This window comes from Arvicola amphibius, chromosome 9, assembly GCF_903992535.2.
Source record: "Arvicola amphibius chromosome 9, mArvAmp1.2, whole genome shotgun sequence".
Lineage (NCBI taxonomy): Eukaryota > Metazoa > Chordata > Mammalia > Rodentia > Cricetidae > Arvicola > Arvicola amphibius.
The window spans coordinates 121102702-121242937 of record NC_052055.2 but is presented as its reverse complement, the minus strand read 5'-3'; the positions used below and the strand labels follow the sequence as shown (position 1 = coordinate 121242937).

Below are 140236 nucleotides of genomic sequence, written 5' to 3'. Positions count from 1 at the left end.
GGCTGGTGCCTGGGCATTTGACCATTCTGTCTGGTGGGAACAGATGGGGACCCAGCTCTGGACTCAGAAGTCCAGACAGTGATTTCAGAGCCTTGTCCCCTGTGAGTCCTGAACCCTGTCAGCCAATGTCTCCCCAGTGAGGTGAGGTGGAAGGGGCTTGCCCCTGGCTCTGAACCAGCCCTGTCACAGGCAATGACAGACTGACAGACATGGCTGGAGACCCAAGGTCCAAGGCTGGAGCTGAGATCCAAGGTCCCAGTGCTTTTCATCCCTGCACACACATTGACCCCTCATGGTCTGTTAGTCGGAAGTAGGTTTGTTCACCCTGTACCCCAAATCTGAGAGCAATGGGCTGGCCACATTCTGACTTTCACCATTCTCTGCCTGGGCCCTCATGCTCTTTCTGTGCCAACCTGGGCTAGCGGAGGGTAACCTGGATGGTGGCCCTGGGTGGCTGAGGCCCAGGGAGTAGGAAGAGGGGTGGTGGCAATCTAGCCTCACTGGCGACCTTTTTCCCAGGTTATTGGGCTCCTGGATGTCTTCACTCCCGCCTCTTCCCTTCGAAACTTCCAGGATTTGTGAGTCGGGCTGCATGGGAGCTGGGGGATTGTCAGATCTTAATGGCGGCTTGGAAATATTCTGGGGGAGGGTGGCTTCCAGAGTTGGGTGGAAAGGGGGTTTTACGTGTCTTTGCTGTTACACTGAGGTCCTCTGGAAATGTACCTCAGCTCTGAGTGAAGGACTGTAGAGTACCTGGCCCCCAGAGCTATCTGCAGGGCTCCTACAGGTTCCACGAAGAGGACTGCTGGCCCTCCCAGGGTGTGCACTAACCTCCCCCCAGTTCCTGGGGGCCAGTGTGGCTTTGGACTTCATGATACCCAGAGTTTTCTCCTTATGGGAAGTGATCAGGTGTGAGTGGCAGCCGAAAGCAGTCTCCATCGATCTGCTTGGCTACCTTGGTGCCACAGAGGTCATGGGAGCGGTTTGGTGCCCTGTGCTGTGTTTAGAGAGAATCTCTCAGGTATCACAGGCATCACAGGTTGTCCCCATCCCATCCCATGGCTACCTAAGCAATCGAGGATGACGCTGAACGTGCGATCTTCCTGCCTCTGGTTCCTAAGTGCTCAGATTCCAAGCACTGAGGCTAGGAATTGAACTCAGAGCTTCGTGCATGCTAGGCTGGCACTCTACCAACTGAGCCACATCCCTAACCCACCAACTATGGAGGTTTTAGCCAGAATGTTGGGACAGTCTGTCACATTTGGGGGATATGACCAGCAGCGATGAGAAAGGGGCGGGGAGGAGGGAGAGACAGTGGTGTTGAGGACCTCAGCTTTGATCGACCTTACAGTGTGGGATACAGAGGGCAGATCTGAGACCCACTCAGTCTGTCCTGACAGGAGCCGTTGCATCTGTTGAGACATGGTAGCTGAGGGAGGTTGGTGCAGGTGATTGGGAGTCCCAGTTCAGGAACCCGAGGTAGAACAGACAAACCTGGAGCGAAAGATGACGAACTCCACCTTGGGTCCTGCATTCATACAGAGCCTGTGAAAATGTAGGAGAGGAGAGAATGTGTGTAGACCAGGCTAGCATCATCTCCATGGGTGATAGCTGAAGCCCAGGGATAGCTCATGGCAAAATGGGATACAAGGATGCTGATCCAGAGTCCTGGCAGTCAAGCGTTGATGCTTAGCAAAAGGACACACAGGGGGAAAAAGGAGTCTCTGTGGTTTTTCGTTGTTGTTGGTGGTGGTGTTTTGAGACAGTTTCTTTGTGTGATAGTCCTGGCCATCCTGGAACTCCCTTTGTAAACCAGGCTGGCCTTGGATTCATTGAGGTCCACTTGCCTCTACCTCCCAAGTGCTGGGATTAAAGGCGTGCGCCACCACCGCCTGCCTGGTGGGTCTTTGTGTTTGAGAGGTGGTCATTGGCAACTTTGATGCCAGCAGTTTAGGACAGGAGCAGAAAGCATAGTAAGAGAGACCGTATATGAAGGCAGTGAAGAAGGTGAACTCTTCTTCAAGATTGGAGAAGGAAGAGAGGCTTAAAGATTTATTTAAAATTGTGTGTGTGTGTGTGTGTGTGCACGCACGCGCGCCTGCACACATGCATGAGTGAAGGTGCCCATGAAATTACAGGCAGTTGCAAGTTGCCTTATAAGGATGTTAGGAATTGAACTTGGGTCATCTAGGAAGAGCTCTTTGTGTAGCTTTGGAGCCTGTCCTGGAACTAGCTCTGTTGACCAGGTTGGCCTCGAACTCACAGAGCTCTGCCTGCCTCTTCCTCCCAAGTGCTGGGATTAAAGTTGTGCGCCACCACTGCCCAGCTGCAGCAAGTGCTCTTAACTGCTGAGTGACCCCCTCCAGCCCTCAGCAACAGCTTACAGAAGCAAGGTGCCAGGCAAAGGTGTATATGTGTAATCTCAGCACTCAGGAGGCAGGTGGAGCCCTGTGAGTTCCAGGTCAACCTTTTCTACATATTCAGTTCCAGGCCAGACAGGGCTACATAATGAGACCCTGTCTCAAAAATAAAATAAAAGAAAATGTGTGTGTGTGTGTGTGTGTGTGTGTGTGTGTGTGTGTTGAAACATGATTAATAAAAACTGAGACAGATATTGGGGTTCAACCTGAAGATCAGAAAAGCAAAGCAGCCAGCCACTGATTCTTACCTCAACCTCAGTCTGAAAATGGTGATCCTGCCTCCAGGAATCTCGGAATGAGACTGAGCCTGAGAGCTGTCTTTCCCGTTTTATAATTCTCTCTAGTTCTGGGATTAAGGGCGTGCACCACTACTGCATGGTTTCTATGGCAAACTAGTGTGGCTACTGGGATTAAAGGTGTGCGTCATTGCTGCCTGGTCAGTGTGGCTGTTTTACTTTTCTGATCCTCAGGCAAGCTTTACTTATTAAAATACAAATGAGAAGCCACTACAGCGTTCGTTCACTTTAGGGGGCTGGGGCTGTAGCTCAGTGGGCAGAGTGCTTGCCTAGAATGCATGGCCCTGTTTATCCCTAGCCCTGAATAAATTGGGGATGGTGGTATATGCCAGTAATGCCAACGTTGGAGGGACGAAGGCGGGAGGATGAAAAGTTCAAAGTCATCCTCAGCCTCATAGTGAACTGGAGATGAGTCTGGATACACGAGATCCCGTCTCAAGAAGGAAATTTATATATATATATAAATTTTATGTAGTTATAGATATAATGGTGTGTGTGTATTGTACACACACCTTTTATAATCTATTGCTTTCTGTCCTGAACTTGCCGTGACCACCTTGAGTCACAGTTCCGGGTTGCTGACATTAACCTGTTTCAAAATCCCGCTTGAGTCCTTAATAGCACTGGCCCCTCCTTCCTCTGCCTGCTGAAGATTATTTCCTGTTTCCTTCCTGGAAAGGCAGACATTTGTAGTTTGCGGAACCTGCTGAGCTGGGCGTGACCCTCCTACCAGAGAAACCTTTGGATGGAAGCAGAAGGAAATGCTGGCAGATGCTGCTGGCTCACAGCTGGCCTGCTCGGGGGCGTGGAGGAGGACAGAGCCAGGGTACCTTTGAGGAGTGTGAACACAGCCATCTGGTGTTACTGAGTATGCTCCAGGGCTGGTGTTCACCCTGAGCTCTGCCCACCAGGCTGCTGTGGCGGGGATGCAGGGAGCTCAGTCTGGGTTCTCCTGGTTATTCATGTATCTTCTTTATTTTGTGTGGATGTGTTCATGTGTATGGAGCCGCATATGTGTGTACAGGTATGTGTGTGGCCAGAGGTCACAGGTCAACTTTTAATGTTGTTGCTCAGGCACTGTCTACCCTGCTTTCTCGTTTTTCCTTATGATTGTTTGTAGTGCTGTGAGCACACATGTGTGCCTGTGAGCTCGTGAGCACCCATGCTCCTGCATGAGTTTATGTGCACCACATGCGTGCAGTGCCCATAGCGGCCAGAAGAGAGCATCAGATCCTCTGGAACTGGAGTTACAGACAGTTGTGAGCCTCCTGATGTGGATGCTGGGAACTGAACCTGGGTCCTCTGCAAGACCAGCAAGTGCTCTTGACCGCCAAGCCATCTCTTCAGTCCCCTCCCTTGATTTTTGAGGAAGGGTCTCTCACCGGCCTGACAACTAAGTGAGGCTGATTGGCTAATGAGCCCCAGGCATCCTCCTGTCTCCCAGCACTAGATCACAACTGAACCCCATCACACCCAGCTTTTGTATGTGGGTGTTGAGCTCAGGTAAGCAAGCTCTGTGTCACCTGATGCAGCTTTCCCATCCTGTTTTCCATTGTCATCATTGTTTGTGGTCATTTCCTTCCCAAGTGCTGGGATTAAAGGCTGCGCCACCACCACCTGGCCGATTGTTGTTTTTCTGAGACAAGGTCATGTTTCCCAGCCTGCCCTGGGCTCCACCGTGTAGCACAGGCTGGACTTTAACAACCTCCCACTTCAGCTCTGCCAACGTTGGGATTACAGGCATGGACTCTCACACCTGACTCTCTTCTGCCTTCTTGCTGGTATTGATTGTCTCTCAGGCTCTTGCTGTGCCCCACTTCTGCCGCTCCAGGGACACAGCTGGGCCTGTGGGAGGCTGGCAGGCAACTGTGCTAACAAGCCTCCTGCTTTCCAGCTACCTGGTGATGCCCTTCATGCAGACAGACCTGCAGAAGATTATGGGGACGGAGCTCAGCGAGGACAAGGTCCAGTACTTGGTATACCAGATGCTCAAAGGGCTGAAGGTCAGTGTGGCCTGCACGGTGGCCAAGGGCTGCGCAGTGTTGAGACCCAGCACGCTGTGGTGGGAAGGAAGAGGGTCGGATACTGGATGCTGGCATGCTAGCTGGTGCCTTCACTGTTCCTTCTCTCTCTTCCTTTCAGTACATCCACTCAGCTGGTGTCGTCCACAGGGTGAGTGCCTCCTCTATCGAGGTCCTCGGGGTAGGAACTGGGTGCTCTGGCAGCCAGTGACAATGGCTGTGGCTGTTTCGGCCTTGAGAAGGTGAATGTGGTAGAATGCGGATGGGGAGACACTTTGGGGAGTGGCTGCCCACTGAGCCCTGTGCTGGCACTTCAGGCTCTAAAGACAGGGACGTGGTGGAAAAGGATGCAGAGTCCAATGTCATCATACACATGAGGAGACAGGCCTGGAGGGGAAATGAAGTGGCCCAGCTGCTGTTGCAGTGGACTGTGTGTATGTGTGCGTGCATGTGCGTGCATGTGTGTGTGTACGCGTGTGCACGTGACAGATCTGAGACCACGTGCTGGTTCTGCTCCAGCCTGACCCTCCCTCTCTGTCCTCCCTCCCAGGACCTGAAGCCAGGCAACCTGGCAGTGAACGAAGACTGTGAGCTGAAGGTGAAGGGTCACAGCAGGTCCCCCGCGGATGGGGAGGTGGACGGAATTCTGGGTGAAGTGGGTTTTGTCCCTCGGAACCCCTCTCCTCAGCCAGCTCGTTTCCCTGTGTCCCTTGAGCCATAGATCCTGGACTTTGGGCTGGCGCGCCATGCAGACCCTGAGATGACTGGCTACGTGGTGACCCGCTGGTACCGGGCCCCTGAGGTGATTCTCAGCTGGATGCATTACAACCAGACAGGTCAGTGGTCAGTTGCCCTGAGTGGCCCTGGTGACCTGCTCTAGAGATCATCAGATGGTCACACCCCCTCCTTCCTTGCAGTGGATATCTGGTCTGTTGGCTGCATCATGGCGGAAATGCTGACGGGAAAGACCCTATTCAAGGGGAAGGACTGTATCCTTTGCCAGAGCAGATGATGTCCCTGAGGGGACCCGCTCCCCCAGCAATGATAATTAAATGTGTCTCGGTGAGGTAGCGGGACAAGCTCCCTCAAGAATTATTTATTTTTCAGACAGGATCTCGCTATGTAGCTCTGGCTGCCCTAGAACTTGCTATGTAGTTCAAGATGGCCTTGAACTCACAGAGATCCGCCTGCTTCTGCCTCCCGAGTGCTGGGATTAAAGGCTCGCGCCACCACATCTGACTTATTTTGTTTTTCATTTTGAAACAGGGTCTTCTATGTCTCAGGTCCTCAAACTCATTATGTAGCCAGAGATGACCTTGTTCTGCTCCTCTTCCTGCCACCTCCCAAGTGCTAGGGTCACAGATGTTTGTCACCATGCTGGGGGTGGAACCCAGGGTTCCATGCATGCTAGGCAAGCCGTCTTCTGAAGCCCAGCCCCTAGAATGGTTTTAAAGATTTAATTTTTTTATTAATTAATTTATTTATGTGCATCGGTGTTTTGCCTGTGTCTGTGTGAGGGTGTTGGATCCTCTAGAACTGGAGCTATAGACAGTTGTGAGCTGCCATGTGGGTTCTGGGAATTGAATCTAGTTCCTCTGGAAGAACAGCTAGTGCTCTTAAACACTGAACCATCTCTCCAGTTCCTTAAAGATTTAATTTTATGTGTGTGTATATGTGTCTGTGTAAGTATATGCTGTGTGTGTGCAGGTACCCTGAGGAAGCCAGAAGAGGGCGCTAGATCCCCTGGAGCTGGAGTTACAGGTTGGCTGTAAGGCACTTGGCATGGGTTCTGGGAACTAAACCTGGGTCCTCTGGAAAAGCAGGAACCAGCTCCTTAGAATGGTTTGAAAATGCAGATAATCAAATGATAAAAATGAGTCCTTTCTGCCTCCATCTCTGGTAGGAAATCTCTCAATAGCAGATGGGGTTTCCTCATGGGCAGTCCCTTGTAAAAAGACTGCCCACCCAGCTCAGAATGAAAAGGATTTAGTGGGAGGAGTCTCAGAAAGACACACCCTGGGCAGCCTTCTCCTGGGCTTTGGGGAAACCCTCTAGAGGCCTACTCCAACTGTCCCCAAAACCGGCCATGGTTAGATGGGGCTGGAGCCAGGAGCCTCTGCCAAGCTGGCTAGAGCAGGACTGGGAGTGGGGAGGGCAGGCTCAGGGCTCCGCAGAGATCAAGGCTGTTCCTTAACTGACTGCCAAGACCTGGACCAGCTGACCCAGATCCTGAAAGTCACCGGGGTACCAGGAGCTGAGTTTGTGCAGAAGTTGAAGGACAAGGCGGTGAGTGGCACCTTCCGTGTGGTCCCTCTGCCCTGGCCGACCCTCTCGTCCTCACCTTAGACTCCCACAGCCCTTCAGCCATTCTTTCTCCCCTTGGGCCAGAGCCTAAAGAATTCTATGCTTTTCTGTTTTCCAGGCCAAATCCTACATCCAGTCCCTACCCCAGAGCCCCAAGAAGGATTTCACCCAGCTCTTCCCACGGGCCAGCCCCCAAGGTGAGTCCTGGCCCCCATCCTAGAGTGCTTGCCGCCCATCCCAGCAGCCTCCTAGTCCAGGCCAGGCACAATGCTCACGGTCACGTCCCTGCAGCTGCGGACCTGCTGGACAAGATGCTGGAACTGGATGTGGACAAGCGTCTGACAGCTGCTCAGGCGCTCGCGCACCCCTTCTTCGAACCCTTCCGGGACCCCGAGGAGGAGACAGAGGCCCAGCAGCCGTTTGACGATGCCTTGGAACACGAGAAGCTCACTGTGGATGAATGGAAACGTAAGAAATGGGCCCATCCTCCCTCCACCCGCCCTCCTTGTGGGCCTAATTGGAACACGTGTCCTCGCACAGCCATCTCCAGTAGAGTTTTCCCTTTGCCTGGGCTCTCTCTGGAGGGTACACTCCCTCCACACCCCCAACCCCACACACACCTGCAGCACTCGCTTCCCACAGAACACATCTACAAAGAGGTTTTGAACTTCAGTCCCATCGCCCGGAAGGACTCTCGGCGGCGGAGTGGCATGAAGCTGCAGTGATCGCTTAGCCTGACCACAGCAGAGCCTGAGGGCTGTGACAGGACCACACTCTACCTCAGGACCAATATCTTTTGACACGACTTCTGTCTCAGGGCTTATGGGAATGGAGCCTCCTGAGCAGACGGAAGTGTCTTCCAATGGCCTAGGGATCAGGCCTTGAGGAAGCAGAATTCCAACCTGCTGGGTGGGGGTGAGGGTGGGGAGCTGTGATGGGCAGGAGGCTGTATTAAAACTCATGTGGGCAAAAGCCTGATGCGGGGTTCTTCCCTTCCTGGAGGGACTTGATGGCTTGTGAGCCAGGCAGAAGACTTCAACAGTCATGGGTAGGGTCTGCTTCTAGGGTAGGATAGGGCTTAAAGCAAAAGAGATGTCTGCCCTCACATTTCTGGAGGTCAGAAGCGTAAGACCAGGGTGCCAGGAGGGCTGTGCTCCCTCAAAGGCTGTAGAAAACAATCCTTCCTTTCATCTCTCCTTCTCTCCCTCCCTCCCTTCCTTCTTTCCTTTTATCTCTACTGGCTAAAGTACCAAAGTCATCCTCAATATTTCTTACACACACACACACACACACACACACACACACACACACATTTAGGACTGGTCACATGTAGTCCAGGAAAGACTCAAGTCCTCCCCTCCCCCTTTTTGAGACAGAGTTTCACCATGTAGACCAGGATGGCCTGAAACTCAGAGATCCACCTGCCTCTGATTCCCAAGTGCTGGGATTAAAGGCCTGCGCCACCACCACCTCACCCTTTAGCTCAGGCTAGGCTTGAACACTTGGCGTTCTTCCTACCTCAGCTTCCCAGGTACTGGGATTCTTACCTTGTGGTGTCTTCCCTTCAATCTTTGTACACAGCCTTCCACAGGCAGATCTGTAGCACGGCTTCTAATTGTTCTTAATGATAAAAACTCAGAGTCACAGCACTCGGGAGGCAGAGGCAGGCGGATCTCTGAGTTCGAGGCCAGCCTGGTCTACAAGAGCTAGTTCCAGGACAGGCTCTAGAAACTACAGGGAAACCCTGTCTCGAAAAACCAAAAAAAAAAAAAAAAAAAAAAAAAAAAAAAAAAAAAAAAAAAAAAAAAAAAAAACCTCAGAGTCAGCTATCAGGGGAGAAAGCTGAAGGACCAGAGAAGAGCAGCCAGCCACTAGTTTTTACCTCTACCAATGCTCAGACCAAAGGGCGATCCTGTCCTCAGACTGTCTGTCTCAGCCTGCACTGAGCTCCTGCCTCCTCCTGCCTTCTAGTCCTCTCTCCGCCCAGCCATATCACTCCTGTCTCCACCTCCCTAGAGCTGGGATTAAAGGTGTGCAATCCCAAGTGCTGGGATCAGCTTTGTTTGAATTCTGTCTCTCTTTTTAGACTGGATCAATTTCATGTAGCCCAGGGTGGCCTTGAACTAACAGAGATCCCTCTAGTGGCTTAGCTCTGCACTCTGATCTTCAGACAAGCTTTATTTGTTAAAACACAAATTATCACTACAGGCATCGCTTCCTGTGTGTGTAACCCTTCTCTCAGCATGCCAGGCGTGGCCCACATCAGCACTTGAGAAGTTGAAGATCTCAAGTTCTAGGTCAGGTCAGCCTGGGCTACACAGTGAGAGAGACCCTGTCTCAAACAACAACCTGAAGTGGGCCTAAAACAACGGAGTGGCAGCATTTGGAGTTAGGGCCCGTTAGCAAGATGCAATCTTACTTATGGTAGCAAAAGCTTTCCAGATAGAGTCTCCTTCTGAGATTCTGGGGATGTGAATGGGGAGATAGTTAACTTGCTACAGGTGAGCACAAAGCAGGTCACTCTTGGGGCCAAGTGTGTTAGGCCACGGAGCCCCAAGAGCTGCAGGTGGCCGGCTGTTGCTGGCAGTGAATTATGGGTAAGAAGCGGAGACATGAGACAACACGGGCTGGCAAGCAAGTGCTGCGGCAGGCAGACGTGGGCTTGTCTTGGCTAAGATGGCAAACCTCTGTTCTTCTCACATTGCTTTGTGCTGGCAAGAGGCATCTCAGAGCCAGATGGCCGGCAATTCTTGATTCCTCCCTCTGCCTTGGTAGAACAAAGTCACCTATGCAGGACAGTGGTCAGCCTGTCTGGATTCCTGCCTTGGGTTTCTGACACCTGGTATCATATGCACTAAAAGGACTTGTTAAAATACACATTTCTAGGTCTGAACGTGTAAGTGACCTCTCACCCTGACCCCAGAGTGACTGAGTTGTATCAGCCCAAATGTTGATGTTCGTGAAGGGAAGAGCCTGATTCGGTAACAGTGTGTGAGGAGGCCAAACCAGAGTCCCACTACTGTCTGCAGTCTCTCTTCCCTGTGTGGCCTGCCATGGAACCTTAGCCCTGGGATCCACCGTGAGGCTGGCCCTATGTATTAGCAGGCTAAAGGTTCTGTGAAGTCCTGCAGAGAAAGACCTCTGTTCTGTTTTGTTCATTCCAGAGCTTTCAAGTGTGGCTTCACATGCCTCGTGGCTCAGATGGAGTATTTTTAGAGCAGTGAAGGTCTTCTAGTGACAGGCATTTTGTTAGACTCTGTGCCCTTTAAAACTTACAAGTCGGGGGGCTGGAGAGATGGCTCAGTAGTTAAGAGCACTGACTGCTCTTCCTGATCAATTCCCAGCACCCACGTGGCAGCTCACAACTGTCTGAAAATCCAGTTCCAGGGGATCTGATACCTTCACACCAATGCACATAAAATAAAGTTAAGTAAGCCATAAAAAAAAAAAATTAAAAAAAAAAACAAAACCCTCACAAGTCGGGCGGTGGTGGCACATGCCTTTAATCCCAGCACTCGGGAGGCAGAGGCAGCCTGATCTACAAGAGCTAGTTCCAGGACAGGCTCCTAAGCTACACAGAAACCCTGTCTTGAAAAATAATAAACAAACAAACAAACCCAAAGTTAGAGAGAAACCCTATCTCAAAAAAAAAAAAAAAAAGTGAATGATGGCTGCAAGTTACCCAGAATGTACCAGTTAGGCCACCGTGTGTAACCAATGCACCATACTCATGCTCATGCATGACTGTAGCAGGGGACTCGCTTGGGAGTGGGGGCAGTGTCTACTGTTTGTAAACATAACACCCTGAAAATAAAGTATTTGAATACAACAAAAACTCTGAGGCCTCAGAGAACTGACATTAGATGTCACAGCAGGTGCTGCTGGAGGCAGGATTGGGCCCCAGGGGTCTTGATGGCAGGCCTTTGCTGAACCTGGACGCCCTCTTCAGCACTGCCTCCCCAGGTCTATACTGTCTCCTTCCATCTGAGCAGCTATGTTGCACGTCAGGAGGAGGCTTCGGCTGGGACTGGCTGGTGGCTAGACATCACCCCATCACCCTGAACATAAAGTTGTAAGGCTGGTTCAGGGTTTGTGTAGCCCTGGCTGTCCTGGAACTCACTCTGAAGACCAGGATGACCTTGAACTCACAGAGATTCACTGCCTCTCCCTCCCGAGTGCTGGGATTAAAGGCATGCACCAACACATCCGGCTTTTTTTTTTTTTTAAGAGTTCCTTTTTATTATTACTATTCTTTACTCTTTGGGGGCCCACCACCAAGCTCCCAAATAAATATACGGAGACTTATTCTTACTTACGAATGCCCGGCCTTCAGGGTTCCTCATTTTAAATCCTTCCTCTGAGCCTTCATCTTGGTCTCAAGAAAGAAGTTCAGTCTTCTTACCTTGGCATTCACACCTCAGTCATTTATTATTTCCTCAGATTTTATCAGTGTCCCCACTTTCATATTCCTTATGGCAGGGTGGCCAGCCACAAGACTTAGGGTGCACATTATCAGCATAGACGCTCCAACAAGTCCTGAAGGGAAAAATATTTATTTTGAGACACGGTTTCACAATGTAGCGTTGGCTGTCCCGGAGCTCTCTCTGTAGGCCAAGCTGTCCTTGAATTCACAGACATCCTCCTGCCTCTGCCTCCCGACTGCTGGGATTAAAAACGTATACCACACACCCTCTAATAATTCTGCTTGATATATCCCAGACCTTCCTAAACACACTTAAGCACAGGAGACCATTTTCTCCAGACGGTGTCACACAGCCCTCTGCCCAGTGCAGGGGACACACACTGTTCCCCAAACAGATGATGTATGTGCCTCGGTCTCCTCTTCCCTGAACCTGTAAGCCCCTGCTGGGAACAAATACCCATGGCCATGGGCGAGTGAATGAAGGCATTATTGATGTCCCCAGGTCCCAAGACTGTTTCTCCGTCTAGTCAATCCTTTGGTACCACAGAGAGACAGGGCATGGTGCAGAAGAGGCGGCAGCAAGCCGCACCGTGAGAAAACTCCCCATCCCCAAACAGCAGCCCCTCAAAATACAAAACAATCAATCAAACACAAACAAAAAACCAGCATCTCTAACTGAGGCTGTTTTCCCAGTGAAGCAGGGAGGTGAATATCAGTGCAGAAGATTGCATGGCCTTGAACGTCATTCACTGGGGCCCTGTTGGTGCCTGGAAGGAGTGAAGTGAATGTTGGCAGGCCCTGTGCCCCTGACCTTGGTGGGTGAACTGAGCTTTGTTCTCAGTAGTGGAGGGTGACTCCTCAGAAAACAAGCACAGAGACAAGCAAGCCTCACCCCGAGCCAGGGACAGTCCCCCAACAACAGCCGTATCCTCCCTATCCTCCCTCTCATGGCACTGAAAGGTATCCTTGCATGGCGTCACAGCTCCTGCGTCCGGGTGGACCTCAGGGACCAGGTCATCCTAGGGCATTGGTGGGTAGAAGCTGTCTGTGTCTGTCGGGCTACGATGAGGCCCTGGAGGAACTGTTGCAGTAGCGAGAGTGGAGTCGGGTGTGCACGATGCCCGCTGTGCAGAGCTGGAGCTCAGCTAAGAGGGAAAATGACACCACGGTCACCCTGGGGAGAGGGACCCCAGAAGCCCTGCTACTGCAGTTTGGGAAGGAGGGCTCTCCTCCCGCTCTTGGCCTCTGGGTTCTTGCAGTCTGTGATGCTCCCTGGGATCCACTCCTTCCTCCCTCCCTGTGCCCCATGCTGGGATCTCAGCCTTGAGGTTCAGTGAAGGAAGAAGCTGAGGATCTGCCAACCTCAACAGGCTCAAGGCCACTCAGTAGAGCAGAGTACCCAGGAAGTTCATGGTCACCGTCACTGCAGAGGCTCCAGGTGGAGGCCCAGGAGCAGGGGAGGGTCAGTAAGCAGCTGCTTGCACCCTTGGCCAGGCCTGAGTGTCAACTGGGGCTGCTCACTGGAGGCTCCCGACTTTTTCTTGTGCTGTAAATCAACCTCCCCTCATCTCATTGTTACGATGTCAATGGGGCATGGCTGCTGTCCTTCCCAACGTGGGACAAACCCTACATCCTGATATAAGCTTACAACCAAGCTACAACCATTGGGGAACGGAGCAAAGTGTTCCCAGGACATTTTCACAGGATTTTTGCCACATACTTCCAAATTTAAAAGTTTTACTTAAGTTTTTAAAGATTTACTTTTTGTTTGTTTGTTTGTTTGTTTTTTGAAACAGTGTTTCTCTGTGTAGCCTTGGCTGTCCTGGAACTCACTCTGTAAACCAGGTTGGGCTCAAACTCACAGAGATAGATCCACCTGCCTCTGCCTCCTGAGTGCTAGAATAAAAGGCATATGCCGCCACCACCTGGCTAAGATTTACTTTTTTGGGCCAGGTATAGAGGCACACGCAGAGGCAGGCAGATCTTTGTAAGGCCAGCCTGGTCTACAGCCTGGTCTGTAGAGTGAGTTCCAGGACAGCCAGAGCTACACAGAGAAACCCTGTCTCAGAAAATCAAAAAGCAAACAAAAACCTGCATTCTTGAGAACAGCTAAGGACCAGGGTTTGGCTCTCAGCACCTGCCTGGAGGTTCACAGCTGTCTGTAAGTCCAGTTCTGGGAAACAAATTCTTTCTTCCAGTCCCCACAGTCACTGAATACATGTGCACAGAAATACATGCAGGTAAACACTCATACACAAAACAAAAATAAAATATTTTAGTAATTCTTTTCCATTTTTAAAACTCTGTGTGTGTGTTTGTGTGTGGTGGTATGTATGTGTATATGGGTGTGTGTGTGTGTGTGTGTGTGTGTGTGTGTACTGCATGTGAATGGGTACTCTCAGAAACCAGAAGTGGGCCAGGCTGTGGTGGCACACGCCTTTAATCCCAGCACTCGAGAGGCAGAGGCAGGTGAATCTCTGTGAGTTCAAATCCAGCCTGGTCTACAGAGTGAATTCCAGGACAGACTCCAAAGCTACAGAGAAACCCTGTCTCAAAAAAAAAAAAAAAAAGAAAAAGAAAAAGAAAAAGAAAGAAAGAGCAAAAGAAATAAAAAGAGAAAAGAAGGAAAGAAAGAAAGAAGGAAGGAAGGAAGGAAGGAAAATGAAGGAAGGGAGAAAGGATGAAAAAAACAGAAGTGGACATCAGATCCCCTGGAGCTAGGGTTACAGGTGGTTGTGAGCCACCTGGTATGGGTGCTGGGATCTGAACCGGGGTCCTCTGTAAGAGCAGCAAGTGCTCTTAACTGCTGAGCCATCTCCAGCCCAAATGAAATCTTTTTCCAAAAGGAAGCTCTTATAAAGGCATTTTTGTTTCCCAGAGAGGTTACTATGGCTTATCCCACCGTATAAAAATACTTATGGCGGGAAAGCTCATTCACAGACTCTGAACCGCCAATGCCAGCATGAACTTTCTTCCCAGTTCATCTCTGTTTGCGAGCCTCCATTTGACGGGCCACTTCAGTCATCCCTGCCGGATGTGGCAAACTCCTGCTTTGATGATGTCTCACCCCTAACTGCTACTCACTATTTGTTCCTTTGCTTCTGCTTGGCATGTGCTTAATAACCTCATTCCCTCCAAGCCAGAGGATGGCTGTTGCGGATCTTCTTCTGGACCACGCAGCACTAACTGGCAGGGTCTCAGGATCTGCCCATAACTGTTAGAGAAAATGAATCCGGAGCTATGGGGCGGCCATGAGACCAGGGACAAGTTGAAGGCAGAGGGTGGAAAGTCTCAGCTTTACAGGTGGACCGTTAGAACAATGTGGGGTGTAACTAAACCTGCAGTGATAGGCTCAACACCTTGACGCTCTGCTTACAAGATAAATTATTGTTCAAGGTCATTAAGAGCTCTCTAATCTTAGCAGACTCTTGGTGCAGAAGAGAAGACTCAGCAGTTAAGAGCATGCACTGCTCTGCCAGAGGACCTGGGTTCAAATGCCTGCACCCACATGGTGGTTTACGACCCTCTGTCGCGGCAGTTCTGGGAGATCTGATGCCCTCTCTGCCTCTGCAGGCACCAGGCACACGTGTGCTGCTCAGACATACATGCAGGAAAAATGCATATCCATTCACACGAAATGAACTAAAAGTAAAATTTATAAAAAAAATTTAAAGGTTAAAAACATTCATCTGTGATTACTTACATGGTCTTAAACACCCAACAGGAAAATATAACCAAAAACGTAATGTAATTCTGTGAGCTTTGGCTAGTTTAAAAAGCGGCAATCTGGGGCTGGAAGATGGCACTGGCTGCTCCTGCAGAGGACCTGGGCTCCCAACACCTCCATGGCAGCTCACAACTGTTTGTTCCAGTTCCAGGGGATCCTTTGCCCTCTTCAGAACTCCGAGGACACTAGGTAAATTTATAGAGCACATACCTATATACCGTATGAAACATTCATACATACACACAAAGTAACATAAATAAATGTACAAGGGGGAGATGCAAGCTGTCAAATTCCAATAAATTACTATCTAGATTCATCTGTCCAGGATTAAATCCTATTTCCCTGAAAGCACTCAAAATGAAAATAAAATAGGCCTGCTGGGAAAAGCAACCCATCGAAAACCTCCTCCTTCTCTTGAAAAGGGAGTTCAGATAAGCTGCTGTGTTGCTGTGGGACAATGGTCTTTTATCCTGCTACTTGTATTTTAATAAAATGCTGCTTGGCCAGTAGCCAGGCAGGAAGTAGAGGTGGGGCGACCAGAACAGGAAAATTCTGGGAAGAGGAACCAGTCAGTCTGCAGTCATCACCCAGACACAGAGGAAGCAAGATGAGAACGCCTCACTGATAAAAGGTACCCAGCCACGTGGCTAACACAGACAAGAAATATGGGCTGATGTAGTATGTAAGAGTTAATAAGAAGCCTGAGCTAATAGGCCAACCAGTTTATGATTAATGTAGACCTCTGTGTATTTCTTTGGGCTGCGGGACCAGGTTGGACAGAAACCTTGGTCAACGCTGTCAAGCAGTCAAGGCCTCTTGTGAGCGCTCCCTGCCTCTCAGAGTCTACTCAGGCCTGTGTCCAGACCCGCTATAGATCCCCTTCTCTTCCTCTCTCAGCTAGCCATCTCACACCCAAACCCAGCTGCAAGACTTTTTCTTATTTTTTTCACTGTGTCCCTGCGCTGGCCTCAAACTCACTGTGTAGGCCAGGCTGGCTTGCCTCGGCCTCCCAAGAGCTGGGGTTAAAGGTGGGCACCACCGTTCCTGGCTGTCAGTCATTCAGATCCTTTCAGCCTAATGTCTTAAAAGGTTTGTAACCCAGACACCTGTTTTAACATAATATCGCTTCCTCAGGGATCTGGGCCCAACTCATGAGGGTACAGGGTGACTTGCTTTGGCTGCTTTAGATGAAAAGGGGCATCAGCCAGATGGATCTGTCCTCGGGCTCATGCTAAGGAGAGATGGGAGGGATGATGTCCGGGGCCAGGAGCTGGAGTGACTTAGCTCTTGTACGATGACACAGTCAACTACTGGCTTTCTGTAGACAGCGTTACTGAGTTTTGGAGCCTTGGATCTGGAAGACATCAACTGCAAATGAATGAAGATTCAAGACACAAAACATAATAAAAGGGTAAGTTGTGTGGTGTGACGTCTTCAGCACCTGTCTCACCCGGATGATGAATCTCTCTCTAGTTTACTTCTCCGTTGCTGTTATAACAACCACAGCTAAAGTAACTTGGGGGAGCAAGTGTTGATTTCATCTCAGTTTCGAGTGCCCCTACATCCATCACAAAGGGGAGTCAGGGTAGGAACTCAAGGCAAGAGCTGAAGCAGAGACTGTGGAGGAATGCTACTTATTGATTTGTTCACCATGGCCTGCTTTCTTAGGCTCTCCAGGACCGCCTGCCCCAGACAGGTACTGCCCACAGCGGGCTGCTCAATTGTTCAACAAGAAAATGGGGGTTATGGACAGATGGATCCGTGGCTTAAGAGCACTGGCTGCTCTTCCAGAGAACCTGGGTTCAGTTCCCATCACCCACACGGCAGCGCACAGCTGTCTGTAACTCCAGCTCCAGATCTGATGCCTTCTTCTTTTTTTTTAAATATTTATTTATTTATTTGTTATGTATACAATGTGAGTATGCCTGGAGGCCAGAAGAGGGCACCAGACCCCATTACAGATGGTTGTGAGCCACCATGTGGTTGCTGGGAATTGAACTCAGGACCTTCAGAAGAGCAAGCAATGCTCTTAACCTCTGAGCCATCTCTCCAGCCCCTGATGCCTTCTTCTGGTAGTCCTCTGTAAGTCCCAGACTTGCACGTGGTACACAGACATACATGCAGGCAAAACAGTCATATGCATAAAATAAAAATAAATGTAAAAAAGTTTTTATGTTAAGATCGGCAGAGGCATGCTCACAAGCCAGTCTCGGTGGCAATTCCTCAGTGGCGGTTCCCTCTGGAGTGTGTCAGGTGACAAACACTAGAAACCGTCTCCACTCAACCATTTTTTTCTTTTTTTTCAAGTGACTGACTCAGGAATGAACACATCATCCATTCTAGACAGGGAGATGTTAAAGGAATTCTTCTAGAAGCTTTTAGGTGATGTCACCTGACCCTTAAAACTACTCCTACCCTGGGAGCTGGTGGAGCCATTCTTCCCCTTGTAGACATTATAACTAAGTCATCATCGGTGACTTCGTTACAGTCATTTGTGACTGAGGGAGGCATCCCCGAGAGGAAGGCCACCCAGCAGAGAGACGGAAAAGCAGCATGAAGAACTACTTTGCTAACGCTAGAGAGGTGCCTCAGCAGTTAAGAGGATCCGGGTTCAACTCCCAACACACACGTGGTAGCTCACCACTGCCTGCAACTCCAGTTCCAGGGGAACCACTCACCCTCTTCTACACACATGTAAATAAAAAGTATTTATCTTTTTTTTCCGAGACAGGTTTCTCTGTGAAACAGTCCTGACAGTCCTGAAACTCACTCTGTAGACTAGGCTGGCCTTGAACTCACAGAGGTCCAGCAGCCTCTCCCTCCTGAGCACTGGGATTAAAGGCGTGCACCACGACTGCCAGGCTCACAAGTGATTATATTTATCAGGAAAACCTGTTCTAACCTTGCCCCTAGGACCTGGGGAAGCTCCGTCGTCTGAGCCACTCGGCCGAGGAAGCTGCCTACCAGAGTGTCGACATTCCTGAAAACACAACAGGTCGTAGGAACGAGTTACTCATACCTCCTCCACTCCAGTCCAATGCTGGCCTCAGCGCACGCACGCATGCAAGGCCGAAAGCCCTAGGGAGAAGAGCTGGGCTTCCGATGGAACAACACCTTGTGTGGCTGGGGCGCTGGCATTCAGGGAGCATCAAGTGCTCTGAGTCACAAAGCAATGAAGGCATGACTGCAGCTGCCTCTGTAATTAGACTAGATCGCTACGGAGACAAAGGGATGGAGAGGGACATCACCTTTCAGGGTTGACCCTAATGACTGTACTCACCAAATAAGTGCCTCTCGCCTCCATAACTTGGGGCTCACCTGCTTGGGATCCAAGGGGTACTGCCTCTGGAAAAAGATGGGGCAGTGTTTTCCCCACTGGTCATTGTGAAGCTTCAACTTTTATCAGATTTTTGTTTTGTTTTGTTCTTTTGGTTTTGGTTTTTCGATACAGGGTTTCTCTGTTTCTCTGTGTAACTTTGTCTGTCCTGGAACTCACTCTTTAGACCAGGCTGGCCTTGAACTCAGAGATCCACCTGCTTTTGCCTGCCTCCCAAGTACTGCTTGGCTGTACTTTTATTTACGTGTGTATGTATGTAGGTATATAGAACTCAGGTCCTCTGGAGGAGCAGCCATTTTTCGTAACTGCTGTGCCTTCTCTCCAGCCCTGATTTTGAGTCCTATATCACATGATAAAAGGGAGAAAAGAGGGTCCCAATGTTGACTAGGATGATAGATACTAACTAATCTTGTCCATTAAGAAGAAAGAACGTACAAGCTGGGTGGTGATGGCGCATGCCTTTAATCCCAGCACTCAGGAGGCTGTGGTGGGTGGAGTTCGAGGTCAGCCTGATCTACGAGAACTATTTCCAGAACAGCTAGGTTTTTAACAGAGAAATCCCATCTCAAAAAAGAGGAGGAGGAGGAAGAAGGTTGCTGCTTCACAGTGAGTGTGGGGAGTCTCGGATGAGGCGGTTGTTGCTCTGGGCTTACTCTATAATGTCCAGTGGAGAAGCTAATGAACGTTCCTGTGCCCTGCAGGAACAGATAGTCCAAACTAGACCATCTCACTAGAGGGTACTGTGATAACTCTGTCCTGTGGGGTCCTGTGTGGACTGACCGCTTGAGAGAAAGGGTGAGGAATAAGGGCCTGCACAAGTTGGAGTCTGATCCTTACTTGGGTCACGTTCCAGGTTAGAATTTGTTTTAGAAACTTGGTGTGGTAGCACATGCTTTAATCCCAAGGGCTCAGGAGGAGGAAGCAGAGGAATCTCTGTGAGTTCAAGATATCTGAAACTCTGTTCTCGGGCACCCACTTCTGTTCACTCACGCTGGTGGCACGCCCAGGTCAGGCTCCCTCAGCTAGCTTTAGGATGCTGCTCAGATGTTCCTTCTCCAGAGCCTTCCTCTCTATTTGAATGCACACCCTCTCTTGCCTCCACAGCTGGCTAGCATCTCTTGTATTCTGAGGCATGTTCAAGTTACTAAAATATTTGCTACATCCAATCTCATGTGGTCTTGTCTTTTTTGAAAACTTTTTGCTTTGTTTTTGGAGACAGGGTTTCCCTGTGTAACTCTGGCTGTCCTGGAACTTTCTCTGTAGACTAAGTTTGCCTCTATCTTCCCAGTGCTGGGGTAAAGGTGTGTGCCATCACAGCCTGGACTGTTTTGACTCTTTTTTTTTTTCCCCTCCGAGATAGGGTTTATTCTGTGTAATAGTCCTGGCTGTCTTGGAACTAACTCTTGTAGACCAGGCTGGCCTCAGATCTTACAGAGATCCGCTAGTCTCTGCCTCCCCAATGCTGGGACTCAAGGCATGTGTCGCCACCACCACCTGGCCTGTTTTGACTCGTAAAAACAAATACTGGTGGCAGTGGGATGGCTCAGTGGGTAAAGGCACTTGCTACCAAGGCTTGAAGAGTTAAACTCTTTGAACTACACTGTAGGCGACAACCACACCCTTGTAGAAGAATGGAAGAACTTAGAATATAAATTAAGGGGGTTTAACGATCTCAGAAAGGGGGAAAATTTTACTTACCCTACTATTCTGATCCTAGTCCTTAACAGTTTTGTTCATGTGTAAACAAGTGTACATGTGGGTACAGGGTAACACGGAGAACGAGGGGCTAATAGTTAGCTGATGAGGAAGGGCTGACTGCAGACGGACAGGAGTCATGAAGGTGGCGCGCAGGTAACTGTTTCTCTCATGGATCTTCTTTCTTGTGGGGTAAATGCATTACATATATATTTGATGGTGATAGTATAAAATCCAATATTTTTCTCCACAGCTTTAAAATGTTATCATAGCTTTAGAGACGTCTACTCTCTCAGTGAACTCTGGGTCTGGTTAATTTTGGGGTGTGTGTGTGACATTACAAGTTCTTCACATTAAAGTTTTTTTGCTTTGTTAGTTGAGACACGCTCTTCATGGTGAAGCCCTGGGTGGTCTGGAACTCACAGAGCTCTGCCTCCTGCGTGCTAGGATTAAAGCTGTGTGTGCAGGGCTCACATAGCTTTAGTAGAAAAGAAGAAAGATGAAAACAAACATTTAGACTGGAAGGCAGAGTCTTTGTTTTGTTGAACTTAATTGTAGCACTGTTTAATGGACAGGCCAGGGACTGATGAATTCAAATTCTTTAAAATAGCTAAAGATTAGAGGGAATTAAATGTAGTGCCTCTGGGATGTCTGATCTAAATTTGTTTTTAATGACATAATTGTTGCATGTTACATCTGAGATTATGTCCCAGAGAACTGGTTATGGGTGAGGTTAGTGCTACAGGAAGCCAATTTCCCATGTCAAGTCGGCAAATGAGGGTGGCTGTAATGCTACCTCTTTAAATGTGGGGTTGAGGGGAGAAGAAACGTGAGACGAGAGAGGTCTTAAAAAAATGAACAAGGGAAGCAAGTGATTGCATGATTAAGCTGCCATGTGTTTTCAACAGCACTTAAATCACTGTAAGTGCAAAATGGGATATCGTCGCAAAGTATTTATTTGTTCATCTTAATGGGAAACGATCACTCCCAATCATGCAAACGAGGTCATGCTAAATAACTTCAAGAACACCGGTCCAGAGACGAGTGCCAGAAGTACACAGGCATGAAACTGTCAAAGAATAAAAAATAAAAAGGAAACATGTCATATATAAATGTTTTGTTTCATAGTGCAAAAGAACAAGCCATGAAATTCTGATCCCTGTTCAAGATTTTTTTTAACTCTAAAGTAATTGCAATATTCTCTTCCTCCAGGGCTTTCCTTCCACAATCAATCTTTCTAACCCCCCCATGTTTATTCCCCCAAGCTTTAGAACACTTAACTAATTCACACAAAGCATTTCAGCTTCAAAGCTTTCAAAACATTGCCCAGCTCTTGCTCAGCTCCGCAAGACCCGCCCTTTTCTTCTTAAAAATTGGTTATTTTTGCAGTACATTATTCCTATCTACTGAGAAAACACCCCTGTAACGAAAACTAATTTCCTTGCTTTACTGAACTGGTAAATTCTGAATTATTTACTTATGGTACCTATACTTCCATATTTGGGCCCTAAGAGTTTATTCTCTATTCTTCCAACGGTTGCACCAATGTCCTGGATATCAGAGCCAAGCAAGCAATTGTGAAAGTCTCATCAGCCGTGCGGGCAGAGGAAACGCTTTCAAAATATGTCATTCATCTTCATATTCGATGACAGCTTGTCCATATATCCTTTATAAGCATCATTAAGTATTGGTGCTTAAGACCTCAGAGGTAAGCATTTAAATTTATAGGTACAAGGGGGTGGCAAAAGGGCCTTTCCTCTTACTTTTTACTTTTATTAAAACAAAAGCCAGCTTGAGTTCACCTCAACTCTGGAGTGGCTGCTTGACAGGCAGGCTTCTTTTAGAAAGCAGCGTAGTGCATTAAATTATCAGACTCCTGGACAAATCAGATTCATGGATAAAAGTATTTCCCATGCGTAGAGTGACAAACGGAATTACGAACACGCTTAAGCAGACTGTCAAACTTTTATGTTTACTTTAAAAAGAGAAAAACAAAAATCCAGAGATGGAAAAGTCAGGTCTGTTGCAGCCTTGTGTGGAACAAGCAGCTCACCTGTGAACACAACAGACTGGTCTTTCCCGGGCTGTCTTCCCTGGGGGAGGGGATGGGGTGGACATCGCTAGACCTTTGTCCTGGGGACCTGGGGGGGAGGAACGACTTTCCGGGAGCCGCGCAGCCACCTGCGCTCGCCCGTGGACACCACACACGTCGGGACCTCCACCCCGCCACCCGGGATGGGGGAAGGCCATGGCTCCCTGAATGCAGAGCGGGAACCCCGACTAGCTCAGCTCCGGGGCAGGCCCGTGAGGCCGAGCCGGGGACGGGTGGCCCCTGGCGGTGGCGCCGCCGCTCCGCGCTCCGTCTCCCCGCCGCCGCTACCGGCGCCGCGCCGGGCTCGGGCGGGGGCATCCGCTCCGGTCTCCCCGCGCTTTCGCGCTCCCGCTTCGCGTGCGGCGGCTCGAGCCGGGGAGGGAGCGAGGGAAGGGGTGGAGGTGGCGGGGGGGAGGCCGAGGGGCGGATCCTGCCTGGGGGCTGATCCCTCCCTCCCCTCGGCCGGGCTCCGTGGCGGCAGCGGTGGCGGCGGCTGCTCCATTCCCCCTCCTCCTCCCCCGGGAGCGGCGGCCGGGCCGGGGGAGACGGAGCGAAGGTGCCGGCGCGGGGAGGAGGCCGCGCTGCCTCAGCCGGGCCGCGCTCGGACCTGCTCGGTAGCCCGGCCCGCCCGCACGCCCGCCCGCGCCCAGGGGGCCCCCAGAAGCCCGGGGCCCGGCCGGTGGCTGAGGTAACGTGGGGGCGGCGGTGGCGGGGGCCGGAGCGAGCGGGGGCGGCGGGGGCCGACGGAAACCGAGCGCTGCGCGCGGAGGGGGGGGCGGCCAGGGCGCACGGGGGCGTCCCGACGGGGCGCGGGGGCGACGCGCGAGCTCTGCCCTGCAGCGAGGGCGGCGGCGGAGCCGGGGAAGGCGCGCGAGGGGGAGCTGCAAAGCGAGGACCCCCTCCCGCACCCGCCATCTTGTTTCTTCCCGGTCCTGGCAGCCGAGCGGCTAAGCCCCGCCCTCCCCGTGCCCTCCTATTGGCCAGGCTAGAGAGTTCCGCCTCTGGGCGGCCGCTCTGGGCGCCGGGGTTCCCGCTTGACAGGCAGGTCGGGCAGCCAATGAGGGCTCGCCTCTCCGCCCCGCCCCCTCGTTCGGTGGCGCTCGCTTTTTCTCTGAGGGTCGGGCTCGGCGTCAGTCTGTGGTGCGCTCACCCTCTGGTGTTTGGGGGAGACGTTTCTCTCTTTCCTCCTTCGGGGGTCGGGGCGGTGAAGATTGTTCTGGAAGAGGCGCCCCTTTCACGGGGCAGGAACCTGGTCTGGGGGTCTTACCTGGTTTCCGAGTTTCCCATGTGGCGTGCAGGGCGGGCTCGGTCCAGTTGTTGAAAACTCCCCATTCGGGGGCGAGGGTGAGGTGGGCGAGTTGGGGTTCAGGGGCCGCTCAGAACGGCTTTGGAGGGGGTGTTGGGGATACGAGGGAGTGTGTGTAAGGTTAGAGTTGTGTACGTACGGAAACTCCCGCCAAAAATATCCTGGTTTAGCTGTTAGCTCCTTGTAGGCGAAACTCTTTCCCTGCGGCCGCAGCCCCGCCCGCCGTTTGCTCGGGGACAGGGACTGGAGGTTGGGGGTGGGTTGAGAGACGGTTCCTGGGACTGCAGAAAGGGTAGAGGCCGGCACTGTCGACTCTTCAAAATCGCTACTGAGTGTGCGTTCCCTCCCCAGAGGCGCCTTGCCTCTGGAGGGTTGGGGAATGCGTCGCTCTTGGCTGGGGCTGCTTCTGAGACTTTGACATTAGTAACCGGTCTAGTGCCCCCAGGGCTTCGGGAACCTGAACAGAGTTGCTGTCACGGTTCTGTTGCCTTTGGCTCCAAATGGTGTTGTGTGCCTGCCTCATTTGGTTCCTCAGCCAGGTTAGTTTAAGTCACACCTTGGGATTTAAAGGGCCTATCACTAAGGCTGTCAGTGATAACTCTTAAGAAGTTAGTGTGTGCCAGGCCGGTGGTGGCGAACACTTTGAGTTCAAGGCCAGCCTGGTCTGCAAGATCTAGTTAGTTCCAGGACAGGCTCCAAAGCTGCAGAGAAACTGTCTCGAAACAAAACAAAAGAAAAAAGAGAGAGAGAGAACAATAGACAAAAAGGTATTTTTGTTCTTGCTTTTATTTATAAGCTTTTATTGTATGTGTATGGGTATTTTGCCTTATATACATTATCCCTAGTCCCCCTGAGAGTTCAGATACCAATACCTTGGAACTGGAGTTACTGGTGTTTGTGATCCACGATGTGGGAGCTGGGAACCAAAGCTAGGTCCTCTTAACTGCTGAGCTATCTTTCCGGCCTCTTCGTAGGTGTGTATATATATACGTATATATATACACGTGTATATATGTATATATATACACACGTATATATATGTATATATATATAACTTTTTTTTAAGGGATAGCCTCACTCTGCTATGGCTGGTCTGAAAAAACCATGTAGATGTTGCTGGCCTCAAATTCCACAGAGATAGGCCTGTTTCTCCCTCCCGAATGCTGGGATTCAAAGTATGCCACTACAGCCAGCACTGTCTTTGATCCGTGGGTGAAATGTGGAGGAGACACGGGGACATGAGAAACTTTGTTCAGGTTACATGGGACCGAGATTAGAATGTAGATTGTACAGTACATCTTTGTGAAGATTGCAGCACCTCACTGGTGTTGGTCTTCACCCTCCAGCGTGAACGGGAGATCTGGAGTCACGTCAGCTTCGGCTGAGTCAGTTTTCTGAGCTTTTCCTCATGCCTGAAATGGAGATAATGTCTGCACAGCCTCCCGAGGTAGTTGTGAGAAATAGTAAAGAAAAGGCCTTTGTAGTTTGTAAAAGTGTGCCTAGCTGTTTTGTCTTCCTGGCTGTGATGGCCTTGGGAACTGCCTGTCACTCACTGCCCCTTAGGGGCTTGCTGTAGTTCCCTAGTCCAGAGAATGCTGTGGGAAGGAAGCATAGGGCTTTCTCTGCTACCTGAGGGTAGATTAGATGGAAGAGTCACGGCATAGAGATTTCTGAGGTACTTAAAATTTGAAAGATTCCTTAGAGGCATTCGCGTAGCTTGCAGGGTTTGTAGTTGGAAATGTCCTGAGCAGTTTTGGTACAGTTTTCTGCAGGGAGTCCCCTGGGAATTAAAGTTTGAAGTCAGATGTCTTTAGTCTGGACAGGACCAAGAGATAGGATTTCTAACCATGGTAAGATGGCTTGGGAGAGGCCTTAGACCAGTGATTTTATTTATTTCTTATAGGATCTCACTATATAGCTCTGGCTGTCCTCGAACTCAGAGGTCTGCCTGCCTCTGCCTCCCAAGTGCTGGGATTAAAGGCGTGTGCCACCACTGCCCAGCCTTTTTTTTTTTTTGGGTTAGAAAGTAGATGATAGTTTTATTGTCACCATTATTGTTTTTGCCTCCCCCTTTTAAAACAAAACAACACAAGCAAACATGACCTTAGCTGGGCATAGTAGCCTACACACTGAATTTCACTACAGCCAGGGCTATATAGAGAATTCCCGTCTCACAAGCAAACACAAACAAGGCGTGGTCTTACTTTGTTGCTGGCTTTGAATGCTCCTGGGCTCAAGCATTCCTTCTGATTTAGTGTCTTGTTTTTGGAACCCTTAACCATCCTCTCTTCTCATCATCAACTGTTCCAGCGTTGCATGTATCCTAACGAGGTTACATCTCACCTTGTATCATATTATAAAGATCTGCCTGTGTTCTGACCTTTTAGTTAGCTAGGGCTCCTCGAGGACAGAGGTCATAGTGCTTAATTTCAGGGGTGGGGAGAGGGCTCGTTGGGTGAAGGACTTACTGAGCAAGCATGAAAACCTACCTGTGTTTGATCCCCAACCCCCACCTACAAGTCAAATGCAGAGTAGGTCTATAAGTCCTCCAGTACTCGGGGACAGAGACAGGCAGGTCTCAGGTTCTCATCGACCAGTCAATCTAACCGAAGCCACAAACTCCAGCTTCAGTGAGCATTCGTCTCAAAAGATTCGTGGCGCATGACTGAGGAAGACATCTGACTTCAGTCTCTGGCTTCCACATGTGCTTGGGTGGGCAGGTATATACACACACAAACACAGTATTTAGTTTCAATCACCTAGCACTTGCGGGTGCTCACTTATCTAGGTATCCTTTCAGACACTGAGGGCGCCGCAGCCAATGAGATAGGCAGGCGATTCCTTCCTCCATGGAGTTCACATTCTAGCTGGAAGATGTAGGAAATAACACAGTAAATCACGTGACTTAGACGATGGTGTTACTGAAAAGAAAAGCAGGAGGAACAGCTCATTGCTTGATGAACTGAGGGATTTTGCTTTTTTTTTTTTTTTTTTTTTTTTTTTTTTTTTTTGAGATAGGGTTTCTCTGCAACAGTCATAGCTATCCTGGAGCTAGCTCTGTAGACCAGGCTGGCCTTGAACTCACAGAGATCCACCTGCCTCTGCCTTCCCAGTACTGGGATTAAAGGTGTATGCCCACATTGCTTGGCTCAGGTTTGCAATTTTAAAGTAATCAGAAACAAAAAAAAAGTTTCACTGACTAGCCGGGGGCGGGGATGGGGTGGCAGCCTTCTCTGGAGGCAGAGGTAGGTAGATCTCTATGAGTTCAAGGCCAGCCTGGATTATAAGAGCTAGTTCCACGACATAGAGAAACCATGTCTTGGAAAACAAAAAATAACCATTTCACTGATAAGTGATGTTTGTAAAAAGACTTAAAGAAGGTGACACTGCCTCAAGGGTGCTTCACAGTGCTGTGGTGTGGAGGAAACAGCCGGATCTCTTGGTGTTCCCTTGATGGAAGGGTGAATGCGTGTTTGTTGCACCGAATATCCAGTTCACACTTTTGTGGTCTTTTCTCCTCAGGCTTATCTTTGCGGTTTCCTGTTGCCATGAGGAAGCCTCGTCGAAAGTCACGGCAGAATGCCGAGGGCCGGAGGTCCCCATCCCCGTACAGTCTTAAGTGCTCACCCACGCGAGAGACCTTGACCTACGCCCAGGCCCAGAGGATTGTGGAGGTCGACATCGATGGCCGCCTCCATCGCATCAGCATCTATGACCCGCTCAAGATCATCACTGAAGATGAGCTCACCGCGCAGGACATCACCGAGTGCAACAGCAACAAGGAAAACAGTGAGCAGCCTCAGCTCCCCGCCAAGTCCAAGAAACCCTCGTCTAAAGGCAAGAAGAAGGAGTCCTGCTCCAAGTATGCGTCCAGCACCTCCTTCCACCTCCCGCAGCCCAGCTTCCGTGTGGTGGATACAGGTAGCCAGCCGGAAGCACCCCCATTGCCTGCTGCTTATTACCGCTACATTGAGAAACCCCCCGAAGAGCTGGATGCAGAGGTGGAATATGACATGGACGAGGAGGACCTCGCCTGGCTGGACATGGTAAACGAGAAGCGCCGAGGAGACGGGCACAGCTCGGTGTCGGCGGATACCTTCGAGCTGCTGGTGGACCGGCTGGAGAAGGAGTCGTACTTGGAGGGTCGCAGCAGCGGTGCTCAGCAGTCACTAATTGATGAAGACGCCTTCTGCTGTGTGTGCCTGGATGATGAATGCCACAACAGCAACGTCATCCTGTTCTGTGACATCTGCAACTTAGCCGTGCACCAGGAGTGCTACGGCGTCCCCTATATCCCGGAGGGCCAGTGGCTCTGCCGCTGCTGCCTGCAGTCTCCCTCTCGGCCGGTGGATTGTGTCCTTTGCCCCAATAAAGGTGGGGCCTTCAAACAGACCAGTGATGGTCACTGGGCCCATGTAGTCTGTGCTATCTGGATCCCTGAGGTCTGCTTTGCCAATACCGTGTTCCTGGAGCCTATTGAGGGCATCGACAACATTCCACCTGCCCGCTGGAAACTAACCTGTTACATCTGCAAGCAGAAAGGGCTGGGTGCTGCCATCCAGTGCCATAAAGCGAACTGCTACACCGCCTTCCACGTGACATGCGCACAACGGGCCGGACTATTCATGAAGATTGAACCCATGAGAGAAACCAGCCTCAACGGCACCATCTTTACTGTGCGGAAGACAGCCTACTGTGAGGCCCACTCTCCGAGAAAGGGCGACTCACCCAGAAGCCTCAATGAGGCAGGGGACGAGGATGGGCTGAAAGAGGGTGGCCGGGAGGAGGAAGAGGAAGAAGCAGGGGAGGACGATCAGGAAGGCCAAGGTGGGGTGGGCAGCCCCCTCAAGGGGGTGTCCAAGAAGAATAAGATGAGTTCAAAGCAGAAGATGAAGAAGGAGCCAGAGGAATCTAGCCGAGAGACACCTTCCACCACTGTCCCCATGGTCACTGTCCCACAGATACCCTCTTCCAGGTGAGCCTCATCACAAGGGCTCTTGGTTTGGTCCTCACCCTAGGCCAGGTCGTCTCTAAATATGGTTGATGAATACCTGAGCTCCCCTGGGCTCCCGTATTCAAGCTTGTCCTTTGGAACCAAGGCTTGTTTTGTGGTTTTTGGCCATGCCCTACAAGTAATGTGTTTGCTCTGGTTCAGAGTGACATAAATCACTTATTTGCTTAGAAACTTGAGTGGCAGTGTGTCACCTAAGGTGGTAATTTTCACAGTGACACTGAATGGCATTGAGAACAGGATAGTTCTCCACTGTTAACTAGTCTGGATTTCTAGGTGGTTATCATCTCTGGTCTTTGTAAATGCAGGCTGTGTCCTTCACATCACCTCATCTTTGTGACCACCCTAAGGGCTCTCACAGAGGCTCCCCAAAGCCCTCGTGGGGACAGAATTTTCTAAATGGGGAGCTACTGTGCTAAAGGCCAACACCTGCCTTCCCACAAGCACTGCCCTGGGAAAGATGGGGACTTTATCCACGAGGGCTGTGGGAGGCGTGGTTCTCCTTGAGAAGTTTTAAATTCAGGGGAAAGTTCAGCATTATAGCCAAGCCACCAGGACCCTCCCCGAGACCCTGCAGAGAGATCACTGCCCATGTTAAACAGGCAGTGCGGTAAGTAGCTGGGGCTGCTGGAGGGTGGTGCTTAGGGAAGATTTTTCCAGCAGAGGCCACTTCAGGGTGACTCCTTTAAAAAGTAGACAGTGGTAGCTAGGTGTGGGGATGCTCATCTTTAATCCCAGCACTTGGATGGCAGAGTCAGGTGAATTACTGGGAGTTTTGAGTCCAACCTGTTTTACATAGTAAGTTCTAGGCCAGCCAGGGCTGCACAGTGCGACCCTGTCCAAAAAGGGCCGGGGTGGGAGGGTGGTTAAGGAAAGGAAGAAAAGTATGTAGCATTAGAGGAGGATGGGATCTTGGAGACTGTTCATCTAATATAGTCCTTGCACCTTCTCCCACATTCCCAGATGAAGAAGCCACAGCCACAGGAGGTAAAGTTGTTGGCTCCTTTGTTCATTCAACGAGGTGTTTATTGAGCACTTACTACAAGCCACATCCTGTTCTAAGGGGTGGGGCTAGGTGGAAAGGGTAGATTCAGGGCTGTAAGTGCTAGGCTGCCTTCTAAGCCCAAGTCTCGATGAGGTTAGGGACAGAGGAGTTCTGGTAGGTTGTTGTAGATCAGCTGTATGAGGGAACAGGCGGCCCGACTTGCTGCACGGGGAAGATGGCAGAACAAGATGAGGACAGGGAGGCTCTGGAGAACTTCGGCAACTCCAGAGTGTGTCTCCCAGACACAGAGCTGGCCTCGGTCATCTCCTGAGGTAGCGGTCAGTGCCTAGTCCCCATTTGTAGGGTGTCTGTGCCCTGGGGCTACCTTTTGGTTGTCATAGCTGCTGTCTGAGGAGCTGCTCTACTAAGAACAAACACGCCATTTAATACTCGTGTGACCTTTGTAAGTTGCTGAATTGCTCTAAGCCAGGGTATGTGGGCAAACTCACCAGATGGAGCTCTGAGAAATAAACGAGGCAACCTGAGTCAAATACTTAGCACAGTGCCTGGCAGATAGTGAGCGCTCAATAAATGGTGGCTGCTGCTGCTGCTTCTGTTACTGTTACTCCTCCCCTACCTGCACAAATGCTGTCGACCCCACCATAGCCACGAGGCAGGGGAGGGCAGGGGGGCTGGCCTGCAGGCGGGCAGGTGTGCTTGGCATGGGTGTCGGTGGGGAGGTGGCCTTCGGGGAAAGGCCTAGGTAAGCTTGGCTTTGGGGCAAGAACATCTGACCGGAGATGGAGAAGGCTTTGATGGGCAGTGCCCGCTGAACACGCCTATCTTTCTTAAGTTTCACCCCGATTAGCTACACTTAGCTCTCTTTCTGTGGAGTGGGGCGAAGAGATAAAGCAGAGGAGAATTCAAGAGCACCGGGGCCTTGTTTGCTGTGGGCATGTACTGTACTGTACTAGTGAAGGGGCCATGGATTCAGATCCCCCTCTGGCCACCATCTTAGCTACGTTAGGAGTGCTGGTCAGGTGCTTGCCTTTAGTTAGATGTTGGAGTGGGGCTGCTCTTCCTGAAGGTGTTCATTGGACCCTTGCCTGCTCTGCCCCACGGTGTCCCTAGTTTGAACTCAATTTTAAGCCTTTGCTGACTACAATATCAGAACTTATGTCCTCTTTTTTTTTTTTTTTTTTTTTTTTTGGTTTTTCGAGACAGGGTTTCCCTGTAGTTTCTAGAGCCTGTCCTGGAACTAGCTCTTGTAGACCAGGCTGGTCTCGAACTCACAGAGATCCACCTGCCTCTGCCTCCCGAGTGCTGGGATTAAAGGCGTGCGCCACCACCGCCCGGCCTTATGTCCTCTTATATGTCTAGATTTTTGTTGTTGTTTTTCTCCTTTTTTCATTTGGTTCAGAATTAGGCATGTTTGGGATGCTAAGAGTTTTTAAATGAAAAATCAAAGGTCAGCTGGGTGTTGCCTATAATCCCAGTTACTTGGGAGGCTGAGGCAGGAGGATCGTAAGTACCAGGCCAGCCTGGATAGTGAGATCCATCTCTTTCACATATGTGTACACATGCAAAACCCCTCCAAGGTCGGATTACTCTGGGGGTTCCATGTGGGTGCAGGAAGCAGTAACCTGGCATACTTTCTTTGAGCTTGGTCGTGGGCTACCCCAGGGTTTGGTGAGATCCTCTGCCAGCAAAGGCAGGAAACTGGCCACATAGCACTCGGCTTACTCAAATTCCTGTTTTCTTTTTGCTGCTTTTCATCAAGAGGGGGCTATGGGTTGAGGAGCGCAGGCCTGTTTCTTTGTACTGCCCTGACAGCGAGTGACAGCAGGCTGTGAGTGGGCCCTGTGGAAGAGCAGGTGGAACCCGTCCTGCTCACTCTGAGCTGCTTAGCTCTGCTGTCTTTTCTCAGCTCTCCCGAGGTGAGGCGTTTGGTCACTCTCTGGCTTCCTCTAGAAGGTTCAGAAGTGGACCAAGGTCTGGATAGAATGCACAATTGTGTGTAGCCTGAGCTTCCCGCTGACCTGTCTCTCTCCCCTTGCCTCTACTCAAGGTTGAACAAGATCTGTAGTGGTCTGTCCTTTCAGAGGAAAACCCAGTTCATGCAGCGGCTTCACAACTACTGGCTGTTGAAACGGCAGGCTCGGAATGGTGTCCCCCTCATCAGGCGCCTGCATTCCCACTTACAGTCCCAGAGAAATGCCGAGCAGGTAGGTACAGGGAGGGCGAGGAGTAGAGGAGGAGGGATGATGTGGAGGTGGGTGCATGCCTCCTCCCTGAGCCCTCTGAGTAGCCTTGGCCTGTAGGGATCACCTCAGAGTGCTCTGTCCGGGAACTACCCAGACCCTCAGACCTGACAGCTGCCCCTTCTGAAGGAGACACTTTGCGTTGGTTCCTCTACTAAAGGGCTTTGGAGAGGCCATTCCTCTTGGATTAATTTGACCAAACTTTAATTCTCCACTTCTCTCCCTGTGTCGTCCATCTGTCTGGCCTATCTGTAGCTTGTGTGTTGCCTACTCTGTGTGTGTGTGTGTGTGTGTGTGTGTGTGTGATCTGTCGTGCCTCTGAGGTGTGCTTGTGTATGATGTCTGTCATGCCTGTACCTAATGAAGGGCTTTCCTCTGTATTAATTTTACAGCACAGAAAACATGGCATGGGAACTGAGGGATTCTGATTTTTTGTTTGTTTGCTTTAGATTTATTTTACGTGCATGGGTGTTTTGCCTGAATGGATGTCTATGTACCTTGTGGGTATCTGTTGCCCACAAAGATCAGAAGAGGGTGTTGGTGGCCTAGGACTGAAGTTATAAATGGTTGTTATCCACCATGTGGGTGCTGGGAGCTGAACCCTGTTCCTCTGCAAGAGCAGCCAGTCCTCTTAACTGCTGCACCATCTCTCCAGCCCAGATTCCAGTCATTTTACCCCAGCTGACCCAGAAACATGCAATACTGCAAAGAAACCATAACAAAATGTATCCACACATTGTTTCCAAAATTTATGGTGGAAATTTGTCTTAAGGTCGCTTCTAATCTGTTGGCGGCTTTCAGCAAATGATTATCACAGCACTCATCCACTCTCATGTGAGTGCGCATGTGTGCTCACACACAGACACTAGTCAGGGGCAGACATGGGAAAGAACTTAACAAGCTGAAAGCAATGCTTAGGTTGTAAAGCTGATCGCACAGGAAATCCCAGGCCAGAAGGCTGATGCCATTGTTCTCTTAAAGGCTGGGTGCACAGTAGGACAGCAGATTGGGTACCCAGTCTCCTTTTTCCTTTTAAACAGTTTTTCTCTGTGTGGCACTGACTGCCCTGGAACTCAGAGATCTGCCTGCCTCTGCCTCCCAAGTGCATAGTCTTAAATGATCTCAAGCCATATTATTAACTTGGCTGTAGAATCTGCCAAAAGTTCAGTTTCTTTGAGACCAAGAGTTATTTTTGTTAAAAAAAAAAAAAGTGTATCACTACAAGGCTTGACTTAAGGATAAACTCTAGGGCAGTGTCCAGTCCAATGTCACAGTTACATAGGCAAAATCCTCCAGATGTTGGGCTGAGTGAGAGCCAGAGTGGACCTACTGTGTAAAGTAAGAGCAGGTGCCCTTTGCCCCCAAACATGTCATATTAAATGTAGAATTGATGGTCTACCCTGTAGCCTGCGGCCTATCAGGTATGGCAGCCGTTCTGCGCTAGCGGTGACAGGCTAAGTGTCTTCTGCTCTAGTTCCCTTCCCGTGTTCATGTCATTGGTTATTCCTTCCTCAGTTGTCCCATCCGTCTGTCCTTGGGTCTCGTGCTACTGGACATCCTGTTTACATGTCATAGCTAAACTGAACCACTAACTTCTACCTGGTCCCTCTTTTTTTGTGTTGATTTTTGAGACAAGGTTTCTCTGTGTGTCCCTGGCTGTCCTGGCACTCACTCTGTAGACCAGGCTGACCTTGAACTCATAGATCCACCTGCCTCTGCCTTCTGAGAGCTTGGATTAAAGGTGTGCGCCACCACCGCCCGGCCACTGTTTGTTCTTGTGCAGCACCAAAGGGTCACCGTGGGGGCTGGGGAGATGGCTCAGTGGTTAAGAGCACTGACTGCTCTTCCAAAGGACCTGTCTTCAATTCCCAGCACCCACATGACAGCTCACACCTGTCTGTAATTTTAGTTCTGGGGAATTGGCACCCTCACACAGAATATATATACACCAGTGTACAATAAATAAATAAATCTTTTTTTTTAAAAAAAAAAAAAGACCTTTTTAATAAGCTTCAGCTTTGCTTTAGTAAAAAAAGAATCATTTTGGTGTCAGGAGGCTTGGAGGAAAGGTTCCGAGTGGTGTTGGGGCCAGGCTCTCGGCAGCCATGGTGCGTGTGGGGGAAGCGGGGTCTGGGAGGACGGAGCCCACAGTTGTGTCCTTGCCTTGCTCAGCGGGAGCAGGACGAGAAGACGAGTGCCGTGAAGGAGGAGCTGAAGTACTGGCAGAAACTCCGCCACGACCTGGAGCGGGCGCGGCTGCTGATCGAGCTCATCCGCAAAAGGGAGAAACTCAAGAGGGAGCAGGTGAGCAGGCCCCCAGCCAGGCTCTCTATCCCTCTCTTCTGTGGCATCTCTGGTGCCAGCGTTCTTTTTCCCCTCAGTACTGAGCGCCGTGGGCTCTGTGGTTGGCCCACTTAGTTTTGGGTGGAGTGCTTCTGATGGCTTCTATTTTGTGGTTCAACTCGTTTGGCCTGGAGCCTAAGCTTACCTAGTCCCTCCTGCCTGAGGCCATGACTGGAGTCCCTGTTTTAGGGGTTTTTGGAGGGAGATTGACCTGAACATTTTGAAAAGCTTCCGGAGCCACTGCATGACATTGCAAGATGACAGCCTCCAGCCTGAGGTTCTCCTGGGCCTAAGTATTTATGGATTTGGAGTCATTTAAAATGACCAGGCTCAGTTCAAGAATGTCCTAAAGTCCCTGCTCACAGGGAGTGATGAGGTTGGTGGTATAGTGCATGGAGCGTGAGGTGTGTAGCCAGACCACGTGTAAGGCCCGGCTCTGCTGCTGTCTATTCCTGCGGCATTAAGACTGCTTAATCTCTGAATACCTCTGTCCCCTCGTCTTTAGCGTGGTGATAATGGCAGAGCTGACATCATAAAGAGATGAACTCATGTAGTAAAAGTTGAGACTAGTGTCTGGCACGTGAGCTGGCAAGGTGGTAGCTGCTGCTGTCATCAATGGTTGTACCGGTTCTCTGCCCTGCTGGAGTGTCTGCTGGAGCACTCCACACATAGCACAGACAAATACTATTACTTGAACGGATGACAAGCCCAGACTTCTCTAGTCCAAGAACTGCGGCTGTTACCGCCTGCTTTCAAGGCCTGGGTTCAAGCTGCCCTCCTCCTTTTGTTCAGTTTAAGCACAAGTCCTTCTTTTCCTGGGTCCACAGCTTGAGATCCACTCTGCGTCCTGGGCAGCTCTCACTGTGCTTAGCATGAGTGGCCGGGGGCATCTCTTGAGATCTCCACAGGTCAAACTATAATTTGTATCCAGGCTAGGTCCTGTAGCTTAGATTGTTCAGGAAAATGAGAGGAGGGGGGAGAGGCCCTGGCTCTGGGTAGGTAGGCAGGTCGATGTTGATGTGGAAGAGGCAGGAAGGAGGGAGAGTCTCCGTCTCACCCGTGGCTCTGTGGTGTTCATGTCAGGGCACACATGTAAAATAACATTGTCAGGGTACCACTGCAGGTGCTGCTGGAGTGATGAGCCTGGACTACCTGGTCACCCTGGGCCCACACAGATGTTCTCAGCGAGAGTGCTCAGTGCTCGTGAGAGGCACACGTGCTCACATTTAGTTTCATCCATGTGTTTGAACTAAGGCCCAGGCTCAAACGCTTTCTCAGTTATTTTCCAACCAGGTAATCCATGGCAACTCAATCATGTCGCTAAACTTTATGTACCATATTTATAAAGTGGGGTGTTAATATCATTAATTGAGATAATACAGGAAGAAGGGCAGAGTGGCATTATGGTCTGGAGTACTCTGGATGCTGACTGGAGCTTCATGCTAACTTATCCCCTTAGCTGTGTGACCTGGAGCCAGTCACCTGGTCTCTCTGACTCCCCTTCGTGAAGTGGAAGTGTCTATCTCTACCTACCTGGCACACTCAGTGTTACATAAAGTGTTTAGACTGGCCACCCCACATAACGTATACACATAACTAAAAATTAAGTAAATTGCTGTCTATTTTACTCTTTTGGCATTTGGGGGAACTGCCACCCAGCTCCCAGATAATTCACACATGGAGGCTTATTCTTAGTTATGGATGCACACCTTAGCTTGTCTTGTTTCTTCCCAGCTTTTTTTTGTTTTGTTTTTGTTTTTTTTTGTTTTTGTTTTTCGAGATAGGGTTTCCCTGTAGTTTCTAGAGCCTGTCCTGGAACTAGCTCTTGTAGACCAGGCTGGCCTCGAACTCAGAGATCCGCCTGCCTCTGCCTCCCGAGTGCTGGGATTAAAGGCGTGCGCCACCACCGCCCGGCTCCCTCTGGACTTTTTTAATCTTTTTTACTTCTTTATATCTTATTCTCATTCTTACTTCATGGCTGGATGGGTGGCCCCTGACATCCTCCTCCTCTTGTTCTGACTTTTTCTCTTCTTTTTATCCTCTCTGCCTGCTAGTCCTGCCCATCCTTGCTCCTGCCTTTCTATTGGCCGTTCATCTCTTTATTAGGACCATCAGGTGTTTTACATAGGCACAGTAACACAGCTTCACAGAGTTAAACAAATGCAACATAAATAAATACAAGTAGCACACCTTAAAGTAATATTCCCCAAGAGTAAATCTTTTTTTTTTTTTTTTTTGTTTTTTTGTTTTTCAAGACAGGGTTTCTCTGTGGCTTTGGAGCCTGTCCTGGATGGTCTCGAACTCACAGAGATCCGCCTGCCTCTGCCTCCCGAGTACTGGGATTAAAGGCGTGCGCCACCATCGCCCAGCAAGAGTAAATCTTTTAAAAAATGCTTAGGCCATTATTTGGGATCTAACATGGATTATTAATTGCTATAATCAATAATTGTTACTACTTCTGTATGTTTTGGTATGGTTCTTGATACACAGAAAACATTTATAAAGTAGCTGTTTGTTCTAATCTATTCTCTGCTGCTATAATAGAGTATCACAGACTGCATTTACAAAGAGTTGGTTAGGCTCCCAGCTCTGCAGGCTGGGAAGTATGGGCATGGTGACAGACGGGTGAGAGGGCTCCGTGCCGCAGCTCATCTTGTGGATAGCACGAGCGGAGAGTTTGTCTCCACCGCGGTTGCTCCTGTGACAGCCTGCTCCAGGACTCCTAACCCATCCTAAGGGTGAAGCCCACAGGATGCCAGCACCTTTCCACCCTCACAACTGGGAGTTAAGATTCTGACACGTGAACTTTTGGGAGACATCCAAGTCATATAGCCCTCTTGGTGTCCTTACCCTTGGGGTAAGGCAGCTTCATACCTTGTGAAGGTCTGTAGCAGGTGATTAACCGCAATCAGGCTGAAAACCCAGTGAGTCTCTGTTGAGCTTTCTGGTTACTCCTGCTTTCATCACAGGTCAGGGTGCAGCAGGCTGCCATGGAGCTGGAGCTGATGCCGTTCACAGTCCTGCTGAGGACAACTCTGGACCTGCTGCAGGAGAAGGACCCCGCACACATCTTTGCTGAACCCGTCAGCCTGGATGAGGCAAGTCGTCCCTCCGAGCAGCAAGCCTGCTCTGGAAATAAGCTCTGAGTAGGCCAAGGAAGGAAGGGGTTGAACCACAGGGCATCCAGAAGTGAGGGTGGGTGGTGTCTTGGCAGGCTAATAGACTTGCCCATTGTCTGGGTGGACCATGCCCTGAGGCTCTTAGTGAGCCTGACATGGCCACAGCAGAGAGTTGGGAGGTCAGAGTAGCAGTGAAGGGTGCGCCTGTGTGGCTCATAAATAGTTGTTGTAATTGTACAGGTTTTATATGTTTAGGTTCCAGATTACCTGGAATTCATATCCAAGCCAATGGATTTTTCTACTATGAGGCGGAAGCTGGAATCTCACCTGTACCACACCTTGGAGGAGTTTGAGGAGGACTTTAACCTTATAGTTACCAACTGCATGAAGTATAACGCTAAAGACACAATTTTCCACCGAGCAGCTGTTCGCCTGCGGGACCTGGGAGGGGCCATCCTGCGGCACGCTCGTCGGCAGGCAGAGAACATCGGCTATGATCCCGAGAGGGGCACCCACTTGCCCGAGTCACCCAAATTGGAAGACTTTTACCGATTCTCCTGGGAGGATGGTGAGAAGCTTGGGTGGGTAGGGAGGAGAAGGACCAGAATGAATGAGCGGCACAAGGACGGGGCCCAGAGAACCCAGGATCGGGTGGGCCTTGGAGGTGCAAAGCTGTGGTTGGGAGCAGATGGGTGTGCGGGTCGAATAACTCTGAGGCTTAGTTGGTGCACTGAGTGCCTGCTGAGTGGTAGAAAAGGCGTAGCTGTCTGCCTGGAAAGCCAAGGCCTCTGGACCCCTAAGTGTAGCTCTGGAGCATGGGCTGGGAGGACCAGAAAGTAGAATGCCTGTGAGCGCCACACTGCCTGTCTCTGTTTGCTGTATAACCTCTGGCCAGGGATTGCTAGACCACTGCATGCCTGCTGTATGGCCATCGCTGTAACTGAATGCTCCCTGGAGCTCTTCCCCACATTCCCATCCACCTTTTCTAGGCAGTAGTATTGTGGGGCCAAAGCCCAGTGACGCTGCTGGGAGGCACTGGCCCGAGCATTCCAGGGCCTTACTTTGCATCCAGAAGATTTCTCTTTCTCAGTGCTGGGCTCGTCATTCAGCCTCTTCTGTCCTCCCTTTTCTCTGGCAGTGGACAACATCCTTGTCCCAGAGAACCGGGCCCATCTGTCCCCAGAAGTGCAGCTGAAGGAGCTGCTAGAGAAACTGGATCTGGTGAGCGCGATGCGGTCAAGCGGGGCCCGCACCCGTCGTGTCCGTATGTTACGCAGGGAGATCAATGCTCTTCGGCAAAAGCTAGCACAGCCAGCGCCACCACAACTGCTGTCACTGAACAAGACAGTGTCCAATGGGGAGCTGCCAGCAGGACCTCGGGGGGATGCAGCTGTTCTGGAGCAGGCGTTGCAAGCGGAGCCAGAAGATGATGGGGACAGAGGTGAGAGAGGGTCACAGACAGGCAGGGTGCGGAGTGGGTGGGTAGTCAGGAGTAAGAGGCTAGCGTCCCTTGAGAGTATCCTCCCCTGGGTATAAGTCTGGTCTGACCCTGCAGCTGAGGGGGTCTCCCTTCATATCTCATTTGGGATGCTATTAACAAATATTTAGCAATCAGTAGAGAATAAAATTTATTTGTCAGAGTAGATGTTGGCTCTTGTATTGGTCTGGAATCACAGGGGACTTAGAGGTTCTGGAACGGTTAGGTGCAGGGCTATGGGTGGGCTGTAGAGATTAGGGTGCTGGAGCCCAGTAGTTATGTACTAGGTAGATATCAGCAGTTTAGCCCCTGATACAGTGGTACTGTATGGTACAGCTAAACAGCTTACTCTGCCACTCTGGAGAAGCTATGAGAAGCCTGGGATGTGAAGACCCTCTTCTGGACTCTTGGGGTGTTGGTTGGTTGGGCTTTTTGGGTTTTTTTGTTTGTTTGTTTGTTTCATTTTGTTTTTTGAGACAGGTTTTCTCTGAAGTCCAGGCTGTCCTGGAATTTGCTCTATAGACCAGACTGTCCTCAAACTCACAGAGATCCACCTGCCTCTGCCTCCCAAGTGCTGGAATTAAAGGCGTGCACCACCGTTACCTGGCTTGACTCTTGGTTTTGATCCCAGCTGGCCAAGGCTGTAGGCCATCCCAGACAGAGGTGTCAGACTATAAAAGGCCTAATTGATTTAAGCAGGTGGCTTTCTCAAGTGTAAAGGGATATTTGCAATCAACGTTCTATTAGAGTCACTTGTAAGCTTTCTAAATGATCCCTTACCTTAGTGAATTGAGCATCTGATTAAAAAAAACAACCCAGGAGCTGTTTATGAGCTGAGCTGCTTCCCATGCCTTCCCTTTGGTGAGGACAGAATTATCTCACTGGTACATGCCCTTGCCCTGAGCCCGAGGTTTGGGAGGCCTGCCACTCACATGGTCTAAACATGGGAGTTACCTCTATTTGGTAAGACTCCCACTGAAGGGATTGGGTCCATTTTAGTGTAGGTCAGGGACATGATTGAGAATCCACATAGGTGACCATTGTGACTCTTTGTAACGTTCATTTGGCAGTTAGCACATCATCTGAATTCCTCTCCTTGACACATGCACAGTGGTCAGTGGCCCCAGCGTCACTCAGAGGGTTTCAAGGTAAAGTCGCAGAGGTTCACATGGGAGGGTCTGAGTTATGGCGTGGGAGTAAAGTTCTAAGTGGAGCAGACTGATCTGGGAAGCTCTGACTTAATGCACTTGGTCTGAGTTCCCTAAATCTGCAAACACCTTTTCTGTCTGCTGTGTGTCCCCACAAACAGAGCCGAGGACAGGTGAGAAAGCTCTGATCCTCCAGTCTGTCCAGCTGAAACCTCACCGGATTACTGCCCAAACAGGTGGCTCTTTCAGGCTTTCTTTCCCATCAGAGTCGTTATCTGGCTGGTGGGAGCAGACCGTTGCTAGAATGTTCAAGCAGGTTCTCTTTTTCTCAACAGATGATTCCAAAATACCTGCCCCACCAACCCTGGAGCCTACTGGGCCCGCACCGTCCTTGTCTGAGCAGGAGTCCCCCCCAGATCCCCCCACCCTGAAACCCATCAGTGACAGCAAGCCTTCAAGCCGATCCCTAAAGTCCCGGAAGGTGGAAGACGATGAGCTCTTGGAGAAATCAGCTCTGCAGCTGGAGAGCGAGCCCTTGCAATGCTTGCTCAGTGACAATGGCATTGACAGACTGTCTCTCATAAACCCTGACAGCCCTCCTGGCACCCCTCTCAGTGGGGTGGGCCGCCGTACATCAGTCCTCTTCAAGAAGGCCAAGAATGGGGTTAAGCTGCAGAGTAGTCCAGATGGGACCCTGGAGAATGGCGAGGACCATGGTGCAGTGTGCTCTCCGGCATCCCCAGCCAGCACGGAAGATGAGCACTGTTCCAGGAAGAGGCCAAGGAGCAGGAGCTGTAGTGACAGTGACGGGGAGAGGTCCCCTCAGCAGGAGGAGGAGACAGGTGATCCTGCCTGTGACTTCTTTTGCTATTTCCCATCTGTTTGCCTGCTTGCCTTGCCACGGGCCACCTTCCCCCGTCAGTCATCTCTGGTGGCCTCTGTGAGAAAACAGGCTTAGAGCAGTTGTTCTCGGAGGCCAGCTTGTATGCCAGGCTGTCACTGGCCTCAAGGGGGATGTAAGGTTTTATGTGGTAAAATGGTTCCTGCCTTCACTTGAGTTTGCCCTTGATATTTTTATCAGATACCGCCTTAGGCCCTGGAGGAAAATTAATGAACAAAACACGAACATCTCTCTTAGAGAAGAAATAGACGAAAGGCAAATGAGGGTCTTGTATTAGAAACTGGGGACAATTAAAAAAAAAAAAAACCACACGTCAAACCATTAGAGAAGAGGGACAGAGAGTGCTGGGTGGAATGAGACAGAGCAGTCAGGGAAGGGGACATTTGAGTAAAGGTTTGAAGGGGCTGAAGGGCTGAGCTGCTGGCATATAGGGGAAGAATATTCTAAGAAGGACAGATGAGCAAATGTCTTGGAGGTGGGAATGCACTTGCATGTCCACAGAGCAGCACAGGAACCAGCTGTAGCAGTGAGGTGGGTGGGAGAGGAGGTCACTGGAGTCCTGTGCTCTGGTCCCCGGTGGGGAGAAGGTGCCACTTCCAGCTCCACGAGCGTCCCAGTCCAGGAGAAAGTAGAGAGGTCCTTGGAGTTGCTAAAAAAAAAAATCACAGAGCCCAAGTGTGGTTGGGTGATGCCACCAGAGCCATTCAGGAAACTTTACCTGGAGTTGAGAAGACTCCTCTTGAAGGTTCTTCCTGTTGGCCATACTTCTCTGTAGTAGGCTAGAGAGCAAGAGCTTGAAGTTCAGATCCTGACTTCTTCCTATTGGCTGTGTGCCCTCTCTGAGCCTGTTTGCGTCTTATTGATTCCTACCCTGCGGTGCTGAGGTTGGGGCAGATGAGGAGCACAGCAAATAGAAGCCAGCGGTGGCAGTTACTGTCATCTTTTCAGCTGTCTGTCTCAGCCAAAGAGCGTGGAGAACACTGCACTAAAAATGAAGGCCTCTGCTAGTGGGGACGTCAGGCCCGTCAGCCTGCAGCTCTCATGCTTGGGGATACTGCAGCAGCGTTCCTTTCCTAGCCCTCACATGCAGGAACTCGGGAATATTTCTGTAAACAACTGTAGTTGGAGCTCAGAAAGCAGACAGGGCACAGTGGGCTTCTGGGACTCACATCGAAGTCATCATATTGGAGGAAGGGCCAGTTAGGCTCAGGCACCTGCTCTCAATGGGTCTGGCTGGCCTTACAATTTTCTAGCCATGGCTTCTGTCGCAGCTCTCAAATCAGGGGCCCGATCCTCCTTCAGTCTTTGTTCAGTGGTCAAAGTTGGGGGACTCTGGAGTTAGAATTCAATAGATTGGAAAAAAAAGGAAGCCTTCCATGATGAGGTGACCCTAGGACAATGAAGCAGCCCCCTCTACCTGAGCTGTCTTGCTGCAAAAGGATTCAGAGAAGGCAGGGGCCAAGCTCAGCCTGGAGCCAAGGTTCTGAAGCTCCGTTCTGCAATGATCTGGGCTGCTGTAGCCCTTAAAGTCTGCCCTCTGCAATGCTCCCTAGCTGTGTGAGCTATCTCTGGGTGCGGATGATACCGAGCCCTTATCCTGCCTCAGCTTCTGCCATCGTTCCCAAAGAAGGAGGCTGCCGCCGCCAGCTAGGATGGGGCGGGCTCATGAGTGTGTATCAGCAGAGGAACTCACTGGTAATCCAGGTTCGAAGTTAGAGCAGGCCAGGGACTTGTGAGCCCGCCTGGGTGGAGAAGTCCTATGTTTTTCCTCGGTAGTCAGGTGTGTGCTGCTCAGGTAATACAGTCTGCTCACGACCACCTAAGATGCTGTCCTCACAGGGGAGGAGCAGCCTCCTACCCACTCCAGTCCTCTGAGGCATCTTCTACACTCAGAAGGGAGGTTCTACACTCAGGCTCACTCTGTATGTCCTTGGCAGGCGTGACTAACGGCTTCGGAAAGCACACCGAAAGCGGGTCTGACTCGGAATGTAGTTTGGGTCTCAGTGGAGGACTGGCATTTGAAGCTGGCAGGTAAGGATATTTATCCACCAAGCTCGGGCAGCCTTGAGACCACCTTTTTCCTTCCTTCTGCATTCAGTGACAGCTTGGACTTTCTTCTTAAGAAATGACTTTCTTCTCACTACCATTACCTCAGGCTCTAGTCTGTAACTGGGAGCCCTGAGGGAAGGGGTTGACCTTCAAATGTTGCTGAGTTTGTGGGGCTCAACCTCCTTTTGCCCAGGGAAGTGACTATCTGAGACACACACACCCAGGTGCGCACACACGTGGATAGCCCAGCTAGTTGCAGGAGTGGCTTTGACTAAGTCTCTTAGAGTTTCATAGGGTTGATCTCTTTGGTTTGTTTTGGCTTCTGTTCTATGGTCCTGAGGATTGAGCCATGGGCCTCACATGTGCTAGGCAAGTACTCTACCAGTTAGTCACAGCCCGAGCCTTTTTTGGTTTTGTTTTGTCTCTTGATAATAGGATCTTGCTGTGTGGCCCAGGCTGGACTGGAATTCAAAGCAGTTTTGTTGCCTCCGTCCTGCAGGTGCTGAGATGGCAGGCGTATACTACCAATATGTCTGGAGTTGGCCCTCCAACTTGGATTTTTGAAATAGGATCAAACTAAGTAGCTGGCCGGGCGGTGGTGGCGCACGCCTTTAATCCCAGCGCTCGGGAGGCAGAGGTAGGCGGATCTCTGTGAGTTCGAGACCAGCCTAGTCTACAAGAGCTAGCTCCAGGACAGGTTCTAAAGCTGCAGAGAAACCCTGTCTCGAAAAACCAAAAAAAAAAAAAAAAAAAAAACTAAGTAGCTGAAGCTAGCTTCCAGCTCTCAACCCTTGTTCCCCCGCTTCCCAGGTGCTGGGCTTACAGGCATTTGTCAGCTACACCCAGTGCCCACAGCAGTGGCCTCTTCAGAGAGATTGGAGGGATGAGCAAGTATGAGACTTTAAAGGCCCTCTTTTCAAAGACTCCTGGTTACCTGTCATTGTTGAGAAGGGATGGGCTTCTGTTGTGGTTTTTTGTTTTTGTTTTTATTTTTATTTTTATTTTTAACCTGAAGGGAGGGTTTCTGAGACCATAGTTTTCATTTCTCCCAAGTCTAGGAGTTTACTGAGCTCATTGCCCTGTGTTTTCTGTTCTTCAAACTCTGGGGTAGAGAGGGGTGTTTGGATGAGAGGACCTTGCTGCCACTGGGAGTGGTGGTTGCTGGAAGAATCCCCCGAAAGGCTGGTCTGTATCCGAAGGCTTCCAAAGCAGCCTTCATTGGCATGTGTGCTCTTGACGCTTGCCTGCTGAGCTTCCAGGTGGAGCTGTGAGGCCTCCAGTTTTCTGGCCCTGGGCTTTCTGCCTTGATTCCTTTGAGCTTTTTCCTCCCCACAAAACCTCAGAATTGCCCATGCTTGCTGCTTGTGTGTGTAAGCCTCCAAAGGCACAGAGTATATGGGAATAGAGACAGTGACAGTTTACCAGCACTAAAGAAGACAGATTTCAAAATGGCAGGAAATGCTTCTTGCTTGCTCTCAAAGATAGGTGCATAAGCCAGGCTTTGTGGACCCATACCTTTAAAACCAACACTTAGGCAGCTGAGATAAAAGAACCATGAGCTCAAGACCAGCCTGGGCTACATAGCATAGCCATGCTTAAACAAAACAAAACTCCTAAGCTGAGCAGGTATGCAAGTGCCTGGAAGTTCAGTTTACTGGAGGTGGTAAGGGTGAGGTCACCCATCGGTCCCCTTGGCTAAGGTGGAAACGGTACTGTTGAACCTTACGAAGGGCACGCTTCCCAGCTGTGAGCTGTAAGAAGCAGGCCAGGATAGCCTGCTGGTTCAGATGTGCATTGGTGTGTTTTGTCTGCATTTATGTCTGTGTGAGGGTATTGATTCCCCTGGAACTAGAGTATAGACAGTTGTGAGCTGCCATGTGGGTGCTGGGAATTGAACCCAGATCCCCTGGAAGAGCAGTCAGTGCTCTTAACTACTGAGCCATGTCCCCAATCTCAGTATTTCCTCTTTCAATTTGCTTAAACAGAGGGATTGGGACCTTACAGGTGAAGGCATTGCTGCCAAGCCTGATGATGTGGTTCAGTCTCTAGGAACACGACAGTTGAGATAAAGAGCCAGCCTCCCACAGGCTGCCCTCTGACCACCCCCACACAAATTTTAGGAAAGATTAAGTAAAATTGGGGGTTCAAAGGTTCTGACTGCAGTGTTCTCTCTCCCTAACACAGCCCCCCTTCCTCTCCAGTACGCTAGGAAGAATATAAAGGAAGCTTTTTTCTTTTGTACAGAAGCCATACTATCTTTTTTGTTGTTGTTTGAGACAGGGTCTCAATTTAGCTATGGCTGTTCACTCCAGGCTGGCCTCAGGCTCATGGAGAGCCACCTGCCTCTGCCTCCTGAGTGCTGGGATTAAAGGCGTGTGCTGCTGTCTAGCCCATGCCCAGCCTCTTTTGCCCATTTTTTCTGTGCACAGCCTTTTCAAACGGTCTTCTTTTTCATTGTTGCACTCCGTGACAGTCTCATGTACTGCAGACAGGGAACTCGCTGTGGCTGAGGCTGGTCCTTGGACTCCTGGTCCCCCTAACGCCACCTCCCGAGCGCTAGGGTGACACTCATGCCACAGCACGCCCAGCTGCACCCTCCTTTGTGGGCCGTCCCTCCAGCACCTGTGGTGTGAGTTAGCATTGTTAAAGTACATGCCAGTTCCCGCAGTTTATTTGTAGAGGAGGTAGATGGAAATCACACTCTGTGCAGCTGTAGACTGGCTGTCCTGTATTGGCCTGGGTCCACAGAGCAAGCCTCATCAGAACTGTCAGAGTTGTTCTGCAGACCAGTTTCCAAGCCTCTCCTGCCCATTCTGGCATTCTGCGGTAGAACAGTAGTGGTCTGAAAACATGAAACCATCCCCAGAGTGCAGAGTGTGTGGCTTCTCCACAGCACTGCTGGGTGGCCACTGGCCAGGGCCACAGAGGGGATGAGACGAGGTAGCCTTTACCTGTCTCTCAGCTGCCTTGCCCTGCTTGTTCCTTGTGTGCCCTGTCCAGGTCAGGGTGTAAGCTTAGAGACCTCTAGTGAAATCAGTAGCATCTCCACTACACACCAGTCTCTGAAGTCCACAGACAGATTTATGGGGTGAGTGCACGGGGTCCTCCATATGAACTGGGGATTCCTGGCATTGTTTCCCAAACAGGTGCCAACTTCATTCACTGAAGGAATGGGAGTCATTGTTTTGGCTAAGCTGAATTTTCTTAGCATGAACTCGGTTCTGACTCAGTGAAATCGAGTACCACACTGTAGCCATTCCCACTCCTTGCTGCGTTTTATCCCATCCAGGGTTTTGTAAACATTTTAGCTTTTTTGTAAAAAATTGACTCTCTAACCATTTTTTTTCTGGTCAGAAAATTATATATCTGCAATATTTTTATGACAGAGACTTACTGTATAGCTAATCTGGTTTGAAACCACTCTGTAGATGGTCTAGCCTCAACTCATCTGCTTCTGCCTCCCTAGTACTGGGATTAGCAATATGTGCCACCAGACTCGGCAGCCATAATGTTTTTAAGGTTCCCAGCCGCATTATCCTTGCCCAGAAGCTCTCAGCTCTAGACTGTGCATTAAAACTGCATGGGAGGGGAGACGTTTCAAAATGCCGGTGCCCTGATGGCCATGGTTGTCCTGTGTGTGTGTGTGTGTGTGTGTGTGTGTGTGTGTGTGTGTGTGTGTATAGTTTACCTTTCCTTCCTCCCTCCCCCCTCCACCCTCTTCCTTTCCCCCCCCCTAAGGTCTCACTGTATATCTCTTGCTGGCTTAGAACTCACTCTGTAGACCAGCCTGGCCGCAGGCTCACAGAGCTCTGCCTGTCTGTGCCTCCTGAGGGCTGGGGTTAAAGGCGTGCGCCACCATACCCAGCATTTAACTTCCTTTTAAGAAGTATCTTACTACGTTTTGCGGGTATGCGTGTTTATGTGTGCCACCATGTTTATGGAGGTCAGAGGACGACCCTTGTACCGTGTGGGTCTCGGGGATCACACTCAGGCTCGGCAGCCAGCGCCTTTACCCACTAACCCATCTCACCCACCAGACTTCGCCTCTGCAGTAGCCTTCTGTACAGAAAGAAACTGCTCTCCTTTTTAGTTGGTAAAAATCAAATTAAAAAAAATAATTCCTACCCAAGGGAAACTTTGCACATAAACCATTTGGAAGTGAGAAGTGGTGTTTTTTGTTTTTCCCAATTTAAAAATGTCTTTGCTAATTCTGGAAAGAAGACATGCCTGTTATAGAACATTTGGAAAAGAGGCAAATTTTAGGACCTCAAAAATAAATTGGTTTGTCAAGATGAAGCATGTGGAACCTAGAGTGCAGATTCTATTTTATATATGTGTGTGTGTGTGTGTGTGTGTGTGTGTGTGTGTATTTTAATTTATGTGCATGGGTGTTTTATCATGGGTGTCGGGTTCACTAAAGCTGGAGCTACAGTTGGTTGTGAGCTGCCATGTGGGTGCTGGGAATTGAGCCCAGGTCCTCTGGAGGAGCAGTCACTGAGCCATCTCTCCAGCCCCGAGAGTGCAGAGTCAAACAATTGAGAGGCTGAGGTGAGACTGGGTGGTGACCTTCCTGCCGTCTGATGAGACAGGCTCTCGTGGTGTAGACCAGACTGGCCTGGGATTCACAGAGATCCGCCTGCTTCTGCCTCTGGTATTAAAGGTATGCGCCGCCATGCCCAGCCCCGTGACCTTCCCTCCACAAGGGTGGACTGGTCTCTGGTAGAAACTTCCAGGAGGGAATGGAGACGCTGTCTTTCCCTGTGTCAGAGGTGGAAAAGCAGGAGAAGGTTTGTTCCAGTTAAAACTGCTCACTTCAACTCTCTTCTCTGTGCGCAGTGGCCTGACACCTCCCAAACGCAGCCGTGGGAAGCCAGCCCTGTCCCGAGTGCCCTTCCTGGACGGTGTGAATGGAGGCTCGGACCATAGTGGCTCAGGTGAGGAAACCGTTGAGTTTGAGGCTGAGCTGGGGAAACGTTCTGAGGAGCAAGCTGTCTGAACTGCTGCACTTCAGGGGCTCACGACCTGGCCGTCAGTCTGCAGGCCCCCCAGACAAACACTGGCTAGAGAGGTGGCCTTCGCTCCTGGTCACTAACGTTTATTTTAAAACTCTCTTCAGCTGTGTTGTATTTTGAGTTCATATCGCTGTGATAATGATCATGTCCAAAAGCAGCTTGAGGGCAAGGTTCTCTTCTCCTCAGAGCCTGTAGTCCGTCACGAAGGGAGGTCAGCCGGAGCCGAAGCAGAGGACCGTTGTGTGTGGGGTTTGTTAGCCCACTTCTCACACAGTCCAAGGCCAAATGCCCAGGGGTGGCATCCATTACAATGCGCTGCGCCCTGCCGTATCAATCATTAGTCAAGAAAATGTCCTACAGACCTGCCCACAGGCAAGTGTGATAGAAGCCTTTCTCAGCCAAGAGTCCCTCTTCCCAGATGACCCTAGCATGTGTCTAAGTTGACCAGACAAACAAACAAAAAAAAACAAAAACTCAAAACAAAAACTAACTAGCGAGCACAGTTTAATGCGTGCCCATGGTAACAGAAGTCCAGTGGGCTCTTAGGAAAGCCCGCATTGCTCTCTGGAGCATCAGCTGCGATGGTTTGTGTTGTTTTTCCAGAGCTCTCTACTGTGTATTCAGGCTGGAACCTGTGTGTGTTAGAAAGAAGTGTGAGGGCCCACCATTCCTTCTTGTTCATAGCGTACGCTATGAATCCTTTGCTTTCTCCTAGCTTGCCAGTGGCACACTGTATGGGAGAAGTCTTCATTTCTTCTCTGTAGCTCTCCCACGACAGACATTTAACGTGTCTTTGTCATCAGGGCTGCGCTGAGCAGCCTGTATGCGGAGGTCATTTCATCCTTGGAGCTGTCAGGTTGAAGGAGGGAGTGTTCGTAGTTTCGGTTGGTGTTGCCTGGCTGTGCTCTCTAGGGCCATCAGTGATAACGTGTCACTCAGACCCCTCTAGCTCTGTAGGTCATGCCTGTTTAGCCTCACGAAATGAGGACAAGGTAGGGGCAAGGGTGAGGCTGGGGTGGTTCCCAGATGGAGCAGGTCCAGAGCAGAATACTTCTTACTAGGCTGTCTGTCACATGCACTGTGGATGCCATGTCTTTGAAGTTCCCTATAAAGCACAGGGCTCTTTGCCTGGTCCAGCCGCTTCCTTTTGCCTTAATGTCATCCCCTTTCCCAATGTGTGTTGATGGATGCATGCCTTTGAGTTCCATTACTTCGTGACTGTCTGCACTCAGACGACAGGCCTCACGTCCAGACGAATGTACATCTAAGCTCGAAGCCAGGAAGTGGATCTGACACACTTTGTGCTTCTGGTGGTGACATTTTCCCTTTACTTTTTAAACCCCCCCGTACTAAAATCGGTGCCAAAGGTTATTTAAAAAGAATTGCGCTCCCATAGTTTCACCATCTGAACACAGCTGTCTCCATTTCTGTGTTGCTTCCGTTTCTTTTAGGCACATTTTAACAAGTGCAGATCTGACACACACACTTTTGTACGCACCGGGTTTTGCTCGGATACTTTTTTCTTGTTGGCTCATGAGCTTTCTTTGCTGTTATGATACTGGGACCATCCTCCTAACAACCGGTGCTTCGTGACTGGTGTGTTCTGGTGGATGCTGGCTAGCTCCAGCTTCCAGCACACACAAGGCAATGAATGCATACTTTGGCCCAGAATCCTTTCATTACTTTTCTTATAAGTTGCCAAAGAGGAAGTTACTGGAGCAGATTTATTTTAATGCTCCTGGGACATTGCGGGGAAGTGCATTCCAAAAGGGCTGAACTGGTCTGAGACCTCACCAGTGCGTGGCTGCACTGGCTTCTCCACAGCCTCCTCGGTGTTAGGTTTATCTGTTCATGGCTAACATTCTGCACTCACTGGCGTTGAAACAGCACCTTTCTTGTTAGTTAGGAATTACACATCTCAGCCAGGTGATGGCGGTGCACACCTTTAATCCCAGCACTCGGGAGGCAGAGGCAGGCAGATCTCTGTAAATTCGAGGCCAGCCTGGTCTACAAGAGCTAGTTCCAGGACAGGCTCCAAAGCTACAGAGAAACCCTGTCTTGGAAAAAAAAAAAAAAAAGAATCACACATCTCTTTCTCTCAGATTTGAGCCCTTTTCCTTAGTTGGATGAGTGCTCACCTCCCCGTTCAGTTTGTAGGTGTGGGGCAGGAAAGAGGCTTCTGTGGTGCTCAGAGCGTTAGTGAGGCTGCACACCTAGGTCACCAAAGACCTGCCAGACTGCTTGGCTTTGCTGGTTTGTGGTGCAGCCGGGTGCTTGGATGGCCCATTGTGGCCTGGTCAGGAAAATGCTTAGCAAATGGTTCTACTAGGATGTTCTTCTCTGCACTTTTACCCTATGAAGCCTCCATGGGAGCAACTCCCTACTTGGGTGTAGGCAGCACTGTCTGCTCAAGCTGGGGTATGGCCCATCTCTCTAAGACACCCTGGAGATGAAGCCCTTATATTTAATCAAGGAAGCTGTTCCAGAATTCAGGTTCAGAGGTCGGTAAACTATAGCTGCCTGCTTTTATGTGGTTCATGGGCTAAGAATGCTTACATCTTCAGTTATGAAAAGGATGGTATTTTATAACATGAAAACTGTATGAAATTCAAATGTCGGTGTCAGAAACACTAGTTTTATTGGTGAGTAGGCATACTCATTCGTTTAGACTCTATTTCCCTGCTACAGCCTCAGAGACCACATGGCTCCTATCAGGATGAAGTATTTACTCTTTGGCCATTTAGAGGGTTAGTTTGACACCTGACCCAGTCTAAGAACTCCTAAGGAAAGGGCAAGGAAAAGGAAGGGTGGAGGGGCGTTGCTGACTTGATCCTGGGCTGCCCCGCTTAGACGGAAGCCACAGGCAGGCTTTGGGGCATCATGCCAAGTCCCCTTTGGGCTCTGTCTCCTCCCCTCCCCCACCCCCAGGCAGAAGCCTCCTGATGCCCTTTGAAGACCGCGGAGACCTGGAGCCCCTGGAGCTGGTGTGGGCCAAGTGCCGAGGCTACCCCTCCTACCCTGCCTTGGTGAGTCTGCCCCAGACAACACCCTCCTGTTCCCTCTTCCCCCGTTGGCTCTGGCCCTGCCTTGCCTTGGGGGATTATCTGATTGGATCCAGCTGGCAGAGTTTGATGGGAGTCAAGGCACCTTTAACTGCAGAGGGGTGGGGGGCTTTACCATAGCGCTCCTGGGGCAAGCCAGCAGGCCTCCCCGTGACACACACAAGGCTCCAGGTGTGCAGGGACCAGGTTCTCAGGGCCCTCGTAGCGTCGTTATCTGCTTCTGTGTAGGAGGATCATGCCTGATGCAGTTTTAAGATGCTGCTAACAGTGCTTAGCTCTGTTATGAAACATCTGCCGCGCTAAATCCTTGACTGCCAGGGGCAGAATGGTTGATCTTGTTTTGTAGGGAAGGGGCAGGGTCTTTTAGCTCTGTTAGCCAGCTAATAAGCAGCAGGGCTGGAATTTGATTCCAGAGCTCAACATGGGATGCAAAGCCTTTGTTCAGAGCCACCGCATTAAAAACCGTGCCCTGTGCTGTCCTCAGGACTGCACTCGACACCTCCCATGCATAAACCTGTGCGTGGGAGGCAGTACTGCCTTTAGCCTTGTCACTTCCCCGCATCCATGAACGTGTCCATCCCACATGATGAAACCTTCATCATGTCGTTTTTAATGGTGACACCACCCTTCAGTTGCTCTCATGTGCCGCGCTTTGACCATTTCCCAGTTCCCCGTTTAGATTTACTTTTGCACTGTTGTCAGTGAGCATCTTAGCTTTATCTTGGTGCACAATCGTGCTCATTTCTTAGGGGTACCCACTAGGGCTAACATTTATACAGAATTCTGGCACAAGTTGCCAAATTACCTGGAAAATAGTTCTGGTATACACCCCCATTATTAGTGGCTAACAACTGTGTTACCACTTTGACTACGGTCTCCAAAGGCTCTTCCAAGTTGGGAGGAAATGGCCACGAGCCCTGGAAGACACCACCAGCTGGGAACCTTTGGGTCCTGTAAGGATCTGGTAGAATTTAAGATGTTCCACCCAGATGAGCTTTCCAAAAACCAGGCTGAGACCTCTGCGTTCTTAGACATTTCTCAGGGTCTGAAGCCCTGGTGGGAACCACCCAGCAACCTTGTCTCACATGCACAACTCTGGGCTTTCCAGCCCTGGCTCTCTGTGACTCTTGAGCCCAACAGCAGCTTCCTAACATAAGGCAGGAACTCTGATCCTATTTGAGATGATGAGGAAACCCTGTGTCAATGACATCATACCACTTCCTGGAGCCATATTGGTTTGTGTTGCCTGCCTTGTTCCCCTCTTACTATGGCAGGTGTGGAAGTCCACACTGATCCAGTTGCTGGAAACATTGAACTGGTAGTCCTGTAAAAATGAGACCACAGGACCCAGCTTCGTCATTAAGGAAGTGATTAATGCTGGCAGGTTTGGAGTGGCTTTTGAGTTGTTTTCTTTGTTTGTTTTTAAACCTCACCATGCAAGAGTCTTTAGAATATAAACAAAATGCTGGGACGTAGTGGCACATGCCATCAATGCCAGCATAGGCAGGTAGATTTCACTGCTTTTCAGGCCAGTCTGGTCCACATAGTTCCAGGCCACCTAGGGCTATGTAGTGAGACCCTGTCTCAAAAAATAAAAAGAAGAAATTCAGTCACCACCTGAACACAACCTGTGTTTCTATTTTGGTGCATGCCCTGCATCCCTTTTCCTGTTCATGTAGATTTTGCATGTTATCCTGTATTTGAATCTTTTTAAAATAAATGTGTGTGTGTGGGGGGGGTGTTTTGGAATAACAGAAAAGCAAACAGCAGTGCAAACCACCCCATGCTAGCATGTCGACTAAATATTATTCCCTTCATTGCTGTTCATGTGTTGCAGTTGTGGTAGTGTATATGCACATTGATTGTTGTATAGCATGTTGAACCTTCCCACCAGCTTCATGTCTGTGCTCTGTAAACCTGCAGAATATCCACTGAGTGGATGGGCCGTTATCATTTTGGGGTATGATAGCTGTCCTCAGGTGTCGGCTCATCCTCCTTGTTCTTGCCCCTTCAGGTCTTCCATAGTTCACTCTTGATGACCAGCATGTTCAAGTGGAGACAAGAGAGTAATCCCGTCTCTTTGGTAGCTGGGGGAGCTTAGGGCTATTTCTGTTCTCATTACATCTTCAGCCTCAGTCCCAGGAAGAGTGACAGGCTGCGAGATGGTTTTGATCACTGCATAGCTGGTGGGTAGGCTCTAGGTCGGTTGTTCTTAGAGTCTTTAAATTTTTCATTTTAGATTTATTAATGTGTGTGTATGTGGATTTTGCCTATATGTATGTATGTGTGTGCACCATGTACATGTCTGGTGCCCAAGGAGGTCAGAAGGTGTCAAATTCTCCTGGAACTCGAGTTACAGATGGTTGTGAGCCACCCTTTGGGTACTAGGAGCCGAACTTGGGTCCTCTGGAAGAGCAGCAAGTGCTCTTACTGCCGAGCCGTCTCTTGGTGCCTTAGGGTAAGCTCTTTACCAGAGCACCTGCTTTCAACTGCTTGTCTTGGGGGATATGGGGTGCTGGCAGATGCCCAAAGGTCTGAGAGCGGTGTATCATGAGAGGAGGTCCCCCGGGACAGGGCATAGGAATTAAGATTGCTCTCTCTGGAGGAGGCTACTTCCTCTGTCAGTTTCCAAGTCTTGTTGGGCTTTGTGCACAGAGGTTATGAGCCAGTTGCTCTGGAAGTGGGGGCTGTGTTGGAGGCTGCTGGCCGCACAGGCGTAATTGCCTTTGCGAGCATCTGGTTTTAGTCTCAGCCATGGTTTAGCGCCATCCTCCTGTGCTGGTGTTGTTTCCCCCCCCACCCCCCTCTGCCGACACCTTTCAGAGATTAAAGTGAGATGGTGTGTGGATGGTTGTGAGCTCTGCCCACAGAAATGCGCCACAGACCTGGGGAGCTGCTGTGCACTGATTGGCTCCTGCTCTCTGGAGAGCTGCTGTGCACTGATTGGCTCCTGCTCTCTGGAGAGCTGCTGTGCACTGATTGGCTCCTGCTCTCTGGAGAGCTGCTGTGCACTGATTGGCTCCTGCTCTCTGGAGAGCTGCTATGCTGTGTACTGATTAGCTCCTACTCTCTGGAGAGCTGCTATGCTGTGTACTGATTGGCTCCTGCTCTCTGGAGAGCTGCTGTGCTATGGTACACTCCCTCAGGATAAGATGGCTCTGCCTTCTGGAGCTTGCTGCCTAGATTAGTTCCTCCAGTGCTTTGGTTCTCCCTCAAACCTGACCCTTTCCGCCATCTTTTTGTTTCTTCTTCGGTCTTACCACAGAGGTATCTGCCCCACGCCCCTTGGGAAGGTGGCGTGTAGCCAGAGGCTGTTACATAGAATCACAGGGGTTGCCCTGTTGCCACATTGAGCTTTCCACACAGTCACAGCCTCGGTGCCCAATGGGGCAAGACCCTGGGTGCTGGAGGTGAATTGCAAAGGTGGCGAAGAGAGACCAACATGGTAGCAGCCTGTAGTTCTTCCCTAATAGACACTGTGAGGAGAGGGTTAGCCTGCTCCGTCCCACTCAGTCTGTGCAGAGAGTAGAACAGTGGACTGGGGAAGGGTACGGAGGAGCTCATGCCAGCCCCTCCATCGCCGGTTATCTGTAGACCTGAACCCTTTGTGCTTAGGTTCTCAGTGCCTTGACGGTTGGTCCTGTGGCTTTCCATTCTCCCCTGCTCAGAGCCTGTCTCCTTTTTTGCCTCCAGATCATCGATCCCAAGATGCCCCGGGAGGGCCTCCTGCACAATGGCGTCCCCATCCCTGTCCCTCCACTGGACGTGCTGAAGCTGGGCGAGCAGAAGCAGGCAGAGGCTGGAGAGAAGCTCTTCCTTGTCCTCTTCTTTGACAACAAACGCACCTGGTAAGAGGCCCAGCTGCTGCAGGCTCCCTGTGTGAGGAGGATTCAGCTGGCCCATGCTGCCTGTGGTAGCTGTTCCCAACGACACCCGCTAATGGTGCTTAGAGTAAGGGGGAGCTCCTCAAGAGGAGCCTTTCCCCAGGTGGCCCAGAAAGCCACAGGGTAGGTCCACAGTCCCGGGCAGTGGGCAGTGTCCAGTAGAGGCCTCAGCTATTCTCTGTATAGCTCAGGAGAGGTATTGAGAATTGGGGATCTCTGCACCCTTAAGCCAGTAGTCACTAAATGCCACCCGTTCCTTGGGACAGGCATGACCTTGGGTAGGCAGCTGTCATGGTAACTAGTTACTGGAAAGAAACTAAACTGAAAGCTGAACACAGCACACATGCGCGCGCGCGCACGCACACACACACACACACACACACCCTCCCATTCTGAGGGAATCTGGGCTTGTGGCTGACAAAGTGCTGTCGTCCCTGACTGTAAAAAGGAGGTAGAATTGCTGGTACAGACATGCCCAAGGGCAAGGCTCAGGCCTGTGGGGTTGCTAGGCCTGCCTACTGGAGAATAGTTGGGGCCTTCCCCCTGACCCAGAGGAGCCCCTGTGGGACTGCAGGAGTGTAGCCACATCTCAATTGTGCTTGCCTTTCAGGCAGTGGCTTCCAAGGGACAAAGTCCTGCCACTGGGTGTGGAGGACACTGTGGACAAACTCAAGATGTTGGAAGGCCGCAAGACCAGCATCCGAAAGTCAGTACAGGTGGCCTATGACCGTGCAATGATCCATCTGAGCCGAGTCCGTGGACCCCATTCCTTTGTCACTTCCAGCTACCTGTAAGAGTGGAACTGGGCCTGTGTCTGCCTGCTCTGCCTCTCCTCTGTCCCTGAGGCACGGGAAGCCTCTTCTGCCCCTGCCAAGTGTCTGACCAGCAGCTTCTTCCTCATGGCAGGCCCTGACTGGACTGGGTCTCCAAGGGCAAGGCCCAGAATTGACCAATCAAGTGGTTCCCCTAGAGGGCCACTGTGTGCCAAAAACTCCCACCCAAGGTCCCCGGGGACATTCCACTGAAGAACCACTTAGAAGCAGAAACAGCTGAGAGTCTCGGCCAGCCAGGGAGTGGACCTGGGCCACTGGGCACCAGGTCCTAGGCTGCTTTTCTGGGGCCAACTGCTCCCTCCATGCCTCTCCCAGCTAACCATACCTCAGGGCAGGCAAGGTTCTGACACTGATCCCAGAGATGTGCCAGGGTCCCTCGGGAACCCACTGAGCTCCCCTTCCCCCCACGCCACCCATTCTCACCCCTCCTTGTCTCATCATCCACACCCAGCCCAGGCTCTCCTTTCCCATTGCTTTCCTCTCTCCCTCGTGCCAAACTGACAGCAACATCACCAAATCCATCTTTTTCTTTGATGCCCATTTTTTTCCTGGCCAGCTGCTATGTTAGATTAGGTGTCCGCCAGCCACCTGAGTCCCAGGTAGAAGCTACCCCAGTCTCCCCACACCCACAGACTTCCACTTGTGCTGCTGACATGCCTAGCCCGGCTGTGTGTATGCCATGTGGATGGAGTGGGCTTCCCGCTCTCCGTCTGGCTGAGGGGTGCCGAGGGTGGGCCCCTGTCCATGCAGAAGGCCGGATGGATATTGAGGGCGGCACATGCCCTTCAGCTGGCATGCTGCCTGTCCCTCCTCCTGCAGCAGGACTTAAGTCTTACTGCTCACTATCACCGCAGGGCACGGGCTGCCCTCCAGCACCCTCCTCTGGCTCCGCTCCTGCTGCCCAGAGCAGGGACACAGCCTTTTTATTTGCTACCCTGTCTTCAACCTTCTCCCCACCTTCACCTCCTCAACTTCCTCCCTCACCTCCCAAAGGAAGGACACAAACTGTGAATGAGGAATGCTGACTGACAAACCAACGCAACTTTCAGAGGCTTCTGCTCTTGACATTTCTTTTCACCTCCTAAGCACCAAAGCTACAGGCGGGTTTGCAGACCGCTGATTGCCATGTTGATTTCTATCTTGATGTTATTTTTAATTGTTTTAAATTTTTCATAGGGGGTTTTGGGCAAAACAAAGTCACTGGGGAGATCACTGCCATTTTTACATACTCAGACTTTTTAGAACGCAGCCAGTCAACCACCAACTTCTTCCACATTTGGGACTTGAGCCAGAGTTTAAAAGGGAGCCAACAAAACTCACAGAGAGGGCGGGGTTCTGTCCAGTAAAGAGCGCGGCACCAGCTGGGACAGGCGTGGTGTATATAACTGTAAGATACTGTCGCTAAGTTATTCAGGCCTATACTCTCCATTATCGGAATCCTCCACTGTGCAGCCATGCAGTGTGGTTTAGTTAAAGGAGCCGATGTGTCCTCCTCTCCCCAGGTAGTTGGTCAGCTGTGGACTCTGTGACCCTTGTCTAAACCTGTGTTGTAAGATCTCGGGGCTTTCTCCCCATCTCTCTCACTCCCCCGACACTTTATCTTCTATTTTTCAGTCTCCGAACCTCTCACTCTCTCTGAGTCCCACTTAAGAAACTGCTCCTTTTAGAAGAGAAGGCGGCTCAGACGCTGCTGTGGCATGGGGCCTCGGCCTCTGTCGCGTCTGCTGTGAAGCACACGATGCTCTATTTATTGTAGAAAGTGACTTTATTTGCCTTCTAGAGTTGTTTATAACAGATGGTTATAAGAGGTAATAAACAGAAAATCTATGCCTGTAAAGAATACAAGAGTTACTTTTACCTACTATAATATGACGTCTTATTTTCTCTCTGAGAAATAAATGTTCTAATGGGCAGTGGCTTGCTGTGCTGTATTTGGTGTCCTTGGTGGGGCCTCCTGTCCTAGCCCCGCCCACTTCTCTGAAGGCCAAGTCATGAAGAATGGGCTTGTCTGTGCTTTGGATCTCACCGGTGGGTGTGAGGACAGCACAGGGTGGGGCTGAGGATGGTCGTGAGGGTGGCCACGCCTCTACCGTGGCTACCTTCTCTGGCTTTTTTGTGCCATGCTGGAGAAGTGACTCCATTGACATCCTGGCACCCATTCAGCAGCCACCAGACTGGAGACTAGGAAGATCAAGCCTCCTTTGCTGTCCCTTCTGTAGATGGGCAGCAGGGACACAGGCTGGTGTCACCCACCTATAACTGGAAGGATCCTTGCTACTGGCCTGGCCTTGGTTTTGCTGAAATGAGGACTCAAACCAACAAGATTAAAAGGCGGGGTCAAGGTCAGTCAGCTAAGACTGGGCAAGGGTCTTCCCCGGCTTCCTGGACTTCATGGTCTGGCTGTGACTTGTAAGGTAATTGGAAAGGGACATTGTGTGTAAGTGGCAGCTGGAGGCTAATGTTGGATGTCTCCTCAGTTGCTCTCTACCCGCTTTGTTGAGACAGGCTTCCGTTTCTGACTGGCCAGCAAGCTTGGGTTCCTTCCTCTCCCCCACCCCCCACCATGTGATTACAAGCGCATGTCACCGGGCTCTCCCCGTACCTCCGTCCCCGCCTTAATGACTCTAGAGGGTCTGGACTCAGGTCTTCATGCTTAATGGAAGTATTTTGCCAACTTAGCCGTCTCCTGCTGCCCTTCCTGCCAGGGCCTTCTGATGTGGTGGAAACACAGCTCTTGATCACCTTCCCAGGGCCCAGCTTGTCTGGTCTGACATCAATGAAGTGCTTCCAGTGTGTGGAAACCCGTGTGTTGTACGAACAACGCAAAGACACCCGGCTTATAAGACATTGCCGACAGCTCCGAGGCCAGCTGGGGCCTGATGCCAAGAGGGTTTGGAAAGAAGATAGGTTTGTTTGGGAAATAGCTAAAAGTTTGAGAAGAGGAAACAGTTAATTAAATCCTTGAGAACTGGGTTTAAAAACCCCTATTTATGAATTGTATTTTCAATTACAAAGGCAACTGTAAAATACAGAAGGTGGCTGGGTGGTGGTGACTCACGCTTTTAATCTCAGCATTCAGGAGGCAGAGCGGGGTAGATCTCTCTGAGTTCGAGGCCAGCCTGGTCTACAGAGAGAGTTCCAGGATAGACTCCGTAGCTACGGAGAAACCCTGTCTCGAAGAAGGAAAAAAAAAATACAGAGGGTGTGTCATTTACTTTTTTTTTATTGTTTTGACAGAATGCTTGACAAACAGGTTAAGTAAAGAGATGTTAGCTGGGCATAGTGGCACATGATTTTAAGCACAGAACTCTGGAAGCAGGCAGATCTTGAGGCTAGCCTGGTCTATAGATTGAATTTCAGGACAGCCAGGGCTACACAGAGAAACCCTGTCTCTAAAAACCAGAAACAAAAGGGGTTTATTCTGGCACAAAGTTCCTACAGCTCAGAGATCTGCCTGCCTCTGCCTCCCCAAGTGCTAGGTTTAAAGGCATATGCCACCACGCCCAGCGTTTAAATGTCTTCTTCGGGTATTTGGTCGCAGCAGTGAGAAAGACACAGGGTGGGGTGATGTCAGGTCAGCACCTTTAGCCTTGGAGGGTAACGGATAACATTGGCAATAGCCTTTAATGTTTTTTTTTTTGAGGGGGGGAATTTATAGGGCACCGTTGGCCAACAACTGAGAAGGAGGTAAACTGTTCCTGGTTCTGGGATTTCATTTGGCATAGAACAACACAGTATATTTTCCCTTCCCTGAAAGATGCCTTCCTCCACCTATATTTGCTTCTCATTACCTAACCTCTGTGGATATTCATCTTTGTTGTTGTTTTCTGTGTGGCCCTAGCCAGGAACTCGCCCTATAGATCAGACTGGTCTTGAATTTAGAGATCTGACTGCTGCTGCCTCCAGAGTGCTGGAATTAAAGGCATGCACCATCACACCTGCCTTCTGTGGAATTTTTTAAAAGAACATAAATCTTTTATATACATTGGTGTTTTACCTGCATGTATATCTGTGTAAGGGCATTGGATTCCTTGGAACTAGAGTTACAGACAGGTGTGAGTTACCATGTAGGTGCTGGGAATTGAACCTGGGTCCCCTAGAAGAGTAGCCAGTGCTCTTAACTGCTGAGCCATCTCTCAAGCCCCAAATGTTGTTTTGTTGTTTAAGACAAGGTCTCTCTGTATCTCTGGCTGTCCTGGAACTCACTCTAAAGATCAGGCTGGTCTCGAACTCACAGAGATCCATCTGCCTCTGCCACCTGAGTGCTGGGATTAAAGGCGTGTACCACCATGCCCTGCAAAACACTCAAATTTTAAACTTAACAGCAACATCAGGGGCTGGAGCAATGACTCAGGAGAGCATCTGATACTTGTTCTTTCAGAGGATCTGGTTTCAGCCCCCAGCACTCACACGGCAGCATGCAACCAACCACCTCTAACTCCAGTTCCAGAGGATCCAAACTTGCCTCTTCTGACCTCCAAGGTTAGCATTCATACACCAAAATAAATACATAATTTTCTTAAAAGAAGCAACTTCTGCCTGAGAGGTAGAGGCAGGCAGAACTACGTAAGTTTGAGGTCAGCCTGGTCTACAAAGTGAGTTCTAGGGCAGCCAGGGCTACACAGAGAAACCCTGTCTCTGGGGATGGGTGGGGAGCAACTCCTGTATATGAGAGACTACAAGCACCCAGCTCCTGGGATCCATTGCCCTCTTCTGGCCTCCAAGGGTACTGCACTCACGCAATGCCCACCTCCATACACATACACGTAATTAATAAAGCATATCTTTTAAATAGCATGTAGGAGACAGTGCCCAAGTTCCAAGCACCTAGAAATAACTATCTTCTCTACTTTAGTGTTATTATTAAAATCTTCCCTAATTTTAAGAAGTTACTAATTCTTTAAATTTTAACTGCTGAGCCATCCCACCAGCCCCATCTTCATTTATTTGTGTGTGGAGATCAGAGGATATCCAGCTGGATCTGTTTTCTCCTTCCGCCATGTGGGTCCCTGGGTCAGCTCATGTCAGGCCCTTCCTGTGCCCTCACCCACTGAGCCGTGGACAGCTTATTGTACTGGGTGGCTGTCCCCTATTCTGCAAGGCTGGCTTCAGTGTGGCCTCAACCTCCTGGCTCTTGCTGGCTTGCCTCTGTTATGAAAGGTACTAACCCAGACTTTGCCTATTGCTGTCTTGTTAAAATATTAGTGGTCTCTAATATATTCCCTTCAGCAACTAGGCTGTGGGGTACCTTTTCACAGACAGGGGTTTGTTCTTTTTATTTATTTCATATGCGTTGGTGTTTTTGCCTGCATGTATGTATGAGGGTGACAGGCTTGGAGTTACAGACAGTTGTTTTGTGAACCCAGGTCCTCTAGCTGAGGAGCCAGTGCTCTAACCGATGAGCCATCTCTCCAGCCCCCGTTCCTCGCTTTTGTAGGGCCATGGTAGAATAGTCTTGACAGAGCAGCCTAAGGGAGAAGGGGCTGATGTGGTCCACCGTGGCAAGAAGACGCGGCAGCAGGAGGGAGGAGCTGTCTGCTCATGTTGCATCCACTCTTGGTGTTAGGAATATTTCCTAACTGAGCCACTCCGCCAATGCAAAACAATCCCAATCAAGCCAAATCAGACCAAATTAAAAGATATCCAGTTTAGCCGGGCGGTGGTGGTGCACACCTTTAATCCCAGCACTCGGGAGGCAGAGGCAGGCGGATCTCTGTGAGTTCGAGACCAGCCTGGTCTACAAGAGCTAGCTCCAGGACAGGCTCTAAAGCTGCAGAGAAACCCTGTCTTGAAAAACAAAAACAAAAAAAAAAAAAAAAAAAAAAAGATATCCAGTTTAATTAGACACCTGCCCTCCAGGGTAGCCCCGAGGGGAACGCAAACCGCCAGTGCGCTGTGGAGAAGAAAAGGGAAAGCCACGGGTTTATTTTCTGGGGAGCAGTTTAAATAGCCTGTAGGAGTGGTCTTGACCTCCTAGGGAGGGGTCAAGGTTCGAGGGACACAGGGGAGGGGCCTCCAAAGATGGAGGCCCAGGCTGGGATTACACTTGGGAGGCAGAGTGGTGACCTGGAAATGATCTCAGCCTGTACCGCCTTCCTCCAGTGAGACTCCGTCTCCTACAGGTTCCATTGTAGGCCGACTTGACTGCTCGGTGGATGGTTCAAGGGAAGGTTTTTATTGTGGGTTTGAGGGAGAACACAGCCAGAGGCATCTGGAAGAGTCCAGAGCAGAGAGAAGTCAGACTGCACATGACCAGCAGATTAAACTTGGCCATGGGAGAAGCAGAGCAAAGGGAGAGAGGGAAAAAGGGAGTCAGAGAACACAGCCAAACTAGGGTTATAAGGAGAATGAATAGCTTCAGGGACGGAAGCCCCGGTGCTGGGCCGTTTAGGGTAGCGAAGGGGTGAGGAGGGCTAGGATGTCAGCTTGGACTCTGGTATGCTAACAGACATCACAGACAGCCATTTGTAATTTGGAGAAATGGAGTTTCCTTTGGACCTGACATCTGTAACCTTCCCTAGCATACCGCGAGCCAGAGAACAAGTGTTTAAACATGTAAACTGGTAGGGAACATTTCATATTCAAACTACAACACGGGCCATTGACCAGATTACAGCCCTTGTACAAAAATAGCCAGGAACGAGTCAGCAAATGGCCACAGAATTCTTCACTCGTTTGGAAAGTTCCCGTCTCTGCTTTTGGGTAGAAATGACAGTGTCAAGGATGAGAAGCCATTCTCAGGTAGACATGTCACTTCTGAGGCAATCTGGAAGGCCATGGGGTCAAAGTGGGACAGATGCATCCCTAAGCTTTGAACAGCATTGTTTCAGATACAGCTTTACAAGGAGCAGCTAAGATACAGCAGATGCAGCTTGAGTCTCCGTGAATCTTTACTAGTGGGTCCAACCACGAACCCTCCACCCAGGTCAAAATACAGAACATTTCCCTTGCCTTCTGAGCCCTGCTCTGCTTCCCAGGGACTGCCTTTTGCTGAATTTCATGTACATGGAGTCACGTGCCACCTACATTCCCATGTCTGGCTTCTCTCATTCCTCTTTGTGCTTCTGATCCCATCCTGTGGTTCATATAGCCATTTTCTCTGTCACTACTTGGTGGAATTTCATTATATGAACACTGTTTGCCCATTCTACAGATGGATAAGGTATTTCCAGTTTGGGCATTGGTAGATGAAGTTTGGCTTCAATAGATTCTGCCATCATTCCTTGGATCGTTCAGTGTGTGCTTCTGATGTGTGAGTCCACAGCAGCCCGAGGCCTGTCGCTGTCCACCATGCTGACACTGACGCTGTCACCGCAGACCTGCTTGCTAGCTGCTTCCACAAAGCTCACATCTGCAGGAAGGACGGTCGTCACCTGGGAACCCTGACCAGGGAGGGGAGAGGAAGGAGAAGTGGGGGAGGGAGAGCTGCCCTGGAGGTGGGCTCCTGCAGGTTCCGTCTAGAGGCCCTGGATGTGCACACCTGGCCACAATGTCACTCAGAACCCCACACCAGTTTTCTGTAAAATAGGTCACATTCGTAGTCCAGAGTAGAGCAATACCCCTTATCTGCATCTCATCTGGGTCTCTGGGCTGTGGAGGCCACCAGCCTTCTACACTCTGTCCTCAGGCCTCCTGGGGACAGGGATCTGCCTGTCTCTGTCTCAGATGCTGGGATTAAAGACGTGCCCAGGCAAGGCAACTCTTTTTTTTTTAATTTATTTTTATTTTATTATTTTATGTTCATTGGTGTGAGGGTCAGATGCCTTGGAACTAGAGTCACAGGCAGTTGTGAGCTGCCATGTGGGTGCTGGGAATTGAACTTAGGACCTCTGGAAAAACACAAGGCAACCCTTATAAGTATGTATTTAATCGGGGCTTGCTTACAGTTTTAGAGAATTAGTCCATGATCAAGGCAGGAAGCAGACAGGCTGTCTGTAGGCAGCAGGTGGAGGGCTAGTGGGCCTGACGTGGGCTTTCTAAAGCTCAGCCCATTCCCAGTGGCACAGCCCCTCCAACAAAGCCACGTTTCCTGATTCTTCCTGAACAGTTCAACTAGTTGGTGACTAAGCACTCAACTATCTGAGCCTATGTGAGGTGGGTGTTCTCCTTTGAGCCACCATGGCCTGCTTCATACTTAGTAACTAATCAGGAGACAACCTTAGAGAGTTGGCCTCTCTTTCCACATGTGGGTCCCGGGATTGAACTCGGGTCAGCAGGTTTGTAGGCAAGTGCCTTACTTTTACCCCTGAGCCCTGGAGCCATCTTAGTGAACTTTTTTTTGTTGTTGTTGTTTTTTGAGACAGGGTTTCTCTGTAGCTTTGGAGCCTGTCCTGGAACTCACTCTGTAGACCAGGCTGGCCTCAAACTCATAGAGATTCTGCCTGCCTCTGCCTCCCGAGTGCTGGGATTTAAGGCGTGTGCCACCACTGCCTGACTGTGAATGTAATTTTTAAATTGTTTGTGTGTGTGCATGTGTGGTGTTTTTGCAGGCATCTGAGTGCCATGACATGACCGTGGAGATCTGAGGACGATTTTGGAAGGTCAGTTCATTCCTACCCTTACATGGGTCCGAGGGAAGCTTGAGTAGCCCTCCGCCAGACCACACTTCCACAGCGCAAGGACAATAACCCTGTCAGAGCAGGTTTCTTCCTATTTATTTACTTATTTTTATTTCTTGCCATGCTGGGATGAACCCGGGATCTTGTATAAGCCAGGCATGTACTCTGCCACTGAGCCACTAGGTTCTGTCCCTAACTTCCCTTTCAGTTGAACAGGGCAGGTTCTGAAGGAACACCCGAGCAAGGTTGCTGGCTCAAGATTGAAAGGGGACTAGAAACGGGCCCACCCACGGTTGGCTGGCCTTGGTCCACAGATGCATGTCGCACACACCCGGGGTGAGGAAGGCACAGAGGAGTGACTTCAAAGCGCTAGGGTGGGTATTATCAGAGATGAGAGTCAGGGAGACAGACTCTGAGTGGAAGCTTTGTATGGAAGCCAAGTTCTGGAAACAAGATTGCAGACTCTGCTGGGACTCGGACTAAGGTGTGGTCCCAGTGGGGAGAGCGCAGGGGCTGTCCTGCGTTGACTACACTTGGGCCTCTGCCCATGCCCCTTGAATGTGAGGGGGAGGGAAAGAAACCATTGGAACTCTACGGTTAAGGGGGAAGTTTTTATTGGAGATAAGAGAGAGCGAGCAGCCAGAGGCATCTGCTGTGTTTGCCCCTCGGGAACAGGTCAGAGAAATGGTGGGGAAAGAGGACAGGCAGTTCCTGGGGCTGTGGGAGCAAAGGCAGCAAAAGTGGCTGGAGAGCCTGCCGGTTATGCTGCGGCAGGAGGGGGCAGGTTAGCTGCAATGGCGTGGGAGGTAGTGTGGGGGCTCTGATCCATTGGAGGCTTGAGAGAACTAGAAACCTTCTCCGGAGACTGGGGGCTGTAGGAGCGGCTTTTCCTGACAAACAAGAGCCACTTTGCATGGTTTCTAAGCAAAGCAGAGTGTTTACCTGGTAACTCAACTTTGGACCAAGTCAGTGGGCCTGTCCTTTTGGAGGACCCTTGGACCTGACACCTCTGTGGTGTGCTCAGCGGTTGGCTGTGGATCCTCCCTCTCCTGGGACTGAGATCTGGCTCCACCCCTCAACCCTTCACACCTTCAGCTGTTCCCCCACAACCATGTCTCCTCCGTCTTCCCTCCTTAGCTTGTAGGGCTTTAAATTTGTGATTGCGTGAGTCCAGGAAAGTCTTTGTTCTCCGGCTTCTACCCCGCATCTCACTTCAGGAGCATGGGAATCACAGGTGCGTGCCGCTGCACCTGGCCCTTTGTAGCTTCTGGGATTGGGACTCCGGGCCTCACGCCAGCAGCATGCACAATTTACTCACTCAACCTTCTGCCAATCCCACACCTGAACCTCATTCCCACATTGGTCCAGGCTGGACTCAAATTTGCCTCATAGCCAAAGCTGTCTTTGAACTCCTGATCCTCCTGCCTCCACCTCCCACATTCTGGGTTTGCAGGCCTGCACCACCAGGTCCAGCTACAGTTGCTTTCTATTGTGCCCACAGTAATGGCCTTGGGTCAGTGCCGTGGGTGGTCTTTCTGTGACACAGTGTTCCCTCCTGTGTCCCACTCTAGGGAGGCATCATGATTGCGTCCTTGCTGTAACCGAGGGCATCTGGTGTAGGACCGGGCACTGTGAGTGCTGTAATTGTTTCTCTAGGGCATCTGTGGTGTCTGGGTCAGGATTTCCCTAGGGCGCAGGCAGCGTCCTGGTGACTGCACTGTTTGCCCAGAGTGGTTGTAATCATTCCCATCCCGGCCAGGAGTTTCCTGTGGGTCAATGTTTGTGTTTTCCAGACTCGTCTAGATAAGATGTTGACTGACGGTGCGTGCGTCCTCCCCACCCTGGCTAGAGAAGAGCATGCCCGATGACAGCTTTGCATTGAGTGACGGGGCCCCATGTTGGCGGCCGTACCTTACAAGTCAGTTCTGTGACAAGCTGCCTTGGGCAGCCAGCAAATGCCGCAGCAGCCAGCAGGCTGTGCAAAGTGGCTGCACAGGTGCTCCCGGGACGTGGAAATGGACCGGTGGAAACCAGTTTGTCTCCTCTCTAGCCCTGTGCTCTCAGATAACTTCTGAGCCAGCGAGATGGCTTTGTGGGTAAAAGCGCTTGCTTGCCAAATCCAAGGACCTGAATTCAGTTCCTGAGCCCCACGTCGTGGAAAGAGGGGGCTTTTCTGTTGCTCTGATAACACCATGACCAAAGGCAACTTAGGGGAGAAAAAGATTAATTTTCACATCACGTCACATCACGTCACAGCCCTTCATGGAGGAAGCCCCAGCAGCAGCCTAGAGGCAGGACTTTCCTGGCTTGTTCCCAGTATACTTTCTTACACCCCAGGCCCCTGGCCTAGGGACCACACTGTACAGTAGGCTGGTCTCTCCTGCATCCGTTAGCAACTGAGGAAATCCCCACAAGCCAGTATGATGGGGGCAATTCCTTAACTGGGGTTCCCTCTTCCCAGGCAAGTCAAGTCGACAGCTGAGTCTACTCCAGAATATGATCCTCTGGTGTCCACAAGTGTGCCACAGCTCAAACACACACATAAAGAGAGAAGACTGGGTGGTAGTGGTGGTGCACGTCTTTAATCCTAGCATTTGGGAGGCAGAGGCAGCCAGATCTCTGCGAGTTCAAGGCCAGACTGATCTACAAGAGCTAGCTAGTTCCAGGACAGGCTCCAAAGCTACAGAGAAAGTCTGTCTCACAAACAAACAAGCAAAAAAGGGAAGGTCTGGAGATTGTGTTACCTTTTATTAATGTCAAAATCCATGCACAACGATTACAAGACAGAATGAGAAATTCAAGAATCGTCACCAGCTGCTTGGCTCTTCCCGCTCGGGGACCAGCTCTCCGCGCTGCTGATGCAACACCCTCCTTCCCAAAAAGGCCATGGGGAAGCTCCGAGCCATGGCTCTGGCAGCTCCTACACCACCATCTAAGAGACCGCCTAACCCTTTGCCCAGGTTCGTTTCAGGGTCACACATCCTCAGAGGAGACCATGCCCATTAGGCCAAGCTGCCCCAATACAAGGCTATCAGACCGAATTCACAGCACAAACATGCACTTACTTTTCCATTTTGAGACAAAATCTGACTGTGTAGCATTGCCTGGCCTGGAACTCACTCTGTAGACCAGCCTGGCCTCAAACTCCTGGAGATCCGCCTGCCTCTGCCTCCTGAGTGCTGGGATTAAAGGCGTGCACCATCATGTCAGTTAAAAAAAAATTTTTTTTTTCTGGAGTGTTTTTCTGTGCAACCCTGGCTGTCCTGGAACTCTCTCTATAGTAAACCAAAGTGTCCTTGAACTCAGAGATATAGGTATGCCCAGCCGGCTAAAAGTATTTTATTTGAAATTCTTTTTATTTTATGAGTAGGGCTGTTTTGCCAGCATGTATGGCTTGTGTTCTATGTGCATGCAGTACCCTATAGGCCAGAAGAGGGCACCAGATCCCTTGAAACTGGAGTTACAGAAGGTTTAAGATCCCCATGTTGGTGCTGGAATTCAAATCCAGTTTCTTTGCAAGGAAAGCCAGTGGTTTTCTGCTGAGCTGTCTTCTAACCCCCAGATATTAAATTAAATAAATAAAATCTTCCTCCATCCAGTTTCCTCAGCTTCTCAGTCCCAGTTTCTCAGCCTGCCAAAGGCACCCTGCCTCTCCCTACCCTCAAGCTGAAAACCACGCGTTATCGCGTTATCTGCCTGTGTATCACTTCGCTCGTCCAACCAGTCCCACGTCTGGGACTCTCTGTGGCAACAGCTTTGCTGACAAGTCGTCACTCGGCCTGGCCACCCTGTTTTCTTGAATCACCAGCCCTGATCTCACCTGCCTTCCCAGACTCGCGAGCTGAGGTGCACGTCAGGCCCTGCTGTTTGCTCACGGAGGTCACGTGTTTCCCTTCTGACCTTGCCTTTCTCCTAGGCGAACTCCAGGCTCCGTCTGCTTCAGAAGTCTTGGACTTTATTGCTTTCTGATAATGACAAGCAGGCCGCCTGCCAGGCACTCAGCCATTACCTGTCGCCTTTACAACCCTCCTGTCCAGCTTGGGGACTACAGCCTGATTTGCAAACAGGGAGAACAGCAAAGACATTGTTTGGGTCATACGGCATGTAAATAGCAGAGCTGAGGACTTAACCTGTCTGTCCAATCCCGAGACTTCCTCTTGTACCTCTGAACCCATTAGGCCTCCCGTCTGAAGACAGCCAGAGCTGTCCCCTGCCCTGCACCCTCCCGGTCCACATCATCTCCAGCCTCTAGTCCCCAGCTTCTCTGATGTTTCAGCTCACGGGGCTCCCCCTCCTTAACTCCTCTGGAGGCAATCTAGCCTTACGCAATTTAGTAGTTAATTACAGAGTCTCTTGGATGGGTCTCTGATTATTTCACATGTGCCTGTCAGACTCCCAGGAAACCTGTTAGTATCTGGTTTGGGGAAGCTGCGGAAGGGGGGAGGGGCACTTCTCCTTGTTCCCATTGCCAAAAGTCATTGGCCCCTGCCTCTTAGCGTGTTCGCATGGTTGCACACTCGCACACATGAGTGCATGTGCACGCGCACACACGCTCCTAATCAAAAGCTGCCCTCCAAATTTGGCAATTAGCTGTCTGAAGCTATCTGCATAAGATGGAACATTGGGGAACCCCCTCGTTAGTGGCTGCTCGACATGGCCCTTACTGTGTAATTCCAGTTTGGATCAGAGCTGATGGGAGCTCCCAGGACTCGGAGAGACATTGATGTTACCACCTACAGAGAGTCTGGGGTCGATTGGGACTTGGAGGGGGACAACTTGATGTCTCAGTTCTAATTCTGGTCCTGTTGCCATGTAGTGATGGTGATGGCTGTGGTGGTGGAGGAGGAAGCAGAGGAGGAGAATGAGGAGGGGGGAGAATAAGGAGGAGGGGAGATGAGGAGAGGGAGGAGGAGCGGGGACACTTTTGCTGCCTTAGTGATCATCAGTAACATTTTGGGCTGGGAAGAGAATTCCTCCTCCCCGGGAGTCATGCTGGGCAGCCCTAGAGCTAACCATGGTCCTCTAAGCCCCTGCCCCTTACCAAAACATCTTTTTGTCCTGACCCTGATGTCCCTACATGGGACCCCATGCCCGTTCCTCCCATCCACAACCTGTTATCCATGTGATCATCTTGGCATGACCTAGCTTTCTGCTTCCTGCCCTCCTAGACTCTTAAGAGACAGCGCATTGGCTGGAGAGATGGCTCAGTGCTTGGCGCTCTCCCAGAGGACCCGGGTTCAGTTCCCAGCACCTACACCAGGGAGCTCATGACTGCCTGTGACTCCAGCTCCCGAGCATCCAACGCCCTCTTCTGGCCTCTGCAAGCAAAATAACGTGGAGAGGCAGCACAGGGCTTGGAGGCCGGTGAGAGGTCCCTTGGTCAGGCCAGAGGAAAGGGGATGGCGAGATGGGTGGGTCAAAGGTTGGAAACAGCGTTACCAGTATTTTGTCAACTTGACAGTCGCTGTGAAGAGGGAACCTCCTCTGAGGATTTGCCTCCATCAGACTGGGCTGTGTGCAAGACCTGGGGCGGGGTGGGGGTGGGGGTGGGGGCGGCACTTTCTTAATGAATGATTGATGTGTGAGGGCCCGGTCCACGGAGGAGAGTCCCGCCGTGGGCATCTGGTCCTGAGTTGTATTAGGAAGCGAGCCAGTAAGCAGCGTTCCTCCACCCCTCCGTTCCAGTTCTTACCCAGACCTTCCTTCCTGATGGACCCTAAACTGTGAGCTGAAACAACCCCTCCCCCGAGTTGCTTTTGGTCGTGGTGCTATCACAGCAATAAAAAGCAAACGAGGGCAGCCCCCGCTCCCGCCCCCGCCCCCCTCCCCCAGTCCGACTTCTCCCAGTTTCATCCAGAGCCAATCCTAACGTGAGGATAAACAGAGAGGCGCTTATGTAAGAACATTTCCAGTCTGGGGCGGGGTGGGGGCGGGGTGGGGGTGGGAGTTACTCCTCCCCTTGGAAAGCCAGAGCCACCCAGCAGTTCATCCTGGGGCTTAAGGGGGGGGGGGGACACAGGGGCCCTGCGGGGGTGGCTCGTAACTCTATCCCTGCAACACCCTGTCAGGGAGGGAGGCACAGGGTGAGGCACTGGCAGAGATTTTGCAACTGGATGCTGAGGGCTGAGAGGCACCGCCTCTCGGCCTCTCCGGAGCAGGGAGCAGGGAGCAGGGAATGCCTCACTCCTAGGTGCACCTGGGATGGGTGGAGAGAGCGCGAGGAACCTGTGCCCGACGTTGAGTCTAGTTAGGTCATGGAGACAGCGTGGGGTCTGTAGGACCAAGACCTTGCCCATGACTCTGAGGGCTGTCTGCCTTTCATCCAGGCCCTGGGGTCCCTTATCAGTCTTTTGGGGTGCCTCTTAGCAAAGCTAAACAGGCCCAGGCAGTGGCTGGGCGAACCACCCATGGGTGCCTGGCTGGGCCAGTAGAGTCGCCACATTCCAGGCTCTTGGCTGGCAGAGAAGGAGACAGACGGGTGCAGGTTTCGCCTCCACAGGGAGGCCAGCGGCCCCGAAGATGGAGGAACAGGTGTTCAAGGGGGACCCAGACACCCCTCATTCCATCTCTTTCTCGGGGAGCGGGTTCCTTTCCTACTACCAGGCTGGGGCCGTGGACGCTCTGCGAGACCTGGCCCCGAGGATGCTGGACACAGCCCATCGTTTTGCAGGGACATCAGCGGGCGCAGTGATTGCTGCCCTGGTCATCTGTGGGATTGAAATGGGTAAGACCTTTATTCTGGGGTCTCTGGGGGGAGGGGGGAGGGGCGCTGCTAAAGGGACTCCTCTGAGCAGGACCTTGTGACTTTGGAAGTGCTTTGGGGACAAAGCCAGGTCTGGCAGGTAGGACATGAGATGCTCAGGAGATCGTGGCCAGTCTTGAGGTATGCCAGAGTACCCATTGGTGAGCAGAGATCTTCCACGGCACCCTGAGCTGGGAGCTGCTCTGTGTCCCAAGCCAGAAGGAAAGAAGCACAGCTCCTCTGCCCCCCCCCACACATGCACACGTGTGCGCACACACACACTCACACGCACACACACACATCCACACACTCGCACACGTGCATGCGCACACACTTGCACACACACACTCACACACTCACACACTCCTCCCTCAGGCCTGTCATGAATGAGGCTAGGCAAGGCTTCCTTCTATAAACACCTAGGGAAGGGAAATGCTTCTCACCTTCTAGCTTGGAGGGGATTCCCACTGGAAAGACGTAAGTCTGAGATTTGAGGTGGCAGGAGAAGCCAGGGACAGAAGTGGGCACAGTGTAGGAGCTTCGCCTCTGCCCTGGTGGGTCAGGAGCCTCAGCGCTGTCCCTGGGCTGTGAGCAACAGGCTCCTTGGTCTAGCAGTGTAGAGCACAGACCCGACCACCCCTTCCTGCTCAGTGCTAGGCCGTGATGTAGGCCTTTGTGGAACTGAAGTTCTAGAACGTTTTAGAAAGAAAAGACAGATAAACTTAAGTAGGGATGTCTCTCCTGTCATGAGGAGAAGGGGCAGGGGCCTGTGAACAAACTGAAGTTAGCTGGGATGAAGGGGGAAAGGCGGACTGTGTTCGAAAGATGTTCAGGGAGGGCCATGCTGAGGTGGCGGCATCCAAGAGGAGGTTGCATAAAGAAGGGGACACACAGAGAAAGAAACTTCCTGGAGCCCTGGGCGACGGACCTGAGGGAGGTCAGAGGTGGAGGCAGGTGACCCGAGATGACAGAGGCCAGCTCATACCTGGCGCTGACACCTGCGGGGTGCTGAGAGTGTGCTCGCAGACTGAGTCCTACCCTGGCATTCCACTGGGTGGAAATAGAGGCCCGTTGTTGAGCTGGCTGTGCCTGTTTCCTCCATGAGGGCAATCCCACGATGCCCTGACCCGGGGTGTTCAAACAGGAGCTATACTGGCCCTGAAGTTCTGCAAACGGCCAGCCATCTAGTTTGGGAGGTTTTAAGGATCCCCGACGGCTAGGCGGCTTGGGTTGGAGGGAGAAGATGAGTATGCTGTGTCGATGGGGACGGTGGGAGGTTGGGTTGAGAATGTGCTAGAAGGTAGTGTCCGCTGTTAGTTCTCTCTGAGGAGGAGGCTGTACCCTGTGCCCTGCTGCCTGGACCTCTGCACTGGGGGTGGGGCTCCCAGAGCTTGGCCACAGAGGGCTCACTAAGTACCGTGAATGTGCAAGGTACCTTTGTCTTTTTTAATAGTCTGCAAGAGACAAGGGAAAATAGAGTTAAAATTCCTACCCATGCTGCAGCCCCTAGTCTCCTTTTCCTCCCCCAGCTGGGGCAGAGAGGAGCAAAGATTTTCAGGATCTTTCTTAGGCTCAGGGCCCTCTTGGGTAAGCACTCAATGTCTTTCTGTCTAGTGGAAAGGATGTCAGGCCTTCAGAAAGGGGCCTGGGTGAAGAGTTGGCCCTGCTTGGGGTTGCAGACTCCTTGCCCTGGAGACAGCGCTCCCTCAGAGGGGAGGCCCTGGCCTTGAACTCTCCATGTAGCTGAGGATGACCTTAACTTCTATTGATCCTCCTGCCTCCTTCTTCCAGGGGTTACAGCTGTGCATTTCTATAGACAGAACTTTCTGTCCCGCCCAGTCCCATAGCCATCCAGTCCCAAATAAACACAGAGGCTTGTATTAATTATAAACTGTTTGGCCTATTAGCTCAGGCTTATTATTAGCTAACTTTTGTAATTTAAATTAACCCATAATTCTTGTCTATGTTTAGCCACGTGTCTTGGTACCTTTTCTCAGTGAGACATTCTCATCTTGCTTCCTCTGCATCTGGCAGGTGACTCTCTGCCTTTCCTCGTCTCAGAATTCTCTTACTCTGGCTGCCCTGCCTATACTTCCTGCCTGGCTACTGGCCAAACAGCGTTTTATTAGACTAATACGAGTGACAAATCTTTACAGTGTACAAGAGCATTTTCCCACAGCATACCATACCCATTTTTGTGGTGCTGGGAATTGAACCTAAGGCTTTGCATATGCTAAGTAAGTACTCTACCCAGTGAACCACATCCCCAGTTTCGGTCCCTGTTGCAAGTTCTTAAATATATACCATCCCAGTGAATTTATGGCAATACTTGAGAATCAGCTCAGTTCATTCCATCAGAGAAATAAGAAGCCTGCTTAGCGCGCCTAAGGCTATCATAGAATTTGGGGAATGGAAGGATGTCATGAAAAACCCTCTCTTGGGGACCAAGGCCTAGACAGCATGGCTCATGAATAGGGCAGGATGGAAGCAGGGGTGGGGACATCCAGCTCAGTCATTTTACTGCCCTGTGAAGTCCTGGTGAGCGGCATGTCCTTTGTTATCAGACCCCATTCGGAGTTTCTAGCTATCAGCTCATCCAGGCCCCACCATGCCTTCTGAGGTAAAAACTATTATTATCTCCCATGACACAGGAGGAAACTGAGTCACAGGACACTTAGACCACTTGCCTGAGGTGATACAGTGTGCTGGGGAGGCACAACCTGAACCTAGTTTGGCCAGAGTGGACACTTGATGCTTTTTAAACCATGGCGCTGCTGTGTGGAGTGGATTCCCGTGGGTCACTGCTCCCATAGGCATTATCTTGGTGGATGCAGGGTTAGCAGTGGGGGAAGGAGACTTTTACACAGACCTGATGCAGTGAGAGGAAATATTGGGAAATAGCTTGGGCCTGCGCATAGTGGTGCACAGCTTTAATATTAGCACATAGGAGGCAGAGGCAGGCAGATCTCTGAGTTCCAGGATAGACAGGGCTATGAAGAGGGACTGTGTCTCAAAAAACAAACAAACAAACAAAAAACAAAAAACCCAACAAACAAAAACACCAAAAACAAAGAAAATTTTGTAAAAAAAATCTTTTAAAGGAAATATCTTGGGGGGGACATTTTATATAGACAGAAGAATAAGCGATTAAGGTGCTGACCCATCATCGGAAGCTCAGTGGGAGCTTGGACCCAAGTCTCCACTTACCACTAACATCGGACCGCAGCTCATTGCTTTGTTGATGGCCGCCCTGAGTCCTGTGGTTGTAAACAGTGCTGTAGTGGGCGGGCCACTGTGTCTGGCATGCCCATAATGCACACAAGCCCTTCTCGACTCAGGGGAGCCTGCATGGGCTCTGCTATACTGTGTTAGAGGGTTCGCTGAAGTAACTGTACAGCTTAATCCCTAGAGACACAGGAGTGTGCGTCTGTGTGTGTGTGTGTGTGTGTGTGTGTGTAGGGGGTGTCTCTGTGTGTGTGTCTGTGTGACTGTGTGTCTTTGTGTGTGTGTGAGTGTGTGTGTGTGTGTCTGTGCGTCTGTGTCTCTGTGTGTGTCTGTGTGTGCATCTGTGTGAGTGTGTGTGTCTGTGCGTCTGTGTGACTGTGTGTGTCTGTGTGTGCGTCTGTGTGACTGTGTGTGTCTGTGTGTGCGTCTGTGTGACTGTGTGTCTTTGTGTGTGTGTGAGTGTGTGTGTGTCTGTGCGAGTGTCTGCTCCCACCTGTGGAGGCCAGAGGACAGTCTCAGGTGTTATACATAGAAACCTTGTCTGCCTCTACTGAGTCAGTCTCTCAGGGGCCTGGAACTCACCATTTAGGCTAGACATCCTGGCCAGGGAGTCCCAGGAATCCTCCTGCCTCTACCTATCCAGTGGCAGAATTTCAAGCATACGCATGCACACGCGCGCACACACACACACACACACACACACACACACACATGCGCGCGCGTGCACGCCACCCTGCCCTGCATTTTCCTTCTAACTGTGCCTCAGCTATCCTCAGCTTCTTCCCTGCTCACACATGAAGAGCTGTGATTTTTATCTGAAATTATACCTTGCCATGATAAATACAGCGCATCTCTCTACCCATTACCCCCTTTAATAAAGACACTGTGTGTCCTTTATCGGGTTTAGTGATTTAAGAGTTTTGTTCTGCTTTGTTTTTGTCTTACTGTATAAATGAGGCTAGCCTGGAACTCATGGTGATTCTCTGGCCTCAGCCTCCAGTACTAGATTTATTTCTAAGGCTCTTGCAGTTTTTACTGCTGGGAGGGGATTTCCTTTCCCAGGCATTTCCTGGTGGTTCTGCACTGACACAGGAGAGCCTGAGGGTTTTCCCTGCTGCTCTTGCTCACCTGGATTTGACACACATCCTGAGTGGCTGTAAAGTGCTCTCATTACCTTGTATTTTATATGTGATAACTCTGTGTATTTAACTGGAGATCTGTCGCCTTTTGAAATGACTTTTGTTGCATTTATGTATTATGTGTTTATATGCGTGCATGCATGAATGTGTGTGCGTATGCAGGGGCACAGGTGCTGTAGTGAGTGTGCAGTCAGAGGACACTTTTCAGGAGTTGGTTCTCTCCTTCCGCCATGTATATCCTATGCCATGTCCTTGCACAGCCTGGGTCTTCGAACCCTGACTAGGGTTCGAAGGGGAACAAAGAAATGACAGACACACACAGACGGAACAGGCTAGGATGGTGTGGGCTGCGCTTTCTGGTGGGGAAGCCACAGCACCTTAGAAGCTGTGTGTTTGTTCTATACATGGAGGCAGGGTAATTGCCTACAGATGAACCAGGAGGCAAGTTACAGCCGGACAAGGAGGCAGGTTTAGTTAATCACGGCAGGAGGCGTCTCTACAGGGAGGCAGTGGGCAGGCTGCAGACAGCAGTGGAGAAAGCCATGGTGGACATTTTCCACACACAGACTAGAGAAAGCTTTGCCAGTCCCATCAGGCTGAGGCACTGGGTCTTTGACCTGGCAGTGCCCACATTTCTCAACTTTATTCACTTAGGGTGTCCTCTGCTCCCCGCAGTCCCAGGTATCAAACACGGGCCCTCAGGCTTGGCAGCGAGCACCTTACCTGCTGGTCCATACTACTGGCGCCCTGTCTTTTTTTTTTTTTTTTTTTTTTTTTTAGCAAAATTTGAAGCTCAGTTACTTTTATTTCTCAGAGCTGCTCCCATTCGGGGCTTCTCTGACCAGAAACTGCTTCATGCTTCATCCCTGGGGAAGCAGAGGCTGCAGAGGGTCCACCTTTCGGTGGGGGTCTACCTCACCCTGTGTGAAGACAGCGCAAAAGCACTTAGCGCCCTGCCTGGTTGTCGTCGGAGATGACGTCACCATCCACGCCTCAGTTTATTTGAGGAGAGGCAGTCTCCATGACAACCAGCGGGATTCTAGAATTTCTGAGGGGGCCAGAAGCGGGTCGCGCTTTCACACCACCAGATTTCCTGTGGTTGGAAAACAGTTTCTCTATAGGGCATTTAAAATTCCATTCACCCATTTCTTCAGTGTGGGTGCACCGTGACCTAGCCGTGGAGGTCACTCGCTTTCCACCACACTGGTGCCAGGGATTAGACTCAGGTCTCCAGGCTTAGCACCAGGGCCTATCTCCCCAACCGTGTTTTGCCTGCATGTATGTCTGTGTGAGGGTGTTGGATCCCCTGGAAAAGGAGTTACAGACAGTTGTGAGCTGCCATGTGGGTGCTGGGAATTGAACCTGGGTCCTCTGGGAGAGCAGCCAGTGCTCTTAACCACTGAGCCATCTCTCCAGCCCCCCCCCCCCCCCCCAATTTCTTTTTCTCATCAAAGGATAAAGATTTAGTGGTCTAGCAGCCCCACCCATTCAGCTGCTACTACAGAAAGAGCCTCCCTTCCCTCAAAAAAAAAAAAAAAAGCCTTGATGACAAGCCTTCCTTCCTACCCCCTAAGTTTCCTTCCCTTTCTTTCTCAGCCTTTTCTTGAGATAGGGTCTCACAGAAGTCTCCGTGTAGCCAAGGCTGACCTTGGCCTCACGTTCCCGTCTGCACCTCCCGTGTTCTGGGATCACAGTCTCACCACGCCTGGCTTTCCACCCTGTAGCTCCAGTCATGACTGCCTGAGGGAGCTGACCGTGCTTGCAGGGTGAGCTGGGCCAGCAGAGACAGGCTGGGCAGGATTTAAAGCCTCCAGCAAGGATGTGGGAGGACAGAGACAAAGTGGAGAAACCTGTGTGTCCAGAAGGTGGGGGGCACAGGCCCCCTGATGTCACAGCTTCAGAGAGGGGGACTTCAGTTCACAAGGGCTTTTCAGGTGGGAAAGGCCAACCTGAGGAGAGGAACAGTTGGCTTTGAGGGAGGCCCAAGCAGGGTGGCTGGCTAGCCAACCGGTGGCCGCCTTGGTGTTCCCTGCATTACTGAGCATGTGGACTGACGTCATGGATCAAAAATACAGTAAGAAAGATTAACTAGGTTGGAGAGGTTACTCAGCAGGTGAAGGCGCGTGCTGTCCAGACTGGTGACCCGAGTTACCTCCAGGACATGATAGAAGAAGAGACCTGGACGAACTGTCCTGTGACCCTGTGCCCCCGCTCCCCAACATAAAAGAAAAGAAAGATGTATTGATGTTCTGACCTGGTTTCCCCAAAGAAAACGTAGAAGGAAAGCCTGGCCATGGGGTAGCATGCCTATAACTCCAGGACTAGAGGCAGGACGATCGGGGAGTTAAAGGGTAGCCTCTGCTACATGGTGCATTTGAAGCCAGCCTGGGCTTCCGGAGACTCTGTGTTGTGGGGTAGTCACCAGAGAAGATTGCTCGGACATGGTTTATGCCGATGGAAAGTCTTGATTAGCCAGCAGGGGCCTACACTGGGTGTTTGGAAATCCCTTAAAGCCCTGGGCTTTTCTCAGGGTGAGCTTCTAAGCACAAAAACCATGTTCTGGGTTGGGCATACTTCAGTTAGCAAGAACAGTTAGCCAGAAGCAGAGATACAGAAGCTAAAAACCGAGGTCAAGTACTTTTAGAGACTTTCCGGGAACAATGGACTTTGATGGATTAGGTCTTTGTTTTAGTTTTGACCGATGGCGCTCTAAGTGCCAAGTTTTATAGCATGAATGGTCCTTTCATCATGGAGTCGGCTATGTTAAGGTCTGGGGCCCTGTTACATCTGCCTATAATAATAATGATGATGATGATGATGATGATGATTTCCCTGTAGCAATGTAGGCTGTATTCACACCTATACTTTCTCTCTCTCTGAGCCACAGAAGGCTGCCCATGGCTAAGGCACTGTTCCTTTAGCCAGTTCACCCCACTTTGAAAAGCTGCCTGTGTGGCCCAAAGCCTACAGCTGGCAGTGTTCTTTTCTCCCCTCTTAAAACAAACAAACAAACAAAAACAAACAAACAAAAGCCTTTTGCTTTATTGCTTTATCGGTACATGGTTTACTTACCATGTGGCTCACCTGACTTAAAGTTTGTTTGGTTCATCAGCTCTGTGACAAGTCCCACAGACAATTTCAGGATGCTTTAATTACCCCCACAGGAACTTTCTACTTCTTAGTTGTTGCCTCTTAATTCCTCTGTTCCCCCAAGTCCCCTGATCTGCTTTTGGTCTCTTCAGAGGGACACATTTAACATAACATGATTCTTGCAGGAGACATGTATTGTGTGCGCTAGTTTGTGTCTGACCTCTTTCCCCAGCATGATGTTATCAGCATTCACCAGGATGTAGCATGACCAGCCCTTTTTGTTGGTTTGTTTTTGTTTTTTGAGACAGGGTTTCTCTGTAACTTTGGAGCCTGTCCTGGAACTAGCTCTGTAGAACAGGCTGGCCTCGAACTCACAGAGATCCGCCTGTCTCTGCCTTCCAAGTGCTGGGGTTAAAGGCGTGCGCCACCACTGCCACCTGGCCCCAGTCATTTTTTTTTTTAATGGCTGAATAATATCCTACCAGGTAGATATAGTATATCTATTTATCCATTCATTTGGTGACGGACATGTGGGTGGTTTTTACTTTGAGCCATTATGAATAGTGCATCTGGGAACCTTCCTGTCCATTTTAAAAAATGTTTTAACAGGAAACCTCACTGTTTAATTGCAGCACTGACCAAGGGCATGCCACCTCCTCGCTAACACTGCTGTTACTGTAGAAGGCTTTATACAATAACTCTTAGGGTTGGAGACATGGCTCAGTCGGCGGACTGCTGGCCTCGCAGGCAGGCAGGTGGGTCTGATCCCCAGCGCAGCATAACCAGGTACTCGGTTCTTGCTGCTCCTGGCCTGCTCTCAGATATGGTAGTGGCAGAGCCTGGAATCTCCCAGTGAGAAATGTTGATGGGGTCACAGCTTTGCCGACCCTGAGAACAGGAGCTACGGAAGTCCCTGTGGCTGGGTGACTCACTCCAGGGCTCGCTTTCCTGTGGCCCTTCTGAGTGGAGTTTAGCAAGAAAGGAAAAGGCTTCAGGCGGAGGCTAGTCTGATCACTCTCTCTCCATCCCCACCCCCACTCTGGTCCCAGATGTCATCTGGCCCGCGTGACTTTCCTAGATCCGTCGCACACTGGAAGAGAATCGGCCTCCCTGTGGGCACAGTGCCCTCTGGGAGTCAGCGCTCTGGAGCCTTCTGAAAACCCAGGAGGCTGTTGGGGGATCTATATTGACTGGAGGCAGCAGAAGAGGCTGCTCTATGGCGCGTCTGGGTTCTAGGTCCCCTAAGGTCTGTGTGGCATTCTCAGAAGACCCCAAGCACAACCCCAAGGGTCTGAAAGCACCATCAGGGTGCACACAGGTGTCGCCCCGTGTGCACTATGGCCATGTCCACATGGCATCTGGTCACAAGAGGAAGCAGACGCACCCCTTCCCCCGGAGTGGGACTTGGAGGTGACACACATCTTGTTAGCCTTCATCTGTGGATCAGAACTGAGTCACCTAGCCTTGCCTGGTAGCAAAGGAGGCTGGGAAATGCAGGCTTGCTTTCGGGAGACCCCACATGTAGGCAAGGAATGGAGATCCAACGGCTGAGGGAAAGAGGAAACGATAGGGAGTCGTCTCGGGCAATGACTGTCATTGGGTAGCATAAAATGTTGGGGTGCTTTTCTATAGTGCATGAGGCCCCAAGTCCAACCCCAGCATCACCAAAAAGGAAAAGAATGGTGAAACTGTCCCCTGCCTGAAACCAAGGTTGGGACTAGAGAGCCACCATGTCATAAGACTCTGTTGGCTGGGGAGGGACATCTGGGCTGGTGTCCTGATCGTGCAGAGGTCTGGGCAGTACCTGCGCTGAACCCTGTGTTTAGGCTGGCCTGACCTGCTCTCTGGAGATTTGTTCTCCCGAGGTACAAACGCCCTCCTTCCCAGCCCCTCCTCTCCTCCCCTCTGCGATCTGCTCGCTGCCCTCACCCCCCACCCCCTCTGGTGCTACCCTAATTCGTTCAGATTCACCAATCATGCCAATCTTTGAACAGACTTATAGCTTGGGCTCCCCTGCGCCTCTAAACGCCACGTGAAACAGCTTGATCATTGGTTGTTGGCGGGTGATGTGTGAATGTCTTTTCCGTTTGGGGGTTCTAAGTGTGAGGTGTAGCCTCCACAGCACAGGATGTGTGGAAGCCACCGAGCCCCACCCCTCATCTTACAGGGGATGGCATCTACACTCAGGGAGAGAAAGGAGCCAGGTAGCGACAGACCACATCTAGGGTTCCAAACTGTATTCCCAGGAGGTCTTTCCACAATTACTTCTTTTAAAATTCCTTTTTATTTTATTCGCTGTGTGTGTGTGTACCCGAGTGTATATCTGTGTTCCACAGAGACTAGAAGAGAGAGTCCAGGTCCCCTGCAATCGGAGTTACAGCCAGTTGTGTGTCCTGATATGGGTGCTGGGAGCTGAACTCAGGGCCTTTGTAAGAACCCTAGTGCCCTAGTATACTCTTAATTGGTGGTGGTGGTGTGTGTGAGTGTGTGTGTGTGTGTGTGTCGCGCACTGTGCCCCCGTGTCTGCGTTCGATGCGCTTTGACCCAGTTCACGAGATTTGGGCAAGAGGCAGGAGGTTAAAATACACAAACACATACAGACAGAGAGACAACGACACGGGTCATCCTTGAATTCCCCAAGAATGCCCACTTTATTGTGTTCAGGGGCAGATTATATAGAGATAGTCACGCCCCAGCCAAACCCACCAGAAACCACTCTCCTGCCATCAGGAACTCCTGAAGGTCTCGTGCTCAGAACAGCTGTAGGCACTTAGATCGGGGATTACAAGAAATTCAGGATCTGGGGTCTCACTGCTCCCAACGTGTGTGTGTGTGCGCGCACGCATGTGTAAAAGGCAGGGTTTTACATGGTATTTAATGATTGGAGAAGAGACCAGCCTGGCCTGGGAAGCGAGTCTTGGACCTGGGAGCCTGCACTGAAGATGTAACTTGGGTCTGGCTCTCTAAAGACTTCCTGTCTCCAGGACTATCTGAGCTCACGGATGCTGGTCAGGTGAACTCGAGGCAGGCAGACCCTAAGAACCTGTGAAGACGTACAGGGTCCTCCTGTCACAGTGGGAACAGGGTGAGAGGCGAATAGGGGGCAGTGCCAAGATGGAGGGCATGCCCTTGACAGAGACAGCCAGCTGTGACGGGAATAACCCTGCCCTTGTGGCTCTTCAGGGCTGGGAGGCCGGTTCCGCTGTCTGCTACCTGCATACTCCTGGGTGTGTTGCCAGTTGAACCCCAGTCTGTTCTGTGGGGGAGACAGCCCCACTACCTACCTGGCAAGGACTCGAGCTCAGAGCCCAGCTCAGCAGCAAGCACCAAAGAAGCTCCAGGAAGGGTACTCCCTGCAGGGGCAATCACACAGTGGTAGGGCAGGGCCCTGCAGAAGCAGTCAGACTGAGAGGGGCCTATGAGGCAGATGGAAGGAGCACTGATCAGTGGGAGCCTCGGGCAGCCAGGACGCTCCTGCCAGTAGCAGAAGTGACTAATTATTATTATGACTGAGAGCAAGGGAGGAACCATGATGGGCAGGAGGCCTGGCCTTGCTCTGCAGAGGTGGCCAACTGGAGACATCACAGCTGAAAGGGTGCTGGGAGGCAACCTGCAGGTGCCCTGCCACACACACACCCCAATATCTTCTGGGGTGAGGTGTCCGGCTCCATCTCGGGTCCCTCAGTCATGCAGGGAGGATATAGATCAGGCCAGGATGGAGTTCTACCTTGGGAACACAATCTCCAAAGATAAGAGAGAAGCGAGGAGTGGTGGCTGTCCAGAGAACTTTCTAGACATATTTATTCCTTCTCTGTGTTAGTGCAGGGTGGATCCATAAGACTCTTCCACAGGTTGAATGCTAGGAGAGCGTGCCTGGGTTCTTAGGGAGAGGTGCCCAGGGTGGGGAGATGCTAGTGACCAAAGACAAGGAAATAAGTTTCTGTACCCCGATACTGGTTTTCTCCGCCAATGCAATAAGTCAATTCAGGCTGAGTTAAAAGTCCCAGTTTAATGAGCAAAGCACCCCCCCACACCCGTGATTCTCGGTGGGTGGGGGGAAGCAGGAGAGAAATCACGTGGCAGGAGGCGGGGTCTTAAGGAGTTCCAGGAGGAGGAGCTGCCCTAGGCAGGCTTTCTGAGGAGCAGGGTTTAGGTGGGAAATTGAGACCAGAACAGAGATTCCCAACAGGAAAGAGGTCTGTGGACCCATGGCAGGAAATCTGGATTATGAGCTTGTTCCTATGGCAACTGACATAAGATTATCTGAGTTCTGATTTGATTGTTTTTGAGACTGAATCTCACTATGTAACTGTGGTGGTTTGAAAGAAAATGGCACCCAAAGGGAGTGTGTGTGGTCTTGTTGGAGTAGGCGTGGTCTTGTTGGAGGAAGTGTGTTGTTGTGGAGGCGGGCTTTGAGGCTCAAGCCACGCCCAGTGAGACAGACCACTTCCTGTTGCCCATGAGTAAAGTCGACTAACTCCTAGCTCCTTCTCCGTGTCTGCCTGCACACTGTCCTGACCCACCATGATGATAATGGACTGAATGTCTGAAACTGTAAGCCACCACCTCAGTTAAACATTTTCCTTTATAAGAGTTGCGTGGTCATGGTGTCTCTTCACACAATAGAAACTCTACCTAAGATGGTAACCTAGGCTGGCCTCAAACTCACTTAGGTAGCCAAGGCTGGCTTCAAACTCATGGCAATCCTGCTGCATCAGTTTCTTGAGTAGGGACACAGGTTTGAACCACCATGCCATACTTCAGTACAAGCTTTTCAAAAAATATTCTACAGAGCAGGATTTTTAAAAATGACCTTTGTAAGAAGGGCCGTGGTGGCACACACCTTTAATCCCAGCACTCAGGAGGCAGAGGCAGGCAGATCTCTTTGAGTTCGAGGACAGCCTGATCTACAAGAGCTAGTTCCAGGACAGGCTCCAAAGCTACAGCAAAACCCTGTTACAAAAAACTGAAAAAAATTAAAATAATTCCATTTGTATGTGCGTGCATGCACGCGTGTATCAGAGCACAACTTGTGGGCATCCCTTCTTTTCTTCCACTGTATGGGTTCTGGGTCCGTGAGATCCAACTCAAGTCACCAGACTTAGTGGCAGGTGTCTTTACCGGCTAAGCAGTCTTGCTGCCCCCAATCTAAGCTTGCAACCTCAGTTTTCTAGAATAGGGAGGTTAGAAAAGGCTCTGCACAGCGATTGTTACCACCTGGGGAGCATTGTTTTGTCTTGCTTTCTCGGAAGCACTACACAGGTTAGAGCTTTTGTTTTTGGCTGAGTTTGTCGGGGCAGAGGTAGAAGGTGTGAGTTTTCCTTTAAGGTCTTATTCTGCTAACTACAGTGTGTGACATAGAGTGGGTGCCCACCCACCTATCCACCCACCCATTCATCTGTCACCCACCCACACCCTTACCCACTCACCACTTATCCATCCATCTACCCACCAACCCACTTATCCATCCGCCCATCTGTCCATCCACCCATCTGTCCATCCACCCATCCACTCATCCATCCATCCACCTATCCGTCCATCCACCCATCTGTCCATCCACCCATGTACTCAGCTTCAACCTTACCCTGGACTGGAATTCCTACCTGTAAGAATAGACAAATGGGATCAGGGCTGGTATTTGTGTGTGAGGGGCTGCTTTCAATACATACATGTGCAGGCACACATGCATTTGTGTGTACCTGTGTGTAGGGGTCAGAAGTCAACCTCGGATATCTTTCTTAAGACAGGGAACTGGGACTCTCTAGTTAGACTCGACTGGCTGGCTGCTGAGCCTGGATCTAGCTGACTCTCCCGCCCCAGCACCAGGGTTACTATTGCTCATCAGTACACTCAGCTTTTATATGGGTTCTGGGACCAAACTCGGGATCTCATGACTTCCTGGCAAGTGTTGACCCTGAACCATCCTCCCTGCATCTAATGTTTTGACCCGGGATCTTAGAACTACCCATTTCCAGGAATTTTGAGGGGTTTCCTGTCTAAGTTGGGGCGGGAAATTCTCACAGGGTCCAAGACTTCAAGGCTTCAACCCTTAGCAGCCATATGTTTGGTTGCTTTATATACTTGATTTCCACTTTAGATTTGCCTAGCATGAAACCTCCTCTGGCTGAAAATTGGCAGTACCACGGGGTCCCCACGGGTTTCCACCAGGAACATCGTAGCTTTAATACAAAATGCTTTTATCACTGCCTCTGCATAAGCCAGGGTCACAGTCCCTAGGGTCGAGCTGTCTGTGTGAAGATAAACAGACTGTGGATGGGAAAGCCTGTTTGGGTGGACCACTTTCATTAAGATAATAATAATAGTTATTATTAGAATGTAGTTAGTTAGTCAAGCTAGACCCATGAGAAAACACACCTGGGATTTCTGCCTGCAATTTGGAGCCAGACAGGAGTCTCAGGCTCACAGGTTCCCTGTGCAGGGATGCTGAGCTTTGCCGGGGCTTCCCTGGGAATCTGCTCCCCTGTGCCTCCCCAGAGACCACCGCACCTCATCTTCCCCTGAGCAGTCAGCTCGATATGAGGGAGAGCTTGCTGGCCAACTGTGATTGGCTAGGATGGAGGCTGTTGCTAGGTTACCAGTCTACTGAGACCCGGTGCGTGAGTATGTGTGTGCAACCCCATCCTCCAACCTAGATCCATCCCACACAGCAGGCCTAATTCTTGCACACCCGGGAACAGGATCCAGCTGCTTAGAGGGCCTGCCTCCAGTGCCCCTTGCCCTCTCTGTGGGGGAAGGAAGGCAGGCTGAAGTTCTAACTCTGAGTCATCTTTTATAGCTATTTGTCTCCTTGGGCCTCAGTGTCCCTTTTTGATTTCTGAAGTTCACTAATTTATTCGTTATCTCTGTATGTATTCAGTGACTAGTGTCTGCCTGAATTCCAGACACTGCATAGAATAGTTAGTGAGACCTTCTTGTTCGTGGGAAGAGGTTAAACATTTCCCACTTCTTTTTTTTATTTTTTTAATGGTTTATTTAACTTTATTTTACGTGCATTGGTGTGAAGGTGTCAGATCCCCTGCAACTGGATCTTCAGACAGTTGTGAGCTGCCATGTGGGTGCTGGGAATTGAACCCGGATCCTCTGGAAGAGCAGTCAGTACTCTTAACCACTGAGCCATCTCTCCAGCCCCCCATTTCCCACTTCTTAATCAAAGCATATACATGCATCAAACTATCTCTTTTCTTCTCCTTCAGTAACTTTTCTAGCCCCCAACTTTTTTTCAAACTAAGCCTCTATCCCTCCCCCATTAAAGAGCCATGTTGGCCCTGTACCTCCACAGACCATGGGCCATGCTTTTATTATGTCCATGTATGTCTTGTCCACATGTGTGTCTGAACACCACACGTGTCAAGTGCTTGTGGAGGCCAGAGAGGGTGTCAGATCCCCTGGAACTGGATAGAGTTCCAGATGGTTCTGAGCTACCGTGTGAATCCTGGGTGTTGAGTCTGGGTCCTCTGGAAGAACAGCCAATTCTCTGAAGCACTGAGCCATCTCTCCAACCCCTACTTTGTCACGTACGCAGGGAACTTTCAAACTATCTAATAACTCAGTAGATTTTTCTTTTGGTTATTAGTTCTTGTTTTCTTTTGTTTGAGACAGAATTTCATGTAGCCCAGGCTGGCCTCCAACATACTTTGCAATAGAGGCTAGCCTTGAATTCCTCATCTTCCTGCCTGCACTTCCAGGAGGAAGTGTACACCACTACATCCAGCATGTGCTGTGTTGCGAGTGGACCAGGGCTCCGTGCGTGCTAGGCAACCACTCTACCAACTGGGCTACATCCTTAGCTCCAAAGCAGAAATTTTTACCCACATTTAAAATATACAACCTAGCCAGGAGATGGTGGTACATGCCTTTAATCCCAGCACTCCGAAGGCAGAGGCAAGCAGATTTCTGTGAGTTCAAGGCCAGCCTGGTCTACAGAGTGAGTTCCAGGACAGGTAGGGCTGTTACACAAATAAACTCTGTCTCAAAAAACCAAAAAACAAGCAAACAATCTGGAGGAGATCCCCGAACAGTGAGGGCTTCCTCCCCAGACCCTGGGTTAGGCCCAAACTCCACACAAACACCTGTTTTCACAGAGAGATTGTTTATTAAACGAGGAAAGAAAGTTAAAGCTGCTTTCTGGCTCCGGTAGAGAAAGAGAAAGAGAAGCACGTGCCCTTACAGGTGTGACTTTTTAAGAGGCAAACAGGGGAGGTCTGCGTTAGGATGAGCTAGGATGTGGTGGTAAAGGAGACAGGGATGAGGGGAAGGGGACAAGAGGCAGGGGCAGGGGTATCTGTCCTGGACAAAGGACTAGGCTGGAGAGAGAGGAGACAGGCGTGGCTGTAGGCAAAGAGTGGTTTATAAAGGTAGAGGGGGAACCTGTGTTAGGATGAGGTGTTTATCTTTAACTGGGCATGCTAATTAGGTGAAACAAAGGGAGCTTTTGATTGCTGGACTTTAATACTTTGATAGCTGGACCTTGGTAGTCAGCCTCAGGAGGAGGAAGTGGCCAAAGAAGGGAATAGATCGTAGTGGCTAGCTTTAGTAATGTAATCTGGTTTTTAGCGAGGGAGAGGGAATGAGAGGAAAGGGCAAGGCCTGCCAGAGCCATGTGCTCGAGTGGGCTGGTGTCCCTTCAGGACCAATTTTCTCATGTGCGTGTATGTGTGTGTGTGTGTGACACACGTATGTGCATGCATGGTCATGGGGGAACACAAGGCACACGTGCTTTGTGGAGGTCAGTAGACAGCTTCTAGGAATGAATTCTCTCTCCCACGTGGGTCCCAGGGATAGACCTCAGGCTCAGTGGCAAGCGCCTTTACCTGCTGAGCCATCTCTCCGGACCCTCTTCTCCCTTCTTTTGTAGACAGTGAAATTGAGGTTGGATAAAGGCCCTTAACTAGCCAGCGATGGCTCAAATGACCCTGTATGACCCTGGGATTGGAGGCAAAGCTTTGCAGTACACGTATGTGGTCATGGAAGATGTCAAAGACTCCCTGAGCCGCTGTAACTTGACGCTGCGGCTTCACACTGCCATTCCAGACTCCCCACCCCCGCATCTATCACCTTCATGGCCTGTTGAAGCTCCCGGCACTTACGAAGCCCCAGGTGACCACACTAGTCAATACAATTGACTCCTGGGTATAGTACCTCCTCCAGTAATCTCATCCCTTGGGAGATACAGGGCGGAGGATCGGGTTGAAGGTCATTCTTGGCAATATAGCAAGTTTGAGGCCAGCCTGGGATGTATGGCACTGTATAGCGTAATCAGTTCTGTTACCTGTCTGCCTGGTGACCTCCCTGCCGGGCGTCTTCACCGTGGAGTCAAGTAACAGTCCCTTTTCTCTGGGCGTTCTCACCGCTGGACAAATGCAAGTGCCCACCACTGTCCTAGAACCCGGCTGGGTGGCAGGATGTCAGCCCTGGAGGATTCCCAGTCTCTTTGAGAGGTTCCTGGATGCCTGTGTAGAGACAGCCTCCTGACAGGCCATCGAGAAGAGGGCAGAGGCTTCACAGCCCCCACCCCCGGAGAACCACCTCCTCAGAACAGAAGTAGATGCGGCTAACGGGGACTGGGTGGGGGCAGCTAACTAACCCAGAGTTGGCTGAGCAGTGCTGAACGCACTGAGCCCAAGATGCTACCTTCAAACTCCATGCTGCAGTGGTTGGTGTAGAAACCATGAGCAAAGGAGCCTGGCAGCCCGGAGACTGAGTGTCAATACTTATAGCGGCGGGGGTGGGGCGTGGAGGGGACCTGATCAAAGCAGCTTAAGTAAGGAAGGCTTTATTTGACCTCACGGTGCAGTGCGAGGTGCCATCCATCCTGACTGGCAGCTGGTCAGGAAGCAGAGGGAGGGAAGTAGACCCCTGTGTTCAGTTCCCCTCCTCCTTAGCCAGCCCAGAAACCCAGGCCTCGCAGGGGCGCTGCCACCGTTCTGAGTGGATCTTTCCCCTTCAATGAATTCAACCCAGAATTTCCCTGACACACATGCCCAAGAGTTTATCTCCGACGTGACTCTAGATCCTTTCTAGTTGACACAGTAATCACCACAGAGGCCACTGGATGGGAGAAAGTGCTGGAAACCAAATGACTTATAAAGAAGTGAAGGCTAGCTGGGCGGTGGTGGCACATGCCTTTAATCCCAGCACTCAGGAGGCACAGGCAGGTGGATCTCAGTGAGTTCGAGGCCAGCGTGGTCTACAGTGTGAGCTCCAGGACAGTCAGGGCTACACTCAGAAACCCTGTCTTGAAAAACAAACAAAAAAGTGAAGGCTCTGAACCCAGCAGTGGAGGTGCTTAATTCTCTCTCTCTCTCTCTCTCTCTTTCTCTCTCTCTCTCTCTCCCTCGCTACCCCCCTTGCTTCATCTCACTGTCTGAGTGAGACAGGGTCTCACCATGGCAACATGGCTGGAGAACTCTATGTAGACCAGATTCGCTTTGACCTTTGAAGCAATCCTCCTGCCTCTACCTCTTGAACTCTGGGCCGACAGGCACGAACCATCACACCTGCCTGATTCTCCACCACAGGAGACTTGTTTAACCGGGTTAGTTATCCCTTTCTCTTCCCATCACCAAAAAGACAGAAAAAAGAGTGAGAGAGGAGGGAGGGACAGTCTGTCCCTGAGGATAGACACACGGAAACCAGGAGAGAAGCAAGAAGACGCAGAAAGACGGGGACCTTTCGGTGTGTGCCTGCCTTGAGTGTCAAGGGGGAATTCTGAACCAATCGCCAGGCTGTGAGAAACCAGACAGCCGCCCCCTCCCTCCCTGGCTGTGTGTGTGGGCGGTACACGGCTGATTCCCAGACAGAAGGACCCTGGAAATGTCAACACTATTTTCATTCTCTCCGCTGCTGTTCATCCCCGGCACACCACTCCCTAGCGGGTGGGTGAGCATGGACCGAGAACCAATCCTGTTCTAGTTCTGAAGTCACAGTTAAAATAAGCACGTTATGCTTGAGACCTTGCCTTCCCAATTCTAGGAATTTGTTTTAAAGAGGAGAATCCAGGGTGTGGGCAGAGAACTGAGTGTGAATTATTGTTCCTCCTGGTGTGTATCTGCATGTATGTCTGTGCATCATATGCATGCAATGCCCACAGAGGCCAGAAGAGGGTGTTGAATGCCCTGAAACTGGAGTTACAGATGGCTGTGAGTCACTCTGTGGGTGTTGGGAATTGAACTGTGGTCCTCTGGAAGAGCAGCCAGTGCTCTTAACCACTGAGTCATCTCTCCAGTCTCGTGACAGGCTATTCTCTAAAATTGTGTGTGTGTGGGGGGCTGTTTGAATGCGAACATCCCCCATAGGATCAGATGTTTGAATACTTGGTCCCAGGTTGTTTGAACTGTTTGGTAGGCTCCGGAGGTATAAGCCTTGCTGGAGATGGTGTCTCACTGGGGATGGGCACTGAGGTTTCAAAAGCCTGAGTCATTCCCAGTTAGCTCTCTCTGGGCTCTGAGTGAGCCCTCAGCTTTGGCTTTCGCCGCCATGTCTGCTGCTTGCTGCTGTGTTCCCATGTCATGACAGAATCCTATCCCTCTCCCTAAGCCCAAGTGAACCCTTCCTTCCATGTGTCGCCTTGGTCACGGTGTCTGCTCACAGCAGCAGAAACGAAGCTAATCCAGTGTGTTTGTTGGTGGATGTCCATGTGCATGTAGACTAGCACCAGGCTAGAACTCAGGATGTCAGGCATGGCAGCAAGCGGCTTTACCTGCTGGGCATTTCACAGGTCTTTAAAGGCTTAGTGGCTTTTGTTTTCTTTTTGTTTTGGGGGTTTGTTTGTTTTTCGAGACAGGGTTTCTCTGTAGCTTTGACGCCTGTCCTGGAATTAGCTCTTGTAGACCAGGTTGGCCTCAAACTTCCAGAGATCCACCTGCCTCTGCCTCCTGAGTGCTGGGATTAAAGGTGTGTGCTGCCACCACCTGGTTATAGGCTGTTTTATTTTTTGTAAAAGACATTATACATTTGTATTTAGACACAGGTTTATAATTCTAGCACTTAAGAAGTAGAGCAGCGTCTAGAGCTCAAGGTCATTATCCACTATGTGGTGAGTTCAAGGCCAGCCTGAACTATGTGAGACCCTTGGTCAAAAAAAAAGAAGAAAAAAGAAAAGGAAAACTATAGGGGCCAACAATAGGACTCAATAGGTAAAGGTCTTGCTACCGAGCCTGACAACCTGAGTTCAACTCCTGGAACTCACATGAAAGGGGAAACTGAGTCCCCAGGAAGTTGTCCTCTGACCTCCACAAGCATCCTGTGGCGCGTGCACACACACACACACACACACACACACACACACACAGAGAGAGAGAGAGAGAGAGAGAGAGAGAGAGAGAGAACAGGGAATGGTCCTGTGGGTAAAGAGCTTGCTGTGTTGGCAGGAGGACGTGGATTTAGGTTCCCAGGACAAACATTGAAAGCTGAATTGGTGGTGTGAACTTGTAAGCCAGCCCTGGGGTGGGGACGGGGCAAAGAGAAGAGGGTCCAGGAGCTGGATGGCCAGCTGGTCGGGTGGAGACCGTGAGCTCCAGGTTCAGTGAGAGATCATGGCCTCCACATTCACAGGCAAAGGGAGGTGCATCTACAACACACACCCCACACCCCAAAACATGTAAACAGTACGTAAGTAGGTGTTTATTGGCAAGGCACACACATATATTAGGTTTAAACAGTAGCTTATGAGTGCATCCAGTAATGCACAGCACAGCTCCCTGTGAGTGTAAACACAAAATAGGCCATCTCAGGAAACAGGCCAAGCATCCATTTGTGGGTACAGGAATTCCGAGACTTTTTCTCTTTCTGTTTCTCTGCATTTCTGTCTTGCTTGGTTTGGTTTTTTTGAGGCAGGGTCGTATAGCCCAGACTGTCCTCAAACTCCTGACCTTCCTGCCTTCACCTCCTGAGTACTGGGACCGTAGTACACTTGTGGCTACACTTCTGCCTGTATCTGATTTGTTTGGCACGTGTCCCCACATGAGTATGTGTGCTTCCGGTGACAGAGTGTAATCCCTTCCCTTGTCCCCAGGCACTGCCAGCTTCTCCCCAGACCTGTAGAACAAGCTGTAGCCGGGCTGAAGGGGAGGTCAATGACCTCTGTCAGCCTGTGAAGAATTCAAAAACAGGGTTAGACTGATGAGGCAGCAGTTAAAAGCACTGGCTGCTCTTCCAGTATTCCTAGGTTCGATTCCCAGTGCCCACCTTGGTTCACAGCCACCTGTAACTCCATTTCTAGGGCATCTATTGCCACTACGACCTCTGAGCAAATCTGCAAACGCATGATACATGGAACTGTTATGGGCATATGCTTAATAAATAATACACAGCTTTTAAACACAACATCTGGGAAGTGAACAGGGGGCGGGAGTTAAAGGTCATTCTTGGCTATGTAGTGAGTGTGAGGCCAGCTGGGGCCATGTGAAACCAATTCACCAAAGCCCATGTCTCAGGTCTAACTTGTCTTCTGGCCTGAAGTTGGTAGCCGCTTGCCAGGATGACTTGCCTGCTGGCCACCACTCCCCCAGAGGGAAGTGCTGTTTGTTCACGCCTGTGCGTGGTAAGGTTGTAATCGTGAAACTGCCGGGCCTCCTCTGCCCAGGAAGGAGCATGAGTGATGTGTGTTCACAACCAAGTATGGGGTTCCTAGGACTTAATGCAGGTGTAGTATGGGTGTTGGTGAGGGATGGTCTGGAGTCAGAAAAAAAACAACAAAACAACAACATTAACATTTTCTGCCTGTGTGGCTTCAGGAAAGACGCTTTCCCTGCCTCAGTTTCCTTATCTGTGCAGTGGTACCCAGCATTAGCAGAGTGGTCTCCGGGATTAGACCGGTGCCGTATAATCTGTGAACAGAAAAGTGAGAGAAAGAAACCCTCCTTTTGTCTCCAAATTGTCGTGTGTGACTTTGGGCAAATCTGTCACCTTCTCAGTGTGTCTGCCACGGATCAACGGCCAGGCCCTCAGAACACCAGGCTCTGCGAGCCAGCAAGACTCGGCCCTTCTGCCCACACAGGGATCTTGTTGATAAGGCTCTGACAATGGTGCTTATGCAACCTCCACTTGGCCGCCTCCCACTGCAGAGCTCATGACTACACAAGTCCCTCTTCCATATTCATGACTCTAGCTAGAAGCAAAAATTTCCACATGAGACGTTTGCGTAAGGACTGGTGGTGTAGTTCAGCAGTCAAGCGCAGGCTTAACCTGTGCAAAGTCCTGAGTTCCATCCCTGGCACCAAGAAACAGCAATATTTGAGGGCTGGAGAGATGGTTGAGCGTTCTTGCTGCTCTTGCAGAGGACATGAGTTCAGTCCCCAGCAGTCATGTCAGATGGTTCCCAGCTCCAAGGGGATTTGACACCCCCTTCCAGCTTCTGTGGGTACACACACATGTGCACATACATACACACGAATAAAAATACATTTTAAAAAGCTGGCTATCACGGAGGAACTACAGCTAAGCCGGCAGAGTCCATGCCCAGCATGCATGAAGCCCTGGGTTATCTCTCCAGCACAGTACTAAACCAAGCCTTGTGGCGCACACTGTAATCCCGGACTGTTGTGGGGACAGTAGAATCAGGAGTTCAAGGTCATCTTCTGTTTGTTACTCAGTGAGGGTGAGGCCTGCCAAGGGTCTGTGGCCTCTAAGCAGGCGCCCTTGTCGCTTGGTAAAGACTTTCAATTTTCTTTGTGTTTGCAGAGCAATCTTCTATAGGACCTTCAGAAACACGGCCTGGTGGCAGTCCCCAGGCGTTGGGCACAGGAGGCTGGGGAAGCTGTTTGCTATCTGTCCTGTGGCCACACACAGTCCCTAGCTGTGGGGGCCCTGGGACTTCCTCCTTCGTGCCTCAGTCCTGTCCACAATGGCAGGCCTGTTCCTGAGTCCCCCAGGCGTCTGGATCCCAGGCCTTGTCCTGCACGGCTGGCTGCCGGTGCATCTCCCGCCTGTTTCCCTCCACAGAGGAGTACCTCCGAGTGCTGAACAAGGGCCTGGCTGAGGTGAAGAAGTCCTTCCTGGGCCCTCTGTCCCCATCCTGTAAGATGGTGCAGATGATGCGACAGTTTTTGTACGATGTCCTCCCCGAGGACTCATACAAGTGCGCCACCGGGAAGCTGCACGTGAGCCTCACCAGAGTCACGGACGGGGAGAGCGTGGTGGTTTCGGAGTACACGTCCAAGGAAGAGCTCATAGAGGCAAGGCCCCCGGGGGGGAACCCGGGCAGCCCAGCGCCGCTCTCTCCCCAGCCTCCTGCTCTCTTCTCTTCTCTGCTTGCCTGGCCCTTCGCTTCCTTCATGCCAGCATCTGTCAGGAGCACTGCCACAGGAGGTGACGCAGAGAGGCCCACCGACAGTCAGAGTCTGCCACCAGCTCCATGACTCCCACACTATGTCCTCTTCCTCTCCTCTCATCCTGCAGAGACTCTGGGCTGAATCTGGGGCTTCTCAGAAGCTTAGTGGTACCCATCCCCGAGAGATGTCCAGACCTGGGTCTCAGTGCAATCCCAGGTTTAGAGAGGATGAGGAACAGTACCCACGCTCCCACTCTGTCCTCAGGAGCCTTGACAAGGATTCAATCATCCGGTTGGGGCTGTAGCTCACAGGAGGCCCTGGGTTCCACCCACATATTAGCAGAAGTGATCAAGTTCAAGGTCAGCCACTACACAGCGAGGCTGAGGCCAGCCTGAGCTACAGGAGACCTTGTCTAGAAAAGTGGGGGTCATTTTAAGAGCACTGTTGTAGAGCACCTGGGTTAGTCCTCGAATCCACATTGAGCATTCGCCATATCTGTAGTGCCAGCTCCAGGGGACCCAAGGGGTCCAGTGCCCTTTTCTGGCCTCTTGGCCACTCACACAAAAGACACACACACACACACACACACACACACACACACACAAATAAATAAATAAATATTTTCATCTTATTGTATTTTGGTTTTTTCGAGACAGGGTTTCTCTATGTAGCCTTGGCTGTAGTCCTAGAATTCATTCTGCAGACCAGGCTGGCCTGGAACTCAAAGATAACTCCTGCCTCTGCATCCCCAGTGCTGAGATTAAAGGCATGTGCCACCACCACATGACATAAATATTTTTTATTGTTTTGTTTTTGTTTTTGTTTTCCGAGACAGGGTTTCCCTGTAGTTTCTAGAGCCTGTCCTGGAACTAGCTCTTGTAGACCAGGCTGGCCTCGAACTCAGAGATCCGCCTGCCTCTGCCTCCCAAGTGCTGGGATTAAAGGCGTGCGCCACCACCGCCCGGCCATAAATATTTTTTAAAAGGAGTAATGGGTCTGGAGAGATGGTTCAGAGTTTAAGAGCACACTGGCTGCTCTTCCAGAGGACCTGGGTTCAGTTCCCAGCACCCACGTGGTGGCTCACAACCACCTGTAAGCACATTTCCAGGGTGACACCCTCTTCTGACCTCCATGGGCACCAGGCATGTAAGTTGCGCCCAGATATAAATGCTGATGAAACATTCATACATATAAGATAAATCTTTAAAAATAAAGTTAGGCCGTGGTGGCACACTCCCTTTAATTCCAGCACTTGGAAGGCAGAGGCAGGCAAAACTCATTTGAGGCCAACCTGGTCTACAGAGTGAGCTTCAGGGCAGCCAGGGCTACACAAAGAAACCCTGTCTCAACAAACAAACAAACAAAGTAAGTAAACAAACAAATGGCTGAATTTCCCCTCCAGTTCCCCACTTAGAAAAGTTCCCTTCCATCCTGAGAGGGCACTGTGCTGAGCTCCTGGGTACAGATTTTAGTGACCAGTTGTGACCTCTGAACAGACCTGACTTTGCTCAGCTTCCCTTCATGAGAGTTTCATCTGCTATCTCTATTCTCCTCCAGCCCCAGCCTGGCCCAGCTGCCAGCCCCCTCCCCCAAGCCTGTGCCCAGCGGCCAGCCTCCAGCTCTGGGGTTGGGTGAATAAGCAGCAGGCTCCAGCAGGCTCCTGGGGGTGACTAGTTCTCCTGGGGTGACTAATTCTCCTGGGGTGACTAGTGCACCCCTCACGTTCATGGCTGTGGTCTCCTTCCCAGCCTCTCCCAACTCCCACTCCTACCGCGATAACGCAGCTCACCACACCCAAATCAGGCCATGTCTGCTGAAAGCTATTCCTTCTCAGTTCTGGCCTGGCATCCCCTGCTTGACCTTACTCCTGTCCCTTCATCCCACCCGACCTGGTACCCTCCTCTGTGGCCACGGCAGCCATGCTTACTTCTTTCACCCCTCTGCTATGTGAGGACACTCCCAAGGATGGCTTCTCAGTCTCCTTTGAGGACAGGGCCTGGTCCAGGACAGCCGCTGGTTCGTGGAAGGCTGATGGCCAGCAGAACCCCTGTATGTCAAAGCCACCCCTCTTTAGGATATCCCGTCCAACTAACCCAGTAGACTACCAAGGACCCTACTAAGGACAGCATGGGAATTGAATGTAAACTGTTTCCCAGGACTGGTTAGGGGTCGGGGTCAGTGGTACCTGTGCAGCTAGCTCTGCCACCCACTCCAGGGCTTGTGGCATCTCAGCCCTGTCTTTCCTCAGGCCCTGTATTGCAGCTGCTTTGTTCCTGTGTACTGTGGCTTCATTCCCCCGACATATCGGGGTGAGGTAAGTGACAGAGTGAGCTGAGATCCCGGGGCATCTTAAGGGGAGGAAGACTTTCTACTCAGAGTAAATGGATGCCTGGGCTCTTAAGGGGAGCCTCCTCTCTAGACCCACCCACCTTGTAGAGGACCCAGCAAGTCAGGGTTCCAAGACTTTCCATGTTCTCCAGAAGACAGCGTGACGGATACAGGCACCAGAACACAGGGACCCAAGACCCTGAGTGAGGAAGCCTTCGGGGCCATCTGGGCCAGTGGCCACAGGCTTCCAGGTGCCCATGATTAACTCAGAGGAGTCCTAGGATAACAGGGACTGTGCTTCAGTAGATCCGGGCAGGGCAAGATTCTGCACCTCTGGCGGGCCTCAGGGTGACCAGTGACCAGTCTCCTGCTACAGTCTGAGCTGCAGGGATGTAAGCCCTGGTCCAGACATTATGCTCTATCAGCGAGCTTTCTTCTGGTTCCCATGGAGTACAGAGCCTCTGTACTGTCATCTCCCGTGCACTTCCTAGGTAAGGAAACCAGCAGGAGCCCCACCCCATCCATGGGGCCAGAAGTGGGAGGGGCTTGGTCTCCTGAGCCATCAGGAAGATGGACACACCACCCAGAGGCCAGTATCACCAAGATAGCAGAGAAAGAAAGTCCAGGGTCAGAGCATTAGATTAGGAGTCCTAAGGCCGCTGCAGACACAGCAAGGGACATTGTTCCACACCACCCACTATTTCTCTTGGGGACCTCAGCCTCCATGTCCTCTCTGATTGAGCGTCTGTTTGTCCCTGCAGCGGTACATCGATGGCGGCTTCACAAGCATGCAGCCTTGCGCCTTCTGGACGGACTCCATTACCATCTCCACCTTCAGTAGCCAGCAGGACATCTGTCCGAGAGATTGCCCGGCCATCTTCCATGACTTCCGAATGTTCAACTTCTCCTTCCAGTTCTCCCTGGAGAACATCACCCGCATGACACACGCGCTCTTCCCGCCAGACCTGGTGGTGAGAGACAGGAGGGTCAGGGTGGGGTCCAGATCAGAGGCGACCCTCTCAAAGGGTTCCCCTGGGCCTTTGTCACAATTAAAGGACTGGTAAAAGACAAACAGGGCTGGAGACGTGGCTCAGTTGGTAGGGGGCTCGCCTAGCATGCTTGAAGCCCTGGGATCGATCCCTGGGGCTGCAGAAACTAAGCACAGTGATACACATCTGTAATCCCAGTCCTGGGGAGGTAGAGGCAGGTGGGTCAGGAATTTAAGGTCATCCTTAGATACATAGGGAGTTTGGGGTTAACTCGAGCTACTTGCCGTCCTATCTCAAAACAAACAAAATTCTGGGGCAGAATCTGTGGTCAGCAAAGACCAAAATGTTTGCAATTCAGCCCTCCTCAGAGACAGCATTGTGGAGGTAACCTCTCACACAGCCCTCCCAACACCCTCTGCAAAGACATAGTCACTGTCCCCATCTGACAGGTGGAGACAGTGAGACTGAGTGGTCACTACATAGCCAGTGAAGGGCAGTGCTGGGACTTGAACCCAGACCCCTTCTCTAGCCTTCCTATGACCCAGATGTGTGGTCTCTGGTTCCACAGAAATATCCTACCCTCTCCTACAGGGGAAGCGGGTGGTACCCTGGGAACAGGTGACTGACGTGCTGACACCCCAACCATGGCAGCAATCCCTTCCCAGCTCTCCTGGGTAGACCGGGGTCAGGTCGTGCAGACCAGGGCTTGTTGACATGTCTCGGGTAGGAGGGGGTTGGTGTCAGTATGTAGAAGGTTGCTGTGGGTGGGGACAGTGACCCTGGTTCATTCTCCTGTGTGACCACCTAGATCCTGCAGGATTACTACTATCGGGGCTATGATGACGCCGTTTCATACCTGCGGAGGCTGAGTGAGTACCTGGAGCCTGAGGAAGGGAGGGTAAGGAGGGTGGCAGGGGTGGGAATGGAATTCTGGGTAGAGGAGTGTCCCGTAGCCATAGCCGAGAAAGCTGGGTATGAGGAGACCCAGCAGCCTACCCTACCCTAGATATGCCACGGTGGCTGTGGGGTAACATATGGGACAGCGTTCAGAGTGTTTCTAAAACGTTTATGGAATTAAAAACAAGGCAAGGGTTGGAGATGCAGCTCGGTTTGTAGAGTGCTTGCCCGGCATGCCCAAAGCCCTGGTTAAAACAGGAATGGAGCTGGAGGGTCAGAAATTCAAGGTCATCCTTGACTACACAGCTTCTTCCAGGCCAGCCTGGGCAGCTCAGGACCCTGTCTCAAGAAGATGTGACTAGTTACAGTTGAGCAAAGTCTTGATCAACGGATCAAAGGGAAGAACCATTAACCTTAGCTGGTCTGGACCCAACCTCTGTCTCCTCTAGTCTTTATCAGATGAACAGAGACAAAACGCTCAAACTCCATGAAGGTGTGGCAAGCGACTTTGGGGAGAGAGAGAGGGAAGACCTGTCTGTACTCAGGCTAACTCCTTAGAATGTGGTTTCAGGTGGAGGAAGTCCAGGGCAAAGGGCGCTCACCTACGGCTGGCCCAACCTTCTTCCCTGTGATCTTCGGGGTCGTTGTATAATTTTATATCCCAGTCTCACTTGGCTCTGAGTTCCCAGCATGCCTTATTCTGACAATATTTTTTTAAAGAAATATTTTGGGGTGAAACTAAGGGTTGAATGATATTTTCTATAATATATACGCTAGAGTGTGTACTAGAAACACATTCTTTCTTCAGATTTGTCCCCTGCCTTCTCCAGTTCCCTTATCTTCTTTCCTTAAGTTCTCCTGCGTCCTTACTCCTATCCAGGCATCCAGGAACATGAGAAAACAAATGATAGCAGGAGAGAGGGAAGGAAGCAGGGAGAGAGGGAGGAATGGGGGAGAGAGAGAGAGAGAGAGAGAGAGAGAGAGAGAGAGAGAGAGAGAGAGCACCCTGGGTTTTGGAGGCAAGTAGTTCCCAGCCCCACCACGGAGCTGTGAGTCCTAGGAAAAATCACTTCAGCTCTCCGAGTCTTGTTGCCAGTTTTGTAAAGACGGGCTTGTACCCCAGCTCTTGACACCTTCGTACTATGGAGCAGTATTGAGTCTCCTGGGGCTTCACTTTCCCCATCTGTAGGGGGGGGGGGGCAATGGCAGGGACCGCCCGGAGAGGTTTACTGTGAGAGTGGAAGGTACATCCATGGTAATTTACATCTGAGTCACAACCCTTTGTCTCCTAGAGCCAGGAGGATGAGGGGCTGGCCAGGATCCCATGGCCAGAATCTGGGGAACCCTTCACTCTCTCCTGGGTGATGGCGTTTGTCAGGGACTTGAGGTCAGGAAGATCCTATCATTTGACACTTAGATTTTGAAGGCGGCTCCATTTCCCTAGCTCAGGGCACACTCCCTGCACCTACCTGTCCCCCCCGACCCCCACCCCGCCTGGTTTCTTCCCAGGCTCCCTGTGATGCGCGCATCTCCCGCCAGGTGGCGCCAGCGCCCACGCGTGAGTCCCTTCCAATTCCTCACGCAAGGCCTCTTGGATTTTACTTCTAGCACCGGATGTGATCAGGAGCTACTGGGAAATTCCTTCTGGTACCCAGAGCCACACTATGAGTCCCCACCCGCCACTTGGAAGCTCTCAGATTACTCCCTGTTTGTTGCGGGGAAGGCAGTCATTGCACACAGAATAGTGCCACCCTGGACCCCGCTCCCTTTCTCTCCTCCCTCCCCCGCAAAAGCTCTCATCCACACAGTTACTCCCGCAGCTGGAAAGCTGCTGGCCCCGGCTGGCTGCCCGCGTGGTGTGAAAACAAGACGCAGGAGCTGGAGGAGGCCAGTCTGCACCCAGCTGTGGCCAGCAGCCCTCCAACCCCCGCCCCCTCCTACACATGCTCCATCCCTCATCCCCAAGGTTTTCTGGAGAGGTTGGGTCTGAGTGCTGGCCTAGCATACATAAAAACCTAAATTTAATTTCCAGTATTCATAAACCTGGCAGTGTGGCACATGAGGTAATCCCAGAACTGGGGAGATGGGAGCGGGGATGGGGGGGGGGGGGAACACCAGAAGTTCAGGGTCATCCTTGGCTATATAGTAAGTTTGAGGCCAGACCAACCTGGACTACATGAAACCTTATTTCAAAAAAGGAAAAACCAGAAGTTTCCTGGAGCCCTTCTGTGAACCCCACGTTCCCCATCTCCTTATGTCCAAATCCTCCTTAATTTGTCTCTGCCCTTACGTTCTTCTCTGCTCAGCTCCTGAGTGCTGGGACTAACCATGCGCCACCATGGCTGGCCATGTATCATATTTATACAGATTTCGCTCACACCCTCATAATAGATTATGAGCATATCAAATCTGCTGTGCTGTGGTTTCTCCTAGACGCTGCCTACCTCGACTCCCCCAGCAAGAGAGTGATTTTCCCGAGGGTGGAAGTGTACTGCCAGATAGAGGTTGCCCTTGGCCATGAGCCCCCAGCTCAGCGGGACCAGCTTGAAGACTCCTCACTACCCCATGCTCAGGGGGTTCCCCAAGAGGACAGGAAGGACGGCCGTTCTCCTGCTTCCCCACCAGTGCAGACACCCGAATCCAGGACCAGCGGGGTTGTGGAGTCACCAGGGGGCTCCTCATCTAAGCAGTTACTGGCATCGCCATCGGCCCCACCCCAGCCATGCCCGGAAATGAGTCCCGGGCTGCCCACTGACTCCAGGGACACTGACCCAGTGAATCTTCAAACTCCAAGCCTGAAGGAAGGAGTGAAGGATGGCTGTCAACCGGACTCGGCCGCCGCCAACAACGGAGGCACAAGAAGCCTGCCACCTGTGTTGCACACCTCAGACTCAGCTGCAGACACGCCCAGCTCAGAGGTTGGATCCTCAGTGCCTGAATCATCACCTGAATCTCTTCATTGTTCTGGACTGTTGCTCAGACATCCCCAGCCAGCCACAGTAGCCAGGGCAGCCACAGCAGCCGGGGCAGCCTCCGGACTTCCGCCCTTGGGTCCTTCAACACCACCTGCCGGGCTACCTGTGGAGGAGCTGGGCCCAGAGCAGCCCACAGGTATGAGTCTCCCTGCTCTGTTCTCGAGACTAGCATTTAACAGTGTGGAACTGAGAAACACCAGTTGGTTAATTAAAGGCATGCACCACCATTGAATGGCTAAAATAAAATCTTAAAGGAATAAAGTAAACCAGGCAATGGTGGTGCACGCCTTTAATCCCAGCACTCAAGAGGCAGAAGCAGGCAAGTATCTGAGTTTGAGGCCAGATCAAGTTCCAGGACAGCCAAGACTATACAGAAAAACCCTTTCTCAAAAACAAAATTAATTAATTTTGATTAATATTAATTAAATCAATATCAATAAAGTTAATATTGATATTAAAGGCCTCACTATAATAAGCCATCTATATTTAGGACTCACATGATTTATACAAATGTTTAACCAACAAACATAAACACACACAATACCCAAGTTTGATCCCCAGAACCCACATGAAATCTGGATACAGCAGCAGACACCTGTACATTCTAGCACTGGGGCCATGAAGATAGGCAGATCCATGGAGACCCCTGGCTGTGAGCCTAGGCAGATCTGTGAGTCTCTCTAAAAAATCTAATTGAGAGGCTGGAGAGATGGCTCGTGCTTAAGAACACTGACTGTTCTTCCAGGGGACCTGGTTTCGGTTCCCCGCACCCACATGTCAGCTCATGGCCATCAGTAATTCTAGTTGCAGGGGACCTGACGTTCTCACACAGACATACATACAGGCAAAACACCAATGCACGTAAAATTATATGTGTGTGTGTGTGTATCTCAATTGAGGACGACACCCAGCATCTACCTCTGACTCCACACTAACACTCAGTGCACACTCGCACACACACACACACACACACACACACCAGTGGTCCTAATAATATTCTCCATTTCAAGATGAAGGCCTGCTTACTTGCACTGGTAGATGTTCAGGCCTCAGCCCTGGGAATTCATTATGAAATTTTAGCATAGCACTTTCAGGAAAGCCTCTGTCACCGCAGGTCTCGACCAGATCCCCTGGCGTGACAGCTTGGATCTTACCCTTGAGGAGAGCACTCTTTACTGATTCTACTGTTCACTTGTTTCTTCTTCTTCATCATCATCATCATCATCATCATCATCATCATCGGCTTTTCGAGACAGGGTTTCTCTGTAACTTTGGAGCCTGTCCTGGAACTAGATCTTGTAGACCAGGCTGGCCTCGAACTCACAGAGATCCGCCTGCCTCTGCCTCCCGAGTGCTGGGATTAAAGGTGTGCGCCACCACCGCCAGCTCATTTCCTTATTATTTTAAAATACTTTTATTAATCCTTTGAAATGTTCACGCATGTGTATATGCATACATGTATTTTGTGTTTTTATTTGTTGGGTCTAGTGGGATGCCTCCCGCAGTACATGTACGGAAGTTGGATGACAGCCTGGGGGAGTTGACATCCTTCTTCAACCACAGGGGTCCCAAGGATTGAACTGCCTTTGTCAGGCTTGGTGCTTTTATGTCTTGAACCATCTTGATGAGTCTCTGCAGTGCACAGCGCCTGTCTGCGCTCTGCACAGCGCCTGTCTGCGCTCTATGCGCTACCATACAGTTCCCGAGCTTCAGGCAAGGGGCTGGAGGTTGAAACACAGAGACACGGACCTCTAAGTCACTGGTAAGAAGCCCCCTATTCAGTAGCACCACGGAGGCTTAGATACCCAACAGTCAGGTGGGCCAACAGCTGAAAACCTTATCCTCTGATCAAGGCCAAGGCAACACGTGCTCGTGAAGCAGAGCTGGTAAACAACTTTGACACAGCTTTCAGTAACTCAAATCAGAAGGAAAGTAAAGATCTCTAGCAGGGAAGAGCAGCTGGAGGCCAGAACTCCACAAATGGTCCCAACAATCTCTTTTGCTGTTGTTTTTAAGATTTAAAAACCTTTCCAGAGACCAGAGAGATGGCTCAGCGCTTAGGAGCACGGGCTCCTCTTCCAGCACCCACACGGTGTCGGGCCTCTGGTTCACTACACACAGACATATATCAGGCCTTTTCTTTTAGGGCCACCAAACAGCTCCCAAATCATGTCATGGAGACTTCTGAGTTATTCATGCGCAGCCTAGCTTAGGCTCAATACCAGCTAGCTCTTTTAACTTAAATTAGCCTGTTTCTCTTTATCTACCTTCTGCCTTGGGGCTTTTTACTTTTTTAAAAAAGATTTATTTATTTATTATGAATACAATACTCTGCCTGCGTGTGTACCTGCACCCCTGAAGAGGGCACCAGATCTCATTACAGATGGTTGTGAGCCAACATGTGGTTGCTGGGAATTGAACTCAGGACCTCTGGAAGAAGAGGTCAGTGCTCTTAACCGCTGAGCCATCTCTCCAGCCCTTTACTTTTCATCTATATGTCTACTTGCACTGCTTCTGGTTGGCTGGCTGGTGTCTCCCTCTCTTTTGCCCTCCTTCTCTCCTCTTTTTTTTCTATCATATTTATTCTCTCTACCTGGAAGCCCCGCCTATTCCTCTCCTGCCTCACTATTGGCCGTTCAACTTTTTATTAGACCAATCCGGTGCCTTAGGCAGGCAGAGTAACACAGATTTCCATAACTAAACACACATCCTTACATTGTTAAACAAATGCAGCATAAACAAATGCAACGTCTTCACATACTTAAATATTCTACAGCAGTCATACATGTAGGTAAAACACACATACACATAAAATTTTTTTAAAAGTTAAGAAAATTATGTTTGCTAAGTGTGGTGGTGCACACCTTTAATCCCAGCACTCGGGAGGCAGAGGCAGGCGGATCTCTGTGAGTTCAAAGCCAGCCTGATCTACAGAGTGAATTCCCAGGTAGCCAGGACTGTTACACAGAGAAACCCTGTTTGTGAAAACAAGAAAAACAAAAAAATACCTCTAAAAATTGGTTTTCTTGACAACGGCATCTCACTATTTTGTCTCCGGCTGTCCTGGAAGTCTCTCTGTAGACCAGACTGGCCTCAAGTTCACAGAAATCCACCTGCCTCTGCTTCCCGAGTTCTGGGATTAAAAGCATGCTGTGTCACAACATCTGGTATCCCTGCATTTATTTGTTATCTGCAAAGTGACCCGGTACCCCTACCTGTCACCTCACTCCTCCTGTGTGTTCACTCTGGCTGCAGGGCCTCCTGCCTTTCCACAGCTGACAAGCTTGACAGCACCGGGCACCAGGAAGCAAGCCCCCCACAAGCCTCTGGTGTAAGTTCCTCAGGACATGTTCTGTTCTTGCCTTTGCTCAGGGGAGAGGCCCAGCTAAGTGAGGTTTCTGCCCTTATGACTGCCTGGGCCCCACCGGCTCCTCTCATCTATGGGACAATAGCTTACCCATTGTGCCCTCTTCTCTCCCCAGTGAGACGCTGTATGGAAAGCGCCTGTTGATGGGGGTGATGCCATCCCTCTGCCTCCCTCCTGCGCACACTGGGTGCACTCTGTTCTAGGGCAATGGGAGTGTGTGCACTCCCGGGGTCTCATTTTGGGTGAAGCCACGGTTGGAAAAGTCTTAACAGCGCCTTAGGTAACCCCTGATGGTGTGATGGACTCTCAAATCTCTCTTTTGAAACTGGCATGGTGGTGCCTGGCTTTAACCCAGCACGATACCCTTGCAGTGAATGAAAAGGATTGAGTGGGCAGAGCTCAGGCATGCCTGCATTAGCTGCTAGCTGCTCTTGGCCAGGGGTGTGTTGAGAAAAGGCTTCCTTCACTTCCTGTCAGTGATGGTTGGCAACCGGGAATTGTGGGTCATATAAGCCCTTTCTGCCTTAGGTTGCTTTCATTGGGGGGCATTTACTTCAGCAGGAACCACACTGAGAGTGAATGCTTCAGTTGTCTGGGTTCTGTAATCCACACTCTCTGTTATCTCTGCAGGCAGGACAGGTCTGGAGAGCTGTAGCTCTTAAAGATCCTGGGAACTACATTTCCCAGGCTCCCTTGCTGGTTGGATTGGCCAGTGAAAGGCACACATCCCCCTTCAACTTTTGTCTTTTAGAAAAGCAGGGTTGAAACATTTTGTTCTTGTGTTCTATCATTGGATCTGGGTAGCACTCCACAGCCCAGGCTAGCAGTGAGCTGGGACCCCTGCCTCTGCCTCCCGGGTCCCGAGACTGTACGTGTGTGCTGTCATACTCTTGAGCAATTCTTTGTTAGACATTTGTATTTTGCTTCACGTCAGGTTTATTAAGATTTACCTGCTTCCCCATTATGTATAATTTCATCTCTACAGCTGGGGGTATGTATTGGAGGAAGGGTCGCTTGAGGAGGCCACTTGTTCTTTCTGGCTGCCTGGCTAGCTTAGCCCTGAGATAATCACACAGAAACTGTATTAATCAAATCACTGCTTGGCCCATTAGCTCTAATTTCTTATCGGCTAGCTCTTACATTTTAATTTAACCCATCTCCATTAATCTGTGTATCACCACGTGGCAGTGGCTTACCAGCAAAGTTTCAGCACATCTATCTCCATAGCATCTCCCTGACTCCGCCTTCCTCCTCCCATGCTATAGGCCAAGCCAGTTCTTTATTCATTAATCAATAAAAGCAACACATAGACAGAAGGACCTCCCACACCAGGTGTGTGTGTCTGGAGAGATGGTGGATGAGAATACGAACTGTTTTTGTGGAGGATTTGGCCTGAGTACCGGTCCCAGCATCTGCACTGGGCAGCTCAGCTCACAGCAGCCTGGCGCTCTAACTCCAGGGGATCTGAAGCCCTCCTTTTGTCTCCATGAATGCATACTTACATGTAGACACACATACACAAACATAAAAACGGAAATCTTAAAAAAAAAACTTTCACAGTTTATGTAAATTAAAATATATAAAGTATATATTGTGTTTGTGTGATTTTAACCTCTTTGTGTCTACATTTAGTAGGTGTAAGTGTGGGCTCTGTTTGTCTCCTTGGCCTGGTATTGCCCAGATAGATAGTAAATGATAATCAGAGATGTTTGCTGGGGAACACCAACCTTGGCCAGTGCCGCTGGGTCTCCTGAGCTGGGGCAGGGTTCTGTGGTGACAGACACTGTTCAGGCCATAACAAACCACCTCCTTGGTTCTTTGCCTAGGGACAGTCCTGCTGTGGATTCAAACAGGACAAACAAGATGTTTAAGAAGAACCAGAAGACAAATGCCACCAGAGAGTGCCTCCAGAGAAACCCTCGCTCCAAGAAGCCAGCCAGCAAACTGCAGTAAGTGTCTGATACTTGCGGTTAATTGACAGAAAGTTCTTCTCTGCTGGGCAGGCACAGAGCTTACAGTTAGGACATTGGGGCTCTCTGAGTCTCCATTTTCTGACCTGAAAAACAGGGGTGACCCAGCTCATAAGCCGCTGAGGGTACAGCGCAAGCCACCCAGTGAACGGGAAAGCCATCCAGAAAATAGCAAGTATCAGGGCGGGATGGTCCTGGAGATTTGCCAGCTATATTGTTCAGCTGCTGGTTTCTGTTGGTCCTTGTTTTTGGTTTTTGTTTTGTTTTTTTGAGCAGAGTTGCTCTGACTGTCCTAGCACTCACCATGTAGACCAGGCTGGCCTCAGACTCAGTGTGCAGCTAAAGCTGACTTTGAACTCTTGACCCCCTCCTGCTTCTGGCTCTTGAGTCCTGGAATTATAAGCACGTGACAACATGCCTGGCTCGTGTCATTCTTTTGACAGCAAACACCTTACTTGTCCCAACAGGACGTTGCTTGTGGCCATCCTTTATTCCATCCAGTAGAAATTAAATTCTTGTTTTGATATTTATTTCCTTTCTGTTTGTGTTTGTGCACACATATGAGTATATGCCACAGAGATCAGAAAACAACATTCTGGCGTTGGCTCTTACCCTCCATCTTGTGGGTCCCTGGGATTGAATGCAGGCTGCCAGGCTTGGGCACACGCCTCTACCCACCGAGCCATCTTACTAGTCCTAGACTTTTCTTTCACGGCCCTCTTGGGTTCATGAACGTGTATTTTATTCAACCGTCAAGTAGTTGGGGACCCATCTACTCACAACTGACTGCAGAGAGGGTGACATGTACCGGATGAGCGAGGGCCGAAGTTCAGAGTCCCTTCTGTGGGTGCTCTACCCACAGCAATGTTAGCCAGGACCCCTGAATAAGGAACTGTGGTCACCACGTAAAAAATAAATATAAAGAAATAAATAGCCGGGCGGTGGTGGCGCACGCCTTTAATCACAGCACTCGGGAGGCAGAGGCAGGCGGATCTCTGTGAGTCCGAGGCCAGCCTGGTCTACAAGAGTTCCAGGACAGGCTCTAGAAACTACAGGGAAACCCTGTCTTGAAAAACCAAAAAAAAAATTAAATAAATAAATATAACTTTTTTTCTTTTTCTTTTTTTCTTTTTCTTTTTGGTTTTTGAGACAGGGTTTCTCTGTAGCTTTGGAGCCTGTCCTGGAACTAGCTCTTGTAGACCAGGCTGGCCTCAAACTTGGCAGAGATCAGCCTGACTCTACCTCCGAAGTACTGGGATTAAAGGCGTGAGCCACCACTGCCCAGCCTAAATATAACATTTAAATGAAAAACAACAAAACCTATTTGTGACGGTGCAGGGCTAAACACCAAGTTTACCTCTGAAGTGGGATCTGCTGGATCTTGTAATTTCCCAGAGAGGGCAAGCGGCTACCCTGGGGCCATACCACAGGTGAGAGTGGGTTTGGAACTCTAATTGCTCTTTTTCCCCCTCACACATGCGTCCTTGGCTTCTGGAATCCAGGTCTGCTCCTTGTCCACTGGACTTTCCTGTACTCTCCACTTCCAAGACAGTTTGGGTCACCTACAAACCTCATCCCAATCGGATCCAAGAGTACAGCTGCCCTGAGGTATGGAGTCCCTCGGGATGTCCCCCAGGGTGTCCCCGCCCACCTGTCCCAGATGGCTGTGTGTCGACCTCATTTCTTCCTGGCACAGCCACAGTTAGCACTAGAGAACAGCTGGGAGCCAGGTGTGGTACACGCCTTTAACCCCAGCACCTGGGAAGTGGAAGTGTGTGTGTGTGTGTGTGTGTGTGTGTGTGTGTGTGTGTGTGTGGGTGTGTGTGTGTGTGTGTGGGTGGGTGTGGGTGTGGGTGTGTGGGTGTGGGTGGCGCGGAGGGGGGGGATTTCTGTGAGTTCAAGGCCAGTCTGGTCTGCATAATGAATTCAAGGTCAGTCAATACTGTGTAATGAGACCCTGCCTCAAAAATCAAAGAAGGAAGAGAAAGACACACACACACACACACACAGAGACAGAGAGAGAGAGGGGGAGAGAGAGAGAGAGAGAGAGAGAGAGAGAGAGAGAGAGAGAGAGAGAGAGAGAGAGAGAGAGAGAGAGAGAGAGAGAGCAGCGAGCTGGGATGCTGCTGGTGGAGGTGGTGGCACACTCCTTTAATCCCAGCACTTGGGAGTCAAAGGCAGGTGGATCTCTATGTGAGTTCCAGACCAGCCTAGTCTACAAGAGCTAGTTCTAGGGGCTGGAGAGATGGCTCAGAGGTTAAGAGCACTGACTGCTCTTCCAGAGGTTCTGAGTTCAATTCCCAGCAACCACATGGTGGCTCATAACCATTTGTAATGAGATCTGGTGCCCTCTTCTGGTCAGCAAGTACACATGCAAGTACAGCGTTCTCACTGTATAAGTAATAAATAAATCTTTTTTTTTTTTTTTAAAAAGAGCTAGTTCCAGGTCAGCTAGGGCTATACAGAGAAACCCTGTCTTGAAAAACAAAACAAAACAAAACAAAACAAAATTCTCTCTCAAAATAAAATAAAATGAAGAGCGCTGAAGAAATGTGCACAGATCACCTCTGAAGGGTACCTGCGTGTCTGTGATCCACCTGCGTCCATACCTGGCGCAGTAGGCTAACCACACAACTGAACTGAGCAGTCTCAAGATCACCCCCACCTCCTGGAAAACAACTACCAAATTAAATATTTCAAAAGCCTTTTTACTCACTTCCTCATGAGGAATCCCTTTGTAGAATAGCTAAGGGGTCTGGGATAATAAAGTGAACCCTTTAACTGGCTTTTGGGACAATCCTAGATCCCTGGTTTTGAGCAAGCGCAGCAGAGGGAACGCTGGAAAGAGGCCTGAGGGGAACTGCAGTCAGGATGTCCTGGGTACGCGCTCTCAAAATGATTCTTTCTCCTTTCTTAGGGAGTGGGTGGACAGAGCGCCTAGGCCTAGGCTGACTGACACAGGAGAGACCCCAGTGACCTGGAGTCCGAGTCCAGCTTCTCGCCCAAGGTGGGCCAGTTGGCACCAGGGGGTTGCTCTCAGCTGTCCAGCGCTGCAGAAGGTCTGCTACCCCCCCCCCCCCCCGTGTCCGTTTCCCTGCCTGAGGAGTCTCTTGTCCACCAAAGTCTCCCCCAAGGGAGGGACCTGAGCAACATTCTGGGCTCCAGAGATTTTCAGCTCCATCCCCCTGGAATTATAAGGCTCAGCCATGCAGACCAGCAGTCGTGGGCTTTCCCAGTCTTGAAGTACGGAGAGGATGTCAAGGACGAAATGTCCCGTCCCCCACACCAGTGAGGGTGGAGTGTCCTTCACACCGCTGTGACAGTGAGCCACACAGAAGACATCTCCAGCCTCCGTGGGTGATGCTCTGGGGACATGTAAAATTAAACATCTGCTCTCCAGCTGGCGTAGTACAGCAGCCCCAAAATGGCTTGTTCAAGTTCTTGAGGGGTAATGGTGAGTTGAGAAAAGGGGTTACTTTGGAGAACTGCATTCCTGAGTTGTTCAACTCCTGTGGAGTGGCTCTTGTTAATCCCGCTGGGCAAGAATAAGATCTCTACCACAGTAGTTAAGATTGAAGTTAAGATTGAGTTAAGATTGAAGCAAGCTTTATTTTAGTATTATTTTGTTTGTTTTTGTGTTTTCGAAACAGGGTTTCTCTGTAGCTTTGGAACCTATCCTGGAACTCACTCTGTATACCAGGCTGGCCTTGAACTCAGAGATCCGTCTCTGCCTCCCGAGTGCAGGCCAGGATGATGGATATTGGCCAGGTCCATACCCAGGATTTTCAGAGAATTGCTATGAATTACATTAGTCCAATGCCTGTAAAGGCAAAAGCCACAAGGCTATGTACTTCATGCCTTCGTCCAATCAGAGGCAAGCATACATCCTGACGTACTTCCTGCCTACATACCTCTCACCTATGTGTGAACAAGCACATCCTCTGCAATTGGGGCAAGAAGCGAAAACACTTGGCTTGTTATCTTGCGGGCACAGCAGCCCAGCGTTTCAGGAAGTTGTCTGTCCTTGGGCAAGTGCGACTTGCAGGTCAGAGGCATTTTTGTTCTGTTTTAAACACAGTAATTTAAACTTAAACATAGCTGTAGCTCTCAGACTCTGAATCTCCAGCAGAATTGATGCAGACCCCATAAGAGCGCGGAATGAGAAAAAGAAATAAAAAAGAGGACATGGCCGCCCCTAGATATGACAGAGGAGACAGTTATAGTAGATATACAGGAGAAAACAGCCAGAGGCATCTGGAAGAGCCCAGAGTGAACAGGACCTTATTCCAAGCCGACAGAGAAGATGAGAGGGAGGGGAGAGAGGAAATCCAGGAGCCAAGAGGCCCGAGGCAAAGAGGCCATAAGGGAAAAGGGTAAAAGGAACAAGCAGCCCAAATGGACTATATAGAGAAGAGCAACCGGGGGAAGGGTAGCCCCACTCCTGGGCAGAGTATTCAGGGCAGGGGGCGGGTATACCCGCCAGGGGGACCCTGAAATAGGTAGGGACTGAGGAATGCTGGGAGATCCTGGTGGCCAGGTCTGCTTTGATACGTCAATAGACATCTCAGCCCTTTGACCCTGGTTTGAGACCTAAGAAACACTACCTCAAGCTGATACAGTCCAGATGGTCCTGGACTCAGCAGATGTGAACCACAGAGTCACCAGACTCTGGCTACTTTGGGGTTGCACGCTTGCCTGCATTCTCTGAGTCTCTTGGTCTCTGCAAACACTGACCGTGGGTAGGATGGTTTGTTTTGCCAAAGGCTCGCTGCAAGGTGAAGTCTCTCTGGCTAGGATCCAGAGGACAGGTCTCACTATAAGCCTCAACATTTCCAGCCTTTCTAGCAAATGTGCCCCATGGCTCCCTAGAGAGGAAGCCACCCCAGCCAGCCCCAAGAAGGAGGCCCAGGCTGCCTGCAGGCTCCAGCAGCATTTGCTTAACAAAAACTCAAATGCAAAAGTTAGAGCCAAGGCTGATGCTCACCTACAAGCTGGACTTGGCCACTGAGGACCCAGGGGTAAAGGTCAGCAGACAAGAAGGCCTTGGAGGAGCCCAAACAGTCATCTCGTCATTGGGGAAAATGGGTTTTTGAAATGCTAACAAAAACTCAATGTCCAGAAAGGGACCTGGTGGCTCAACTCTAAAGAGGCAGGAGTTCACGACCATCCTAGGCTACTTAGTGAGTTAGGGACTAGCCTGAGCTACATAAGACTGTCTCAGATGTGATAGCCTCCTTACCACCCACCGCCAACATAAAATCGAGATCCCTGATGTCGCCAGGGCTACTCTGGCTGATCCAGTAGTATAAGCCATGAGGGGCAGGACCTGAAGGCTGGTGTGTGGCCTCAAGTCCCCAAGGCACAACTTTCATCTGAGTGTGAGGACCTTCGTCTACAGGAGAGTCCATCTCAACCCAGAAATGCCAATTCCCTGGCACCAGGGTACGCAGCCCCCATTAAGAACTGTCTTCCCTTAGAGCGAAATATCAAGCCTTCCAATGTCACCATTGTCCCAAGGATTCTGAACCCCTTATAATAGATTCTCTTGGCTTGGGTTAATGTCTCCTGTTTTGAACTAATGAAGAGAGACCTTTGTACTAGTTCCAGGATTGGCAGGTAAAACACAGGGCACCTTGTGACTGAAAATCTCAGGTAAACACCGACCAGTTGTTTTCACGGCTTACAACCATTTACCTGAAATTCAAATTTGCTGGGCAGCCCGTATTTTCATTTGCTGTCTCTGGTAACTTTAATTAGTTGTTTTTAATCCCTTCTTCCCCTCATTTGTTTATTTCCTTTAAACACAGGGTCTTATTACATAGTCTTAGCTGGCCTGGAACTTACTAGGTAGACCAGGCTGGCCTTGAACTCACAGAGATCAACCCTCTTCTGCCTCCTGATTGCTAGGATCAAAGGTGTGCTGGCCCTTCCTTTATCAGCACGCTCAGACACTGATTTTTGTTGGCAGACCAGGTCTAATTTAGCCCAAGCTGAACTCAGACCGGATATTTTTGGCTCTCAAAGAAAACCGGGACAAATAGCTAACTCAGGTGCCTATTTAACATATCAGAGTGGACCCTGGTCTTTCCCTTGGTCCCTACTCACAAGGACCTGTCACAGAGTCTTCCTGGCTGACATCCCCTGGTCCCAACCTCTCCAGTCCCTGAGCATCACTCTCCTGGCCCCAGCTTCTTTGATTCCTAAATGACCCAGCCATTTTGGCTCTGTCTCCTCTTGGCCCAGGTGCTCTTTTGGCCTTTCAGTGGCTCTTCTCTTGGTCTGCTGCCCCCACCCCCGCGTCTCTCCCTTTCTTGACCTCCTCTCCCCTGCCTCGCCTGTCTAATGCCCCAGTTCAGTCGCCCTGACATACACAGGGTTGTACCGAGTCAAGTCAGGAGGGCAGTGTTTTGTTCCTAACCTTGCAGGTGGGAAGCCTGGGGCTCCTGACCACCCGACCTATGACCCCTTTGTTACTGTGTCATCACGGTGTCACCCATGGATGGATCACCTGAGAGATATCCAGAGAGAACCCAGGGCAAGGACAGGGAACCTGGCCCCCCTATCAAGTGGCCTATGATTGTCCTGGATGGGGCAGGATGATGGCCATCTCGCATCTACTGGATGGGACGGGGTGGGGGGGGGGAGGGCAGCCATTTTGTTTGCACTGCATAGAGCAAAGGGGTGGTCATCAGGCTTCCCAGGAAAGACCCAACTCACTCTCTGAGAAAGTCAGTATCTTTATTAGCTCAAACAACACAGTACAAAAATGAGACTTGGATGCCAGCATGGGAAACTCATAGCCAACCCTCCACACCCGGAAGGTTGTTGCTGCCAATGAGAAACTGCCGTATCAGGCAGCTCACAGTCACCAGCAACCCCAGCACCATGAGATACAGTGCCCCCTTCTGGCCTCTGAGGGTGCTGCACTCATGTGCACAAATCCACACATGCATAATTTAAAATAAAAGCCAAACCTTAAATAGATAAAAAGAAACTGTGTACGGTTGGGTGTGACGGCACACACCTGTAATTCCAGCTATTATTAGGCAGAGCTGAACTGCCGTAAGTTCAAGGCCAGCCTGGACTATTTATGAGATTGTCTTAATAATAAAAATAATAAAGAAAAATAAATTATGCACAAAAGGTTCCTGACCCTCATTTTAAAACTTCATTCTTGCACGTCAGTGACACATCTGAATACTGCCTAAATAAATCTATAAAGAGGTCACCAAGTGCCAATAAAAACACCTTGAAGCAATAAAAAAGTGGATGATTTTAGTTGAACTTCCTGAAAGGATGCCTCGGTCTTGAGGCCACCCTGCCTGAGAGTCCAGGCTCCCTGCCTCACTCTGTCTCCAGCCTGTGGTGCTTGCCAAGAACCTGACGTGGTCACCGATAGTCTCCAAGCTGACGAGACTCGGAGACTCCGTCTGCCATCCAGGCTTTAATGCTCACGGCCACACCTTCCTGCTGGTGGCCCAGGGAGTCAGTGGCCCTGTCACCTGACATGTGACAAACTGCCCATCTGAGTCACTGACCAGCTGCACCCGGATGCAGGGCCTTTTGCACCCACACCTCACCATTGTGCAAATAGACACAGCCACAAGAGAAGCCATATCAAGACACTTCATAGCCATCAGCTCGGAGCTTGTTGTAATATCTACAGTGTGCAGGATAGGACGAAGGCTGCGTGTCCTGGGGAGTGGGAGCTTCTCATCACATCCACCATGTGCAGTACACGATGAAGGCTGCATGTCCCGGGCCATAGGCGCTGGAACGGAGCACGCCTGTGCAGCCATGGGGCAGTCCAGCTTGACGCCCTCCTTGACCTCGGGTGTGACCATGATAAAGGAGCCCAGGGGTAGCACGCACCTGTACTCAGAGTACTCAAGAGGCTTGCCTGGGCTACACAGTGAGTCCTTGTCTCCATACAACAAAATAATTATAGAAATAACACTAGATAACATTCAGAATCTTCACAAGGGCTGATAGGATCCTCAGATCAGGGGTTCCCTCAATCTACAGTTCACCCCAGGCTCCTGCAGAGTCCCCAGGGGTCGTTCATGAATCCAGGAGCATTAAACACTATTTGGCCAACAAAGTAAAGGACATGTTACAGAGACCCAGCTGTTTGAACGCATGTACACTTTTTGGGTTGGAGACTGAACTAAAAAAAAATTATTTTTTAAAACAAAAACTCATTTATGGTGGGGTGTGGTGGCACATGCTTGTGACGTCAGCACTGGAGAGGCAGAAACAGGATCCCTGGGGCTCTCAACATTACACAAACCTACTTGGTGAGTCCCACACCAGTGACAGACGTTGTCTGGAAAACAAGGCAGATGGAACTGGAGCAGAATATCTGGGGTTGCCCTCTGACCTATACCCACACACCCTCCCCCGCACACCCACAAAGATACAGACACGGGCAGACAGACAGACAGACACACACACACACAGGCAGGCAGATAAACACACACAGAAAGATACACAGACAGACAGGCAGGCAGGCGGGCAGGTCTGTGGGTGTTAGTACTCAGGCATCTGCACTGGCCTGCCCTTGAGGTCCTGACAGGAAAGATCCTCAGCTGCAGCCACTAAGAGCACCCCTGGGCACATTCCCTAGGTCCCCTTTTAAAAGGTGAGCCTTGCCCACCTCCCATCTCTGCGCTCGCTCCTCTCTCTCTCTCTCTCTCTCTCTCTCTCTCTCTCTCTCTCTCTCTCTCCCTCCTCTAGTCTCCTCTCCTCTCTCTCCTGTATGCAGAGGCCCTTCTCACCTCCCCCTTTTCCCATTCACTTTCCACCAGTAAAAAACCTCTCCACCTGAGCCCTGTCCCACACAGACAGGCAGACAGACAGACAGACACACACAGAGAGACATACAGACATTCAGGCAGACACACACATAGGCAGGCAGACAGACAGACACATACACAGAAACATACAGACAGGCAGGCAGACCACACACACACAGACGACGCACACATGCCCCAGCTAAGACTCCTTGCAAGCTGGATCTGGCAGGATCTGGCAGGTGGCAGTCAGCCTCCTTCATTGTTTTGTTTTTTGTTTGTTGTTTGTTTTTGAGGCCAGGCTGGCCTCGAACTCACAGGGATCCACCTGCCTCTGCCTCCTGAGTGCTGGGATTAAAGGCGTGTGCCACTCAGAGGTGCAGAGGTGCGACCTCTCCTTAGGTTCCATGTATGGAACCCACTTCCCTAACCCCAACCCATTGCCCACCCCCAACATGGCCTCTGGGTCCAGTTTCCAGGAAGAAAAGCAGTCTCAGGCGGTATCAGCTGCACAGAGGGTTGCTGTCCACGCTCCAGGTGTGTTGGGGACGCACAGAACCGGGCCATCCTGCAGTGTCTTTGGGGTCTCTAGCCAAAGCTGCTGACTCTGGCTAGTCCGGAAGAACTTGGGTATGAGATGCGGCCTTCAGTCTGGACTCTGACCATCCAGACTCATGATGTTCTAGGGGGGAGAGTCACAGCCAGTCAGCAGGTCCCACTCTGCAGACAGCAAGCTTCCTATGCCCCCGTCCACACCCACGCTGGGCCCACTAGCCTTTGCAGCCCTCCCCACCACACCCTGTTGTCCCCAGTCCCTCCACCTCAGCTACAGTCTCCAAGTCTGATCATCCACACTGCATCGCCACCTGCTGGCTTCACCTGCCTCCGCTGCCAGTCCTTTGACATTTGACTACCACTTAATTCTGTCCTTGAGGTTTAGAACCGTCTCAGGAGTTTGTGGCCAGGAGGTGGCGTTTGAACTGAAGCCTAAACAGTCTGACTGAGGGGCCAGAAAGCTGGCTCGGCAGGTAAAGGTACTTGCCACTAAGCCTGGACCCACATGGCAGGAGAGGGCCAACTCCTACAAGTTGTCCCCTGACCTCCACAGGTGTGCTGTGGCACTCACATGCATGGTGCTTGGGCACGTGCTCACACACAACAAATAAAGGTTATTTTGAGAGAAGACTTTAGAGTCTGATTGACCATATCAGAAAAGTCAGAAGACCCCACTTGTCCCTTCTGTCCCATTGATGCCCCTCCCCTCCGACTCTCACCTGCTGGGCCTTCCTAGACAGGAAGTGGGCATAACTGTGGCCCTGGTATTGGCCTCTGGATTGCATGAGGGTGCAGATGGCACAGCTGTGGTTGGCGGCAAACTTGTTCAGTGAGCCAAAGGCGCAGGGCGGGGGTCTGTTGACGAGGCTCCCGTCTTCCTCTGAGAGGCGGGCCTTCTGTCTCTCTAAGGTGGCCACCAGCTTCCTGAGGGAGGCTTCCGAGAACTGATTGAAAAAGTCTCTGAAGCTGGGGTACTGCCGGATCTGGAACAAGAGTGGAGGTCGCCAGTGCTGCTGGCAGAGTCCCTGCCACCCCAGCCTGCTCCCTAGTATCCGTTGCGAGCACCCCTTTATTAAATCCCTTTGCCACCCACTCTCACTGTACAAGAATGGCCCACAGCTGCAGGGCACAGCAAAAACTGAAGTCACATGCATACCACTCTGTGCAGAACGTGTTCCTCTGAGCCTCTGTTTGACTATAAAAATGGGGAAACCAGATCCCCCTCTCCAAAATGATTAGGGGTAGAAGCAAGACAGTTCATGCAGAATATTTAATGGCCGCTTAGTGCCACTCTAAGGCCCTTTGGTCAGTTTCCTTCTCTTCATATCTGGATATGGCAGCCGGGGTCTCCTGGGGGACAGGGGACCCCCCAAAACAAAGACTTGGGTCCCATGTGGTTTATTTGAGATCTGGGGGCACACTGACGGGGTATAAGGACCTGGGACAAGGGGGCCCAGAGGGTGTGTGGATGTGTCTTAGGGAGGGCTGGGGTCTTCAGACCCTCACTCCCAGCATCCATGGTGGAGGCTGCTCAGTGTTGATTTTTCCCTGCTGCACATGGTTGCAGGGTCTCTGGGTCACTAGGTGGTGAGATGCAGACATGCTGGGGCTGGGAAGCTGAGACACCTTCACACGGGACCAGCCTGTCACTTTCGGGAGATGGCTGATCACAGGCAGGTAAGCTACAAGCTTGAAAGAACTGGATCCAGCCAAGCTGCTCATCAGCGTGGCTGCCACGGCAGAAAGTGTCCTTGCAGCAGGATCTGAAGTGTTGGACGGTGCAAGGTCTTGGGGTGCTGGGGATTTGGCTTGGGGAGCCACTGAACATTCTGACATTCTGGTGTGTGTGTCACCACCCCCATAGAGCTCTGGGCTTACAGAGGCATGAGGCCATGTCTGGCTTTTTTACATGTGTGCTTGGGCTTTGAACTCAGGCTCTTACTGCTGAGCCATCGCCCTAGCCTGCCTGCATCCTGTTACCTTAAATCAACATTCTCTTCACCTGCCGTGCGGGCGTTCTCTACACAGGCACTGTCTGGGCAAGCAGGAAGTATCCCTGTTTTGCATAAGAGGCAGCTGAGGCTCAGCAAGGTACAGAGACACAACCAAGGTCACTGAGAAGGAGTACACAGGTCTCAGAGGAGGGTGTGTGAGCCCCAGCATCCTCCTAAAGAGTTTAAGGGGCACTCACCTGCCTTCCTAGCTCGTCGTCTGCCTCTTGGAGACCTTCCACCAACTTCTGGATGACGGACTCCTCTGAGGGAAGAGAGGAAGGATGAGAAGCTGTCCCTGAGACACCCATGACAGTGCCCATGACAGACCGCCACAGCAGTATAGCTGACCAAATAAAGATTCATGCTCCCTCCACCTGGGACTGCACTCGGGTCCAACCTGACACTCGGGGAAACTGAGGGCTCCTAGCATCGAGAATGGAGACTTGCACCCCGGGTGGCTAGCTACCAGCTGCCACAACAGGAGGGCCACTCAGTGGGGTCATCAGCCCCTCCTTGCTGGTTTGGGCTGAGGTATGTAGGAAACCCACAAGGAGAGGTCATTACAAGCGGTTGGGAGCTCAAGTTGGACCAAGGCAGAACCGCCTACAGCAGTGAACTGGACTAATGCCCCCTTCACCCAGGAGCCCAAGTTTAAAGAGCACACGGGTGGTCCCTGTCCCCACTGTAAGGTCTCTGGAGGCAGGGTTCAGCTGTTCTCTCTACCCCAGGAGCAATCCTACTTATCCTGGGCTATCGTGTGCAAGAGGAGCTGGCAGAAGCTATCTCTGTGGACGCAGGATATACTGACTAGATTCCGAGGCTCCCTCTGGTAGAGGTAGAGGCTGCTCATCTAGTGTGACTCTTCTAGACCGACAAGGAACTTCTGGGGACCCGGCTGGTTCCCCTCCTGCAGCCTCCAGCGTCTGGAACTCCAGGTCTTCTGCAGAGAAAAAGATGAACTTGACATCTATCCCGGTCCTGGGGAGGCCCTGGCCCTGCCCTCCTCCTCAGGGGATCTCAGTGTTCCCTCTCTGTCCTCTGCCTTCCTCAGTCTACAGTTGGAAAAGCACAGGGACAAGCCCATGGCTCCCACCCAGCAAAATCACAGCCCGGTCAGTCTGAACTCCACCTTCCCCGGCTGTCAAATGGAATCATAAGACGGACTTCCCATGTTAAGTGAGAGGGTACTGTGTTAGTGGTACATACAGCAGGCACTGGGCTAATTAATACCAGGCTATCAGGGTACACCAATGGGCCTCATGCTTTAGTGTGGTCCCATCCAACAGTCCCCTGGTCTGTTTCTGTCAGTGTCCCCTCGAGACATCTAACAGACAATTACAGATCTAATAACACGTTTGTTTTCAAGAAGAGGGAACTCTGAGTTTTTTGGTGGGTGTCCTGCTGAAGATTGCCCACCCCCACTCTTCCCACAGCAGGAAGCTGATGTCAAGACACCAGGCCTGCTTACCTGGGTCCCCGGAGATGGAAGCTCTGTGGCCACTGACACACGTGGGCAGGAAGCCGTGCTTCTTGTGTGGCCGGGCCTCCGGGCTGGCAGCACCGGGAGTCCCCGAAGCCTCTGTTCTCTTGGAATCCTTGGGGCTGTGCTTCTTGAGGGAAAAGGCCCGCCGGAGATTCGACTTCTTCCTGAGTGACTTCACCTTGGGAGCGGGAGTGGAGTTTTCTCCAGCCTCCTCTGCCTCCTGCACTTGAACTTGCTATGGGGAGGAAGAGAGAAACTGAGGCAGGGTCCCTGACTTGGAGAAGGTCAAAGGTCAAAGGTAAACTATGGCCTAGATAGACAGTGTAACCCAGTAGAGGGTGATGGTATTTGGAACTGGGGAGTGAGGTCTGGGGGAGGCCAGTACAGGGCTTAGAATGAAGCAAAAGGGTGTGGGGGTCCCCCGAAAAGCAGGATAGCGGGGAAAGGAGTCTCACCTGCTCTCCCTTCTGTTCCTCCGCGTTTTTGAATAGGACCAGGATCTTCCGCCTGAATTCTCCTAAGACAAGGACAGGGTTTCTTACAAAAGCCTCCGTGACCCGCCCTCACGTCCTCGGTGCAGGTCCGCACACCCCAGCCCTTCCGTTGTTCCTCTTTGCACGTATACTCTAGCGTGCAAACGTGGGCCCTCGTGCCTCTGAGGCACTAACACTGCCTGCTATCTCCCCAGCTCCCCCAGCCCCCAGAGGTCTCCAAGTGTGTGGTCCTGACAGTATTTCACATCCAGGCCTGGCTCCGCCAACGATAAAGTGTCCTCGGCCACCCTAACGGGAATGACAGCACACAGTAGCTGATGCAGCCTGTCCGCACCGCCTCCCATTCCTCACAGACTATGGCTCAGGGACCCCAGCAACTCGCAAAGCCCACCCTTGCCAAATGAGGACACCGAGGCCAGCCGAGGAAGGGTGCTCAGGGCCCATGCTGTCCCCACAGCCTGCCGCTTTCCCAAGGGGAGGTTGAAACAGGCCACAGCCTCCCTCTCTGCTTCAGTTTCTCTTCTACAGATGGCAGAGTCAAGACAGGTTCTCTGAGGGGGTCTCTGAGGAGCAGGGTACTAACTAGATTCATAGGCTCTGTCCCTCGGTGGCCTCTCCACTGGTCCTTGACACACAGCTGGGGTGTGGTACTCAGGGGGATGTGAGCATCCGGGGTCTACAGATTGGACCTCATGGAATCCGGGCTCCTCTGAGTCTGGGAAGGGGAAAGAGCAGTTAAGTGTGTGACCACGTCCAGCGGCTGGCCCTGAGCCCAGGCGGGTGCCAGTGTACGTTGCCCTCGGGTTCTGTTGGGCTCAGTTAACTTCTGGGCTGTGCCAGGTCAGGGGCCCTGCTTGGCTTTCTGCAGCCCCCAGAGCTGCGTTCCCCCTGCTTCTCTGCCCTTTCCCCTTTCCACGGGTCTCTCTACCGAGCTCAACCTGTTTGGCTTGGGTCACCGGGGGGCAAAAGATGCCTGGCTCCGTGACGTTAATGAAGGTTCATGGCCTAAACAGTCTTGCACGAAAATCTATCCTCTTATGACTCCAGATGCACACTCTCTAAGCCAGAAACTCTCCTAGTCAAGTGTCTGGGAGACTGGCTCCCTGCCCGCACTCCCCCCACCCCCAGGGAGGGTAAGAACCAATGTAATCGGTCCTTGTCACTGTAACTCTGTCACGTGACTATGACCACATTGCCTCACCCCTGCACCCGGCTTCCTCACCCCTGTACTCAGCTTCCTCACTGCCTAAGACAAACGGAGACACGGACAGTAGGACACAGAGAGCAATCAGAGACACAGAGACCAGTCAGAGGGAACTGGGAGAGCCTGGGGCACTCAGCTGGTCGCCTGCTTGCCTGGCAGACACAAGGACCTGGGCTCAATTCCTAGTAGGAAAGAAACCCAATGGTGGTGCAGGAGCCTAGCATCTGGGGAGGCAGGAAGACCAGAAGTTCAAGGACAGTTTTGGCTACACAAGGGAGTTTGAGACCAGCTTGGGCAAAGTGAGACAAACAAACAAACAGAAAACAAATCAAGCATCAACAACAAAATAGGGGTGTGTGTGAGGAGTTCTCAGTGGTTAAGATCACCCGATGCTCGTCTAGAGGAAGCTGCTTTCACTCCTAGCACCCGTGTGGTGGCTCACAAACATCTGTAACCCCAGCTCCAGGGTATCCAATGCCACCTCTGGCCTCCACAGATGCCAGACATGCACATGGTACCCAGACATACATGTAGGCAAAACATCCACACATATTAAGAGGGAAAAAGAAAAGGTAGCTGGGAACCCAGCCCTCCTCCATCTCCAGTTCTGTCATGAAAACATCCCCAGTCCCGCTCAGAGACGGCGGTGGTTGAGGTCTTGGCATACAGTCCCATCAAGGGCTCAGGTGTGCTGTCTGCACCCAAGTGAGGCCATGTGGAGGTGACCAGCTTCCGTCCCTTCTCCATCCCCAACCCTCTCCACACCGCTGAAGGCCTAGTGTGGACATCAGAACGAAACTGGCCAATCCCAGCCCTGGGAAGATTTCAGAGCAGGAAGGAGGCCCCAGTTGCTATGACAACTGCCGGAACCTGCTCACCAAGGTTGCTGGAGGCGGAAAGTCGCTGGCCACTAAGACACAGGGGTAGGAAGCTGGGCCTCTTGGGTCGGGTTTCTGGGCCATGGGCAGTGGCTACAGCCACTCTCTTGGGTTCCTCGGAGGCAGGCTTCTTGAGGGACAAGGCTTTCTTCAGGGTGGACTTCTTTTCCTGGGATTTCTTCCTGGGGGGCGGTGTTGGCTTTTGTGGAGCCACTTCCGGCTGAGGGACTTGCGCTTGCTGTGGAGGAGAGAGAACGTGAATCAGGAGCCTGACCTTGGGGAGAGGGTCGAGGCAGCCCCAGACAGGGAGTGGGAGTGGGGCTAACAAGGAAGGGCAGGCGGGGCACGAACCGGGAGCTGCAGGAGCCCTGCAGGCGGTCTCTGATGCCAGCGCCTCACCTCTTCCTCCAGACGGTCCCCTGCTCTCTTGAGCAACTCCACGATCTTCCAGATGAGTTCTTCTTCTGCAAGAGAGCACAGGTACCACCACTCCTAAGTACCCCGGCAGTGTTGGGATCTGAACCCCGAGTGTGAACGAGGCCAGTCTGGTTCTCTCGGGCATCCACAGCAGCTCATTAAAGGGTTGCAATGGGGAAAGCCCCATGTCCCCAACTAACCACCCCTAGTCACAGGGAAGCCAAGGTATGACTTTTTAAGTTTTTTTTAATTAATTTAAATTTTTTTATTAAGGAGAAGAGAAGCAGTTCACATGTGGGGGTCAGAGCACAATTTTGGGAAGTCTGTTCTCCCCTTCTATTATGTGGGTTCCGGGAATTAAACTCAGGTCGTCAGCCTTGGTGGAACAGCCCAAAGCATGACATTTTACGTAGGGATTCAAGACCAGATGTCCAGGAATTCAGTCTGCCCTGTTAACTGACCTTCAGAGACCCGTGAATGTCAGTGTTGTGGTTGGTGACGGCTACGTTTCTTTACCCTCTCTGGGTCTTTAGAACTGTCCCTGTGAAATGTTGTATCACAATTTCACCCTGTCTCTCTCAGAGGTTGTCCAGACATCAAACAAGAAACAGGACTTAGAAACATTTCCCAAGGCTGACCCCAAGTCTTCCAGCCTACGCCATTCCCAGGGGTCTGTAGAAATGGCAGATCCCCAGCCTAAGGCTCAGAGAAGACACTGGCTGGCACATCGGGTCACAGTGGCCCTGCCTCATAATCACCTCCGCTGCACGTCGTGCGGGAGAATATTCCCCGGGGGATAGTGCCCACTCCACTAGCCGTGTGCCAAAGGTCTGCTTGCACAGAGAGCAAGCCTCTGTGCCTGGGCCAGCTGCAGAGTCTCTGCCCCTCAGTCCAGCTCTCTTGCACACCAGTCCCCCTGGCTTCCGGTTTCCTGACGCAGCCTATGAGGCAACTATAAACCGAATGCCTTACAAACTGGGCACAGAAAAGTCTTTCTACCTCTTGCATGGTCCAGCTTTTTAGAGAATTAGATGAGGAGGGTGTGTTAGGATTGGTTAGGGGCGGTGAAGGTGTCCGTAGAGATGAAATGTCTTTTTATTCCCTATGGTTCTGACATATAGTTCTGACAGCTCCTAGCTGTGGCCACTGGATAATTCTTTCCATTATTGCATATATCTGTTTTATTTATTTAAGCCCAAGGCCTCTTACGTGCTAAGCAGAGTCCCTGCCTAACTACACCTTCAGTGCCTACTTGTATAGGTAAGTAGTAGGTATAGTAAATAGACAAATAGATAAGATAGATTAAATAGATGATTGATAGATGGCAGATAGATGATAGACAGACAGACAGATGATAGGTGAGAAGGATCTCCTGTAGCTTAAACTGGTCTCCTGCAGTCACTGTGTAGCAAGTGACTTTGAACTTCTTTGTTTTGTTTTACATAAAGTTTCTCTGCTTAGACTTGGCTATCCTAGAACTCGCTCTGTAGACCAGGCTGGCCTCAAACTCACAGAGATCCACCTGCCTCTGCCTCCCAAGTGCTGGGATTAAACGCCTGCGCCACCACTGCCTGGTGTTTGAATCTGTAACCTTCCTGCCTCCACCTACCCAGTGCTAGTCTTACAGGCTTACACGCCACACTCCATTTATGCGATGCTGGGGATCTAATGCCAGCCTTGTGTGTGCCAGGCAAGCTTTCTTCCAACTGAGCTACACTTCTGGCCCCTCTCCTCTCTATATTTTTTTTAAATCTTTTTTTTTAAATATTTATTTATTTATTATGTATACCATATTCTGTCTGTGTATATGTCTGAAGGCCAGAAGAGGGCACCATACCTCACTAAAGATGGTTATGAGCCACCATGTGGTTGCTGGGAATTGAACTCAGGACCTTTGGAAGAGCAGGCAGTGCTCTTTAACCGCTGAGCCATCTCTCCAGCCCTTTTTTTTTAAATCTTTATCTATTTATTATGCACACAGTGTTCTGTCTACATGTACCCTTGCATGCCAGAAGAGAGCACCAGATCTCATTATAGATGGTTGTGAGCCACCATGTGGGTGCTGGGAATTGAACTCAGGACCTCTGGAAGAACAATAAGTGCTCTTAACCACTGAGCCATCTTTCCAGCCCTCTCCTCTATATTTTTAAGTACATTTGAGAGATTGAAAGCGAAGGCATATTCCCATTGACTCAGAGGCAGGAGTGCTTGCCAGCTGCCTTTCTGGAACTTCTGCCTTCCTCTCAGACTCGAAAATAAGCTCCCAGTACCAGAAGCGGCAAGATAGACATGAAAGGTGTGTGTGTGTGTGTGTGTGTGTGTGTGTGTGTGTGTGTGTAGACTCACCCCGTTAGGTCTCACCCTGAGTGGCCCTTCTAGTTTGGTACAGTCTCCTACCCATAAGGAAAGAAGGACCCTAGACATTTGCAACTCACGGTCAGGCTGCTGAGGGTCCTCTTCTGATGGGGGACCTGCGGCTTGGGCAGAACTCTCTGAGGATTCAGCATGGCCTCCCTCGGTGGGCAAGGCCTGAGGGATTTCAGACTCTGGTCTCTCTGGAAGTCAAATGAGCAGACGCCTGGGTTAATGACATTCTCCCAACCTTGTTAACCCACAGGTACGTGGATTCCACCGAGTAACAGCTCAGGCTGCAGCCTCACCCCAGATCAGAAACTGGCTAAGATTTCCCAGTGAGTGGGGGGGCCCAGGCCAGGATGCCCTCCCTCCAGCTCTCCCCGGAGCCTCCTTCCCATTAGAGTCTATGGTTACACAGAAGCCTCCAGCACACAGCTGAGGCCCTGGGAGTGGAGGAGATGTCACCTCCACATCCCCAGCTGCAGGGACGCCTGGGGCAGGGACGCCTGCTCTCTCCTTTTACCATGGAGGACTCAAAGGCTCCAAGGGTGGCCATTGCAAAAACTACCATAGCAGATTTGTTCTTCAGGGGCAGGGTCTAGACAGAGCACCTGGCCGGCACCCATAGACCTGTGGGGCAAGAAATCAGCTACTTCCACTCCTCCCCAAATCTCATTGCATTGATTTTGTATGAGCTGCGTCGACCCATGAGACAGCAACTATTTTATCTGTTTTTGTAGATGGGACGGAGGGCACATTAAGGCCCAGAGGGGTGTCACCAGCCCTAGGCCATGCAGTATATGGAATGGTGGCACCCCAATGGGTTAGTCTCAAGTGTTCAGCCATTCAACCTCATAGAAATGTCCCTCACTGTCCACATCTGACCTCAGTGGAGGACATTTAGTAGACAAACTTGGGGCACCCTGGTCCTTGAGGGTGGGACAATAGGGTTACCCTAGTCTGCTCACCCCTGCAGATCAGCCCCAGGTTAGCCTCCTCGGCCGCATGGGAGGCAGCTAAGCTGGGCAGTAAGTTCTCTTGGCCTTCTGCCTCTGAGTTCTGGGGCCCTGTAGGCTCTTCGGGAGCAGGCTTCTTATGAGTGGGTTTCTTGCGGTTGGTCCTCTTCTCCTGGGATTTCTTCCTGACGGCTGGCTCCTCCGTTGCCTCTGGGAGCTTGGTCTCTCCTTTTCCCTTTGATTTCTTGCTGGCCTTTTCTCTGGGCTCCTCTAGATCAAACCTCAGGAATAAGATATTCAGGAACATGCTAATCCAGCTCTGCTGGGCTTGCTTTGGGGGCCTCTCTTTCTTAGTGCCTTCTAGGGTCCCCTGCTCACAGGGGAGAAATTCGCTCCCTTCTCCTAGAGGGGGTGCTGCGACCACAGCTTCCTGGGCCTCTGCAAAGTGATGGGGGCTCCCAGAACCTCTGGTCTCATCGCTGGCTGTCCTGCGAAGCACCTTCCTGTGGGTGGGCCCAGAGGAGTACTTGGAGTTCGCGGACTCAGAGTCCTTGAGAACCTGCCGGTCCAAGGATTGGGTTCTCTTATCTGTGGGAGGCTTCTTCGGGCCCCTCCGGGTCTCCATTGGGCTACAACCAAAGCAAACAGCTCACTCAGGAGAGTTCAGTCGAAGACTGACCCTGACCCGTGTCCCCCTGCACTCATGCACCTCCCATGCTGTGTGGCCACCCTCCCCTGGTAATGCTTTAAAACTTCCATCTTGTTTAACGACAACCCCACAGGGAAGGGGGTCACCACCCCCATTTTTCAGAGAAGGAAATGGAACCACATTCTCCAACTGGCTTGTAGCACCACCAGAGAGGCCCAGAGAAGCACATCCCCAGAAGATTTTGGGTTTGCGACTCTAAAATAGCTAACTGGTCAGGAGACCTTTGCTGCAGCAGAAACGGGACCCTCACGCTCCTCCTTGCCCACACTGCACGCAACTGCAACTGTGGTTGATCTGAGAATCAAAGGCCAGAACTGCAGCCCACAGAGAAAAACCAAGCACAAGGCTTGGGTAGCCCCTGAGCCTCATTTACACCCAAAGGTTCAGGAACAGCTAGGACCCAAGCTGCAGCCCTGAGGGGAGCAAGCCGGGCTCTGGGTGCTGCTGCCTCCCTCCCGCCTTCCTTTCTCCCTTTTCTTCATTGTTGATTTAGATACAAGTTCTCATAATGTAGCCCAGGTTAGCCTCCACCTCTCGGCCATGCCTCGGTCTCCTGAGGTACATGGTCACACCTTGACCTGGCCTGTTTGATACTCAGGGCAGCAAGCTGTTCACGTTTCTATAAGTCACATTTATGTTTTTAGCACTGGGGCTGGTGCCCAGATCCTTGAACATGCTAGGCAAGATTTCTCCCTCTGGGCCATACCCCTGTGTCTCCTGTATGCCCTTCTCCCCCTTTCTACCATTTGTTTTGTTTATTTTTTTCAAGACAAGGGTCTCTACGTAGCCCTGGCTGTCCTGGAACTCAAAATGTAGACCAGGCTGGCCTCAGACTCACAGAGATCTGCCCAAGTGCTAGAACTACAGGTATGTGTTACCATGCCCAGCGTGTTTGGGCATATGTGTTTGTGGATATGCGCATGTGAGCACATGTGTGCACAGTCAGAAGAGAGTGTTAAACCCACTGGAGCTGGAGGTACAGGAAGAGAGTGTTGAACCCAAGGGAGCTGGAGGTACAAGAGGCTGTTGTGAGTTGTCTGATGTGGGTGCTTTGAATATATATAATTACTATATTAATATGCATCTTGCATATATATTGATATATAATATACATATATATTATATATGTCATGAGCTGGTAAGATGGCTCAGCAGTTTCAAGAGTGTACTGCTCTTCCAGAGGCCCCCAGTTCTGTCCCTAGCACCACCTCAGACGGCTCACAATTGTCTATAACTCCAGCTCCAAGGGGATCTGACGCTCTCTTTTGCCTCCACAGGCACCTCCACATGACGGATCTGCTCTTGTCCACAGTCATATATATGGCTGTTCACACACACACACACACACACACACGTGTGCACACACACACAATAAAATACATATTTCCATCACATCCCTTGCTTTTATTAACTAGTTAATTTATCTTAAATATATCCTACTGATGGGTCTACCACAGAGGAAAAATAAGAATCTGGAATTGGGCTGGTGAGATGCCTCAGAGGATAAAGGTGATTGCTGCTAAACCTGCCGACCTGAGTTCAATCCCTGGGACCCACGTGGTAGAAGGCACACTCTGACTCTGAAAAGTTGTCCTCTGAGTTTCACCCAGTGCAGTGGCACAAGCACACACACACAATTAAAATGTAAATAATTTAAGAATAAAGCATCTAGAGCTGCGATTCCCTGTGTGTGTGATCTGAGCAGAGCTCACGAAAGGATAATAAGCAGCGGGAAGCTGAGGGTGAGCCCCGGGAGATTTGAAGGTGTCTTTCAGGCCTCTGTCTGGGCTGGGAGATGCAGACCCCACAGCAGGCCACCATCACTATGGGCCATGGAGACCACACTGCTGCTGTCATGCATGGACCATCCTGAAGGAAGTGAGGATGTTGCTGGCCAGGTGAGGAGGTGAGCAGTTTGGACAGCAGCTCTGGTTATTAATGTTCCTTAAAGGGAACATATGGGCCATGTAGAAACCCACAATATTGCCTGCATCTCACATAGAAACTGGCTCGTGTTCCAGAAAGCCCCAGAGGCCGGCCGCCTTGCTGTTGTGTTTCTAAAACACAGTTCTGGGTGGGATAAGGAGAAGCAAACATGGAGGGAAATATTTGACTTTCCCCACGCTCACTTCTGGCTTTTACCACCACTAGCTATGCCTCCGGAATCCCACTGGAGCTAAGGATACAATCGTGAGCGGGACTTAACGTACATCTAAAACAGGATACTCTGGTGTTTAAACTGATAAAGCTGGGGCTAGAGGGTATGCGGACTCAGGAGAAGTCAAATTTAGACCAGTGGACTTGATTATATTAATTAGATTGAAGGAAGTCGAGCCTGACCAAACAGTGGTCAGGGTTTCTGTCAGCCAGGACAGCTGGCCGACCAAACCACGGAAGCAGTCACTGATAGGACACACTATTTGGCTCAGGCCCCTCTTCTTCCCTGAGGTGGCGTGGCCCAGGGCTCCATCCCACAGCAGGTAGGAGAGCATCCCCACTCAGCTGAAAGAAAGGTTGCTTTGGAAACAGTTTTCCCCAGCGGTGGAGATGAACCCAGCCTCTTCCTGCTGCCTGACTTCACTGCATCCACACAGTCCCACAATTCTTCCCAAGTTTCCCAGTGAAGGACCCCTCCAGGGTCCCCAAGACCTCTTGACCTTCAACCCCAGGCCCTCTTCTTTCTTGCCAGCCTCCTGCCCAAGGCGTCCTGGCCTTTGGCCCCATGACCACCTCCCGGCAGCTTTTTTCAGGTGGTTTCAACTGACTGAACTGGTCTCTACTCTCCCCTGGCCCCTCTGCCTGCTCCTTCTTTGGAATGTTCTAGAAACACTCTTTCAGATCCAGGCTGTCCAGAGTGGGTGAGCCTTTTTGCCCAGAGAGGCCTTCTTCTGGGGATAGTCTGTTTCCCTGAGAAGACAATGACCCACCTCCCATGTTACATGGCCACTCGTCTTTCTAGGTGTTCTCAGTGTGATATTTCGTCTATCTAGAGTCATCACGGACAACTGACTCTCTCCTTCCCTGTTTCTTAGTTTTGTGCCCAAGTCTGGCCTGACTGTAGGGGAATCCTGCCCTGGCTCAGACCAGGAACCCATAACAACCCAGCTATATTGCGTAGAAACCCAGCCGTTGGTGTAAACACATTTATTGACATAGCTGAGAGGAGACTTCAGAACAAAGTCCACTCTAGCCAGAAGTGCCTGGTGATGCACAGATCACAGAGCTTACAGTGGGAAAATGACTCCCGTGACTCATTTCACAGCCACAAAGGACCAGAGAAGTCACACTAAGCTGGCATGGTTGTCCCCAGCACGAGGCTGTGTTTGGCATATTTTCTAAACTGAACTCTGACCTCATCGTTATGTTTGCCTTGCCTGTTTCTCTCCTGCCACAAAGTGCTCCCTTCTCCACCCTTATACGCATTTCAAACACGTCGCCTCACAGATGCCACGGAAGGCCTTGAGGAACACAGCGTGCACACTGTCAGCCTGCCCTAATTCAGAACGTCCTATACTGTCTGTTTCGAGTGTATGAGGCTAAAATTGCACGGCCCAGCTTGCTGCTGGCTTCACAGCTAAGATCCATAAGGGATGCCTGGCCAGCAGCTTCCCTCCTGTTCCCACCCCTGGCTAGGCAGGTCCTGGGGATTTATGGAACAAATACATAATTATCCACAAACACACTGTGAGCCCTTTCACCTCTGTGATCGCAGTGCCCCATGAATCAGACAGTCTGACATGGGGGACTGAGATCCTGAGCCACTGACACAAGGCCAAAGTCCCAGTGCTGGGAGCAGAGAGCTAGGCCTGAATATTCCCCACCCCCACCCCTCCCCACCCCCAGCCACCATCCCATTCCAAACCCTGTCTTCTCACTCCTATACCACGCAACATCTTTTAAACACACACATGTGTGCAATGGACACATGCACCCCAGACACAAGCCTATGAACCCAGAGCGGGCCTCACAACCTCACGGCCAATGGCTAGGCTGAGCTCACCCTGTCTCTCATGGGTCCCTGCCACCCGCAGCTCTCAACCTTCCAAGCAAGAGCCAGGAGAAGCTAACTATGCATCCATCACTCGGACTCCTGCTATGGTGCCGCTCCTCTCACTGCTCTTGCCTTCCACATGTGGGGCAGTGAGGTATCCTCAGAGACGCCTGAGCCTCCGCTGCCATGCCTGGAATGGGACACATGGTGGTCTCGTTTTCCTGAAACACCAGGCTTGTCCTGTGCCGCGCCTGGCCCCGCTTGTTAAATGTGACAGTTCAAGGCCTTCATCTTTTCTGTGAGGTCTTTCTTGGGTTCCTACAGCACACAGGCCCTGCAAAGTGCCAAGTCCACCCAGTGTAGCCTGGAAATCCTCCAGACCCATTCTGGCAGGTTTTCCTGAAACTGCTGAGGACCCTTCCTGCACAGGGGTGGAGTCTGAGGGGCTCAACCAGAGTTGTGGCAGTTCCACTCCCTTCCTTTACATAACTGAAAGAAAGTCCCCAAACCCCTTACTGTTCGAGCCTGTGACCCTAATTACCCAAGATCTATTGGCGATCCCTGAGTCCCTATCATCTGAGCATCCTTCTCTGATGCTCCCAGCTGGTCTTGGTACATTGTGGGGGCCAGGGGCAGAGGCGGGTAGGCAGAGGCTGCTGCCAGGGCTTTGACCTCTGCAGTTCCAGAGAGATCAGCACACAGTGCTTTCCTGAACACACGAAGATCCCAGGAGATCCCGCAGAAAACCCAGAACACTGCGGTGGATCAGCTAGACTGGCCTGAATTCTCTTATATGTGTATGTATGTGCTCATGTGTGTACATGTAAGTGTGTGTGTGTGCGTGTGCTTGTATATATTGTGGTGCAGGGGTATGATGTAAGGTGGGCATTGTTTGTGTGGTGCATGTATGGGGTGGAGGGGTGTGGGTATGTGGGGGGGGATGCCACGGCACATGGGACACATATGTGGTGGTCAGAGGGGGTCATCCTTCCTTTTTCCTTTCTGTGGTTCCAGGGACTGGACTCAGGCTGTCTGTCGGGCAGCAAGCGCCTGTACCTGTTGATCCATCCTGCTGGCCCCTTTTCCATCTTTTTAAAAATAAGAAAAAAGAGCCCAGCGGTGATGACACCTTTAACCCCAGCACATGGGAGGCAGAGGCAGGTGGATCTCTGTGAGTTCAAGACCAGCCTGGTCTACAGAGTGAGTTCCAGGACAGCCAGAAATGTTACATAGAGAAAACCTGTCTTGAAAAAACATAACAAAACAAAAATCAAAAACAAAAAAGAAAGAAAAAGAGAGAGAAAGAAAGAAAGAAGAAAGAAAGAAAAATATTCTAGGATGATCAGCAAGCTAGAAGCAGAGCCAGGTCTGGACTTGGGGTCTATTACTCTTACGTCTAGCTTCCTTCAGGACCCTGAAATATCCACCCATTGCCCAGGTTCACAAGGAGAGGATTTAACTCACCTCAAACCACGGAAGTCGCCACTGTCCCGGGACTTCCCTGGACTGAGATTCCTGGATCGGGGCATTGCCCCCTGTTAAGTAGAAGTCCTTTGAGGCTTGGGTCTGATGTCTCCAGGGAGAAGAAGAAGCTGCTACGGGTGGCTGGAAATGTTCAGAGGGGCTCAGAACTTCTGGGTTATATATGTCATTGCTTCCCAGAGCTGAGCTCACAGGTAGCCAACCAGAGGGCAGGGCTGGCCCAACTGCTCCACCTGTCACTGCCCGCCCAGGCTGCTTCCCGCTCCTCTGGGCTGTGCCTGAGATAGGAAGCTTGGTTCAGCTACCAGGGGAGCAGGGGAGCAAGGAGGAGAAACAAGCGTAGTTTCAGTTGACAACTTCCTTATTATACCTGAGTCCCCGAGCCACATGTCTGACCGGTATGTGAAACTGAAAGCAAAGCCTACTGGGAAGCACTGTATTGTACGGGGTGGTATCACCTCCACAGCCCCCCTGGTCACTGTGCTGTGCGGGGTGGTGTCACCTCCACAGCCCCCTTGGTCACTGTGCTGTGCGGGGTGGTATCACCTCCACAGCCCCCTTGGTCATGGCTGAGGATCCCTGGAGATGGAAGGAGCTAGAAGAGGCCATGGAAGGGATGTGTGCCGTGCGTCACTGGACACGGCACTGACGGTGGAAGCCGAGTATCCAGACCCTTCTACAGAGAGTGGGGTCACCACGGATTTTTCTGTTTGTTTTTGTTTCTAATATTTGTATTTAATTCTTTAACATACACCTGTACATACATACACTGTATCTTGACCACACTCCTGCCCGAATCTCCCCTTCTACCCTTCCACTCCCCTCCAGACCCCACCAACGTGTGCCCCTCCTACTGTAATTAGTGCTGCCTTTGTGTCCAAGGGCAATCAGTTCACCAGCACAACTCCCCAATAAAGTGACCCCCCACCCTGGCAGCCATCAGTTAATTCAAATAGTTCCTCAGTAGGGATTTGTTACCGTTTGGGGTTACCGGTTCTTTCCATTTTATCTTACCTTAAAAATTAAAACAAAACAAAGAAAAAAAAAACAGCTCTGGGGACTGGAGATTTGGCTCAGTGATTAAAAGCACTGGCTGCTCTTGCAGAGAACTTGGGTTTCATTCCTAGCACCCATGTGATGACTTACAAATCACCCATAATTCCAATACAAGAGATCTAATGCCCTCTTCTGACCTCGCTGGCACCATGCATACACACACACGTGCAGACACACACGTATATAAACATACACACATATGTAAGCAAAACACATATGCATAAACGTGTTTTAGACACACGCACTAGCTTTGGCCATTTTAATGGTGCACACCTTTACAAGTGCAGCCTGGCCTGCAGAGCGAGTTCCAGGCCAGCCAGGACTCCACAGAGAAACCCTGTCTTGAAAAACCAAAACACAAAAACCAGAAAGTGGTTATGATGATAAACTTTCTGGTGTGTATCGTATCACATCCTAAAGAAGCCAATGGAGGGGCAGGGCTGGGGTCTTCCTGCAGCTCAGCGATGCTGCTGCAGATGCGCCCGCTCGTCAGTGCCTACGAGAGGGGGCTGCACCGCCCCACCAGAGTCCAAGGCCCCCCAAGACCAAGTCCTACTCTACAGCCCCAGAGACAGAGTTGGGGTCTGAGGAGCAGGGCCAGCCACAGGGTGTGTCTGGGGCACGATACAAATGAGCACCAAGGACCCCTTATTCAAAAGCCATTAAGACATCACAGTGTGCACACCCTCAATCCCAGCATGCCAGAGATAGAGGCACTGGCGGCTCTTCCGGAGGACCCAGGTTCGATTCCCAGCACCCACATGTAGTGGCTCACAACCATCTGTAACCCAGGCTCCAGGGGATCTGATGTTGTCTTCTGACCTTCATGGGCATCACACAGGCATGTGGTGTGCAGATACACATGCAGGCAAACACGTATATATACAAATCTAAAAAAATAAACCCCAGCATGCACAAATAAGAACACAGCTCGCTAACCTGTGTACAGAATAGAACCGGCCAGGTGGCGTACCCCTATAATCTCATATGTAAGAAGTTAATACAAGATCAAGAGTTCAAAACTAACCTGGGCTGTAGTAGCGAGAACCTGTCTCAAAATCCAACAACAGGATCAAAGGTGGTGGTTCGTGCCTTTAATTTTAGAGGTCCAGGTGTCTGTGAGTTCCGTGCCAACCAGGGCTTCACAGTGAGTTCCTGGCCAACAGGGCTACACGGTGAGATCCAGGTCAGACAGAGCTACACGGTGAGATCCAGGTCAGACAGGGGAGCTCCTGTCTCAAACGAACAAACAACAATAATGAGCCGCACACCCTACGACGGAGAAAAGAAATAGGAAGTGTATAAACTGACTGACCCAAGATATGGCTAAGCGGAAGGTTTTTAATCGTAGATATGAGGAAGAGAACAGTCAGGGGTCTCTGGAAGCAGTAGACGACCACGGCCAGCAGACGGGACTCGTCATGAGAGACACGGGGGGGGGGGCGTGTGTGAGAGAGGAGGACAGAGAGGACCAACAGGGAGGAACAGGAGAGCGCATCAAGAGGGGACTGAGAAAGGAAGATGGAAGGAGGAACCTGGTTAAGGTGGCAGGGTTATAAGGAGGATGAGTAGCCTGGGGGGAAGGGGGAGAGGGGACGGGGGGTCTCCTGGACCAGGGAGTCTGGAGTAAGGGAGGAGGTAAGAAGAGACAGATGCCGGCATGAACTCTGTCATGTGTAACAGGTGCCTGTGATGATGGGGCCCACATGCACTTTGGTTGGCTAATAGGCACCCCAGAAGGCATTTGTCCCTTCTGCCAGGGATAAGGGAAATGGCTCCTTTGGTAGAGGGAACCCGCTTCCCAAGTTCCTGGGGAATGCTGGCTTCTGTCTAGCAGCCAGAATTTCACCCTGACCAGAAGGAAATGGAGAAGGAAGAATGGAGAAAGGAAGGGATAAAAGTGGGGGAGGGGCAGAGGGATGGAGGAGACAAAGTCCCCAGAACCCTTCCTCTGCTCCCCGCATGACTCCAGCAGCTTAGGTGGTCCTGGCTGTTTCCAGGCTTGGTATAAACAGGAAATGGGTGCCTGGGTGGTTTCTCTCGGTCCAGCTTTTCTTACTCTGCAAACTATAGCCCTGGCCTCTCATCCTGAAGCCCACCACATGGACGGACGCAGATGGGGACCAGTCCCAGCCCAATGCTGATGCTACTGGGAGCAGGAACCATATCACCTTAGAAACCAGGTATCCTTGAAAACCACCAGCGCCTACAAGAAGGGCCTCAAGCGACACCCACAAGGATGTCTCATCAGCACAATTTGTAATAGTCAAAAACTTGCAATTACTGAAATAGTCAGGAAATTGAACAAGCAACAGTGTATTCACAGATAAAGAATTCTTTTCTCCCTGTGGACATTTACCCTCTGTGTGGCATGGCTGTGCAGCCCTGGGCACAGGGCACCCAGTAAACTTGGTCCTGAGTGAAATGAGGAGGTTTGTCTCGGGACAGTGCTGAGGAACAAAGCTAAGAAACTGTCCCCAGATAGCGCTGTGTATGTGCAGCGTGGCTGGCCAAATGTCTGTCCCCGTCCCAGCAGAGGAATTTGCTTATAGAAATGAGGCTGGGCCCCTCTGTGAACTCAGAGCAAAGAGCTACCTGGCAACAAGCCCTCCTCCCAGGGCCACACCCTTTTCCTGAACTCAGACTCAAGGTCGAGTTCTCACTGGGTTCTCTGAGCCACCTACCTCCAGCAACCAGTGCCCCCCCCATCCTTAGCCAAGGGGACCTGAGGACAGTGACCAAGGGGACCTGAAGAGAGTGACCGTACACTCCTGCCCAGAGGTGTCCTCAGAGTGAATGTTCCTTCCCTGCTGAAGTGCACTGCTTCCCCCTCCCCTTCAGAGGCTTCCAGAATGTCCGTCCCTCGGCTGTTTGTGGGTGTCTGGCCTTTGGCAAGCTGGGCAGAGCCACACTGTGACACTGGTCCCAGTAACAAGAGGCATTTGCCAAATGCTCAAGGTACGTCAGTCAGACCTGTGCCTCTAGTCTGTCCATTCATGACTGTTTTGTTTTGGATTTGGGGTTTTGTTTTATTTTATTGAGACATGGTTTCTCTGTGTAGCCCTGGCAGTCCCAGAACTCACTCTGTAGGCCAAGCTGGCCTCAAACTCACAGAGCTCCGCCTGCCTCTGATTTCCTAGTGCAAGGATTAAAGGCGTGCACCACCACTGCCGGGGTTTGTTTTAAATTTTTGAGACCGTGTCTCTCTCCGTAGCCCTGGCTGGCCTGGAACTTGCTATATAGATGAGGCTGCTTTGAGTTCACAGAGACCCTCCTGTCTCCGTCTCCAACTGCTGGGTTTAAAGGGGTGTGACCCCCGGGACTGGAGACATGGCTCAGCGGTTAAGATCGCTGACTGCTCTTCCAGAGGACCCAGCACCCACAAGGCAGCTCACAACTGTCTGTCATTCCTGTCCCAGGGAATCCGACCCTCTCACACAGACACACATGCAAGCAAAACACCAATGCTCATAAAGTACAAATAAATCAATTGTTAAAAAAAAATAAAAGAGCCGGCGGTGGAGGCGCACGCCTTTAATCCCAGCACTTGGGAGGCAGAGGCAGGTGGATCTCTGTGAGTTCAAGACCAGCCCGGTCTAAAAGAGCTAGTTCTAGGACAGGCTCCAAAGCTACAGAGAAACCTGTCTGGAAAAACCAACCAACCAACCAAACAAACAAACAAACAAACAAATAAATAATAAATGGAGTGTGGTCTCATGGATGATAAGAACTGTTAGGGTTTCTGAGGAAGAGTACCTTGGTGGATCAAATCACACCACACAAGAGATTTACTGCGGATGGGTGAGGGGGCAGCTATGAAAGTCCATCTCAAGCTGGGACGAGAGAGAGACAGAGAAAGAGACAGGCCGTGACGGTGGGGACTTTATATACGTGTGTGTGTGTGTGTGTGTGTGTGTGTGTGTGTGTGTGTGTGTGTAGTGAGCCTGGCACTTAACGACTGAGCCACCCCTCCGGCCCGGTGGGGACTTTGTTAAGGGGATGAGTGTTGCGTTTGGTGGCTGGTGATGACACAGCTGTTGGTGCTGAGCCGCTGAAGGCGTCCTAGGGGAATACCTGGTTCCCAACAGTGACTGCTCTCTTAACGCTTACTGTAAAAAGCACGAAGTGCTCCTTGCTAGAACACACGTCAAGAAATCGAGGCTCGAAAACATAAAATGCTCTGATGACAAGTACAGGGAGCACACGTCTGTAATCCCTGAAGAGATCAGAATTCAAGGTCAGGCTCAGCTATAAACTCAAGGCTAGCCTGGGCTATGTGAGACCGCCCCAAATAAACAAGCGAATCTCCTGTTCTTCCATCACACGGCGTCCTAGGTTTGTCTCTGCTGCCTCCTCTCTGCACTCTACGGTGGGTGGGTGAGATGGCTCAGTGGGTAGAGCACTTGGATGCCTCACATGAGGAAGGAGCGAAAGGTTTAACTAGCACAAATCCTAAACCATGCTTACAGAAATGCTCTCAAAAGTAAATTTTGTTGTTTGTTTTGTTGTTCGGACAGGGTCTCTACTAGCTCAGGTTTGCCCGGAACGCACTACACTGCTGAAGATGACCTTGCATTCCTGATCCTCCTGCCTTCACACCTGGAGTGCTGGGATTACAGGTGAGGACACCACACCCAGTTTAGGGGATTCGGATCATGGAACCCAGGGCTCTGTAGTGGCAAGCACACTCTACCAGTTCAGCTGTGCTTCCATCAAGCCCACCCCCGCCTCTGTGGAGCTTCCTTACTTCACCTCAGGGCCTGGGGATCTGGGAGTCCATTTCCCAAATCCTTTGCAGCTGGAGTTTCAGGTGTGACTTGGGCTCTGGCGGGGTGGGGGTGGGGAGGAGCGACCTGTTTTCTAGGGAAGAGATGAGGCAGGAACAGTTTCCTGCTGGAACGGGCACGGTTAAGGAGAAACCCTTTATTCTCAGCCATGTGCCAGGACACAGGCCCCAGTGGCTCCGCACTGTCTGCGTCATAGCTACGGGGAGCCAGTCATTCTGGAACCCTATCTGAAGCTGCCTCTAGTTCATCCCACTCTGACTCCTCCCAGTGGGATTAGCTGGAACCCAGCCGACTTCCAGCAAGCGCAGCTGGCTGCTCAGTCCACCAAGGTCACGTGTCTCCCCCTGAGATAAGGAAAAGCAAAGCCACCGAGGGCAGCTCAGCTGTGACTCAGCTTGTTGTGAATTTTCTAATAATATTTTAACCACATGCCTCATCTCTGGAAAGCACACAAAGAATAAACCTGGCTTACCAGTGCCAGGCCAGCCACGCGGCATCTTACAGAGAAAGGGGGACTCTGCTGGTGGGGTACCTGGCTGACTTGAGGCTCATCTTTTTTTTGAAACAAGGTCTCTAATAGCCTCAAACTCATTTGGCCTCAAACTCAGAGTATAGCAGAGGATGACCTTGAACTTCTGATGGTTGAGTCTCAAACTGTCCAAATACTCGGAAAAGAGTTCAGTCTGAACTATAGGAGGATTTCTGGTGGTTAGATAAAAGCCAGCATTCCCCGGGTACTTGTGGCCACTGCTCCCACCTGCGGGAAGTCATTTCCCTCACCTCTGGCAGAGGGGACATATGACTCTCCAATGACAGCTGCCTGTGGCTGCCTGCCAAAGCCCATGCTGCCTCTAGGCTCCCCAGTCCCTACTCACAAGCACTTGTTACACAGTTCAAAGGCCCCTCTCCTAGTCTTCTCTAGGGCTCCTTCCACCCCGCCCCAGCTGCTCGCCCTCCTCTGTTCTCTGCTAGTCCTGGGCTGCTCTGTCTCCTGCTGTCTCCATAGCTCCACTCTCTTCTCTCCCCAGGTCCACTCTGCTGGCCACATTCAGCCTACTTTTCTCTCTGCTCTGGGCTCTTCCAGATGCCTCTGGCTGTTCTCTCTCTCTCTCTCATAGCCACACTAAAACCCTTCATCGTATCACGCTGGCGGTCTCTTCACCCCGCGTCCACCCTGTGAGTGCTGGGATTAGAGGTCAGCACTGTTGCACCTGATGTAATTCGGTGCTCTTGGTGGAACCCAGGGCTTCCTGCAACCGAGTCCCAGCATCCCCTGCGGCTAACGGCTAACGTGGTGGACTGCAGACGGAGTCTCTGCTCCTCCTATTGTGGAGCAGATGTCCACTTGTGGCCTGCCCGGACACAGACAAACACACAAACAAAAGAAAAAGGATTAGTTAAAGGGGACACGATGTCTATTGAGGTCATTCATCTGAGCTTAGGTTCTCAGTGGTACAATGGTACACAGATACCCATCGACTCTTGCTGCTTTGAGACAGAGCCTCAAACTGGCAGCAATCCTCAGCCTCACAAGTGCTGGGATTACAGGTATGAGCCACCTCACCCAACTCTTAAAGTCTTGATCTATGGATTAAAACTAAGACTAGACCCTCATGTGAATGCCAGGTCTTTAACCTCAACCAGGAAGAAACTTCAATTATTCCTGGGCATCCTGACTCCTCCCACTCAAACCTGGGCTTCAAGGCATCAATCCCTCTGTCTCATCCCAGGCAAAGGGCACCTCTCTCCTTCTGGGAACTTCCAGTCACAGGACCAACAGGGAGAAATGGCTCAGGAGGAAACTTGAAGAGCACCAAACAACAACAGGGCTACACATATAACCCGCCCATCTCCATCCTGTAGGAGAGAAACGCCAACTCCAGCCGACTTCCATGAGAAGATGTGTCAGCTGGAATTGCGGGAAATGCCGCAGGGATTGGCTCACAGGCCCCTCAACCCTGTACCCCCTCTCCCTGCAGAGGACAGCCACCACCAGCTCCTCTTAGAAAAATCCTCCGGAACTGGGGCTAGGGAAGCCCTGGCTGTCCTGGAACTCACTCTGTAGACCAGGCTGGCCTCTAACTCACAGAGATCTGCCTGCCTCTGCCTCCCGAGTGCTGGGATTATAGGCGTGAGCCACCACAGCCCGGCCATGCTGGGGAATCTTAAGGCTCATTGCCACCTTCACAGAGAAGTCTAAAGGGTGACGTCCAGGATGAAGACAGTTGGGTGGGAAATTGAGAAATGTATTTCAGATGGCAGACTACAGAGGAGTTCTCTCCTGGGCCTGAAGGAAGAAGGAGTCTGCTTTTGAGCTCACAAATAGACAGCCAGAAATCTCTGGGCAGACACCATTTGCCGCTGATTGCCAGTTAAACAGGCCCTTTACACAGGCCGTTGAGTGACTCCACTAACAAGTGCGTTTACAAGGAAGCAGGTGTGGGTGAGCAGACGTGGCCAGTGACGTTCCTGTCCTTAGGTTGTCACAACCCCTAGATGGTCCTAGGACAGGAGAAACTTGGAAAGATTGTGTGGATGGAGCCGTGGGCAGGAGAAACTGAGTCTTTTGTTGTTGTTTGAGACAGGGTCTCTCTGTGTAGCCGGACTGTCCTGGAACTCACTCTGTAGACCAGGCTGGCCTCCAACTCACAGAGATCTACCTGCCTCTGCCTCCTGAGTATTGGGACTTAAGGCGTGCGCCACCACCGCTTGGGTAAGAAACTGAGTCTTAATGAAAGGCATGTGGCCAGCCTGTGGGAGCCAACGAGGGGAACTGGGGACAATAGACACTTTGGCCATGGTAGTGC

At 51.0% G+C, this 140236-nt stretch overlaps 4 protein-coding genes across 6 annotated transcripts in view; 3 read left to right on the top strand and 1 right to left on the bottom strand.

The window, feature by feature from the left end:
- Positions 1–7852, top strand: part of Mapk13 (mitogen-activated protein kinase 13) — a 9087-nt gene extending 1235 nt beyond the window's left edge. The window contains exons 3-12 of one of the 2 annotated variants that reach the window (XM_038343905.1): positions 520–578; positions 4611–4719; positions 4859–4888; positions 5288–5335; positions 5459–5573; positions 5655–5726; positions 6944–7023; positions 7160–7238; positions 7333–7509; positions 7684–7852. In XM_038343905.1, the coding sequence (XP_038199833.1) occupies positions 520–578; positions 4611–4719; positions 4859–4888; positions 5288–5335; positions 5459–5573; positions 5655–5726; positions 6944–7023; positions 7160–7238; positions 7333–7509; positions 7684–7766 (852 nt within the window). In that variant the 3' untranslated portion in view covers positions 7767–7852. Of the gene's footprint in view, positions 1–519; positions 579–4449; positions 4498–4610; positions 4720–4858; positions 4889–5287; positions 5336–5458; positions 5574–5654; positions 5727–6943; positions 7024–7159; positions 7239–7332; positions 7510–7683 lie in introns of those variants that run through there. The other variant, XM_042055709.1, reaches the window with a different exon arrangement.
- Positions 7853–22867: 15015 nt separating this feature from the next.
- Positions 22868–57622, top strand: Brpf3 (bromodomain and PHD finger containing 3). Of its 2 annotated transcripts, XM_038342212.1 has the most exons (13): positions 22868–23003; positions 27144–28596; positions 31686–31842; positions 34051–34182; positions 37191–37319; positions 37596–37908; positions 38479–38781; positions 40301–40807; positions 42804–42897; positions 47752–47849; positions 50856–50953; positions 54683–54837; positions 55484–57622. In XM_038342212.1, exons 2-13 carry the CDS (start codon positions 27170–27172, stop codon positions 55665–55667), a joined length of 3597 nt encoding a protein of 1198 aa, XP_038198140.1. In that variant the 5' UTR covers positions 22868–23003; positions 27144–27169; the 3' UTR covers positions 55668–57622. The 2 variants fall into 2 exon arrangements, with proteins under 2 accessions (XP_038198140.1, XP_038198142.1); XM_038342214.1 differs by lacking the exon at positions 50856–50953 and having other exon boundaries at positions 55484–55621.
- Positions 57623–70783: 13161 nt separating this feature from the next.
- Positions 70784–109276, top strand: Pnpla1 (patatin like phospholipase domain containing 1). The gene is made up of 10 exons (XM_038343898.1): positions 70784–70988; positions 93422–93654; positions 95999–96064; positions 96840–97049; positions 97876–97936; positions 100398–101081; positions 104195–104270; positions 106133–106255; positions 107779–107884; positions 109194–109276. The coding sequence occupies exons 1-10, from the start codon at positions 70784–70786 to the stop codon at positions 109215–109217; spliced, it is 1788 nt and encodes a 595-aa protein (XP_038199826.1). The 3' UTR covers positions 109218–109276.
- A 6438-nt stretch (positions 109277–115714) lies between these two features.
- On the bottom strand, positions 115715–131701 carry Bnip5 (BCL2 interacting protein 5). The gene is made up of 12 exons (XM_038343667.1): positions 131569–131701; positions 125413–126033; positions 124529–124644; positions 122076–122140; positions 121677–121914; positions 120178–120309; positions 119556–119617; positions 119086–119335; positions 118426–118557; positions 117815–117879; positions 116343–116606; positions 115715–115750 (listed from the first exon to the last, which is right to left on the bottom strand). The coding sequence occupies exons 1-12, from the start codon at positions 131631–131633 to the stop codon at positions 115715–115717; spliced, it is 2046 nt and encodes a 681-aa protein (XP_038199595.1). The 5' UTR covers positions 131634–131701.
- Positions 131702–140236: the final 8535 nt, after the last annotated feature.

Coding starts and splice junctions, on each gene's coding strand:
- Pnpla1 (XM_038343898.1), top strand. CDS start 70,784: ATGGAGGAACAGGTGTTCAAGGGGGACCCAGACACCCCTCATTCCATC. Junction 93,655..95,998: donor CCAAGGAAGAGCTCATAGAG/GCAAGGCCCCCG, acceptor GTCTTTCCTCAG/GCCCTGTATTGCAGCTGCTT. Junction 104,271..106,132: donor GCCCCCCACAAGCCTCTGGT/GTAAGTTCCTCA, acceptor TTCTTTGCCTAG/GGACAGTCCTGCTGTGGATT.
- Brpf3 (XM_038342212.1), top strand. CDS start 27,170: ATGAGGAAGCCTCGTCGAAAGTCACGGCAGAATGCCGAGGGCCGGAGG. Junction 28,597..31,685: donor CCACAGATACCCTCTTCCAG/GTGAGCCTCATC, acceptor CCTCTACTCAAG/GTTGAACAAGATCTGTAGTG. Junction 38,782..40,300: donor AGAAGATGATGGGGACAGAG/GTGAGAGAGGGT, acceptor TTTTCTCAACAG/ATGATTCCAAAATACCTGCC.
- Bnip5 (XM_038343667.1), bottom strand. CDS start 131,633: ATGCCCCGATCCAGGAATCTCAGTCCAGGGAAGTCCCGGGACAGTGGC. Junction 124,645..125,412: donor GGGCTGATCTGCAGGGGTGA/GCAGACTAGGGT, acceptor ACTTCCAGAGAG/ACCAGAGTCTGAAATCCCTC. Junction 119,618..120,177: donor GGACAGAGCCTATGAATCTA/GTTAGTACCCTG, acceptor TCCTTGTCTTAG/GAGAATTCAGGCGGAAGATC.